The sequence below is a fragment of the Somniosus microcephalus genome, unplaced genomic scaffold, assembly GCF_052327205.1.
Source record: "Somniosus microcephalus isolate GS21.2 unplaced genomic scaffold, FLI_Smic_1.0 unresolved_chr1, whole genome shotgun sequence".
NCBI lineage: Eukaryota > Metazoa > Chordata > Chondrichthyes > Squaliformes > Somniosidae > Somniosus > Somniosus microcephalus.
The window spans coordinates 57549050-57693228 of record NW_028225179.1 but is presented as its reverse complement, the minus strand read 5'-3'; the positions used below and the strand labels follow the sequence as shown (position 1 = coordinate 57693228).

The 144179-nt window shown below is 45.6% G+C and overlaps 1 pseudogene; it reads right to left on the bottom strand.

Moving 5' to 3' along the window:
• Positions 1–70048: 70048 nt before the first annotated feature.
• On the bottom strand, positions 70049–129913 carry LOC147095336 (putative G protein-coupled receptor 139; annotated as a pseudogene).
• Between the last annotated feature and the right edge of the window lie 14266 nt (positions 129914–144179).

The window sequence follows — 144179 nt, the reverse complement described above, 5'->3', positions numbered from 1 at the left end:
TGTCCTCCTCACAGCTTACTTTCCCACCTGGCTTTGTGTCATCAGCAAACTTGAACACATAACACTCGGTTCCCTCCTCTAATTCATTGATATAGATTGTAAATAGTTGAGGCCCAAGCAGTGATCCTTGCGGCACCCCACTAGTTACAGCCTGCCAATCCGAAAATAACCCATTTATTCCCACTCTTCCAGATAAAACAGCGATTTACTTGTACTTCTTACAATTTAGTGTACTGTATTCGCTGCTCACGATGCGGCCTCCTTTACATTGTGGAGACCAAACGCAGATTGGGTGACCGCTTTGCGGAACACCTCCGTTCAGTCCGCAAGCATGACCCTGAGCTTCCAGTTGCCTGTCACTTTCATTCTCCGCTACACTCCCATTCTGACCTCTCCATCCTTGGCCTCGTACTCTGTTCCAACATAAGCTCGAGGAACAGCACCTCATCTTTCGATTAGGCACTTTACGGCCATCTGGACTCAGCATCAAGTTCAACAATTTCTGATCATATCCTCTGCCCCCATTTTTTCAGACAGTCGCTGTTGGTAATGATTCTGCTATTGCCATTTACACCTCCTCTAGACACATCTTTTGTTTCTTTGCTTGTTCCATTACCATCCCCTTGTGCTTTGCACCATCATCCCTTTTGTCATTTAATCTCTCCTGTCTTCCACACTATCACAGACCTTCCCTTTTGTTCTTTCCTCCTGTACCCACTTTCTCTGCCTCTGTATTTGTTTAAATCTTGTTACATCTCTAACTGTTACCAGCTCTGATGAAAGGTCATCAATCTGAAACTTTAACTCTGTTTCTCTCTCCACAGGTGCTGCCTGACCTGCTGAGTATTTCCAGCATTCTCTATTTTTATTCACTCTCTTCCTCTGACCCTGTCACTCGTCTTGTTCTCTTCCTCTCTCTTTCTCTCTCTTCCTCTTTTTCTATGTCACTCTCCCGGTTTCTTTCCCTCTCTCCCCCACTACCTCTTTCAGTCTGTATTTTTCTGTCCCTCACACTCTGTCTCTCTCTCTCATCTTTGTCTTCTTCACTCTCTCACTTTCTCTGTCTCTCTCTCTGCCTCATCTCTCTCTCTGCCTCTCTCTCTTTCTCTGCTCTATATCTGTTTCTCTTTCTTTCTGTGTCTCTTTGTGTCTCTCTTTGTGTCTCTCCCTCTTGTCTGTCTCTTTTTCCCTCTCTCTATCCCTCTGTCCTTCCATGTTGTCTCTCTTTCTCTCCCTCTTGACTCTGTATCTCCCCCTGTCTCTCTCTTTCTCTGTCTCTCTCTCGCTGTCTCTCTATATCTCTGTCTCTATTTTTTCTCACCATCTCTGTCTCTCTCTTTCTTCCTCTGTGTCTTTCCTGCTGTATCTCTCTCTGTCTCTCTCTCTCTCTCTGTCTTCTCCTGTCTTTCCTATTTTCTCTCTCTGCTCTCTGATTTTCTCTCTGTTTCTCTGTCCCTCCCCTTCTCTCTGCCTCTCTCTCACTTGCTCTCGGTTTCTATCTCAATGTCTCTCTCTGTCTCCCTCTCTCGATCTTTCTCTCTGTCTCCTGCTCTGTCTATATTTTCCTCTGTATCATTCATTTCCTGTCTTTCTTTTTTCTGTTTATCTCTCTCTATCTTTCACTCATTCTCTCTCTCTATCTTTCACTCATTCTCTCTCTATCTCTTTGTCTTTCTCTCTTCCCCGTTTCTGCCCATTTATTTATCTCTCCCTCACTCTCTCTCTGTCTCCCTCTCTGTCTCCCTCTCTGTCTCTTTCTATCTCTCCTGGTCAGCAGTGCCCCCTGCTGGTAGGTGCTGACACTGAGTGTCTGGGCTGACACAGGAGATCAGACCCTTGGGGTGAGGTACCAGTGATGCAGCCCGGGTCTGTGGAGCCCGAACCTCAGCGACAGTCTGTAACTGCGGAGGGTGAGAGGGAGAAAGAAAGGAGAGATCAATGTAAATTAATCACTAATGTGACCAGAGTTACTGTTAAATGGGGAGGGTCAATGCTGGCTGCATTTCACCAACAGGCCTCCAGGGGGAGTGGGGCTGTTTTAGACAATGGCGCCACCTCCTGGTAGCGGAGAGTATTACACCTCAATATTCATAGAATGATACAGCACAGGAGGAGGCTATTCGGCCCATCGTGCCTGTGCCAGCTCTTTCAAAGAGCTCTCCAATTAGTCCCACTTCCCTGCTATTTTTGTAAATTTAACCCTTTCAAGTATTTATCCAATTCCCTTTTATAAGTTACTATTGAATCTACTTCCTCCGCCCTTTGAAGCAGTGAATTCCAGATCATAATAACTCACTGTGTAAAAAAATTCTCATCATCTCCCCTCTGGTTCTTTTGCCAATTATCTTAAATCTGTGTCCTCTGGTAACCGACGCTCCTGCCAGTGGAAACAGTTTCTCCTCATTTATTCCATCAAAACCCCTTGTAATTATATACACCCCTATTAAATCTCCACTTCACCTTCTCTGCTCTAAGGTGAACAATCCCAGCTTCTCCAGGCTCTCCACATAAATGAAGTCCCTCATACCTGATCAACCTCCTCTGCACCCTCTCCCAGGCCTTGACATCCATCCTGAAGTGTGGTGCCCAAGAAGTGGAGACAATTCTCCAGCTGAGGCCTAACTCAGTGATTTATAAATGTGTCACATAACATTATTATATAAATGTAACCAGTTCAGTGTGTAATATCCAACAAACACGCTAACACCTGGATTCAGCAGGTGACCAGCGAGAAAGTTTCCTTGACAATGTTTCCTGTCCCAGGATCAACAGTGTTGGAACTGTAGAGTCAGCTTGTGTGAGCAAAGTTCAGTGGAAGACCAGCTCTCTCTGCTGGATGAGGAGATGCCGGACAGACTGAAGACTGCGATCGTCTCTCTGAGATGCCAAGGATGCGAAGCAGAGTGAATCCCGAGAGATTTCTGTAAGAGCTCTTGAACATGTTTGGAGGAAAGATCACATGTAGTCCTCAGGTGAAAGAAAGGAAGAACTTGCATTTATGTAGCGCCTTTCACAACCCCAGGAAATGCCAAAGCATTTTGCAGCCAATGAAGCACCTTTGAAGTTTAGTTCTTGTTGTAATGTAGGATACACAGCTGCCAATTTGTGCACAGCAAGCTCCCACAAACAGAAATGAGATGAATGAACAGATAATCAGTTTTAGAAAAGCAAATTACTGTGGATGCTGGAAATCTGAAATAAAACCAGAAAATGCTGGAAATTCTCAGCAGGTCAGGCAGCATCTGTGGAAAGAGAAGCAGAGTTAACCTTTCAGGTCGATGACCCTTCGTCAGAACAGAATCTGTTTTAGATGTTGGTTGAGGGATAAATATCATCCCAGGGCACCAGGAAAAACTCCCCTGCTCTTCTTCTGAAATTTACTGTGGGATCTTTTAACATCCACCTGGGTGGGGGAGGGGGTGTGGCAGATGGAGCCCTCGGGTTTAACGTGTCATCCCAAAGACGGCACCTCCGACAGTGCAACACTCCCTCAGTACTGACACAGTGCAGTATCGGCCTGGATTAGGGGGCTCAAGTCTCTGGAGTGGGGCTCAAATCCATGACCTCCTGACTCAGAGGCGGGAGAGCGACCAACTGAGCTGGGTGAAAGAGCGGGGTGTAACTGGAGGGAGTGAAGATTGAATCCACATTTAAAAGTCATCCGTTCTCTCCTGTTCCCATTTAACAGGTCAGTGTCTCGTGCCCTTGAACATGGGCATATGTAGAGGAAGAAACACTGGGACAATTATTTTGAAGTGAGATGATATCGATCGATAGGCACATGTTGGTTTAAATGCTGGATATGTTGTGTAAATGTGGGAATTTTCAATTACGAGAAAGCTGCTTTAAATAGGTACAAACTATTTGAATTCATACATGATTTTAAATTATTCAACCACTGTTTAAAGTTAAAGTTGTTTTCTGAAATTTAAGACATGCCATTTGAATTTATAGATAAGTTACAGTAAATTACACACACACACACACACACACATAGCTCACACTAATCATTTTAGCTGAGAACACAATATTGCAGATAGACGCTATGTTGGGAGATAAGTAGACCCGGTTACATTGTACACAGGCTGCCTTAGATTATATACATGTCACTTGGATTTATATTTCAAATGTTGTGAGTTATAGATAGGCCATTTTATTCATGCTGTTTTAAATTATATAAATGCTGATTTTGTAGCGGTACCACCGAGTGTCTCTTACTTATTGTACATAATAATTCCCTTTAACTATGTTTGTGTAGAGTTTGCATGTACAGGGTGTTGCCCCTTTAAGAATGTGTACGGGGTGTTGCCCCTTTAAGAACGCGACCTAACGCGATGACGTCACGTCGCACATTATGTGACTGCCCTAAGCGTGGGCAAACGCGATGACGTCACGTCGCACATCACGTGACCGCCCCAAGCGCGGGCAAACGCGATGACATCACGTGACCGCCCCAAGCGCAGGAAAACGCGATGACATCACGACGCAATCCACGGGACTGCCTACTCAGTCCTCGTGGCGTCCCCGTTCGGGTAAGACCTGTTCCAAGGCTCTCCTGCATCGATCCTTGTTGTTTTCTGTACTTCGTCAAATCCTTCATTAAAGACCTGTTGGATTGTTTCTCCTGAGTCGACCTCAGTGATTTGGTTAGGAATACGCCTATTCTTACATTGGTGACCCCGTCTCCTTGAACGTTTTTCACGGAAGAAGCGCACAGCCTAAACCCCGTCTCCGTGAACGTTTTTCACGGAAGAAGCGCACAGCCTGAACCCCGTCTCTGTGAACGTTTTCACAGAAGAACGGCATGACGAACAACAACCGACGAATAACAACTGACAAACACCAATTCCTACATTGGTGACCCTGAGTTTCGTGAACGTTTTTCACGAAAGAAGCGCAGCCGGACTCCGATTTTTGTGAACGATTTTCACAGAAGAAGCACGCCATGGAAGCACCAGCCGTTTCGCTACCGCAATTCAGGGAGCAACAACCGCCCTCGTGCTTTATTCTGGTAGAAGCCCCATTCGCCCTGTGCAACATCGAGGCGGCGCAGACCATGTACCTATATACGGTCTCTGTACTCAACTGCTCTACCGCCGCTCGGATCGTCCGCCTCCTCGACATCTCCCAACGGAACAGCAAGTATGAAACCCAACCAAGCGCAGGTTGTGCAGGTTTTCGGGCCCACAAGATCGGAGATGCCACGAGGACTCAGTCCTCGCAAACCACGCCTCGCAACCCACGAGGACTCGCTCCTCACAACCCACGAGGACTCGCTCCTCACGAACCACGAGGACGCACTTCTCGCGACCCACGAGGACCCATCCCTCGCGATCCACGAGGACCCACCCTTGGCAAACCATGAGGACTTTTCACTCGCGAAACACGAAGACTCATCCCCCGCAGATGCCGCCCCAGCTCGTCAGCCTGCTGGGTTGTGTAATCTACCGCGCGCAGTTCTGAGCGAAAGAGAAGTGTTGCCGCCCTCCCGGCAGTTTCACCCAAGAACGAAATAACAGCCGCCACAGCGACGAACAAGGTACGGGTTTACGGGCATCCCACGGCCGCGATCGGCCACGCAGGACTATTGCTGACATAGAAACATAGAAGATAGGAGCAGGAGTAGGCCATTCGGCCCTTCGAGCCTGCTCCGCCATTCAATGAGATCATGGCTGATCATCCAAATTCAGTACTCGGTCCCTGCCTTCTCCCCATATCCCTTGATCCCTTTAGCCTTAAGAAATATATCCAACTCTTTCTTGAATATACTTAATGAACTGGCCTCCACCGCCCTCTGTGGCAGAGAATTCCACAGGTTCACCACTCTCTGGGTGAAGAAATTCCTCCTCATTTCAGTCCTAAATGGCTTACCCCTTATCCTTAGACTATGACCCCTGGTTCTGGACTCCCTGGCCATCAGAAACATCCTTCCTGCATCTCGTCTGTCATAGAGTTATACAGCACAGAAAGAGGCCCTTCGGCCCATCGTGTCTGCGCCGTCCATCAAGCCCTGTCCAATCTAATCCCATTTTCCAGCATTTGGTCCATAGCCTTGTATGCAATGGCATTTCAAGTGCTCATCCAAATGCTTCTTGAATGTTTTGAGGGTTCCTGCCTCTACCACCCTTTCAGGCAGTAAGATCCAGACTCCAACCACCCTCTGGGTGAAAAAGTTCCTCCTCAAACCCCCTCTAAACCTCCTGCCTCTTACCTTGAATCTATGCCCCCTTGTTATTGACCCCCCTACTAAGGGGAAAAGTTCCTCTTTATCTACCCTATCTATGCCCCTCATCATTTTGTACACCTCAATCAAGTCCCCCCTCAGCCTTCTTTGCTCCAAGGAAAACAACCCCAGCCTGTTTAGTCTTTCTTCATAGCTGAGGCGCTCCAGCCAAGGTAACATCCTGGTGAATCTTCTCTGCACCCTCTCCAAAGCAATCACATCCTTCCTATAGTGAGGCGACCAGGACTGCACACAGTACTCCAGCTGTGGCCTTACCAGCGTTTTGTACAGCTCTATCATAACCTCCCTGCTCTTATATTCTATGCCTCGGCTAATGAAGGCAAGTATCCCATATGCCTTTTTAACCACCTTATCTACCTGTTCCGCTGCTTTCAGGGATCTATGTACATGTACACCAAGGTCCCTCTGACCCTCTGTACTTCCTAGTGTCCTACCACTCATTGTGTATTCCCTTGCCTTATTTGTCCGTCCCTCGCACTTTTCAGGGTTAAATCCCATTTGCCACTTTTCCGCCCATCTGACCAACCCGTTTATATCGTCCTGTAGCCTGAGGCTTTCCTCCTCGCAATTTACCACCCCACCAATTTTCGTGTCATCTGCGAACTTACTGATCATACCTTTTACATTCTCATCCAAATCATTTATGTAGATCACAAATTTTATAGGCCTGACAGAATTGTATAGGTTTCGATGAGATCCCCTCTCAATCTTCAAAACTCCAGTGCGTATAAGCCCAATCGACACAATCTCTCCTCATACGTCATTCCTGCCATCCCAGGTATCAGCCTGGTGAATCTTCGCTGCACTCCTTCCATGGCAAGAACGTCCTTCCTCAGGTAAGGCGACCAAAACTGCACACAATACTCAAGGTGTGGTCTCACCAAGGCCCTGTACAACTGCAGCAAGACATCCTTGTTCTTGTACTCGAACCCTCTTGCTACGAAGGCCAACATACCATTTGCCTTCTTAACCGCCTGCTGCACCTGCATGCTTACCTTCAGCGACTGGTGTACAAGAACACCCAGGTCTCTTTGCACTTCCCCTTCTCCCAGTCTATTACCATTCAAATAATAATCTGCCTTCCTGTTTTTGCCACCAAAGTGGATAACCTCACATTTATCCACATTATAGTGCATTTGCCATGTTTCTGCCCAATCACCCAACCTGTCCAAATCGTGCTGGAGTTTCACGACATCCTCCTCACAGCATACCCTCCCACCCAGCTTTGTGTCGTCTGCAAATTTGGAGATATTACATCCAATTCCCTCGTCCAGATCATTAATATATATTGTGAACAGCTGGGGTCCTAGGACCGGTCCTTGTGGTACCCCATTAGTCACTGCCTGCCACTCGGAAAACGACCCGTTTATTCCAACTCTTTGCTTTCTGTCCGCCAACCAGTTCGCTATCCAAGTCAATACCTTGCCCCCAATCCCATGTGCCTTAATTTTGCACGCTAATCCCTTATGCGGGAACTTATCGAAAGCCTTCTGAAAGTCCAAATACACCACATCCACTGGTTCTCCCTTATCTATTTTACAGTTACCATACCTGATCACTGATCAACGTAGCAACTGTTAACTCGCTTCGGTGTTACCATGTAGCACGATGTCGTGCACCGTCTCCAGTGCATTTTCGACTTTCGATGAGTTCGCTCGCCTGCTCGGCGAGTTACCCGACCGGCAAGACGCACGTTAATTTCCTTCTGGATCGCCCGTTTTGGCATTCCCACCGATATTTCGTTCAAATGGGGACTTCCTAAAAACACTGGCAGAGCAATGGTCCGCATCTACCCAGTCTGCCAGTCATTAAAAGGCGGCCAGATTTTTCGCACCAGCGCCCGTTTCGATCCACGGGCTGCAGAGGTCACAGGTTTCTATGGTCCTTCACGAGGTTGAATACGTTTTATTCACCACGACGCACGTAAGGATCCGCTCACGACCAGCACATTTAGACCTCCACCGTCCCGTCGGAACAGCACAACCGCTGCGATGAGGTCGGACACCCATCGGCGTTACGGCAGCCCAAGTGCGACCGCCCGTCAGACCACCAGCTACCCAGCGTCGTTACGGCAGACCAAGTACGAACGCCCGCCAGACCGCCAGCCACCCAACAGTCTCCGTCTCGACACTACAGGAGTCCTTCGGACAGGCTCGTCAGACCACCTCATCGTTTGACTTTGTCCGTTAAAGTGAATTCTGGGGGTACATATGTAGCGGTACCACCAAGTGTGTCTTACTTATTCTACATAATTACCTTTAACTATGTTTGTATAGAGTTTGCATGTATGGGGCGTTGCCCCTTTAAGAACGTGTACGGGGCGTTGCCCCTTTAAGAACGCGACTTAACGCGATGATGTCGCGCAGCACGTGACCGCCCTAAGCGCGGGAAAATGTGATGATGTCACGTCGCACATCACGTGACCGCCCCAAGCGCGGGAAAACGCGATGACGTCATGACGCAATCCACGGGACTGCCTACTCAGTCCTCATGGCGTCCCCATTCGGCTAAGACCTGTTCCAAGGCTCTCCTGCATCGATCCTTGTTGTTTTCTGTACTTCGTCAAATACTTCATTAAAGACCTGTCGGATTGTTTCTCCTGAGTTGACCTCAGTGATTTGGTTAGGAATACGCCTATTCCTACAATTTGAAGTATACATATGAAACATTGGTCTGTACTTTGCGGCCCCTATGGACGGGTACGAGGTGCGTGCGTGCCTGTAAGGACTGCACAAGTTCCGGGTTCAGGCGTGTGAAGCGCGTGCATGAAAACACGGAACTTGCAGATCCAACACATCCCCGGGAAAAGGGCATCTGCGGGCGGAGGGTTGGGCTATTTGCCCAAATTCTGCCCAGTGAATGCCCGTGAAATTCTTATACCTGGTAAAACCAGAGCGGACCTGCGTGGGGAGCACTGACCAGCGGCGACTTTAAAACCGGCAGCGAGGCGAGCAGCGAGGCCCGACCAGAGCGGACCTGCGTGGGGAACACTGAGCAGCGGCGACTTTAAAACTGGCAGCGAGGGGAGCAGCGAGGCCCAACCAGAGCGGACCTGCATGGGGAACACTGAGCAGCGGCGACTTTAAAACTGGCAGCGAGGCGAGCAGCGAGGCCCGACCAGAGCGGACCTGCATGGGGAACACTGAGCAGCGGCGACTTTAAAACCGGCAGCGAGGCGAGCAGCGAGGCCTGACCAGAGCGGACCTGCGTGGGGAACAGTGAGCAGTGGCGACTTTAAAACCGGCAGCTAGGTGAGCAGCGAGGCCTGACCAGAGCGGACCTGCGTGGGGAACACTGAGCAGCGGCAACTTTAAAACTGGCAGCGAGGCGAGCAGCGAGGCACAACCAGAGCGGACCTGCGTGGGGAACACTGAGCAGCGGCGAATTTAAAACCGGCATCGAGGCCCGACCAGAGCGGACCTGCGTGGGGAACACTGAGCAGCGGCGACGCTAAAACTGGCAGCGAGGCGAGGAGCGAGGCCCGACCAGAGCGGACCTGCGTGGGGAACACTGAGCAGCGGCGACGCTAAAACTGGCAGCGAGGCGAGGAGCGAGGCCCGACCAGAGCGGACCTGCGTGGGGAACACTGAGCAGCGGCGACGTTAAAACTGGCAGCGAGGCGAGCAGCGAGGCCCGACCAGAGCGGACCTGCGTGGGGAACACTGAGCAGCGGCGACTTTAAAACCGGCAGCGAGGCGAGCAGCGAGGCCTGACCAGAGTGGACCTGCGTGGGGAACACTGAGCAGTGGCGACTTTAAAACCGGCAGCTAGGCGAGCAGCGAGGCCTGACCAGAGCGGACCTGCGTGGGGAACACTGAGCAGCGGCAACTTTAAAACCGGCAGCGAGGCGAGCAGCGAGGCCCAACCAGAGCGGACCTGCGTGGGGAACACTGAGCAGCGGCAACTTTAAAACCGGCAGCGAGGCGAGCTACGAGGCCCGACCAGAGCGGACCTGCGTGGGGAACACTGAGCAGCGGCGACTTTAAAACTGGCAGCGAGGTGAGCAGCGAGGCCCGACCAGTGTGGACCTGCGTGGGGAACACTGAGCAGCGGCGACTTTAAAACTGGCAGCGAGGTGAGCAGCGAGGCCCGACCAGTGTGGACCTGCGTGGGGAACACTGAGCAGCGGCGACTTTAAAACTGGCAGCGAGGTGAGCAGCGAGGCTTACCAATTCAACAGCAGGGGAGAGAGGTAAAAAGTAATCAAAGTGTGACGTCACCAGGAAGCAGGTAAGGGATTGGTGGGTGAGTATTTCTCTCTTTTTTAAACTTTAACTCTGGTTTTTATTTAGTAAGGTCTCTCTGGTGTAGCGGGGACTGTTGGTAAACCAGTTAACTGTAGTGTAATTAGTGGGATTGATTGATTTAATTTAAATTCAATTAATTAAAAGGTAAGTCATGGCAGGAGAACCCGGCCCCGTTGTATGGTCCTCCTGCGATATGTGGGAACTCAGGGACACTTCCTGTGTCCCTGACAACTACATGTGCAGGAAGTGCATCCAGCTGCAGCTACTGACAGACCGCATTGTGGCACTGGAGCTGCGATTGGATGCATACTGGAGCATTCACGATGCTCAGGACATCATGAATATCACATTTATGGAGTTGGACACACCGCAGGTAGAGGTTTGACAGGAAGAAAGGGAACGGGTGACCAAGAGGCAGAGTACTAGGCGCAGGCAGGTAGTGCAGGGGTCCCCTGTGGCCATCCCCCTCTCCAACAGATACACCACTTTGGGTACTGTTGGGGGGGATGGTTTATCAGAGGAAGGCAGCAGCAGCCAACTTCCTGGCACCAGGGGTGGCTCTGCTGCACAGAATGGGAGGAAAAAGAGTGGTAGAGCTATAGTAATAGGGGATTCAATTGTAAGGGGAATAGATAGGCGTTTCTGCGGCTGCAAACGAGCCTCCAGGATGGTGTGTTGCCTCCCTGGTGCAAGGGTCAAGGATGTCTCCGAGTGGCTGCAGAACATCTTGGAAGGGGAGGGTGAACAGCCAGTTATCGTGGTGCATATAGGCACCAACGATATAGGTAAAAAGCGGGATGAGGTCCTAAAAGCAGAATATAGGGAGTTAGGAGATAAATTAAAAAACAGGACCTCAAAGGTAGTAATCTCAGGATTGCTACCAGTGCCACGTGCTAGTCAGAGTAGAAATAGAAGGATACTTCAGATGAATACGTGGCTGGAGGAATGGTACCAGGGGGAGAGATTCAAGATCCTGGGACATTGGAACCGGTTCTGGGGGAGGTGGGACCAGTTCAAACCGGATGGTTTGCACCTGGGCAGGGCTGGAACCGATGTCCTAGGGGGAGTGTTTGCTAGTGCTGTGGGGGAGGGTTTAAATTAAAATGGCAGGGGGTTGGGAACCTGAGCAGGGAGACAGAGGAAAGGGAAACAAGGATAAAAGCAAAAGATAGGAAGGAGAAAAACAAAAGTGGCAGTCAGAGAAATCAACCGTTTAAATCAAACATGGCCACAGTAAATAATAATTCTAATAGGTCTAAGAGTGTTAAAAAAACAAGCCTGAAGGCTTTGGCCTAGAAATTGAGTTTTGGCTTAGCCAGGGCTTTAGCGCCGGAAGTTAGTGCTGGCGCTAAGTCCCCCTGCGCGCGCCAAAAATTCAGCAGGGCCGCGCCCAAACGGCTGCCGGCGCTACTGAAGGGTCTTTGCGGCGGTAAATCGGCGCTAACTGCCGTTTCGCGCCGCAATTCCGGCGCTGCCGCACCCAATGCGGTGCGGCAGGCTCGGGAAGTGCAGGCCTCCTCCTTCCCTTAAGGAGGAGCTGCCTGCACCCGATCGCGGCCCGCGAAAATCTTTTAAAAAATGAGCCCGGCACCTCGGACAAGTGCCGGGCTTGCTTCTGTTCCGGGGGGGGGGGGGAAGTCCGGGGAGGGAGCTGTGACCAGGCGGCCGGCGGGAAAGCGTCCGGCCGCCGCGGGGCCTTTAATGCGCCGGCGCAAAGACTCGTAAGACTCTATTGCCAGAGTCTTAGTTGCGGCTGTCACGGGCGAGGCGGCCGCAACTGAATTTCGGCGCTGGGGCCCGTCGGCATGGCAACCGGGATGCTGCGCACACCGATGACGTCATCGGTGCCGGCGCAGCGCTACCGGTCTACCACGGCGTAAGGGCCCCAGGCAATTTCGGCGCCGGCGCCAAATGCAGCGCTAGGCCCTCTAGCGCCGCAAAATCGGCGCTAAGGGCACTCAATTTCTAGGCCTTTGTGTCTTAATGCGAGGAGCATTTGTTATAAGGTGGATGAATTGGCTGTGCAAATAGAGGTAAACGAATATGATTTGGTTGGGATTACGGAAACGTGGCTCAAGGATGGCCAAGACTGGGAACTCAATATTCAGGGGTATTCGATATTCAGGAAAGATAGGCAAAAAGGAAAGGGAGGTGGGGTAGCATTACTGGTTAAAGAAGGGATTAACACAATTGTAATGAAGGATATTAGCTCTGATGATGTGGAATCTGTATGGGTAGAATTGAGGAATACTAAGGGGAAAAAAGCGTTAGTGGGAGTGGTATATAGACCTCCAAACAGTAAGGTGGAGGTTGGGGATGGCATTAAAAGGGAAATTAAAGAAGCGTGCAATAAGGGCACAGCAGTCATCATGGGTGACTTTAATCTACATATAGATTGGGCCAACCAAATTAGTAACAATACTGTGGAGGAGGAATTCCTGGAGTGTTTACGGGATGGTTTCCTGGACCAATATGTCGAGGAACCAACCAGAGATCAGGCCATCTTAGACTGAGTATTATATAACGAGAAAGGATTCATTAGCAATCTTGTTGTACGAGGCCCCTTGGGTCGGAGCGATCATAATATGATTGAATTCTTCATTAAGATGGAGAATGAAGTAGTTTAATCAGAGACTAGGGTCCTCAATTTAAATAAAGGAAAATACGATGGTCTGAGGAGCGAGTTGGGTAGGATTGATTGAGGAATGGCACTCCAAGGGTTGATGGTGGATAGGCAATGGCAAACATTCAAAGACCGAATGGATGAGCTACAGAATTTGTTCATCCCAGTTTGGCATAAAAATAAAACAAAAAAGGTGACTCAACCGTGGCTAACAAGGGAAATTAGGGATAGCATAAGATCCAAGGAGAGGACATATAAATCGGCCAGAAAAAGCAATAATCCTGAGGATTGGGAGCAGTTTAGGATTCAACAAAGGAGGACAAAGGGATTCATTCAGAAAGGGAAAATAGAATATGAGAGTAAGCTTTCAGGGAACATAAAAACTGACTGTAAAAGCTGTTATAGATATGTGAAGAGAAAAAGATTGGTGAAGTCAAGCGTAAGTCCCTTGCAGTTAGAATCAGGGGGATTTATAATGGGGAACAAAGAAATGGCTGAGCAACTAAATACATATTTTGGTTGTGTCTTCACAAAGGAGGACACAAATAACCTCCCAGAGATGCCGGGGAACATAGGGTCTGATGAAAGGGAGGAACTCAAAGAAATCAGTATTTGTAGGGAAATGGTGTTAGGAAAATTGATGGGACTGAAGGCCAATAAATCCCCAGGGCCTGATAATCTACATTAAAGGGTACTTAAGGAAGTGGCCCTAGAAGTAGTAGATGCATTGCTGGTCATCTTCCAGAACTCGATAGACTCTGGAGCAGTACCCATGGATTGGAGGGTAGCTAATGTTACCCCACTATTCAAAAAAGGTGGTAGAGAAAAAGCGGGGAATTATAGACCGGTAAGCCTGACATTGGTAGTGGGGGAAAATGCAAGAGTCCATTATAAAAGATGTAATAGCAGAGCACTTGGAAAGCAGTTACAGGATCGGACAAAGGCAACGTGGATTTACAAAAGGTAAATCATGCTTGACTAATCTACTGGAATTTTTTGAGGATGTAACTGGTAAAATATGTAAGGGAGAACCAGTGGATGTGGTATATTTGGATTTTCAGAATGCTTTCGATAAGGTCCCACATAAGAGATTAGCATGCAAAATTAAGGCACATGGGATTCGGGGCAAAGTATTGACTTGGATAGAGAACTGGTTGGCGGACAGAAAGCAAAGAGTTGGAATAAACGGGTCGTTTTCTGAGTGGCAGGCAGTGACTAATGGGGTACCTCAAGGATCGGTCCTAGGACCCCAGCTGTTCACAATATATATTAATGATCTGGACGAGGGAATTGGATGTAATATCTCCAAATTTGCAGACGACACAAAGCTGGGTGGGAGGGTAAGCTGTGAGTAGGATGTCGTGAAACTCCAGTACGATTTGGACAGGTTGGGTGATTGGGCAGAAACATGGCAAATGCACTATAATGTGGATAAATGTGAGGTTATCCACTTTGGTGGCAAAAACAGGAAGGCAGATTATTATTTGAATGCAATAGATTGGGAGAAGGGGAAGTGCAAAGAGACCTGGGTGTCCTTGTGCACCAGTCGCTGAAGGTAAGCATGCAAGTGCAGCAGGCGGTTAAGAAGGCAAATGGTATGTTGGCCTTCGTAGCAAGAGGCTTCGAGTACAGGAACAAGGTTGTTTTGCTGCAGTTGTACGGGGCCTTGGTGAGACCGCACCTTGAGTATTGTGTGCAGTTTTGGTCGCCTTACCTGAGGAAGTACGTTCTTGCCATGGAAGGAGTGCAGCGAAGATTCACCAAGCTGATACCTGGGATGGCAGGAATGACGTATGAGGAGAGATTGTGTCGATTGGGTTTATACTCACTGGAGTTTAGAAGATTGAGAGGGGATCTCATCGAAACCTATAAAATTCTGTCAGGCCTGGACAGACTAGATGCAGGAAGGATGTTTCTGATGGTCGGGGAGCCCAGAACCAGGGGTCATAGTCTAAGGATAAGGGGTAAGCCATTTAGGACAGAAATGAGGAGGAATATTTTCACCCAGAGAGTGGTGAACCTGTGGAATTCTCTGCCACAGAGGGCGGTGGAGACCAGTTCATTAAATATATTCAAGAAGGAGTTGGATATATTTCTTAAGGCTAAAGGGATCAAGGGATATGGGGAGAAGGCAGGGACAGGGTACTGAATTTGGATGATCAGCCATGATCTCATTGAATGGCAGAGCAGGCTCGAAGGGCCGAATGGCCTACTCCTGCTCCTATCTTCTATGTTTCTATGTTTCACCAGCGTAAAAGTTTTAAAAAAATTAAATAATTGTCTTCAATCATTTAAATGTTAAACTATCCCTCCTCATCCTGCTCGACCTGTCAGCGGGCTTTGATATGGTGAACCACACCAACCTTCTCCAACTCATCTCCTCTGTTGTCCAGCTGGGTGGGACTGCCCTGCCCAGTTCCACTTTTATCTCTCCTGACTTAGCCAGAGAATCACCTGCAATGACTTCTCTTTCCACTCCTGCATCATTTCCTCTGGTGTCCCCCAAGGATCTATCCTGGGCCCCTTCTATTTCTCATCTATATTCTGCCCCTCGGCAACATCATCTGAAAACAGGACATCAGTTTCCACATGTACACTGATGACACCCAGCTCTACCTCACCACCACCTCACTCGACCACCTCCACTGCCTCTGATTTGTCACACTGCTTGTCCGATATCCAGTATTGGATGAGCAGAAAATTCCTCCAACTAAATATTTGGAAGACCAAAGTCATTGTCTTTGGTCCCCACCACAATTTCCGTTCCTTTCCCAGGCAACTGTGTGAGGCTGAGGCAAAGTGTTCGCAACCGTGAGATGAGCTTCCGACAAAATATCCATTCCTCACCAAGACCACCTACATTCAGTTATTCAACACCACCCATCTCCGACCTTGCCTCAGTTCAAACATTACTGAAGCCCTCATCCATGAATTTGGCACCACTAGACTTGACTCTTCCCATTCTCTCCTGGCCAGCCTACCATTTTCCACCTTCCATAAACTTCAGCTCATGCAAAACTGTGCTGCCCATACCCTAACTTGCACCAAGTCCTGTTCTCCCATCACCCTGTGCTCACTGACCTACATTGGCTCCTGGTCCAGAACCCCGTGTTAGGAAATATATATATATATTTTAATAACATAGATTTTAATATGATTAAACTAATGACTTAAAGAAATCTGATTATGCTTAAGCTGACCACGTGTCAAAGTATGGTGTGATGTATCAGATCCAATCACAGCTGGTAACGTCACATCGGCTGACTTAAAAACTGAGAACAATGAAAGTGCTGATCTAAGCTTAACACTGAAAATAACTAGACAACAAAGGAATGAGTGATGTATCAGAGATCCAATCAGTGCAATGTAGCTGAACCAACCATAGCTCTGTATGCATGCTGCTGAGCCAATGGTAATAAAGGGGGCGGGTACATCTACTGCTGTATAAAGCCAGCCATTTTGAACATGCTTGTTAGTTGCTGAAGGAAGTCAAACAGTGTAAATCAAGTGATGCAATAAATCGACTATTTAAAACTTACCACCGGACTCGCAAACTTTTATTTTAGTGTGTTGACCTCAGATCAGTGTGGTCCACTGAAATTAATCATGATCTAACAATTGGGCGCTGCGAGCAGGGTCGCTGAAGGAAGAGACTATCTGAGACACCAGACCTATATTGGAGGTAAGGACTCCTCGTTATAAAAGTCCTCTGTTGGTTGCCTAGTCATCTCCCCTCCACGCGACTCCGCAAACCTCCTGGGTAGCGAATCCTCTGGGTGGTAAGATGGCTCCAGGTCCCATATAGAGCTCTAACTTACTGACTCGGCTGAAAAGCCTACGATTTGAGACCCCCAAGTAAAGAAATCGATATTATGGCACCACTTGATAAACCTACAACTATTAAAGGGGGGCGTGCCCCACCTGAGATTTCAGAAGACGAAATTCTGTGGGAGTTGAAAGACTATCCTAACCCCCCCCCCCCCACCCCCTGTCTCTGCACCTGCTTAATATCTGTTACATCTCCAGCTGATGAAGGGTCCCAGACCTGAAACGTTAACTCTGTTTCCCTCTCCACGGATGCTGCCTGGCCTGCTGAGTATTTCCAGCATTTTCTGTTGTTATTTTTATATAGAATTACAGTTTGACTTACCTAAAACCTGGTTCGAAATCGAACAAAAGTACGGTACCTCCTCTGAACAGTGGTCTTTGGATGACATAAAGAGGGTCTGGGGAAAAATGACCCGTATGAAAGATAAAAGACGGATCAGATGGTACTTGGCACTTATGAGTCAGATCCGACAGCGAAATGAGATTAAGACACAATCCCAACATAATCACGATTTGACCAATGCAAAACAGCAAAAAGATGCGATTTATGAACAATTGAAAAAGAAAACAAATGAACTTGAAAAGTCAGAAGTGGAAGTTAAAAAACTTAAAGATGAGCTTGAAAAGTTAGAAGTGGTAGTTAAAAAATTTAAAGATGAAGTTAAGGACTGTAAAAAACAATTGGATAAACAACCGATAGTCCCGGTAGTTGAAGAAAAGGGAAAATGTGTCGGGACCTGGAAGGGTTACCCAGATCTAAATGAAATAAAGGAGGAAGGTCGTGGGAGACAAAGACAAGAAGCAGGTCAAGAGACTGAACCGGGATCCTCTAGTAATGTCAGTGAAAGTGGAGAAGAGAAAACAGGACCCCATTTGGCCCCGTTGAGACAGAAAAGGAAAAGAGTAGAAAAGGAGTATGAGAAGAAAGAAGATGGGGAAGAAAGGGCGAAGTACCAACTCCACCCATGGGACGGAGTCCAAATTCTGATTGTAATGATACCCAGGAGAGAGGGAAATAAGTTACACAGCAAAGTAAAGACTGGCCTGGGAACTGATGAGCAAGATATAGATGCCGGATGGGATGCGATCCAACAGTGGTTACAAGTGTTTAGCCCTGCAAAAACGGATTGGGGAAAGATCATAGCCTGTCAACAGAAAGGGATGGAGGAAGTGTTACAGTATGACGAACGATTTAAAACTAACTGGTTGGAACACTCGGGGCTGAACACAGGAGAGATAAAGAAGGAAAAAGATCTAATTTGCAGGCTAACCAATCTGAAAACTCAGCAAAGGAAGAAAAATAACAGGGATTTGGAAAGCCAGGAAATGCTGAGACGCCGATGGAAAAAGAGGGAAAAAAAGAGAAACTTAAAGTTTTACTGACATGGAAGTTATTAACATCTGTGCTGAGACAAATAAAACACAAAATTTACTGAGTGAAAGGAACCTTGAAAAATGACTATGAATGTTTAAGAAGTTACAGTATTTCTTTTGTCTGATTAGATGTTCTTTAAAAGAAAGATTCTGTTATGTGTGTTTTAGCTCCACCCACTTCTCTGTGTTAAAAGCGTTTAAATCTTTTGTCTTGTCTTGGATTTTGGAAGTTTTAAGAATGTGCGAATAAGATTGTGCCCCAAGAATTGAAAAAAAAACCTTTGAAATAATTTAAGTTAAGCTGGTGTGTAAAAACTGAGAAGAGCAACAAAAAGTTTGTTTAACAAAAGATTGCGATAGATTTTTGTACTTGCAGTGCTAACTGTTGTGTATGTAATATGTGTGCTACTTTGAACCTATGGACAGGACTGCACTACTTGTAGGGCGTAGTGATACGCAGTACCACTCCTGGCCATAGGGGTATAAATAGTACTGTGGGTACTGATCTCCCCTCAGTTCCCGCCTGTGGGCATGAAGTAAAGACCTACGTATAGTCCCTACCTCCAACCAGTAAAGACCTGTTTGAGTTATACGTTTAAGTCTTTGTGTTAATTGTTCAATACAATACACATACTTAACACTGGCGACGAGTCGGTTCGAACCCTGCGGCAGTTATTCCACGGCGGCTTCGTCCAAAGACAGGACGTTGAAGAGAGGTTTCAATCCTCAACACCCCACTCAAAACTGAAGGGCAGCAGAAACCCTGACAGCTTCCAGCGACTGGAAGCGACAGGCATTAGGACCCTGAAGCCTCCATAACCTCGTGGGTAAGCCAGAGCCCGGGAGGGAGCGAGCAAGAGCCGCGCGAGCGGGTGAGCCAGAGGCCGGGAGCCGCTTCAAGTGCGAGGCGCAGCGCGGGCCAGCGATCGGGACCAAAGATAAGGGCCGCACTCGGGCGATCGCGGCGAAGATAAGGGCCGCACTCGGGGGCTGAAGGGAGACGGCGTCGGGGACGGGTGAAGACCGCCAAGCGCGGGAAAACCGCCATTTTGTGGGCGGAGGACGACGGCAAGAGCGGGAAGCCGCCATCTTTGATAACAAGTAAACAAAATAAAATCTGAGAAATTGCAAATCTACAATGCCTAAACACGGGAATATTAGCACCTTTGATAGTGACCTCAAAGATTGGGCCATATATGTTGAAAGAGTAAAAAATTATTGTAAGGCCAATAAAATTCGTGACCAAGATAAAGCTCTAACATTATTAAATTTAATGGGTGCGAAGACATACGGGCAATTGAAACACCTGTTATCACCAGATGAACCGGCGGATAAGACGTTCGATGAGATTGTTACTGTCCTGAAAGATCATCTAAACCCCACGCCGCTGATGCTAGCGGAACGATTTAAATTTTACGACAGAAGGCAGCTACAGCATGAAAGCAATGCTGAATATTTGCTGGAATTGCGTAAATTAGCGAAATATTGCCAGTTTGGAACGGGACTGACAGATGCACTACGAGACAAATTTGTGTGTGGTTTATTTAAACAGGATACACAAAAGCGACTGCTCGAGGAGAATGAGCTGACGCTTGAGAAGGCGGTCACTATGGCAGCAGCACACGAAGCCGCAGCGAGAGGCACGGCAGTAATGCAGCTACGGTCACCGGAGCTCAGTGCACACAAATTGGGTGTGAGTTCTGGCAAATGTTATCGTTGTGGAAAGACAACGCATGATCAGAACCAGTGTTGGTTTAAAAACCAAGAATGTAGAACTTGTGGTAGGCTTGGACATATAGCTAGAGTATGCAGGTCAGGGAAGAAGACCAGCAACAAGAAGTCACCGCAAGGAAAATACGCAAAGGTACACAAGGTGACCGAACAGGAGTCCGATTCAGACGCTAGCAGTAATGAACTGGCTAGCTTAAGCTGTAATGAACTGGCTAGCTTAAGAGTACTCAACGCTGGTAAGGGTGCAGACCTCCAGACAATTTGGGTCACTCTTCAGATAGAAGGAGTCCAAGTAAAACTGGAATTGGACACTGGATCGGCATTGACGGTCATAAATAAGAAAGATTACGGAAAGTTATTCCAACATATTCCCCTACAGGATACGGGGATTATATTGAAAACATACACGGGGCAAAGAGTGTACCCCATCGGGAAAATAGAGGTTGCAGTGGTCCACAAGGGCGAAGACAGTCAAATAATGGACTTATATGTGATAGCTGAAGGAGGTTCTCCACTACTAGGACGGGAGTGGATTAGGAAAATGAATATGGACTGGCATTTCCTACAAACAATAACGAGTGAGAACTCGGTGAAGATAGTCGGCCCAGACTCTGGAACGGATGATGGTAAGCCCAACTCAGGTGCAAAAGACAAAGTTTCAGCACAGAATTCCACTGAGCAACAACAACATAGTTTAACTGTGGATTCTGCATCTGGCAAGTCTACTGATGTGCCCATTTCTGAGGGACACCGGGCTCGAACTCAACTCCATTTCAAACTACAACAGCAATTAGAACAAATGCTTCGCCGTTTTGAGCAAGAGTTGAATGCAACGAAAGAGTTCTTTGATATAGAGTTGGAGAATCTGGAAAGACAACAGAAGCAGCTGATGGAGAAAATGGAGCAGGAGCACACAAAATGTCTGATGTCAGAGGAGTTAACGGTCAGCCAACTCCTGCATATGCTGAAGGACAGGACTCTGAAATGGGAAAAACTTGAACACGAACTTCAATATTCAAACGAAAGGGGTTCGGAGCTCTCAAAGGTTATTGGAAGAGCTGAGGTGGCAACACAGACTGAGATGACTGCAACAGAGCAGCCCTTGGATGCCAAAAGTACGCTGACTCACGTCAACGTAGAACAACAGACCGCTGAAACAGCTGCTCCGGTAGAGGGATTGAATAGTCCGATCAATCAATCTCCAAAAGAAGTTGAAGTAGTAAAATCTCAAATGAGGTCATTAGTAAACGACTTGCTGAAAGCCCAGAAAAAGCTGGATGAAGAGGTACGCATGAAGAAGTCTCTTCAGGAAAGATGTCTGGACTTGGAACAAAAGCTGGCTAACACCCAGCTGGGTATGGAGGAAATAGAAGACCCTCTCGCTGGCCTAGATCAGGACGACACCGAATATTACTATGTCCTGTCCTGCCCAACTTGTAACTTCGACTCCCACCATACAGAAATCATGGAGGAGCACCGAAAGTCTACGGAACATCGGGAGAAGGTGGCTCTACTACGGAAAAAGGAGGAAGAGAAGGAGGAACTGCGCATGCAGCTGGCAGCTGACAGTGGAGCCCAGAGAGTCTCCAAGAAGCAGAAAAGGAAAAGTCGAAACAGAAGATGACCCATCTGAACCATTATTACCTCTACCAGATCACACACGTGGTCCCTCCGAACGGAGCCAATTCAGTTCGGAAGTTCAAACTGTTAAATCCATGGAAGGACTATTGAATGAGTCACTCCAGCAACGTGAACCGACTACACCACAGAGATTGAATCTGTGAACTGTTTTCCGCAGAGACTGAATCTGTGATCTGTTTTGACATGAAGTTATCTATGTATCTATGTTATTCTGTTATGTAAACCTGAAGTTATATATGTATATATGTTATTACGTTATGTTAAATGGGGAGATGACTGTAAAGCTAGGAAGGGAGGAATGTTGTGTATGTAATATGTGTGCTACTTTGAACCTATGGACAGGACTGCACTACTTGTAGGGCGTAGTGATACGCAGTACCACTCCTGGCCATAGGGGTATAAATAGTACTGTGGGTACTGATCTCCCCTCAGTTCCCGCCTGTGGGCATGAAGTAAAGACCTACGTATAGTCCCTACCTCCAACCAGTAAAGACCTGTTTGAGTTATACGTTTAAGTCTTTGTGTTAATTGTTCAATACAATACACATACTTAACACTAACTGTACAATGTTACATTAATTTTCAGTCTAAGATTTAACCTTGGAGTCGTGGTTGCTATGGTGATATCTTCTAAAGCAGTTTGATTTGATTTGTTTAAATGTGAATAACTAATTTTTCTCCAGTTATATTCAATGTTTTTACAGTATTTTGGAAAGACATCTGAAGAAAGGACAATAAGGTCTGCAAGAATGTGCTATTTTATCTGTTCTGTTCGTGTTTAGTTAAAGTGTGAAAACACAACTGTCTTTTTCGATCAGGAAAGTTTTTTTTAATTTACGTGAAGTGACACAATTGCGCCTGATAAGGTTTCGCTCCACCTTCTTAAAATCCTGCAAAGGAGTTAACCCTTTCCACTGACAGCTGTTTAAGTTCACCAAGCAACAACTTTAGTATGAAATTTAAAGATATGGGACATTATTAAATTTAAGTTTCTTAATTTTAAGTTAATATTTCCCCACAGTGATAGAAGGAAAATTATGATTTGATAAATGGAAGTCAACTTGTAAACTAATTGTATGATAATGTGCAACATGAACTTGTACTGGTAGTGCTCGATTTAACCGATACGGCTTTACCTACGTGGTGTTCTAAGAAAACTCAACAATTATACCAACACCTCCTAACTCAAGTGTTAAAACAAGGCACGACATGGAATGGAGGTGGGCACCGTAAAAAACACAAACAGATATGGAGATGTAAAAGGTCTGTGATAAATGACGCAACAACTGCCTTTAATATGGGTACCTCAGTTGTTAATACTATTGATTTGGCGATACTGGATCAAAAGGTTAGAGACCTAGGGTCTCGCATTAAAGATGTAATACAAAAGACAAATGAAACAGGAGAATTACACGACGGAATGGGCTCCTAGGGTTGGTATTGGTAATACCGGTAATGGCACCCCAAGCCCAAGGACGAGAGGTGTACCGAATACAGAATATTGGGGTAGTGAAGGACGGAATGCACATATCCCACATGTAATTAAAGGAAAGTGATTGAGAGTGTAAGATTGAAACAGGAGAATTACACTACTGAATGAGAACTTGCAAAATGCTCTCAGGCAGTTTAAAAGTGCAGAAACAAAACTGAAAAAAAAGCAGTCTGAACTCGATGATCTGAAACAAGAAGAAAATAATTTGAACGACTGCTTACTAAATCTCCAGGTAGATTGCCAGACCAAGGAAGAACTGGTTTCAGATGTGGAGAATAAATTAATGAAGTCAAAGCAGAATGAAAATTCTCTTGCCTCCCTTCTAGCTGAGAAGGAAGATGCTTTACTTGAAAAAGTTGACAGGTTAAAGCAGTTTTCGGAAAACATTGAGAAAAGTCAGGCAACAATAGAGACCGTGGAAAAAGAAAAGTTGAATCTTGAGAATAACTTTAAGCAACAGATTATGCTTTTAGAGAGCGTAATAGCTGAGAAAACCGCATTAGTGAAAGCACAACTACAGGAAAGAGCACTTCAGGAGCAAGAAATGGAAGAGATGAATGTAGGGCTAGTTACTGCTAAAAATCAGCTTGAAATCAAGCAGGCTGAAGTGGCCAGATTACAGGCAGAGGGCTAAGAGCTCAGGTCAAAGCTTAAATAGCAGCAAGTAAGACCTTGAAGAAGTATTCAGCCATTAGACAACTACAATCTTTCGATAAGATACCTGAAAGCCCGAGAAAGGCTTGTATCGGATGGCATGGGTGGCATGATATTGAGATACCGGTATGAGTGTGCAAATGTGATTTGTTACGTATGAAGTAATTACCATCCAGGAATGTATGGTGAATTTGCACTGAAGAACGGGTCTCAGACATGCTCAGTTACTTGACAACAGCAAAACATGAAATGCTTAATGTGGCTCAGGAGAGCGAGACAACTTTTAAAGCATTGACACATACTCCATTGAGAAACTATCTAATTTAGGAAACAATCAGAATAGAGTTAAACACACTGGTACCTGTTAGAGGAATTGAAGTTGAAGTGGAGAGTTACATGGAATCTAGATTGGTACAATTGAGGGCTAAGGAGAAATCATGTTTAGTAAGAATTATCCACAAGATGGATGCGAGTAAAAGAGAGATCTGGAGAATCTTTTAAATCCATGATTTGTTAATGAGATGTTAAACTGTAATGTCGCTTGAAATGATTGTAAGACTTAATTTAACTGTGACTGTAATAATTGTGTTTTGTAGGTAACAGAGCATGGGAAAAACCAGTACGAATCCAGTATGAGGTGATTTTAGTGGTGCCTCCTGTGTCACTACTACTGCAATTACCATGCTTTACGGGTCTAACAGGACCTGTCCCATCAACCAACACGTTTTTAAGTATGAGCTACACAATTATGTCGCACAATTCGGATACTCGGATATGACATTCCCCTGTTGTTTGTGGGTTTCAGTGAGCTCATGATGCAACTGAACTCCTCCCTAAAGCATTTTTATATTTTAGAGCAAGACAACACGAGAATAGATATTGAAATTGACAGCATAGGGGACAACTCACATTGATGGGATATTGGGCTTAATACATCAGCACACCCTTAGGTTCGTATTATTTCACATGGTCTGGTAGCTATCCAACTTGTAATGATAGTGTATTTGATATATGTAACATGTGTAGTAAGACTTTGATACATAAGCCAGTTGGATACTCATGCCCATGACTGACAAGCACTAACAAATTAATTGAGCACACCGAAAGAGAAGATCCGAAGTAATGTAGAGGAGACCCCAGGCGGGGTAACATCAGGAAAGATAGAAGAAACAGGATACCCCAGGCCGGGCAGAATTGGAACACCGGAGCAGTGAATTGAATTTGAGTAAGGGGTCAGAGGTTGCTCCTCCCCCTCAAAGGAATGGACTGTAAGGAAGGGAGAAATCTTCAAGACTCCCTACTAACTAACGCCCAAGTTGAGAGAGCAATAAGAGCTAGCTAGATTAGTCAAGAGCCGATTGTGAGAAGTCAATAAGGATATTTCCTTCTCAAAGAAGGGAATTGTAAGAAATAGCTGTTAGATTCAAAGATGGGTTTTAATTCTTAGACCAGGGACTGACAACAGGCAAGCGGAAAAAGATAGCATAAATGCCAGCAAGGTTGAATATCAAGCATCAAAAGACAAATAGAAATGATAAGGGAATGGTAAAATGCAACGAAACAGGGAGGATAGCACCTGCTAGATAACAAGGAGCCACGAAGCCATAACATGCCCTTGAAGAAACTTGACAAAACATTCCTCAGAAAGATAAGAGGGAGGCCTTGTACAATAGGATGGGGATCAAATTGTGTGTTTCTGTTGATTGAATGTACCTGCCACCAGGCAGCTGCTGCCCCACGGGTAAGACAACATGTTAAAAGGGCACTTTATATTTAGCTGCCAGATCAGTTTGTTTCTTTTCTACTTTTTATAATTTTTCTACCTTTTTACATTTTAATTTTTATCTGAATGTATTTTTCAAAGCCATAAGCTGAGGGGAGCTCCTCCCACTTTTTAAGATGCACTAATTAATTTAAGATCATGAAATCAATTAACTTATTAGAACCAGGCTTTTACTGTGACCACGTAAAATCCTGGTTGATGTAAATTTGTGCAGAGCCACTGATCCAGACAGTGGCAAAACACAGCAATGATTGATTATATTTTTAAGCTGACTTTTTATTTTTATGATTCAATTTTTGAAAGAGTCAAAGGGGGGAGTGTTAGGGAATATATATATATATTTTAATAACATAGATTTTAATATGATTAAACTAATGACTTAAAGAAATCTGATTATGCTTAAGCTGACCACGTGTCAAAGTATGGTGTGATGTATCAGATCCAATCACAGCTGGTAACGTCACATCGGCTGACTTAAAAACTGAGAACAATGAAAGTGCTGATCTAAGCTTAACACTGAAAATAACTAGACAACAAAGGAATGAGTGATGTATCAGAGATCCAATCAGTGCGATGTAGCTGAACCAACCATAGCTCTGTATGCATGCTGCTGAGCCAATGGTAATAAAGGGGGCGGGTACAACTACTGCTGTATAAAGCCAGCCATTTTGAACATGCTTGTCAGTTGCTGAAGGAAGTCAAACAGTGTAAATCAAGTGATGCAATAAATCGACTATTTAAAACTTACCACCGGACTCGCAAACCTTTATTTTAGTGTGTTGACCTCAGATCAGTGTGGTCCACTGAAATTAATCACGATCTAACACCCCGGAATTTTAAATTCTCAACCTTGTTTTCAAATCCCTCCATGACCTCACCCCACCCTATCTCCAATAAAATGTTAAGTAGGTTCACGGACTCCCAGGCCGCCTGCCTTTTTTGTGGCCTAGAGGAGTCCGTGTTCCATGTTTATATTCAATGTGTGAGGTTGCAGCCCCTGTTCCATTACTAAAAGGGGCTGCTCCTCGATTTTTGGTTGCACTTCAGTCCCACGCTCCTGATCTTCGGTCACCCAGTGCGGAGGGGAGCAGGCAGGTCAGAGGACCTCCTCGTGGGACTGCTCCTGGGTCTGCCCAAAGTGGCCATTAACAGGTCCAGGAAGCAGACGGTCAAGGGGGTCATCCGGCCCGATTGCCTGCCTGTCTTCCGCGGCTATGTTCGGGCCCGGGTGGCCCTGGAGATGGAGCACGCGGTGCCCACCGGCACACTTGAGGCCTTCCGAGACTGGTGGGCACTGCGGGGACTGGAGTGCATCGTCACCCTGGGTAATTTAATTTGATAAGGTTTATTTAAAATTTCTGTTAATTTACAGTTAATTTGGTGTAACCAAAAGAGGACCACTCCCTATCTCTGTAAGCTCTTCAAGCTCTAGAATTCCCCGAGATTTCTCTGTTTCCACAATTATGGCCTGTTGAGCATCCCCGATTTTAATCGCGCCATCATTGGTGGCCGTTCCTTCAGCTGCTGAGGCCCGAAGCTCTGGAATTCCTTCGCTAAACCTCTGACTCTTTATTGCTTCTCCCCTTACCCCATTTATTTGCCCCTTCCTCTCCCCCGTCTTTCTCCTTTCTCACCCTTTGACTTTCCGAAGTCCGGTTCCCGCTTTAATGATCATCACTGATATATAGTTGTATAACCGTTAGTCAGAGCGCTGTCCCGCCTCCGCTCACTCATTGGTTCCGGCGCACAGCAGCGGCCCGACTCGCCTGTCCGTCACAGCGGAGTGACGCAATGACGCCGGGCGGGGAATAATGCAATGACGCCGGGGGAGGGGGGAGATTAACCGCACGGCTGTGCTGCGATTTGTTGGACAGCGGCGGCGGCGCTTAGCGATTGGTTCAACCAGCTGTCCGTCAGCTTGTCCTCGGGAGGCGGGGGTTGGGTGGGTGCGAGTCGCGCTGTGATTGGTCTATGGTGGCCGGGGCTGCACTCTCATTGGCTGAGCCAGCTTGCGGTCAGACAGCGGCCAGAGGCTCCGATTGGTCTTGGAGCTGAAGCGTTGACTCCCCTTCTGTCCACACAGAGGCTGCCTGAGCCGCTGAGTGTTGCCAGCGCTCTCTGTGTTCAGCTCCGATTGCAGCAGCCGCAGTGTTGGGCTGGAATGTCAGTGTTTTATTCACCGCCGCTTCTCTCCCAGCAATGTCCGCCTTGAAGAGTTTCTGCTGATCTCTCTGACGGGCGGGATTCCCCTTTGTCTCTTTGACCCTCTTCATCTCCATTGCTTTCTGTTTCCCTTCTGGTCTTTGATCAGGCATCTGCCAGACTGGCTCTCACAGGCTCATCTCCTTCCCCAGCAACTGTCTCCGGCTCCCACTTATTCCACCGGGATCCCCACTGAAATCCCCTCCTTCATGTCTCGGATCCACCCGGGATTACAGACATTGCCCAGATATTCAGCGTTCATCGACCCACGGCTCTGGCCGCAGCCTGAGATCCGCGATCCACACCAGGCGCCGCCACATGCACGCTCTCCGCCTCTCCCTTCAGTAGCACCGACTCACTCTATCTCAGAGCTGGCCTGTTCCGCAGTCCCACTTCATCCTTCGCCTCATCCGCAGCTTTAACAAGAAAACATTTTATCTTCCTTTCAGGTGTCGAGGATCGCGAGCTTCAACAACTCTTGGACATCAATGTCTCTGGGGATGCTTCGTCCCCTTCACTTTCCTCTGATCCTGATCCCTTCTTCCAATCTCACCCCTTGCAGTGTTTTCACTATCCCCTCTGTCCTGCCCCTCTCTGACCCTGACCGATCAGTCCTCAGCAAATGCCTGAGCTTCATCCCCTTACGAAACACCTCAACGGATTTCAAGAAGTGAACAGGCATTCATGAGCAACATTTTTTATTCACGTGGTAAGGATTGATATCTCGATGCATGTGTCGTGAACAGCATTACTGAGAAAGACGGATTTTTGGTGAAGCAGCCAAAAGATGAACAGATTCAAATTCTGGCAGTGGTGGGATCCATCCCCCGCCCCCACAGAGACTGGAGCCTTAATCAAGCGCCTTAGACCGCTCGGCCACACTTTCAGTTTTGAAAATCTTTAGTGCTGATTGAAAGCGCCCTTCTTGTTGATTGCCCTCTGAATCGAGGGCTTTGCGTTGAAGGACGGATACATTAGGAATTTTTAAGCGCCATTTATTCAACCAGCTGGCCGAGTGGGTAATTAGATCGGGTAATTAATTTCAGTGGACCACACTGATCTGAGGTCAACACACTAAAATAAAAGTTTGCGAGTCCGGTGGTAAGTTTTAAATAGTCGATTTATTGCATCACTTGATTTACACTGTTTGACTTCCTTCAGCAACTGACAAGCATGTTCAAAATGGCTGGCTTTATACAGCAGTAGATGTACCACCCCCCCCCCCTTTATTCCCATTGGCTCAGCAGCATGCATACAGAGCTATGGTTGGTTCAGCTACATCACACTGATTGGATCTCTGATACATCACTCATTCCTTTGTTCTCTCGTTAAGCTAAATCAGCACTTTCAATGTTAAGCTAAATCAGCACTTTTATTGTTCTCAGTTTTTAAGTCAGCCGATGTGACCTTACCAGCTGTGATTGGATCTGATACATCACACCATCCTTTGGTCAGCTTAAGCATAATCAGATTTCTTCAAGTCATTAGATTTTAATCATATTAAAATCTATGTTATTAAAATATATATATATATATTCCCTAACAGAGGCCTTTGCATTGAAGGACAGATACAATAGGAATTTTTAAGCACCATTTATTCAACCAGCTGGCCGAGTGGTTACATTATTGGATTGCTAATCCATTGGGCTCTGCGTGCATATGTAGTATAAAGTAGGGAAATGTGATGTTATTCACTTTGGTAGGAAGAATAGAAAAACAGAATAATTCTTAAATGCTGAGAAACTTTCAAATGTTGGTGTTCAGACAGATTTGTGTGTCCTCGTGCAAGAAACACAGAAAGCTAGCAAGCAATAAGGAAGGCAAATGACATGTTGGTCTTTATTGCAAGGGGTTGGCTAATAAGAGTAAGGAAATCTGGCTACAGTTGTACAGGGCCTTGGTGAGAATGCACCTGGAGTACTGTGCTCAGTTTTGGTTTCCTTATCTAAGGAAGGATATACTTACCTTGGAGTCGGTGCAATGAAGGTTCACTGGATTGATTTCTGGGATGAGAGGGCTGTCCTATGATGAGGGATTGTGTAGAATGGGCCTAATACTCTCTGGAGTTTAGAAGAATGAGAGGTGATCTCATTGAAACATATAAGATTCTGAAGGGGGTTGACAGGGTAGATGCTGAGAGGTTTTTTCGCCCAGGCTGGAGTGTCTAGAGCTAGGGGGCCTAGTCTCAGGATAAGGGGTAGGCCTTTTAAGGCCGAGATGAGGAGGAATTTCTTCACTCAGAGGGTTGTGAACATTTGGAATTCTCTGCTCCAAAGGGCTGTAGATGCTGAGTCTTTGAGCATATTCAAGGCTGAGATAGATAGATTTTTGGACTCATGGGGAATCAAGGGATATGGAGATCTGGTGGGAAAGTGAAGTTGAGGTCGATGATCAGCCATGATCTTATTGAATGGCGGAGCAGGCTCGAGGGGCCATATGGCCCAATCCTGCTCTGACTTCTTATGTTCTTATGTTACATTCTCGCAGTTATTGCATTTAAGGTTTGACATATTGTGTCCTTTATTCAATATACCCTCAAGTCTTGAGTTTGAGTGCATTTGGAAGTTCCATTGGATGGTTTTGCATTGCTGGCTCACCTCTGTTTGCTCAAATCAGCAAATAGCTGATTGCCTCCCGGAGGTGCTGAGATTGTGAGCTATGAGATGTGTGAAGTATCGATCAAAGTGTACAATGATGACCTGGTGAAGCGAGTATCTCTCCACAGATGCTGCCTGACCTGCTGAGTGTTGCCAACTGTTTCTGTTTTTCATTTCGTGCTTTAACTACAGCAGATTTCCTGACAACATGCAACTTGCCTCAAGGGCACAGCTCTGAGCAGAACTTTCTTGTGATTTTCTCACACACAAGGTCGCTCTTTCATTTCCTACACATGCGCTTTAAAATCTACCGGCTCCGATATCAGCGTCAAAATATCAGCAATCAAAAGACCTTTCGCTCATTCCTCCTTCCTTTTCATTTCTCCTCTATTCTTCTCAATCGCCTCCTTCAAAAGACCTATTCAGATCAAGGCGGAATGTGAATAGTGTCACAACTTACCTCTGGCACTATTATTGCCCTTCTCTTCACTTGCTATGTTCAATGTGAATATTTGCTTCCCCATTCTGTTGCAGTTTTTACACTCTTGGTTTGCCTTCTGGTTTTGAAGCCATCTGAATTCTGTGTCATTTACCGCCATGGCCTTAATTACCTTTTTCGCTTCTGGATGAATTGTTTGTCGGTTGCGTTGAACGAGGCTGGACTGTAATGACGCTCAGTACCTTTGCTTTGCATGGGTACACGTTGATCCATTGCATTCAGAAGCACCTCCTTGAAGGAACTCCGCAGAACAACTTGATATGCCATCGATAACTCAAAGACAAGGAGTTTAAGGATTCAACTAAAGGCTTTTAATCACTAAGAACTTTGCAGGTCTTTACACATCGGGATCGCCTGCTAGAATGACTCATACAGCTCTTGAGACCTTTATATGGCAAAAGACAGGGGCTTAGCCAATACACACAATAGGAAAAAGGGTGCGGTACACACAATACAAAGCAGGTAAAACACAGGGGTGATGATGGCATATATTTCATCACATTCACCCCTTCTACAGATTTAGTCTGTCCGGGGGTGTGATAGTCCTTCCTGAACGTCGCAACAGTACCTCGGGTTCCGACCAGGAGTCCGTGGTGCCCTCCTTGGCATACCCATGTGTTGGGGGTGTTGCAGGTACTTCTGGGGGTGGTAAGCCTGGGGGTGGTGGTGGTTCTTCTGGGGGTGGTAGTGATGGGTCGTTGTCGTCGTCGCTTCCTGCCGAGGCGAGGTCCTTTATGGACACGGTGTCCTCACGCCCGTCGGCGTGCTTGACGTACGCATACTGTGGGTTTGCGTGGAGTAGGTGTACTGCCTCCACGAGTGGATCTGTTTTGTGGCCCCTCACATGCTTTCATAATAGGACGGTCCCTGGGGTGGAGAGCCACGAGGGTAGGGACACTCCTGAGGTTGATTTGCGGGGAAACACAAACATCTTCTCGTGAGGAGTGGCGTTAGTAGCAGTACACAGTAGCGACCTTATTGAGTGGAGCACGTCTGGGAGGACCTCTTGCCAGCGGGAGGTGGGGAGGCCTTTAGACCTTAGTGCTAAGGTGACTGCCTTCCACACTGTCGCGTTCTCCCTCTCCACTTGCCCATTACCCCGGGGGTTATAACTAGTGGTCCGACTCGTGGCTATCCCCTTCGACAGCAGGTATTGGCGCAGTTCGTCGCTCATGAACGATGCCCCCCTGTAAGTGTGGATGTAGTTGGGCATGCCGAACATGCAAAACAGGTTGCCGAGGCACTTGATGACCGTGGCACTGGTCATGTCTGGGCAGGGGTAGGTGAATGGGAAGCGGGAGTACTCGTCCACAATGTTGAGAAAGTACACATTGCGGTCGGTGGAGGGGAGTGGTCCCTTGAAATCTAAGCTCAGGCACTCGAATGGCCGTGTAGCTTTGATCAGGTGGGCTCGGTCGGGCCTGAAGAAACGGGGCTTGCATTCCGCATAGGTGCGGCAGTCCCTGGTCATAGACCGGACCTCCTCGATAGAATAGGGCAGGTTACGTGATTTTCTAAAGTGGAATAGCCGGGTGACCCCCAGGTGGCAGAGGCGATTGTGGAGGCCCTGTAGCCTGTCCCCCTGGATGGTGGCACACATCCCTCGTGATAGGGCGTCGGGGGATTCGTTGAGGGCCCCTGGCCTATATATTATATCGTACTCAAACGTGGAGAGTTCAATACGCCACCTGAGAATTTTGTCGTTCTTGATCTTCCCCCCCTGTTTGGTGTTAAACATGAAGGCTACCGACCGCTGGTCGGTAAGCAGGGTGAAGCATTTGCCGGCTAGGTAGTGCCTCCAGTGCCGCACTGCCTCCACTATGGCCTGGGCCTCCTTCTCTACCGAGGAGTGCCTGATCTCGGGCCCTTGGAGGGTTCTTGAGAAAAAGGCAACGGGCCGCCCATCCTGGTTGAGGGTGGCTGCTAAGGCGAAGTCGGACGCATCGCTTTCGACCTGGAAAGGGATGTTTTCATCCACTGCCCGCAGCGCGGCCTTCTCAAAGTCATGTTTAATGCTGTTGAATGCGGCGTGGGCCTCGGCCGTGAGCGGGAAGGACGTTGATTTCAGGAGGGGACGGGCCTTGTCGGAATAATTGGGGACCCATTGGGCGTAATAGGAGAAGATCCCCAGGCACCTTTTCAGGGCCTTGGGAGTGTTTGGTAAGGGTAGCTCCCGTAGGGGGCGCAATCGGTCGGGGTCCGGACCGATTTCCCCGTCTTCCACCACGCAGCCCAGGATACAGAGGCGCGTGGTGCTAAAGACACACTTATCCTCGTTGTAGGTGAGATTGAGTCTGAGGGCGGTTTTCAGAAATCTTGCGAGGTTCGAGTCGTGGCCTTGCTGGTCATGGCTGCAGATGGTGATGTTGTCTAGGTATGGGTAGGTGGCTGTTAACTGGTTCTCATCGACCATGTGGTCCATCTCCCACTGGAAGACCGAGACCCCATTCGTTACCCCAAAGGGGACTCTGAGGAAGTGGTAGAGGCGTCCGTTCGCCTCGAAGGCGGTGTATGGATGGGCCTCCGGCCTAATAGGGAGCTGGTGGTATGCCGATTTTAGGTCGATGCTGGAAAACACCCGGTATTGTGCGATTTGGTTAACCATATCTGCTATGCGGGGCAGAGGGTAGGCGTCTAACTGGGTGTATAGATTAACCGTCTGGCTATAATCTATCACCATGCACTTCTTTTCACTACCCTTAACTACTACTACCTGGGCACGCCACAGGCTGGTACTGCATTCGATGATACCCTCCCGCTTGAGTCTTTCTACTTCCGACGCAATGAACCATCTATCCTCCCAGCTGTACCGCCTACTCTTGGCTGCTATGGGTCGACAGTTGGGTGTGAGGTTGGCGAACAGAGAGTGGGGCTTGACCTTCAGGGTAGCCAGACCGCACACTGTGAGGGGCGGCTGGGACCCACCGTAGGTAAGCGTGATACTTTGGTGGTGGCACTGGAAGTCCAGACCCAAGATCACGCTCACACAGAGATCTGGCATTATCAATAGTTTAAAATCTCTGTAATCAGTGCCTTTTACCGACAGCATAACCGTGCAGAAACCTCTGATTTTTGAGGTATGAGTCTTATCAGCCATGGCAATTTTGCCCTGTGTGGGGACTATCGTTAGTGAAAGTTGTTTTACCAGGCTAGGATGAATAAAGCTTTCGGTGCTCCCGCAGTCAATCAAGCATTTAACCTTGTTCCCGTTTACCTCTATGTCCATCATCGATTTAGACAACGGATGCGGCCTGGATTGATCCACAGTGATCGAGGCCACCAGTGGGTCCTGGAGGTCCGTGTAGTCGGGGCAAGATGGTGGACTCCATGAGGGTGGACAAGATGGCTTCCAAAATGGCCGCTCCCACGGTGCGCACACGGCGGTGGTGGAGTTGGAGGCGGGGTTCCCTCTGCAGACTTTGCTGAAATGTCCTTTCTTCCCGCATTTAAAACAGGTGGTGCCCTTCGCTGGGCACAGATGCCTGGAGTGTTTGTCCTGGCCACAAAAGTAGCATTTCGGGCCCCGATGCATCGCGGCAGTAGTGGGGCTCCTGGGTGGAGGCTGGGGCTCCGATGGTGCTGGGCTGGCCTGAGACCTGGGGGGTGAAGATGGCTTCCAAGATGGCGGCCCCCACGGCGCGCACAAGGCGGAGTGGGCCGCGTGGCCTGGGGAACAGGATTCAGAGTTCCTCTGGGCCATATCCAGCGATCACGCTATACCCATAGCCTGTTTTAAGTCCAGTCCCTCCTTTTCAAACAGCTTCTGCCGAATGTAATTTGAGCTGAGGCCCGCAATAAAGGAGTCTCGGATCAGCTCCTCCGTGTATACGGTGGCAGACATGGCCTTACAGTTACAGTCTCTGCCCAGTACTTTTAGGCTTAGCATAAAGTCCTCTAGTGACTCACCATGCTGCTGCGTGCGAGTAGTCAGAAGATGCCTGGCATACACCTTGTTTATTGGCTGCATGTAGTGGGCCTTCAGAATGGTGCAGGCATCCCCGTAGCTGGTGGCATCTTGGATGAGAGGGGAGACCCGATGGCTCACCCAGTTTCGCAGGATTCCCAGTTTCACATCTCCGGTGGCGGCTGCTATGGCGGTGGATGAGTTTGCAATGAAAAATTCGAAGCATTGGAACCAATGTCCGAACTGTGTGGCTGCGTCTGAGGCATGGGGGTCCAGATCCAAGCGCTCTGGTTTCAGGAGTCGATCCATCTTGTTGTTTTAGTGATTAAAATTGATATGCCATCGATAACTCAAAGACAAGGAGTTTAAGGATTCAACTAAAGGCTTTTAATCATGAAGAACTTTGCAGGTCTTTACACATCGGGTTCGCCTGCTAGAATGACTCATACAGCTCTTGAGACCTTTATATGGCAAAAGACAGGGGCGTAGCCAATACACACAATAGGAAAAAGGGTGCGGTACACACACAATACAAAGCAGGTAAAACACAGGGGTGATGAAGGCATATATTTCATCACACAACTACAGCAACAACCCCCACATCTAGTTAAAACTCTCCCCATATTCTATCTGTCCTGCCTGCCAACAACTCGAAACCTTTGGTTTCGGTGGAATCCATCAGGTCTCTATTCGGAAAGCTGTAGCACTGTTTCATGGAACGAACCCCTGTTTCACTACAGCAAAGGCTCAGCCATGCTTGGTCTGCCTAATTCCTCTCTGTCTCTCTTGACTAACACACGGCACGGGTAGTATTTCAGAAAGTGCTACAATTGACACGGTATTGGGGACTCCAGGTCAATCCTGCAGGGGTGTGTAAAACATGATTTGTAATTAGCTGGAGAGAAATGTGAGGTGACAGGTCTCGAGGGGCAGACTGAGGAGGGGGTCCGTACATTGAGCCAGAATAGTTAGGGATTCAGAAACACAAACCTCTCCGAAGGGTTACTTCCTCCTCGCCTGTTCTGAATTTTTGCCAGACACTTTTCAGCTTTAACATGGATGGTAGCGGTGGCGGGGAGGGGAGGGCTCGTGTCGTCACAGTCAAACCTCTGCCCGAACCAAACTCCCACAGTCACAGGATGAGAATGGCGGAGGCCGGCAGATTCCCCTTCACTGTCGGAGCAATCATTCTTTTCACAATTAAGTGCACTTTTTCTGTTACTTTCGATTTACACACTCGGTTAATAACAGAGATTACTTTATATCGGAACAATGTTTAAGGGATGTGGTGTGTTCATTGTCTCTACAGTAACTCTGTGATCCAGTGTGAGAATTAAAACACAAACCGCCCAGCGCGGGGCTCGAACAATCCGGACAGCTATTTCCGGCCGGTTATCACAGTTGTTTAGAGCGTGGCGCTAATATCGCTAAGAAACATAGAAACATAGAAGATAGGAGCAGGAGTAGGCCATTCGGCCCCTCGAGCCTGTTCTGCCATATAATGAGATCATGGCTGATCATCCAAATTCAGATCAAGGTGGAATGTGAATAGTGTCACAACTTACCTCTGGCACTATTATTGCCCTTCTCTTCACTTGCTATGTTCAATGTGAATATTTGCTTCCCCATTCTGTTGCAGTTTTTACACTCTTGGTTTGCCTTCTGGTTTTGAAGACATCTGAATTCTGTGTCATTTACCGTCATGGCCTTAAATACCTTTTTTTCTTCTGGATGAATTGTTTGTCGGTTCCGTTGAACCAGGCTGGACTGTAATGATGCTCAGTACCTTTGCTTTGCATGGGTACACGTTGATGCATTGTATTCAGAAGCACCTCCTTGAAGGAACTCGACAGGACAACTACAGCAACAACCCCCGCATCTAGTTTAAACTCTCCCCATATTCTATCTGTCCTGCCTGCCAATTGCTGTCCCTGCCTTCTCCCCATATACCTTGATCCCTTTAGTCTTAAGAAATATATCTAACTCCTTCTTGAATATATTTAATGAATTGGCCTCAACTGCCTCCTGTGGTAGAGAATTCCACAGGTTCACCACTCTCTGGGTGAAGAAATTCCTTCTCATCTCAGTCCTCAATGGCTAACCCCTTATCATTAGACTGTGCCCCCTGGTTCTGGAATCCCTCGCCATCAGGAAAATCCTTCCTGCCTCTACTCTGTCTAGTCCTGTTAGAATTTTATAAGTTTCAATGAGGTCCCCTCTCATTCTTCTAAACTCTAGCGAATATAAGCGTAATCGACTCAATCTCTCTTCATACGTCACACATGCCATCCCAGGTATCAGTCTGGTGAATCTTCGCAGCATTCTCTCCATGACAGGAACATCATTCCTCAGATAAGGCGACCAAAACTGCACACAATACTCAAGGTGTGGTCGCACCAAGGCCCTGTACAGCTGCAGCAAGACATCCTTGCTCCTGTACTCGAATCCTCTCGCTATGAAGGCCAACAAACCATTTGACTTCTTAACCGCCTGCTGCACCTGCATGCTTATCTTCAGCAACTGGTGCACAAGGATACCCAGGTCTCGTTGCACTTCCCCTTTACCCAATCTATTGCCGTTCAGATAATAATCTGCCTTCCTGTTTTTGCCAACAAAGTGGTTAACCTCGCATTTATCCATATTATACTGCATCTGCCATGCATCTGCCCAATCACCCAACCTGTCCAAATCATACTGGAGTTTCTCTGCATCCTTCTCAAAGCACACACGCCCACCCAGCTGTGTGTCGTCTGCAAACTTGGAGATATTACATCTAGTTCCCTCGTCTAGATCATTGATATATATTGTGAATAGCTGGGGTCCCTGCATCGATCCCTGTGGTACCCCACTAGTCACTGCCTGCCACTCAGAAAAAGACCCGTTTATTCCAACTCTTTGCTTCCTGTCTGCCAACCAGTTCTCTATCCGAGTCAGTACCTTACCCCCAATCCCATGTGCTTTAACATTGCAAGCCAAACTCTTATGCGGGACCTTATTGAAAGCCTTCTGAAAGTCCAAATACACCACATCCACTGGTTCTCCCTTATCTATTCTACCAGTTACATCCTCAAAAAATTCCAGTAGATTGGTCAAGCATGATTTCACAGAAATCACAGAAACCCCACAGTGCAGATAGAGGCCATTTCGGCCCATCGAGCCTGCACCGACACATATCCCACCCGATCCCCGTAACCCCTACACCAACACATATCCCACCCTATCCCCGTAACCCCCCCTAACACTAAGGGTCAATTTATCATAGCCAATCAACCTAACCCGCACATCTTTGGACTGTGGGAGGAAACCGGAGCACCCGGAGGAAACCCACGCAAACACGGGGAGAATGTGCAAACTCCACACAGACAGTCGCCCAAGGCCGGATTCGAACCCGGGTCCCTGGTGCTGTGATTACCTTTTGTAAATCCATGTTGACTTTGTCCGATCCTGCCACTGTTTTCCAAGTGCTCTGCTATTACATCTTTTATAATGGTGTGGAGATGCCGGTGTTGGACTGGGGTGGACAAATGTAAGTAATCACACAACACCCGGTTATAGTCCAATAGCTTTATTTGAAATCACAAGCTTTCGGAGCGCTGCAAACTCCGAAAGCTTGTGATTTCAAATAAAGCTGTTGGACTATAACCGGGTGTTGTGTGATTTCTTACATTTATCTTTTATAATGGACTCTAGCATTTTCCCCACTACCAATGTCAGGCTTACCGGTCTATAGTTCCCCGTTTTCTCTCTACCACCTTTTTGAAATAGTGGGGTTACATTAACTACCCTCCAATCCATGGGAACTATTCCAGAGTCTGTAGAATTTTGGAAGATTACCAGCAATGCATCTACTATTTCTAGGGCCAGTTACTTAAGTACCCTAGGGGACGGGTTTAATTCCTGTACGGGCCATCAACAGTTTATTTCTTACTTTTTAGGTGTTTCCTGACACTGAAATTCCAGACTTTACAAAAAATCTACACAAACTGTCAGGGGGAAATTATTTTGAGTAACATCCATTTCACCTTTGCACTGGGGCGGAGTAACACATCTTTCAGTTTATTTGTCTTTCTTCGGTTTGCTGATAAAGTTTAAACTCGCGGCCTGTTCCGTTAATGGTCACAAGCAGTAACAGGCAGACAGAGCGTGTCTGACCGCCCCGAGATGTGCAAAAGGCATCAGTTTAGGACAAATGCTCACCCGGCACTGAGAGAGAATAAACCAGAGAAAAGGGCAGAAGGAGACAGAGAAATAAAAGATAAATACGGACAATAGAAATAGTTTCCATCCTTGATGCCTCTCTCTATTCAAACCCAACCCTTCAGTGGCGGATAAGAGACTTCAGTTTAAATTGGTAAGTTGAAAAAAGGACCCAAAGAAAGAGACACAAAATATCTAATAGTCGCCGAATCCCAACTGAGCTATTTCGGCCGCACATCAAAGTGGTTTTGTGTCATTCTTTTAAAGAAACTCTAATCCCTTCTGCTCATTAATCATTTCGGGGGAATGGGACCCGACCAGATCTCGGAGCTCAGGTTATGTTAATATTCTGCTGACGTGTTTATAAGCATCTAAAGCTGACCCATAAGGGGAGACCTCACAGGGTTGCACACGGAGTGAAGTATACTGAAGTTTTTATAAGAAGTTACAGAGCACAACATGTGTGTAAAATTCCCCGTTGTTTTCCTGGCACTGATGGGTTGTGAAGGGAGACTGGCCCGAAGTCCCACCGAGCTGCAGGTGAAATGATATGAAGTTCGACGAGAGAGAGATAAGAGTCCAGAATCATGGAGAGATTTTCTGATATTGTTGTTGAATCTCATTTACATCAAACACTCCTTGGACTCTGCCGCGGAATTCAGAGCTGGGGATCGCCTGTAAAATCAGCAGTAAAAATAACCGCCCAACGTGGGGCGCGAACCCACGACGCTGAGATTAAAAGTCTCATGTTCTACCGACTAAGCTAGCCGGGCCTGTGTGCAACAGTTTTCTCTGTCTGTCTTTATCAGTAAATCAAACGGCCAAAGCCCGACTGAAAGATGGATTCCTCTCACTGACCGATCATAAAACTCAGATCTTCTGTTATTTCACCTTCTAAGATCAGCCATGATCTCATTGAATGGCGGAGCAGGCTCGAAGGGCCGAATGGCCTACTCCTGCTCCTATTTCTTATGTTCTTAAACGTTCACATCCATTTTGCTCAGTGTTTATTTCTCTCTCTTTTTTATTCTGTTCGTGCTTTTTCTTATAAGCGTTTCACTATAGTTATTTATTACAAGAAAGAAATGAATAGGAGTGATTTACTGGAATGGTACCAGGGATGAGGGACTTCAGAATGTGGGGGACTGGAGAAGCTGGGGTTGTTCTACTTAGAGCAGAGATTTTGACAGGTGTTTAAATTCATGAACGGGTTTGATATCGTAAATGAGGAGAAACAATTTTCCAGTGGTTAAAGAGTCGGTGACCAGAGGACACAGATTGAAGGTGATTGGCAGAAGGATCCGAGGCGACATTAGGAACCATCTTTTTCACACTGCGAGTTGTTGGGATCGGGAATGTACTGCCTCAATTCACAATTAAACAGATGAGTCCCAATAAATGAATAATTAATTCAGATATATCTAAATACACTTGTAACTTGCAGAGATAAAAAACATTTACATCGAACACAAGTCAGGAATACATTTGTATCTAGCGGGGATGCACCCAGTGTATTTACAGCTCTCACAGCTGCTGGGTGGAGCGTTCCCTGCTGGACCAGGGGCTGGAATTCGGAGCAACCAGAGCACAGGGTTGATTTCCGGTCTGATTTTTATAAAACAGTTGTGCAGCTTATTAAATCAATTACACAGACATATAATTAAAGGCAGCATCACGATGAATAATTGTTTTAATCGCCATTAATAAACCGATAACTTTCTGTTGCAGACTGGAGGAAATGTTAACATGTTGGCCGAATGACAGTCAGACATTAATATGTGTTTGTGACGTGCTTTTATTCGTTCCCACTCCAAAGGATTGCAGCACTTTCAAACGAGAAGCAACTAACTAACCACTGTGCGATCATAAGAGAATATTTTTTCTTTATAAAAGGCCCCGCTGCGATTTGAACCTAGGCTCCCCTGTTTAACTGGATAAGCGCTTTGACCAGCTAAACCACGGAGCCAACTCACGGCTGAAATTTCCTGCCTCCCGTCATTATTATCTGGTACCTGTGGTATCGCGTTCCACATTCCAACCACTCTTTGAACAAACAAGCTTTCCTGAATTCCATACTGGATTTATTATTGATTATCTTATATTTATGACATCTAGTTTTTCTAAGTGTGACACAAGAGGACTGGCGGGTGCGGTTGTATAAAACCCACTGTCAAAGACCCACACTCAGTACATGCACACCTGAGGTTGTATAATAGTGGGGACATAAGAACATAAGAAATAAGAGCAGGAGTAGGCCAATCGGCCCCTCAAGCCTGCTCCGCCATTCAATAAGATCATGGCTGATCTGATCCTAACCGCCAATCCACTATCACAGAACCATCTCCTGAATCTAACAGAATTAGACACCCGAAATAGGAGCAGGATCAGGCTACACGGCCCCTGGGCCCGCTCCGCTACCCACAGGGCCATGACCGATCCGAACCTAGACTCATGTCCAAATTCCTGCCTGCTCCCCGTAACCCTTAATTCCCTTTACTTCTAGGAAACTGTCTAGTTCTGTTTTAAATTTATGTAATGATGTAGCTTCTACACCTTTTTGGGGCAGCATTATCCATGGACTTACCACCCTCTGAGTGAAGTAGTTCCTCCTCATCTCAGTTTTGAAAGAGCAGCCCCTTATTCTAAGACTATGCCCCCCAGTTCTAGTTTCACCCATCATCGGGAACATCCTCCCCGCATCCACCCGATCCAACCCCTTCACAATCTCATATATTTCAATAAGATCGCCTCTCACTCTTCTGAACTCCAATGAGTAGAGTCCGAATCTACTCAACCTCTCCTCATATGTCCATCCCCTCATTCCCGGGATTAACCGAGTGAACCTTCTTTGTACTGACTCGAGAGCAAGTATGTCCTTTCTTAAGTATGGACACCAAAACTGTACGCAGTATTCCAGGTGCGGTTTCACAAATACCTTGTACAACTGAAGCAATACCTCCCTATTTTTATACTCTATCCCCCTAGCAATGAAAGCCAACATTCCATTGGCCTTCTTAATCACTTGCTGCACCTGCATACTAACCTTTTGAGTTTCGTGCACCAGGACCCCCAGATCCCTTTGTACTTCAGTACTTTCCAGTTTCTTGCCATTAAGATAATAACTTGCTCTACGATTTTTCCTGCCAAAGTGCATAACCTCACACTTTCCAGTATTGTATTCCATCTGCCAAATCTCTGCCCACTTACTTAGCCTGTCTATGTCCCCTTGCAGGTTTTTTATGTCCTCCTCACTCACTACTTTCCCTCCCATCTTAGTATCATCTGCAAACTTTGATATGTTACACTCGGTCCCCTCCTCCAAATCGTTAATATAGATTGTAAAGAGTTGGGGACCCAGCACTGACCCCTGCAGAACACCACTAGTTACTGATTGCCAGTCTGAGGGTGAACCATTTATCCCAACTCTCTGCCTTCTGTTAGATAGACAATCCTCTATCCATGCCAGAATATTACCCCCAATCCCGTGATTTTTTATCTTAAGCAATAATCTTTTGTGTGGCACCTTGTCAAATGCCTTTTGGAAGTCCATATACACTACGTCCACTGGTTCCCCTTTATCCACCCTATATGTTACTTCCTCAAAGAACTCCAGCAAATTTGTCAAACATGACTTCCCCTTCATAAAACCATGCTGACTTTGTCCTATTAAATTATGATTATCCAAATGTCCTGTTACTGTCTCCTTAATAATGGACTCCAAAATTTTACCTACCACAGATGTTAGGCTAACTGGTCTATAGTTTCCAGCCTTCTGTCTACTGCCCTTTTTAAATAAGGGTGTTACATTATCAGTTTTCCAGTCTGCCGGGACCTTTGCCGAGTCCAGGGAGCTTTGGAAAATTATTACCAATGCATCCATAATCCCTACCGCCACTTCCCTGAAGACCCTAGGATGTAAGCCATCAGGTCCAGGTGATTTATCCGCCTTGAGTCCCATTATTTTACCGAGTACCACTTCCTTAGTGATTTTGATCGTGTTTAGCTCCTTCCCCCCTTTAGCCCCCTGTTTGTCCAGTGTTGGGATATTCTTAGTGTCTTCTACTGTAAAGACTGATATAAAATATTCATTCAGTGTTTTTGCCATCTCCATATTTCCCACCATTAATTTCCTGGTCTCATCCTCTAAGGGGCCAACATTTACTTTAGCCACACTTTTTCTTTTTATATAACTATAAAAACTCTTACTATCTGTTTTTATATTTTTTGCTAATTTACTTTCATAATCTATCTTCCCTTTCTTAATCAAACTTTTTGTTATTTTTTGCTGTCTTTTAAAGTTTTCCCAATCCTCTATCCTCCCACTAGATTTGGCTACCTTATATGCGCTTGTTTTTAGTCGAATACTATCCTTAATTTCTTTACTTAGCCACGGATGACTGTCTTTTCTTTTACACCCTTTTCTTCTCAGTGGAATATTTTTTTTTTGGAAGTTGTAAAATAACTCCTTAAATGTACACCACTGATCATGTATCGTCTTACCCTTTAATCTATTTTCCCAATCCACTCTACTCAATTCCGCTCTCATACCTTCATCGTCTCCTTTATTCAAGCTTAGCACGCTTGTTTGAGATCCAACCTTCTCACCCTCTAATTGAATATGGAATTCAACCATGTTATGGTCACACATTCCAAGGGGATCCTTTACTAGGACATTTTTAATTAATCCTGTCTCGTTACACAGGACCAGGTCTAAGGTGGCTTGCCCCCTGGTCGGTTCAGTTACATGCTGCTCAAGAAACCCATCCCTAATACACTCAATGAACTCATCCTCAAGGCAGCCCTACCCAATTTGATTTGTCCAATTAATATGATAGTTAAAATCCCCCATAATTATAGATGTTTCCTTATTACAAGCCTCAACTATTTCCTGATTGATACTTCGTCCAACAGAGTTGCCACTGTTCGGAGGTCTATAGGCTACGCCCACTAGTATTTTTTCCCCTTATTATTCCTTACCTCCACCCAAACTGTTTCATTATCCTGATCTTTTGACCCAATATCATTTCTCTGTATTACAGTGATTTCTTCCTTTATTAACATAGCCACCCCACCTCCCCTTCCTTCCTGCCTGTCCTTCCTGATTGTTAAATAACCTGGTATGTTTAATTCCCAGGCATTGTCACCCTGCAGCCATGTTTCTGTAATGGCCACAAGATCATACCGATATGTAGTTAGTTGTGCCATTAACTCGTCTATTTTGTTATGAATGCAACATGCATTCAGATAGAGAACTTCCAAATATGTTTTGTGACACTTAGTTCCTGCTTTTGCCCTTTTTATTACTTTACCTTTTACTCCATACCTTCTGCCCCTTCCTGACTCGCTCTGGTTTTTAATTTCCCCACTGCTACCTAAGTCTATGACCTTCTCTGTTGTCATTTTTATTATTTGCTCTGGTGAAGATTGTTGAATTGAGGGGGCACTAGTTGGGTTTATATGGTAGAGTGGAGCAGTACTTGCAGTAGTGAGGTGGGGAATATTTTGGTGAATTTGTCTGGAGGTGGTTTTTCGGCCCAGTTGATTTGCTCCTTCCAGAATACCAACCCGCCCTCCATCCATGGCAGGTTTTCACTTCCATCAGCTCATCTCCAAAACCCAGCTTTAAACAGCAATAAAAACACTGAAACCACACGGCGGGTCATTCACCATCTGTGGAGACAACAGACACGTTTATTTTAGCGGTTTGGACCATACATAAGAATACAGGCACAGGGGGAGGCCATTCAGCCCCTCGAGCCTGTCCACAATTCAATTATATCATGGCTGATTGACTCAACTCAATCTGTATCTTAACTCAATCCACCCGCCTTGGTTCTGTAGCCCTTAATACCCTTGTCTATCATTGGTCAAAACGGAATAAAGAAACAGTGAGTAGGAGGGGATATATACAAAACAGATAAATACAGCGCGGAACTTCGAATTAGGGCTATTTTCCTTCCTTGCTTACGTTAAAAAAGCGAAACAAACCAAATGAAAAAAAAACACAGGTCATGCATTTTTAGAAAGCTTTAACCCGCTACCAATAGCATCACAAACAATGAATTATATCATCATCGTGTTAATTCATTTCTAATATCTTCACATTTACCTTTCACTTTGCTCTCATAGCAATCTGAATGCAGTATATTTATGGCAGAATTTACAATATCGCGATGTTGAGAGGGACCAAAATGTAGCTTCCGAGCCATTGATTCTGACAAAACAATTCGTAAGTGGAAAACTATTTTTGTCAAGAGAAGCTAACATTCTTAGCTTGAAGTAGTTAGAGTGCAATTTAATATTGCAGAACACAATGGATTAGTACTGCCATCGGTTTTACTGGTCGGTTTTAAGCCAGATTCAGAACAAGGAAGAAAAAGTTTTGCCCAGAGAGGTAATTGTCCGCGCACCACTCCGCTGCTCTCCCCCATAGTCCTACAAGTTTTTCCATTCCGGTTACATATCAGTAATTTGAGCCATGACATGAGCTAAGTGCAGCATGCTTGGGAGGAGAAGGTGACCTTAGACAGAAGGATCTGTAGGGTTTTAGTTTTAACTCTCTTCACTCCTTAGGATAATCAGAGCTAAGATCAACCAAGACTTTGAACTTTCCGAACAATTGGTTTTATTAACATCATAATACAAGTTTTACAAAGAGACATTTGCACAACCTTTAAGTCAGCGGTGCAACTCGAACCTCAGAGTAGCCAATTCTTCTGCTGTCAGCTGTACCTCTGAAGGTTGTGGGTTCAAGTCCCACTCCAGAAACTTGAGCACATAAAGCAAGGCTCACACCCCAGTGCAGTGCTGACGGAGTGCTACACTGTCTGAGGTGCTGTCTTTCAGATGAGGCATTAAATCGAGGCCCCAGCTGCTCTCTGAGGTGGATGTATAAGATTGCATGGCACTATTTCGAATAAGAGGAGGGAAGTTATCCCCGGTGTCCTGGCGAATAGCTATCTCTCCATCAACATAACAAAAACAGATTATCTGGTCGTTATCACTATGCTGTCTGTGGGAGCTTGCTGTGCACAAATTGGCTGCCGCGTTCACCACATTACAGCAGTGACTACACTCCTAAAAAGTACTTCATTGGCTGTAAAGCACATTGAGACCTCCAGTGGTTGTGAAAGGTGCTATATAAATGCAAGGCTTTCTTGAGCCGGAGAGATGAATTATATGTTGGTATTTTTCTGGTCAGTCTTCATGATCTCCTCTCCGTTTTTCTGTTTCCTGGACGGTGTTCTGCTTTTTACTTTAGAATGGCTGCTCTTGTACCATTGCTGCTGACAGAAACAAGCCTTCCAGTGACGTTCCATTCTCTGTCTCCCATGGATACACAGACTGATGCTACCGGACAGCACCGAGTACAAGCAAAGGTTCCTCAAAGACTCTCGAGGACTCCTTATCAGGAGCTTCCAGATAATCTGCAGAACACTTTTGGAATTCGGTCAGCAAACCGAGCATGCCTTCTTGAAGTAAATAAGTAATCCAGGTCCCTCACCAATCCTTTAGTTTCCTTAAAGTTTGAGTACAGGAACAATGATGTCTTGCTGCAGTTGTACAGGGCCTTGGTGAGACCACATCTTGAGTATTGTGTGCAGTTTTGGTCGCCTTCTCTGTGGAAGGATGTTTTTGCCATGGAGGGAGTGCAGCGAAGATTCACCAGGCTGATACCTGGGATGGCAGGAATGAGGTAAGAGGAGAGATTGTGTCGATTGGGATAATACTCGCTGGAGTTTAGAAGAATGAGAGGGGATCTCATTGAAACTTATAAAATTCTAACAGGACTAGACAGACTAGATGCAGGAAGGATGTTCCCGATGGTCGGGGAGTCCAGAACCAGGGGTCACAGTCTAAGCATAAGGGGTAAGCCATTTAGTACAGAGATGAGGAGGAATTTCTTCACCCAGAGAGTGGTGAACCTGTGGAATTCTCTACCACAGAAGGCAGTAGAGGCCAATTCATTAAATATTTTCAAGAAGGAGTTAGATATATTTATTAAGGCTAAAGTGATCAAGGGATATGGAGAGAAGGCAGGAAACGGGGTACTGAATTTGGATGATTAGCCATTGATGTGCCTTCAATAACGACAAAACTAGAAGTTATAGACTTAAACAAGTTGGCTTTTAATCACTAAGATCAGAGCTAACATCTGAACACGCTGACTGGTTCACAGGAATGAGTCATACAGATCCTGGGATCTTTATGTAAGAGAAGTCAGGGGCGGAGCCAAGAGCCAAGACCTGGAACCTTCCAGGTTAGTCAGGAAAGAGGAAGTGATACTATACACCGTGTGGGGGAGGGTAATATACATGAGTGCAAAACGAATACAGGAAATACAGGATCAAGACAAATAGATTTCATTACATTCACCCCTTCTTTAGATTTAGTCCATCGGGGTGATGTTTCTTAAAAGTTGGTATAAGTGAGTCTGTCAGGAGGTTTTGCAGTTCTCAGTGATTGGCGCGAAGCCGGTTGGGTTGCCTCTAGGGGAGTGGATTCTGGTTCCTCCGCTGTCCGGGCCTCCACAGTGTCTTCCAGGTTATCTGCAGTGTCCTCCAGGTTAAAGTTGGTATTGCTGCCTCTGGGCATCCTGTCTCTTTGTAGTGTAGGTCTTCATTGGGTAGTCTCTCATCGTTCTCTCCGCTCCCCGAGGGAGCGAGTTCTTTTATGGAAACAGTGTCCTCTCATCCGTCAGAGTATTCGATATAGGCGTACTGAGAGTTTGCATGGAAGAGCTGTACCTTTCCCACAAGGGGGTCCATTTTATGGCCTCTCACGTGCTTCCGCAATAGTACTGTCCCCGGAGACGTCAGCCATGCGGGTAGAGATATGCCCGAGGTGGATTTTTGGGGGAAAACGAACATCTTTTCGTGAGGGGTAGCGTTAGTGGCTGTACATAAAAGAGACCTTATGGAGTGGAGCACGTCTGGGAGGACTTCCTGCCAGCGGGACGTCGGAAGGCCTTTTGACTTTAGGGCTAACGTGACAGCCTTCCAAACAATAGCATTCTCCCTTTCCACTTGCCCATTACCCCGGGGGTTGTAGCTAGTGGTTCTGCTAGTGGCTATCCCCTTCGAGAGCAAGAACTGGCACAGTTCGTCACTCATGAATGACGTCCCCCTATCGCTGTGTATGTAGTTCGGCCTGCCAAACATGCAGAATAGATTACAGAGACACTTGATGACCGTGGCACTGGTCATGTCTGGGCAGGGAATGGCGAAGGGGAAGCGGGAATATTCATCAATGATATTGAGGAAGTATACGTTATGGTCGGCAGAGGGAAGTGGTCCCTTGAAGTCCAGACTTAGGCGCTCGAATGGCCGTGTGGCTTTGATAAGGTGTGCACGGTCAGGCCTGTAGAAGCGAGGCTTGCATTCCGCACAGATGCGGCAGGCTCTGGTCATTGCCCTGACCTCCTCGATGGAGTGGGGCAGATTGCGGGACTTTATAAAATGGTATAGTCGGGTGACCCCTGGGTGACAGAGGTGGTTGTGGAGACCCTGTAATTTGTCCGTATGAATGCTGGCACACATTCCCCGCGATAGGGCGTCTGGGGGTTCATTAAGGGCTCCCGGCCTGTACATAATATCATAGTCGAACATGGATAGTTCGATCCTCCACCTGAGTATTTTGTCATTCTTGATTTTCCCCCTTTGTTTGTTATTAAACATGAAAGCCACCGACCGCTGGTCAGTGAGCAGGGTGAAACGTTTGCCGGCTAGGTAGTGTCTCCAGTGCCGCACTGCCTCCACTATAGCCTGTGCCTCCTTCTCGACAGAAGAGTGCCTGATTTCAGGTCCCTGAAGGGTTCAGGGCAAGAAGGCCACAGGTCTCCCAGCCTGATTGAGGCTCACAGCTAAGGCAAAGTCTGACGCATCGCTTTCGACTTGAAAGTAAATGCGTTCGTTCACTGCACACACTGCAGCCCTTTCAATGTCCTGTTTGATACTGGTGAAAGCCTCCCGAGCTTCAGCTGATAGTGGGAAGGACGTCGATTTAATGAGGGGTTGGGCCTTATCAGAGTAATTGGGCACCCATTGGGCATAATACGAAAAAATCCCAGGCACCTTTTTAAAGCTTTGGGATTGTGTGGCAGGGGCAGTTCCTTTAGGGGGCGTAATCGGTCAGGGTCCGGTCCAATTACCTCATCTTCCACCACAGCCGAGGATACAGAGACGGGTTGTGTTGAAGACACATTTGTCTTCGTTGTAGGTTCGATTCAGCTTTAGGGCAGTTTTTTTAAAATCTCGCAAGTTTTAGATTGTGGTCTTGCTGGTTGTGCCCGCAGATAGTGACATTGTCCAGATAGGGGTAGGTAGCTTGTAGTTTATTCTCGTCAACCATGCGGTCCATCTCACGTTGGAAGGCCAAGACCCCATTTGTTACCCCGAAGGGCACTCTGAGAAAATGGTAGAGGCGTCCGTTCGCCTCAAAGGCGGTTATGGGTGGTCCTCCGTTCTAATGGGGAGCTGGTGATAAGCGGATTTGAGGTCGATAGTCGAGAAGACTCGGTATTGCGCAATCTGGTTGACCATTTCTGATATGCGGGGTAAAGGGTAGGTGTCCAGCTGGGTATAAATATTAACAGTCTGGCTGTAGTCAATTACCATCCATTTCTTTTCGCTATTTTTAACTATGACTACTTGGGCATGCCACGGACTGGTACTGCATTCAATAATGCCTTCCCGCAGGAGTCTGTCCACTTCCGCCTTGATAAAGTGTCTGTCTTCCAGACTGTACCATCTACTTTTGGTCGCTATGGGCCTACAGTTCGGAGTGAGATTAGCGAATAAAGAGGGTGGGCTGATTTTTAAGGTTGATAGGCCACAGATTGTGAGTGGTGGCTGGGACCCGCCATATGCTAGCGTGACACTGTCGTGGTGGCACTGGAAGTCCAGGCCCAAGATTACATTAACACAGAGTTCTGGCATCATGAGGAGTTTAAAATCCTTGCAGTCCGTGCCTTTTACAGTCAGTGTTACCACACAGTAGCCCAAAATGTCCGAAGTGTGGGGCTTAGCAGCCATAGCAATTCTGCTCCGTGTAGGGGTTACCGTTAATGAGTGCTGCCATACCAGGCTAGGGTGGATAAAACTCTCGGTACTCCCACAGTCAATTAAACATTTCGTTAAATTCACGTTTACCTGTATGTCCATCATGGATTTTTTCAACGGGTGTGGCCTGGATTGATCCACCGTGATCAAAGCCACTGTTGGGCCCTGGGCGGCCGTTGAGTCGGGAAAAGATGGCAGATCCAAAGATGGCGGCCCGCACGGCACGCACGAGGCAGAGACAGAGTTGGAAATCAGATTCCCCCTGCAGACTTTGTAAAAATGCCCCTTTTTCTTACATTTGAAGCATTTAGCGTCCTTCACTGGGCATCGTTGTCTGGGGTGCTTGGCCTGGCCGCAGAAGTAGCATTTCAGGCCTCGAGACATTGCCGCTGTAGTCGGACTCCTGGGTGGACTTCTGTGTGGGGACTCCGGCGGCATAGAGCTGGTCTGAGACCTGGATGGGGAAGATGGCTGATTCCAAGATGGCGGCCCGCTCGGCGCGCATGAGGCGGTTAGGGCCGCATGGCCAGAAGAATTAGAGTCAGAGTTTTTCTGGGCCACGTCCAGCGATCGCGCAGTGGCCACTGCCTTTTTTAAGTCCAGGACCTCCTTCTCCAGCAGTCTCTGCCGGATATAATTCGATTTGAGGCCCATGATGAAGGAATCGCGGACCAATTCATCAGAGTACATGTTGGCCATCACGGCCTTGCAGTTACAGTCCCGGACCAAGTCCTTTAGGCCCTGTAAGAAATCGTCCATTGATTCCTCAGGTCGCTGCCTGCGTGTAGCCAGCAGATGTCTGGCATACACTTCGTTTACCAGCCTCTGGTATTGGGCCTTCAGGATAGTGATGGCCTCCGTGTATGAGGTGGCGTCCCGGATGAATGAATAAATCTGATGACTAACGCGGGTAGTCAGTAGACTCAGTTTATCTACCTCGCTAGCGGATGAGGCCCCCGTGAAGAGTTCGAAGCATTTGAGCCAGTGCCCAAATTGATTTGATGCTTCAGCAGAATGTGGATCCAAGTCCAGACACTCTGGTTTTAGGAGTCGATCCATCCTAGTATTCTTTAGTGATTAAAATTGATGTGCCTTCAATAACCACAAAACTAGAAGTTATAGACTTAAACAAGTTGGCTTTTAATCACTAAGATCAGAGCTAACATCTCAACACACCGACTGGTTCACAGGAATGAGTCATACAGATCCCGGGATCTGTATGTAAGAGAAGTCAGGGGCGGAGCCAAGAGCCAAGACCTGGAACCTTCCAGGTTAGTCAGGAAAGAGGAAGTGAAACTATACACCGTGTGGGGGAGGGTAATATACATGAGTGCAAAACGAATACAGGAAATACAGGATCAAGACAAACAGATTTCATTACAGCCATGATCTCATTGAATGGTGGAGCAGGCTTGAGGGGCCGAATGGACTACTCCTGCTCCTATCTTCTATGTTTCTATGTTTCTAAAACCGGTTTTGAAAATTCCAAAATCCTTCCAGAGGGAGCACATTTAAGAAAATAAATTATTTGAGAGAATTAATTCCAATAATGTGAGAACCCACCGCAAGCAGGATTCAAACCTGCATAGGGAAACCCCATCAGATTTGCAAGGTCAAAGCATTAACCACTCGGTCATCGCAGCTACGGAAGCACCGCCTCCAACAAGTTAAATTCTCAAATCGCTGACCCTGTTTACTATTGCTGCAAATTCATCAAATCGAGAAGAATCGCAGCGATCCATAAAATAATGGACAAATTCCGATATTTAATGGTAATATATGATGTTGAGAAGAGTATCGAATATTCTGCAGGATAATGAAAATAAACAGCAGGAACATTGCGTTATGTTTCCACAAGACACAGATCAGCCTCAGCCCCTGCTCCCTGCCCGCCGGCTGCTGAAATTTTGTCTCCATCTTATAAACTGATTCTAAGTTATAGATAAATATTCAGCGTAAAGCCTAAACTCCGCGGCTGAGTTCAAATATATTACGCAGTTATTTTAGACCAGAGAAAGCGTTAAATCACATATATTGCTCAAATGCATCAATGTGTGAGCATGACATTAAATGTGTTTAAATATAGTGGGGGGATTTAAAGCAGATTGGGGGCCAGTGCTTTCCAAGATGATCTTACCTGTCGCTCTCTTGCCCCTGTCTTCCCTTCCTCCCACACGCTGCAGGTTTTAAACCTTGTTTTAAATCTGCTGCTCTGGGCCAGTGCATTCCACAGTCTCACAAGCCCTTTCTACAAATAGCCTTTCAGTGCTTGACTTCTCTGTTTATTAGTTATGAATTATCTTGAGGTGCAATGGTGGCGTTTGTGACGTCAAATAAAAAGGAGGCCTGTTGGAAACACGTTGGGGTCAAAGTTCCTTTTGCACAGAATTGAGCCTAAATCATTCAGGATGGAATATTGTATTTCACAGATCACAGAAACCCCACAGTGCAGATAGAGGCCATTTCGGCCCATCGAGCCTGCACCGACACATATCCCACCCGATCCCCGTAACCCCTACACCAACACATATCCCACCCTATCCCCGTAACCCCACGTATTTAATCCCCCTAATACTAAGGGTCAATTTATCATAGCCAATCCACCTAACCTGCCCATCTTTAGACTGTGGGAGGAAACCGGAGCACCTGGAGTAAACCCACACAAACACGGGGAAAATGTACAAACTCCACACAGACAGTCACCCAGAGGCTGGATTCGAACCCAGGTCACTGGCGCTATGAGGCAACAGTGCTAACCACTATGCCACCGTGCTTCACAATAAACAATATCTTGTTATAACTGTTGGCTCATTAGTTCCCCAGTGTCAGAGGAAGAATTGTCTAATGCCTTCATTTATTTCATGTAAGACACACACACACATGTATTCATTCAGAATCAACCCACAGACTGACACTGAGATAAACACAGGGAGAGATACAGACAGCATCGGGACACATGGTGGAATAGACAAGAGAGATGGATAATTACAAAACGCCTCAGACTCCAAGAGGCAGTGACAGGCAGCTGACAAATATCGGTGAGCGGAGGCAAAGGGTGGCAGAATAGTTTGCTTCCATGGCTTAAACATAGAAGATAGGAGCAGGAGTAGGCCCTTCGGCCCCTCGAGCCTGCTCCATCAATCAATGAGATCATGGCTGATCATCCAAATTCAGTATCCTGCCACTGCCTTCTCCCCATATCCCTTGATCCCTTTAGCCTTAAGAAATATATCTAACTTCAACTTGAATATATGTAATGAAATAACCTCCACTGGCTTCTGTGGTAGGGAATTCCACAGGTTCACCACTCTCTGGGTGAAGAAATTCCTCCTCATCTCTGTCCTAAATGGCTTACCAATTATTCTTAGACTGTGACCCCTGGTTCTGGACTCCCCGGCCACCGGGAACATCCTTCCATCATCTAGTCTATCTAGTCCTGTTAGAATTTTATAAGTTTCAATGAGATCCCCTCTCATTCTTCTAAACTCCAGCGATTATAAGCCCAATCGACCCAATCTCACCTCATACGTCACTCCTGCCATCCCAGGTATCAGTCTGGTGAATATTCGCTGCACTCCCTCCATGGCAAGAACTTCCTTCCTCATATAAGTCGACCAAAACTGCACACAATATTCAAGATGTGATCTCACCAAGGCCCTGCACTACTGCAGCAAGACATCCTTGTTCCTGTACTCGAAACCTCTCACTACGAAGGCCAACATACCAGTTGCCTTCTTAATCGCCTGCTGCACCTGCATGCATACCTTCAGCGACTGGTGCACAAGGACACCCAGGTCTCGTTGCACTTCCCCTTCTCCCAATCTATTGTCGTTCAGATAATAATCTGCCTTCCTGTTTTTGCCACCAAAATGGTCAACCTCGCATTTATTCACATTATACTGCATCTGCCATGCTTCTGCCCAATCACCCAACCTGTCCTAATCATTCTGGAGTTTCTCGGCCTGCTCCTCACATCACATACGCCCAGCCAGCTTTTTGTCATCTGCAAACTTGGAGATATTACATCTAGTTCCCTCGTCCAGATCATTTAAATATATATTGTGAATAGCTGAGGTCCTAGTACCGATCCCTGCAGTACCCCACTAATCACTGCCTGCCACTTGGAAAAAGACCCGTTAATTCCAACTCTTTGCTTCCTGTCTGCCAACCAGTTCTCTATCCAAGTCAGTGCCTTAACCCAATCCCATGTGCCTCAAATTTACACGCTAATCTCTTATGCTGGACCTGATCAAAAGCCTTCTTAAAGTCCAAATACACCACAGCCACTGGTTCTCCCTTATCTATTCTACTAGTTACATCCTCAAAAAATTCCCGTAGAATAGTCAAGCACGATTTACCTTTTGTAAATCCATGTTGACTTTGTCCGATCCTGTCACTGTTTTCCAAGTGCTCTGCTATTAAATCTTTAAAAATGGACTCTAGCATTTTCCCCACTACCGATGTCAGGCTTACTGGTCAATAATTCCCTGTTTTCTCTCTACTACTTTTTTGAATAGTGGGGTAACATTGGCTACCCTCCAATCTATTGGAACTGTTCCAGTGTCTATAACATTTTGGAAGATGACCAGCAATGCATCTACTATTTCTAGGGCCAGTTCCTTAAGTACCCTAGGATGTAGGTTATCAGGCCCTGGGGATTTATCAGCCTTCAATCCCGTCAATTTCCCTAACACCATTTCCCTACAAAGACTGGTTAGCTGGTCAAAATGGCTGTCTTGTAAACATGCGATCCTGGGTTCGACTCCCAACCCGGTCTTTTTTGTCTTTCTGGCCCTCCAGGGGTGAGTGCAGTTCAATTTGGATAAATGTGAGGTTATCCACTTTGGTGGCATAAACAGGAAGGCACATTATTTTCTGAGTGGCAATAGTTTGGCAGAAGGGGAAGTGCAACAAGACCTGGGTGTCCTTATGCACCAGTCGCTGAAGGTAAGCATGCAGGTGCAGCAGTCAGTTAAGAAGGCAAATGGTATGTTGGCCTTCATAGCGAGAGGATTCGAGTACAGGAGCAAATATGTCTTGCTGCAGTTGTACAGGGCCTTGGTGAGACCACACCTTGAGTATTGTGTGCAGTTTTGGTCGCCTTATCTGAGGAAGGATGTTATTGCCATGGAGAGATTGTAGCGAAGATTCACCAGAATTATACCTGGGATGGCAGGAATGACGTATGAGGAGAGATTGGGTTGCTTGGGCTTATATTCGCTGGAGTTCAGGAGAATGAGAGGGGATCCTATAAAATTCTAACAGGACTAGAGAGATTGGATGCAGGAAGGATGTTCCCGATGGCGGGGATGTCCAGAACCAGGGGTCACAGTCTAAGGATAAGGGGTAAGCCATTTAGGACAGAGAGGAGGAGGAATTTCTTCACCCAGAGAGTGGTGAACCTGTGGAATTCTCTACCGCAGGCGGCAGTGGAGGGCAATTCATTAATATATTCAAGATGGAGTTAAATATATTTCTTAAAGCTAAAGGGATCAAGGGATATGGGGAGAAAGCAGGGAAAGGGTAACTAATTTGGATAATCAGCCATGATCTCAGTAAATGGCGGAGCAGGCTCGAGTGGACGATTAGCCTACTCTTACTCTTATCTTCTATGTTTCTATATTTTTATGCTCCTCCTCGTGTCAAAGGGCGAAAATAATTTTAAATGTAACTGCGGCTGCACTAGTTCCCATTCTGGATTAAGGGTCCAGTCGCTGCGGGGCCTTGGGTCGAATTCCACCGCTGTCAAAATTTCTGGCGGTGCTGATTTTGGCCTCTTCACCAAAAATCCATCTTTTCTAAGCAGTGGCGTGTGTGACTTTGCTGTGGTCAGAACTAAGTTGCAGCAGCTGATATGTGACGCCGTGATCGTATAGTGGTTAGTACTCTGCGTTTTGGCCGCAGCGACCTCGATTCCAACCCGAGTCACGGTACAGTTTGCTTTATATCTAGTCACGGTAGAGTTTGCTGTTTTCTGCAGCACCTGCTAATAGAACACAGCAAAAAATTAATCTTCACTCCATGACTAAATATTATTTGTTGGCGATGAAAATCTGTTCCCTCCTTCAAACCCGCCTCTCTTCACAGCTTTTTCCTCCTTCCACAATCAATAGCCCTCCTTTACTTCCCTCCTTCCATGTCATTGTCACTTTCCTGCGGAATTACCTTAATCTAACATTCACTTTCACCTACTTGCACCGTTAAGTTTGCTCTGCTCCCACCATTGTTCCTGGGGGCAAATGTCCCATTCGCACCAACCTGATTTAATGCTTTGAAACCATTCGACACATTTAGTGCTGTGGGAAAGCTCAACAGACAAGCATTGCGAAAGCACGGCCAGTCTTCGGAAGCAAAATAGCCGGATTGCACCCGAAATGTCCTTGGCCTAATGGATAAGGCATTTGACTTCGCTACTAATCTTAATCGGGATTGTTGTCTGTTCCGGATCATAGAAGGTAGGAGCAGGAGTAGGCCATTCGGCCCCTGGAGCCTGCTCTGCCATTCAATGAGATCATGGCTGATCATCCAAACTCAGTACCCTGCTCATTCTGTGTCTTTTTAAACCGGGGGTGCTCACAGTCCCGGATCACTCAGTATCTATTTAAAGCGGGAGTGCTCACAGTCCCGGAACTCCAATGTCTCTTTAAACCGGGTGAGCTCACAGCCCTGGATCATTCTGTGTCTGTTTAAACCGGGAGTGCTCACAGTCCCGGATCACTCAGTGTCTTTTTAAACAGGGAGTGCTCACAGTCCCGGATCACTCAGTGTCTTTTTAAACCGGGAGTGCTCACAGTCCCGGATCACTCAGTGTCTTTTTAAACAGGGAGTGCTCACAGTCCCGGGTCATTCTGTGTCTGTTTAAATCGGGAGCGCTCACAGTCTTGGATCATTCTGTGTCTCTTTAAACCGGGTGATCTCACAGTCCCGTATCATTCTGTGTGTTAGCCATTTTGAAAGGAGAGCGATTTCAGCTGTGATGATCGAGTTGTTAAGGTGTTTGTGCTCGAAGTTACATTGGGTTTCTCTGCGCTGGTTCGAACACAGCTAATGGCCCAGAAATTCGTGTCGGGGGCTTCCCACGGGTGCAAGCCCCCCGGCCTACACTTACCTAGTGCGCCGGCAGTTGAGGCCTGGGCCTGCGTGCATTTCCACTCTGTGGCCCGGTCCAGCTTCCGGCACGCTGTGCTTGCGTGATCCAGCGGCGTACTTAGTGCGAGGCGTCGGCTGGGATCACGTGAGCCACGGGCAACCAATCGGAGGAGGGAAAAGTCCATTCATGAGTTTGACAGAAAGACCTGTCAAACTCATGAAAACTCCGGGCGCCCAAAACAGTACTTAACCTTAAAATAAATTTGAAAAATAATCACACTCTTTAAATCAACTATAAATAACATTAAATAACTATTTTAAACAATAATTTAAATTTTGAAAAAAATAATTTTACAAAAAATCGGGGCTAAAATTACACTTACCTTACTGTAAAGTATTTAAAAATAATAAACCTGTGGAAAAAATGTTCTAATTTTAATTAATTGACCACTTACCTTTGAAAATGTAGTCCTTACGTCTGGTTTTTTAATGTGTAAAATGTAGAGGCCTTCACGCACAGGCAAACCTGTAAAAAAAGAGGAAGTTCAATGCGCACACGCAGACTCCTGCCCGCACGCGTTCGACCTCTGAACCCCTTGGTTCAGAGGATCGGAAATGCCGGTTTCCCGCGCATGCGTAGTGCATGCAAGAAACCGGCACTTCCATCGGGTCCACGCGTGAGTACTCCGTCCGTACTCACGCGTTGGGACCCGAATTTCTGGGCCATTATGTTGATCCTTTCCTAAATCCACTTCCTTTTATGAGCTGTTGCCCTGGAGTTGATCACAGTTCACCAACAACAATCTTTTTTAGCGTCGACTGCGGCCGCGTGACTGAAAGGATAAGACGTCTGACTTCGACTAATGCATTGTTAAGTTATTGGACGCTTGCAGATTCGAGTCCTGCTGTGATCGATTAACTCACTCGGCGAAACGTTGTCTTCTCTATTCTGAATCTGTCTTAAAATGGACCGCTTCTGACAGACCCTCACCTTAAGTAATGGAAGGCCTTTTGCTTACAGAAGCTGGTTGTACATTTTCAACATTGTCGGTCTGGGTGCACGGGCAGGTCAAGCAGCAAAGGGGACTTTCTTGGGCAGTATTTCTGTTTGGATGCAAAAAGCTGGAAATGGAATGTGAGGAAGAAGTGAGACGAGGTCTTAGAGTCAGAACGACACAGAAGGAAGACATTCGGCCCATCGAGTCCATGCTGGCTCTCTGTAGAGCAATTCAGCCAGTCCCATTCCCCCGCTCTAACCCCGTAGCAAGTTTATTCCGCTCAATTGTCTATCCAGTCTCCCCTTGAAAATATTGAGTGTCTCCGCTTACACCACTTCCATCGGAAGCAAGTTTCAGGCCATCACCACTGGCTATGTAACAAAGTTTTTCCTCGCATCCCCCCTGTATCTCTTGCCCAAAACCTTAAATTTGTGTCCTCTATTCCTTCTACCATCAACTAGTAGGAACAGCCTTTCCCCGTCTAGCCTATAAAAACCCGTCATAACCTTGGACACCTCTATCAAAATCACCCCTCAGCCTCCTTTGCTCTAATGGAAACAGATCCAGCTTCTCCAACCTGTCCGTATAGCTAAGATCCCCCATCCCCAGAACCATTCTGGTAAATATCCTCTGCACCCTGTCAAGGGCCTTCACATCCTTCCTAATGTGTGGTGACCAGAACTGGACGCAACCGTTCTGTTATGACCTAACCAGCGCTTTATAAAGGTTCAGCATAACTTCTCTTCTTTTTTACTCAATACCTCTATTTATGAAGCCCAAGATCCCATATGTTTCTTTAACCACTCTCTCAATATGTCCCGCCACCTTCAGGGACCTATGCACATTCATTCCCAGGTCCCCCTGTCCCTGCACTCTCTTTAAAACTGTGCCATTAAGTGCATATTGCCTCTCCCTGTTTCTTCTGCCAAAATGCACCACCTCACACTTCTGTGTATTAAATTCCATCTGCACTTGTCTGCACATTCTGCTAGCCTTTCTATGTCCTGTTGCAGTCGATTGGTATCATCATCACTGTTTGCCACACGCCCAAGCTTGATGTCATCGTCAAATTTAGAAATTCTACTCTTTATTCCAAGATCAAGGTCATTTATATATTTCAAAAAAAGCAGTGGCCCCAGCACTGATCCTTGGGGAACAGCACTGTCTACCATCCTCCAGTCTGAAAAACAGCCATATACCTCAACACGCTGCTTTCTGTCCTTAAGCTAATTCCTTATCCAAGCTGCCACTGACCCACCTATTCCATGAACCTAAAATTTGTTAATCAACCTTCTATGTGGTCCTTTGTCAATCGCCTTCCGATAATCCATGCAGACAACATCCTTTGCATTCCCTTCAACAATCCTCTCTGTTATTTCACCAAACACTTTCAATTAGATTAATGTCCGTGAGGTCAAGGCTGTCGTATTGTTAATCCATTGCGCTCTGCATGTTTGTGTTCGAATCACATCTTTGTCATTATTCTGTACGACGTTTAATGCAGATAATCATGTCTCTTTATTCTATATATAATAGGCCTTGGTTCCTAATCTTGACAGTGATGACCCCGGTCTGTGTCCCTGCATTGTTTCTAGCTTATTGAAATTAAGACTGACCATTAGAATTGTTCACCCAATTGTAATTGAATGAAGGTGGGACAGTGATCACGAATGAGAGATAGAACTTTCCCTCCCTCCCTTCCTTCTTCCTTCCTCTGAGATTGACACTGAATGATACACTAGCGGGGAAAGAACTAAAGAGTAGTTAGCACAAAATAATATTATCTATTGGGAACAAATTTAACTTCAAATCATTTTACCAATCTTAATGACCAGATCATCTGTTTAGTCTCGTTGGTTGAGTGATAAATAATGGGCACTACATTAGCAAAAATACTCTGTTATTTTCGAAATAGTGCCATTGAATACCCGAGGCCTCGATTTGACGTCTACATCCGAAAGACGGCACCACCGACAGTGCAGCTCTCCCTCAGTACTGCACTGGAGTGTCAGCCTGGATTATGTACTCAAGTCTCTGGAGTGGGGCTTGAGTTTGCTGCCGCTGAGCCACGGCTGACACCTAAACTCAGTTCATTTGACTGGAGTGAAATGACGGAGATAAAGGGAATAATGATAAACGAGTAAACCTTCAACTTGTCATCCAGGAAAAAACCGGGCATCGTAATCGGACGCCCATTATAGAAACAGCCCGATTTATGTTGCCATCGATTTCATAAGCAATGGAAATGATGCAATGTCTATAACGAGCGCTGGTTCGATGGAATCATAGAATACAAGGAATTATGCCCCGTATAACCAAGTCCAGGTCATTATTATTACATATATAATAGAGCAGTGAATGTAGCCTCAGACAGCGCATTACAGCCCATCCCTGGGAAACGATATACCGCGGCCCGGCCAAACCTTCCCACACACAGAGCACAAGCACAGCAAAAACAGGCACAGCAGCATTTCCCGAGGAACCGGAGTGAGCAACTTTTTCTTTTATCTGTGGTAATTGTAAATATCTGTTGGTTTCACTGTGTTAGTAACAAATGTAGTTGTGAGTTGTTGTGTTGTATATAAATACATTTTGTTTATCTGTGTTAGTGTTTATGTATTTGAATGCAAGTTTTGTTTGTAATTTTATTGCGACGCATCGTTTTAAATGTATATTCTCTGTGTGTATTTGTATCTATTTTATTTGTACATAACTCTTAAATGAACGCAAATATAATTATAACAGAGCGATACACAGAGACATGTTCATAAATAAAACAGAGGTACAAACAAACACATTTATAATAACACAGATGAACACAAATAATTTGATAACTAAGGCAGTTACACACAATTTCATTTAAAACTCACAGAAAGATACACAAATGTATTTATAAATATCAGGCACATATATCCAAATTCAACAGAAATAATAAACAGATACACACGAACATAAAGCGGGCTATGGAGAAAAATCAGTGGAGTCTGAATAATTGATAGCTTCCTGCAGACAGAACGGGATGAATGGCCTCCTTCTCTGCTGAATGAGTCGATGTCTTCTCACTTATAAGACAGGTGGAAAAGGCAGCTGTGTGATGGGAGCACTGAGACCTCACAGTGCCTGCGCGCGGCTCTAGTGGCGCAATCGGTTAGCACGCGGTCCTTTTATTACAGTCCACGCTCGGGAGATGCCGAGGTTGTGAATTCAAACCTCATCTGGAAATCGCATTGATTTTGCTTATGACATTTCTACCGGATGCGAAAGTACAATTGGTGTGTCTCCAAATGTTATCTCCTTATCCTGTGAATGCTGAGTCTTTGATTATATTCAACGCTGAGAGATATAGATTTTTGGAGTCTAGGGAAATCATGGGATATGGAGATCGGGCAGGAAAGTGGAATTGAGGTCGATGATCAGCCAGGATCTTATTGAATGGTGGAGCAGGCTCGAGGGGCCGTGTGGCCTACTCCTGCTCTTATTTCTTATGTTCTTATTAGCTGTTCCATGTGGGCACTGAAGTTCCTCGGGCCCACAATGTTGCAATAGCGGATGGGAGTTTTACTTATTTATAGGAGGGAGTGGAGGCGTTTACACTCTTAAATCAGTAAATCTGATGTTAAGAAACAGACTCCATTCCAACGCAGTGACAAGACATTTGTCACAAACGGGAAGACGAGTAAACTCATGGATTAACTGTACATGTTTCCTACAGCATGTTCAACAGAAACAAGGATTCTCCTGAACAAGGTGCTGAGAATTCTGCGCTCAGTGATGCAATAGCTCGCGCATTGGACTTCTCGCTGATTGCATTCTATAGAAACATTCAGAGGTTGTCGATTCGAGTCCCACCAAAGTCCAATTTTAGGATAGGGTCCGTTGGTTCCAGCGCTGGAAAGTGAAATTTTGAAGCAAAACAGCAACTCTCTGCTCTCCGGCCGCGCAGCACCTGCCGCTTGCAGCTGCGATGGCCAGAAGGGTTAATGCGTTAGTCTTGAAATCCGCTCGGGTTTTCCTGCTTGCTGCAATACTGTTTAAAGCTCCATTCAATGCTCAAATAAATAAGAGGTGGAGTTGGGGCCTGCATTTACCCCTCTCAGAGCCGGAGAGATCCGCCAGCGAGGAAGGCGCATTCAAATTGTCACCAATGCTCTTTTGCAAGATTTCAAGAGACGAGAAAGAATTACGCTCAAGCTGCAAGGTTATTGTTTTGTTATTTTCTTCGCCTGGATCTTATTTTGACGAGATCAGACCAGAAGCTTCAGACAACGTCCCGCATGGGAGACTGGTCAAGAAGTTAAGAGCCAGTGGGATCCAGTGCAATTCGGCACATTGGATACAAAATTGGCTTAGTGGCAGGAGGCAGAATGTGATGGTCGAAGGTTCTTTTTGTGACTGGAAGCCTGTGTCCATTGGTGTACCGCAGTGGTCAGTGCTGGGTCCCTTGCTGTTTAGTGAACATTAATGATTTAGATATGAATGTAGGAGGTATGATCAGTAAGTTTGCAGATTCCACGAAAATTGGTGGAGTGGTAAATAGCGAGGAGGGAAGCCTCCGGCTACAGGACGATATAGACGGGTTGGTCAGATGGGCAGAACAGTGGCAAATGGAATTTAAACCTGAAAAGTTTGAGGTGATGCATTTTGGGAGGACTAACAAGGCAAGGGAATACACAATGAATAGTAGGAACCTAGGTAGGACAGAGGGTCAGAGAGACCTTGATGTGCATGTACATAGATCCCTGATAAATTGATTAAGAAGGCATATGGGATACTTGCCTTGATTAGCCAAATGTAAGAAGTCACACAATACCAGGTTATAGTCCAACAGTTTTATTTGAAATCACAAGCTTTCGGAGCGCTGCTCCTTCGTTAGGTGAAATGGAGAGATGCATAAAGACACAGCTTATATAGTCAGAGAATAATGCCAGATGATTACAGGCAATCTTTCTAACTGCCATTTATCACACCTCGACAGAAAGATAATCACAGCAATCAAAGGTGTGAATGATGTCCAAACAGGTTAGTCAGGAAAACATTACATCAAAGAACAATGAGGTCGGGTCACAAGGGGTCAAATGTTGCAGATGCTGGGGGTCTGTATGAAAAACAAAAAACAGACAAAAAACATTGTTTTTTTTTGCTGGAAATCACAGCAGATCCGGCCGCATCTGTGTAAAGAGAACAAACCAACGACGACTCAAGTCTGGGTGACCCTACGTCAGGTGGGGTTACATGTAGCGTGACATGAACCCAAGATCGCGGTTGAGGCCGTCCTCATAAGTGCGGAATTTGGCTATCAGTTTCTGCTCGACGATTTTGCATTGTTGTGTGTCTCGAAGGCAGATTGTCTGGAAGCTCCAGATAAGGAGGTCTCGAGAGTCTCTGAGGAACCTTCGGATACACTCGGTGCTGTCCGGTAGCATCAGTCTGTGTAACCATGGGAGAGAGAGAATGGAAAGTCACTGGAAGGCTTGTTCTGTCAGCAGCAATGGTATAAGAGCGGTCATTCTAAAGTAAAAAGCAGAATACATTCCAGGAGACAGTCCAGGAGACAGAAAAATGGAGAGGAGACTGCGAAGATCGACTAGAAAAACAACAAGGAGGATGCCAACACATAATTAATCTCCCCGTCTCCTAAAGCAGAAAATTGACCATTCTGAGTTTCGTTTTGCACAAATGACATAAAGTTTGTACAAATCTCTATCTGTAAAATTTGTATTATTATGTTAATATAACCAATTGTTTGAAAAGTTTAAAGCTTTGTTTCATCTTAGCTGTGATTACCCTAAAGAGTGACGAGAGTTAAAACTAAAACACTACAGATCCTTCTGTCCAAGGTCACCTTCTCCTCCAATATTGCTACACTTAGCTAATGGTATGGCTCAAATTACTGATATATAGTCGGAACGGAAAAACTTGTAGGACTATGAGGAGAGCGGTGGAGTGGTGCACGGTCGATTAACTCGCTGGGTGAAATGTTTTCTTTTCTGCTCTGAACCTGGCTCAAAACCGACCATTAGAACTGATGGTGGTGCTAATCCATTGTGCTCTGCATGCGTGGATTCGAATCCCATCCTCATCATTGTTTGATACGCTGGCCTTTCCAGTCTGTGCCCCTGCGCTGTTCATACAATAGGAAAATAAACATGGACCATTGCATGAAAGTAGAACGCGAATCGGATATGCGTCTTTTCCTCTCTCTTCCTCCCTCAGAGATGGACCCCCAATGAAAGGCCAGCGGGAAAAAAACAAATGATTAGGGAGCAGAAGCATAACTAGTTATTTAGCGCAGTCAAGACCAACTATGACACACGCACCCAAGGTCCTAGCCCACTGCGGACCAAGAACAGGGAGGTACACATCAAAGACAGGGAGGCAGTCAGTGTCCGCTGGAAGGAACACTTCGATGATCTCCTTAACCAAAACTCTGACTTTGATGCGAGTGTCCTCAACTCCATCCCGCAGCATGCTACCCGCCACCACCTCAGCACAATCCTAGCCCGGCATAAGGTTGAAAAGGCCATCCGACAACTGGAGAACAACAAGGCCTCAGGAGCAGTTGGAATCCCCACCAAGGCGCTAAAACATGGCGGAGAAGTACTGTTGGTGTGAATATATGAACTCATTTCCCTATTTAGAAGGAGGAGAGCACAGAGACGCCGTAATCTTGACCATCTTCAAGAAAGGTGACAAGTCCGATTGCGGTAATTACAGAGGAGTCTCCCTGCTGTCTGCCACAGGGAAAGTCATCGCAAGAATCATCCTGAATCGCCTTCATCCAGTGGCTGAAGAGCTCCTCCCGGAGTCACAATGAGGATTCCGCCCACTAAGGGGCACAATGGACATGATCTTCACTGCGCGTCAACTGCAAGAGAAATGCAGGGAACAGCACCAACCGCTGTACATGGCCTTCTTGGACCTGACAAAGGCCTTCGATACTGTCAACAATGAGGGATTATAGAGTGTCCTCCTCAAATACGGTTGCCTTCAAAATGTTGTCACCATCTTCCGCCTGCGTTGCAACAACAGGCAAACCGTGATCCTGACCAACAAATCCCCCACAGACCCAATTCACGTACAGAGCTAATTTACAAAACAAACGGGAAACTGTTCAACCTCCGTCACCTCCAGGCCAGATCAAAGGTCGTCCCATCCTCTGTCATCAAATAACAGTATGCAGACGATGCTTGCTTCTGCCCACACTCTGAGGTCGAACTCCAAACCGTCGTCTGCACCTTCACTGAAGCATATGGGAGCATGGGCCTTATATTAAACATCCGAAAGACAAAGGTCCTCTAAAAACCTGTCCCCGCCACACAGTACAACTTCCCGATTATCAAAGTTCATGACGGGGCCTTGGACAACGCGAACCACTTTCCATACCTTGGGAGCCTACTGTCAACAAAGGCAGATGTCGTTGACGAAGTCCAGCACCGCCTTCAGTGTACCAGTGCAGCCTTCGGTCGCCTGAGGAAGAGAGTGTTTGAAGACCATGTCCTCAAACCCAGCACCAAACTCATGGTCTACAGAGCAGTAATTATACCCGCCCTCTTTTATGCCTCAGAGGCATAGACTATATACAGCAGACACCTCAATGCACTGGAGAGGTACCATCAAAGCTGCCTTTGCAAGATCCTGCAAATCCATAGTCAGTGTTCTCGCTCAGGCCAACATCCCCAGCATCGGAACTTTCACCACGCTCGATCAGCTCCAATGGACGGGCACATCGTCCGCATGCCCGATATGAGACTCCCAAAGCAAGCGCTCTACTCGGAGCTCCGACAAGGCAAGAGAGCCGATGGTGAGCCGAGGACATGCTTCAAGGACACCCTCAAAGCCTCCTTGAAAAAGTGCAATATCCCCACCTACACCTGGGAATCCCTGGCCCAAGAGCGCACAAAGTGGAGGAGAATCATCTGGGAAGGCGCTGAACACCTCAAGTCTCTTTGCCGGGAGCAAGCGGAAGCCAAGCACAAACAGTGGAAGGAGCGCACGTCAGCCCAAGCACCCCACACACCTGCCCCTTGAAAAACCGTCTGCCTCACCTGTGACAGTGACTGCAGCTCCAGCATTGGACTCATCAGCCACCTGAGAACTCATTTTTAGCGTGGAAGCAAGTCATCCTCGGTTCCGAGGGTGTGCCTAAGAGAAAAAGAAGACATTGACTCCCCATTAACCAAAGCTTCCATTTGAATATTCTCATTCATGTTTTTAAATCCTCCATGGCCTCGCCCCATCCTATCTCTCAACCTCCTCCAGTCCTACAGCGCTCCGAGGTATCTGTGCTCCTCCAATTCTGGCCTCTTCCCCGACATTAATCAGTCCACCATCGGTGGCCATGCCTCCAGCTGCCTAGTCCCTAATTTCTGCAATTGCCCCCATAAACCTCTCCGCCTCACCATCTCTGATTTCACCTTCAAGATGCTCCTTAAAACCGACCTCTTTGACCAAGCATTTGGTCATCTGCCCTGATATCTCCTCATGTATCTCGGTGTCAATTTGTTTTGATAATGCTCCTGTGAAGCGCCTTGGGCCGTTTGACGACTTTAAATACACTCTGTAAATGCAAGTTTTTGCTGTTGTTGTTGTATCATTATATGATTCTGCGAATAGATCCTTATGGGGTTTTGTTTGAACTTTCTTTACTCTTTAGGATAATCAGAGGTAAGATAAACCAAGGCTTTAAAATGTTCTAACAAAGGTTATTATTCCCAGTATAATACAAGTTTAACAGATAGAGATTCGGACAACCTTTAAGTCAGTGGTGGAACTCGAAACTCAGAATGGCCAACTCCTCTGCTCCGGGAAATGGAGAGGTTCATTATTTGCTGTTGCCCACCTTGGTGTTTATGTTTTACCTCTTCGAGGGATCCTCCCCATTACTCTGTCTCCTGGACTATCTGTGGACTGTGTTCACTTTTTCACTTTAGAATGGCTGCTCTTAGATCATTCCTACAGACAAAAACAAGCTTTCCAGTGAATTAGCATTCTCTCTCTCCCATGGTCACACAGACTGATGCCACCAGACAACGGCTGATGTTGACAACAGTTCCCCACAGTGTCTCGAGGCCTCCTTATCTGTAGCTTCCAGACAGTCTAGAACACTTTCGGAATTTGGCCAAGCCTCCCAGCATGCATTCTTGAACAGAGCGGATTATAGATATTGAACTATTTGTTCATCACTGAGATCCGCGTGGAGTCCGACACTGAGCGGGTTCCACCAATGAGATTTTAATTACAATGCCTTAAACACTCGGCCATCGCAGGGTTCAACAAGTTAATTTCCGAAATCGCTAACGAGGTGTGTGTTTAATCTCAGCAATGACTATTTCGCTGGTTTATAAAATAGAAATGAATCGTATCGATCATTACATTACTGTAAACCCCTCCGATATTTAAGAGGAATATAAGATGTTGAGAACAGTATTGAATATTCTGCACGATAATGGATATAAAGAGCAGAGATATTGTGTACTCCCACATGACACAGTTCAGCCTCAGCCACTGCTCCCGGCCCGCCGGCTGCTGAAACCTTTTCTCTAGATTATAACCTGATTCTAAGTTACAGCTAAATGTTCAGGATAGAAACTAAACACAGCAGGTGGGTTCAAATATATAAAACAATTATCTTATAACAGAGACAGCGTTAAATCCCATTTAATGTTCTTTCAAACACATAAGTGTATCTATATGACAATAAAGGTGTTTACAATACATTGGGGGGGGGGATTCAAAGCAGATTCAGAGCCGCTGGTTTCCAAGCTGACTTTACCTGTGACTCTCTTCCTTCTCTCTCCCCTTCCTCCCACACGCTGCCGGTCTTTAAACTCCTGTTTTAAATCAGCTGCTCTGGGCCAGTGCATTGCACAATCTCACGGTCCATTTTACTGAGACCGATTTACTGCTTCATTTCTAACTGGATTAGTTCTGAGTCTCGAAGAAGATTGAGGGGTGATCTTATCAAGCTGTTTAAAATGTAAAAGGGATTGGATAGGGTAGATACAGAGAAAGTATTTCCTCTGATGGGTGAATCAAGAGCAAGGGAATAAAATCTTAAAATTACAGCTTGGCCCTTCAGGAGCAAAATCAAGAATCACTTTTTCACACAAATGGTAATGAACATCTGGAACTCTCTTCCGCGAAAAGCTTGTGGGTGTTGGGGGTCAATTGGAGGTTGCAAGACGGAACGATAGATTTATGTTTGGTGAGCTAATCAACGGACATGGAGAAAAGGCGGCTAAATGGAGTTGAGGTGTAGGGAGCTTCTAGCATTTCATTCACTACACACAGCCTGCAGCTGTCAATCATAACCTGCCCGGGACTGACAGGGAGCTTCCTGTAATTATCTCAATACACACAGTCTGCAGCTGTCAATCATAACCCGTCCGGGACTGTCAGGCAGCTTCCTGCATTTCTCTCAATACACACAGTCTGCAACTGTCAATCATAACCCGCCCGGGACTGACAGGCAGCTTTCTGCATTTCTCTCAATACACACAGCCTGCAGCTGTCAATGATATCCCGCCCGGAACTGACAGGGAGCTTCCAGCATTTCTCTCAATACACACAGCGTGCAGCTGTCAATCATAACCCGCCCGGGACTGACAGGGAGCTTCCTGTAATTCTCTCAGTACACACAGTCTGAGCTGTCAATCATAACCCGCTCGGGACTGACAGGGAGCTTCCTGTAATTCTCTCAATACACACAGTCTGCAGCTGTCAATCATAACCCGCCCGGGACTGACAGGCAGCTTCCTGCATTTCTCTCAATACACACAACCTGCAGCTGTCAATCATAATCCGCCCGGGACTGACAGGGAGCTTCCTGCAATTCTCTCAATACACACAGTCTGCAGCTGTCAATTATAACCCGCCCGGGACTGACAGGGAGCTTCCTGCATTTCTCTCAATACACGCAGCCTGCAGCTGTCAATCATAACCCGCCCGGGACTGACAGGGATCTTTCTGCATTTCTCTCAATACACACAGCCTGTAGCTGTCAATCATAACCCGCCCGGGACTGAGAGAGAGCTTCCTGCAATTCTCTCAGTAGGCGCAGACTGTCAGAACTGCACATTTACTCTCTTTATTTTGCATCTCTCTTTGTCTCTTGTTTTCCGCTGATGGACTTTTCAGACTTCTCGAGCAACCCCAGCACAGATGGGTACGGAAAGACTGAGATGGTTGGGAAAGTAAAGGTGCAGCCCAGCTGATGAATTCGTGGTTAATGTCTCCACACTCAGAACTCTTCTCTCTCAGAGTGAAAGAAAGCAGCAATGTGAGTACAGTTCACTTATGGTAGAGTGTATGATATGAGGATTCCGAGACAGACGACAATGTAAAGCAATTAATTCGGCAAAGTTTTACTCGATAATACAAGTCGTCGATTCAAAAGTTGCTTTGTAAAGAGAGTCCAATATTGTTGACTTGAGATAGTTAGTGGATCTCAGGACACGGGAGTGTGTGTCTCCCTAAGCTCTATTCATAAATCTGTCCAATCGCAAAACTTGTCATATGCAATCTTAATTTTCCTTGGAAGCAAATGTTTGTCTCTCCCTGTCCCTTGTCTCTCTGTCTGTTTCCCCTGATGGACTTCGCAGGGTTTCTTGAACCAAGGCTGATCTAACCTGCAACAGCAGCAGAAACGCGTAAAAAAAGAAATCCTGACTGAGACGGCAGAGAAAGTAATTCAGAAAAGTAAAATTCGGTCTGTCAAAGCGAATCAGGTGAAGTGAGGCTAATATTTTTGATTTGAAATATTTCGTGAACCGCTTGATATTGTTGAAAATTGTATAAGAAAGCGGGATTGGATGGACAGAAGCAGTGGGTGGCAGCGAAATATGACGATTCGTTGGTCTCGGGGCCTGATTCTTGCTCGGGGGGTTTCATTGATTGATATTGGAGAGGTTCACATGCTCAAATGATGTCTTTTTACCGTTCCAGAAGGTCGGATTGTCTTTTCTCCGGAGAATGTTTGAGCTGCAGAGGACAGAATTCACAGGGTTTGTCGACACAACACACGTGGAGTAAACAACATATTTCAATGTTAATTAAGCACAATTCAATCGACCTCTTTGGCGATTCCCAGTCTCTGAAGGACATCAATGAACGAGTTGTGGTTTTGCTACAAAAGTTCATCACCAAAACCTGATTGAACAGAGACGCCAGTGGGGCTCGAACCAGAGTCCATTAGCACCACAGAGCTGATTACACGTCAGCTTTTTGAATCCGTGAGTTTGATCTTCTTTGTGGGTGAACGCGATACTTGAAGATACGTTTAGATGATTTCCGTGTAAATTATTTACATCTGCGTCTTTTCCCAAACCTTTTACAAACGCATAAATGAGAGGATCAGACACATCGCTCCGAGAAACTCGTCCGCTGAACATTGTATTTGCTGCATCACAATAAACAATACCTTGTTATAAATGTTCGGCTCATTAGTTCCCCAGTGTCAGAGGAAGAATTGTCTTATTAGCTCATTTATTTCATATAAGACACAAACACAGGTCTTATGTTTCAGAAGCAACTCACAGATTGACACTGAGATAAACGCGGCGGGAGATGCAGACAGCATCTGGACACATGGCGAGGTAGACAAGCGAGATGGATCAACATCAAATGACCTCAGACTGATTTGGCTCCGTGGCTTAGTTGATCAAAGCGCATGTCTGGTATAGTAGGGAGGCCTGGATTCGATTCACAGTGGAGGCCTGGGTTTAATTCACAATCGAAGCCGTTTTTTCTCTTTCTGACCCTCCGGGTGTGAGTTTCTTCTCTTGTGAAAGGACCACAATCCTTTTAAATGTAACTGCGGCTGCACCAGTTCCCTTCTGGATTAAGGCTCCAAATATTGTAGGTATTGGGTCGAATTCCACCGCTGTCATAATTTCTGGCGGTGCTGATTTTGGCCTCTTCACCAATAATCCATCTTTTCTAAGCTGAGCTGTCGATGCCTTTGCTGTGGCCAGATTAAGACTACAGCAACTTATGTGTGGTACCGTGATCGTATAGTAGTTAGTGCGTTGTGGCCGCAACAACCTCGGTTCGAATCCAAATCACGGCGCAACTCGCTTTATCTTACATAGAAACATAAAAAATAGGAGCAGGAGTAGACCATTCGGCCCCTCGAGCCTGCTCCGCCATTCAATGAGATCATGGCTGATCATCTAAATTCAATACCCTGTCCCTGCCTTCTCCCCATATCCCTTTAGCCTCAAGAAATATATGCAACTCCTTCTTGAATATATTTAATGAACTTGCCTCCACCGCGCTCTATGGCACAGAATTCCACAGGATCACCACTCTCTGGGTGAAGAAATTCCTCCTCATCTCAGTCCTAAATGGCTTACCCCTTACCCCTTATCTGGCCACCGGGAACATCCTTCCTGCATCTAGTCTGTCCAGGCCTGACAGAATTTTATAGGTTTCGATGAGATCCCCTCATCGAAGTAGTTGACTCAGAGACTAGGGTCCTGAATTTAAATAAGGTGGTATGAGACTCGAGTTGGCTAGGATGGACTGGGGAACGTTACTTAAAAGGTTGACGGTGGATAGGCAATGGCAAACATTTAAAGATCGCATGGATGAACTACAGAATTTGTTCATCCCTGTTTGGCATAAAAATGAAACAAGAAAGGTGACTCAACCGTGGCTAACAAGGGAAATTAGTGATAGCATAAGATCCAAGGGGAGGACATATAATTTGGCCAGAAAAAACAGCAAACCTGAGGATTGGGAGCAGTTTAGGATTCAGCAAAGGAGGCCAAAGGGATTAATTAAGAGGGGGAAAATAGATTAGGAGAGTAAGCTTGCAGTGAACATAAAACTGACTTTATAAAGCTTCTATAGATATGTGAATAGAAAAAGACTGGTGATGTCAAGCGTAGGTCCCTTTCAGGCAAAATCAGGGAAATTTATAACGGGGAGCAAAGAAATGGCAGACCAAATAAATACATGCATTTGTTCTGTCTTCACAAATGAGGACACAAGTAACCTCCCAGAGTTGTCGGGAAACATAAGGTCTAATGAGAAGGAGGAATTGAATGAAATCAGTATTTGTAGGGAGATGGTGTTATGGAAATTGATGGCATTGAAGTCCGATAAATTCCCAGGGCCTGATAATCAACATCCTAGTGTACTTAAGGAAGTGGCCCTAGAAATTTTAGGTGCATTGCTGGTCATCTTCCAAAATTCGATAGACTCTGGAACAGTTACCATGGATTAGAGGGTAGCTAATGTAACCCCATTATTTAAAAAGTGTGGTACAGCGAAAACGGAGCATTATAGACTGGGAAGCCTGACATCGGTAGTGGGGAAAATGCTAGAGTCCATTATAAAAGATGTAATTGCAGGCAACTTGGAAAACAGTGGCAGGATCGGACAAAGTCAACATGGATTTACAAAAGGTAAATCATGCTTGACTAATCTACTGGAATTTTTTGAGGATGTAATTGGTAAAATTGATGAGGGAGAACCAGTGGATGTGGTATATTTGGACATTCAGAAGGCTTTTGATAAGGTCTGGCATAAGAGAATAGCGTGCAAAGTTAATGCACATGGGATTGGGGGTAAGGTACTGACTTGGATAGAGAACTGGTTGGCAGACAGGACGCAAAGTGTTGGAATAAGCGGTTTTTTTCCTGAGTGGCAGGCAGTGACTGGTGGGGTACTGCAGGGATTGGTGCTAGGACCCCAGCTATTCACAAAATATACAATTGATCTAGACGAGGGAACTAGTTGTAATATCTCCAAGTTTGCAGATGACCCAAAGCTGGGTGGGCGTTTACGCTGTGAAGAGGGTGCAGAGAAACTCCAGTCTGATTTGGACAGGTTGGGTGATTGGGCAGAAGCATGGGAAATGCAGTCTAATGGCCCAGAAATTCGGGTCGGAGGCTTCCTGCGGGTGCAAGCCTCCAACCTGCACTTACCTAGCGCGCCGGCCGTTGTGCTGTGGGTCCGCGTGTGATTCCGATCCTGGGCCTGCTCCGACTGCCGGTGAGCAGTGCTTGCGTATCCCAGTGGTGCAGTTAGTTCAAAGAGTTCCCAGGGATCACGTGGGCCATGGAGAGCCAATGGTCGAAGGGAATCTGTATTCATAGATTTGACAGGAAGACCTGTCAAATCTATGAATACAATTCAGCCCCAAAACATAACTAAAACTTCAAATAAATTTAAAAGAATCCATCATATTTTTAAAATAACTATATATTACATAAAATAAATATTTTAAAGAATAATTAACATTTCTGAAAAAAATAATTGCAGTTTCTAACGGGGCTAAAAATAAACTTACCTCTCCTTAAATTATTTAAAATAATAACCCTGTGGAAAAAATATTTTTATGTTACTTAATTCACCACTTACCTTGTTAACAGCAGGCCTTCTGACTGGAGCTGCTGGAGATTTACACGAAAGGTAAAACCTGCAAAAAAAAATGAAGTTCCAGGCATACACGCGTTCATCCTGTGATACAGTTCCTTTAAGGGAATGGAAGTTCCGTTATCCCACGCATGCTGAATGCATGCACGAAACCGACACTTTTGTTGGGCCAACGCATGAGTACCCAGCGCGTACTCACCCGTGGGGACCCAAAGTTCCGGTCTCATGTGGATAAAGGCAAGGTTATCCACTTCGGTGGCAAAAACAGGAAGAGCGATTCTTATTTGAACGGCAATAGATTGGGAAAAGGGGAACATAAGAAGTGCAATGAGACCTGGGTGTCCTTCTGCACCAGTCGCTGAAAGTAAGCATGCAGGTGCAGCAGGCAGTTAAGAAGGCAAATGGTATTTTGGCCTTCGTAGCGAGAGGGTTTGAGTACAGTAGCAAGGTGGTCGTGCTGCAGTTGTACAGGGCCTTGGTGAGACCACACCTTGAGTTTTGTGTGCAGTTTTAATCACCTTATCTGAGGAAGGATGTTCTTACCATGGAGAGAGTGCAGCAAAGATTCACCAGACTGATACATGGGATGGCAGGAATGAGGTATGAGGAGAGATTGGGTCGATTAGGCTTATATTAGCTAGAGTTTAGAAGAATGAGAGGGGATCTCATTGAAACTTATAAAGTTCTAACAGGACTAGACCGACTGGATGCAGGAAGGATGTTTCCAATGGCGGGGGAATCCAGCACCAGGGGTCACAGTCTAAGGATAAGGGGTAAGCCATTTAGTACTGAGATGAGGAGGAATTTCTTCACTAGAGAGTGGCGAACCTGTGGAATTCTCTGCGACAGATAGTAGTTGAGGCCAATTCATTAAATATATTCAAGAAGGAGTTGGATATATTTCGTAAGGCTAAGGGATCAAGGGATATGGGGAGAAAGCAGGGAAAGAGTACTGAGTTTGGATGATCAGCCATGATCTCATTAAATGGTGGAGAGGGCTCCAGGGGCCGAATGGCCTACTCCTGCTCCTATCTTCTATGTTTCTATGTTTCTATACAGGTATTGCAGGTTACTCTGGTTGTGCTTATCTTTCATTCTCCATCTATGAGTTGTTTCTGAATCCGTGAGTTTGTGCTGCTTTGTGACTGAGCGGCAGACTTGTAGCTATGTCCTGCTCTCGCTCCCAGATTGACAATTTGGAAAATGTGGAGCAGGCCGCTGTAAACAAGCGGATTTACATATTTACCTCACAGTTTCCGCACACCTGGGACTGTATTCCCGCTTTTATTAATAAAATCGCAGGTTTATTGCGGTGTACTGGACACAAGCTCGGTGCAGAGTTTTTGACAGTTATTATTTTAAATCTGCTGCAATGTCGCCAAACTGAGGGAAATGGGGATTTTTGACTAAAGAGCGGGGGCTCATCCGGGATTTGTGTCCTCGCCTCTCGCATTTAAATCAGTGGATTTTTCGGTGCGAGGATCATACCGCTAGACGCCATCTTTCAATGTCTCCGTCTCTCTATCTTGCCTCTCTGTGCTTTCCACTGATGGACGTCTCAGGCTTCCTTGAACTGTCAAGGCTGATCTAACCTGCCACACCAGCAGGAACGGGTCAAGAAAGAAATAATGACTGAGACGTCAGGGGAAGTAATTAAGTAAAGTCAAATTCGAACTTTCAAACCGAACCTGGTGAAGTGAGGATGATATGGTTGACTTGAAATATTTGGTTTACCACTTGCTAATGCTGCACATTTTATAGGAAAATCGAGATTCGACGGTGAGAAATAAATCATACCGTTTCGTTTACCAGCGGCTCGTTGGCCTCGGGGTTGAATTCTCGCTTGGGGGGTTTCATTGATTGATATGGGAGAGGTTCCCAGGTTCAAATGATGTCTTTTTACAGTTGCAGAAGGTGCGCAGATTGAAGCTGACATGTTAATTGTTCACAACTCAAAACGACCTCATTGGCGATTCCCAGTCGTTGCAGGACATCAATGTGGTTTTGCTTCCTCACCGACACCTGATTCAGCGACTCTGGCGAGATCGAACCCACAACCTTTTAATGACCACGCCAGCCATTACACTAGAAGTCCAATGCGTTATCCATTGCGCCACAGAGCCGATTACACCGCATGCTTCAGAATCGGTGAGTTTGAGCTTCTTTGTGGGTGACTGGGAGACTTGAAGATATATCTGCATGATTTCCTTGTAAATAATTTCTATTTCCGTATTTTCCCGAAGTTTGTATAAACGAATTCATGAGAAAATCAGATACATCGCTCGGAGAAACTCGTCCGCTAAAGATTGAAAGTTGACAGTGTTTATTGTGAGCGGATTAGATTTATTCAGAGGCACATCTGGTATAAAAGTAGCCGCGATCCGGGTGTGATTCGAACAGGTGGTCTTATCGATCTGGAGTCAGGCGGGTTCCTGAAATCCTGTTGCATCTCAAATACCCCCATACAAAGGCTCTTCCATTATAGAGTGGTACTTTGAGACACCACGTCATCAATTCTAACTGTGTGAGACATGGAGGCTTTCAAACCCCCGCCGGCTCCCGCGGGGTGTGCGACAACCATGAGAAGCAGCATTCCCCTGATCAGCGCTCATATTCCGCTCGCTTCTGCGGCTTCCTGCCGGTAATCTGCAACACATCCAATTGCAGAGAGAGGGCGCAAAGAATCATCAAGCAAAGAGGCACGGGCTCAAAATCCAAATTAGAGGGGCAGAATCAGAGCGACAGTTAATATTCTGGGGTGTGGACTTCGGTCAGAGCTGCAAACAAATAGGTGTAAGAGAGAGAGAATCTACTTCCTGTGGTGAGAGGGTCCAGCACAATGGGGTGAAACCGTAAAATTGGAGCTCTCAAGTCAAGAGATGTTGTAAGGAATTGCTTCTTCACACAGAGGAAGTCTTGAACTCTCTCCCCCAGAATGCCGTTGAGGCTGGGGTTCAACTGGCAATTTCAAAATTGAGATTGATGGATTTGTGTTAGGCATGGATTTGAAGATTCATGTAATCATCGCAGGTAGATGGAGTTAACACACAGATCAGCCATGATCTAACTGAATGGCGGAGCAGGCTCGATAAGCTGAATGGATTCCTCCTGTTTCTGTGTTCCTATGAGTGTAACATGGCATAAATATAAACAGCTGTAAACATACGTTGCAATTTATTCATATTTAACCGTAAACATATCCGTGCCATGTGCAACTATGCAGTTGTCAGGGAACAACGCCCAAAGCTACTGTGTGGGTTTCCTGTGGCTCTCCTGCCTCCCTCTCCCGTTCCTCCCACATGCTGCCAGTTTTGTAAACATTGTTTTAAATCTGCTGCTCTGGGCCAGTGCATTCCACAGTCTCACAATCCTTTCTACAAATACCGTTTCACTGCTTGACTTCTCTGTTTATTAGTTATGAATTATCTTGAGGTGCAATGGTGGCAGTTGTGACGTCAGATTAAAAGGCGGCATATTGAAAACACGTCAGGGGTCACAGTTCCTTTTGCACAGAATTGAACATCAATCATTCAAGGTGCAACATTGTATTTGCTGCATCACAATAAACAGTATCTTGTTATAAATGTCGAATCATTAGTTCCCCAGTGTCAGAGGAAGAATTGTCTGATCTCCTCATTTATTTCATGTAAGACACAAACACAGGTAGTCATTCAGTATCAACTCACAGATTGACTCTGCGATAAACGCAGAGATACAGACAGCATCGGGGCACATGGCGGAATAGACAAGAGAGATGGATCAATAGAAAACGGCCTCAGACTCCAGCAGGCAGTGACAGATAGCTGATAGTTATCAGTGAGCGGTATAAAGCCGGCGTGATTTGCCTCCGTGGCTTAGCAGGTCAAAGCGCCTGTCTAGTAAACAGGAGGTTCTGGGTTCGATTCCTCAGCGGGGCTTTTCTTTTGTCTTCATAACGCTCCAGTGTGAGTTTCTTCTCTTGTGAAAGGGCTACAATCCTTTTAATTGTAACTGCGGCTGCACTTGTTTCCATTCTGGATTAAGGCTGCGGGGCGTGGGTCGAATTCCATCGCTGCCATAATTTTTGGCGGTGCTGATTTTGGCCTCTTCACCAAAAATCCATCAGTTCTAAGCAGTACGGTGCGTGACTTTGCTGTGCTCAGACGAGAAACCTAGCAGCTGATGTTTGGTGCCGTGATCGTATAGTGATTAGTATTTTGCATTGTGGCCGCTGCAACCTCGCTTCGAATCCCAATCGCGGCACAGCTCGCTTTATATCTTCTGTTCTCTGCAACTCCTGCGAAAAGACCCCAGCATAGCAATCTTTACTACTTGAAACAAATATTATTTTGTTGGCGGTGAAAACCTATTTACTCCTTCAAATCCCCACACTCTCACATGCCTGAGCTTGATACTCCATAATTCAAACCCGCCTCTTCGCCCAGCTTTTGCTTCCTTCCACAATCCGTAGCCCTCCTTCACTTTCCTCCTTCCATTTCATTGTAACTTTCCTGCGGAACTACCTTAATCTAACATTCACTTTCAGCTACTTACGCCGTTAAGTTTTCTCTGCTCCCACCGCTGTTCCGGAGGCACAAACTGAATTGGCGCTTTGAAACCAGTCGATAAATTTAGACCCGCGGGACCGCTCAACAGACAAGAACTGCGAAAGCAGGGCCGGCCTTTGGATCCAAAGAAGCCCGATTGTACACGAAATTTCCTTGGGAAATCAAGTGAAATGGGGAGGCAAACTGTAGAACTGGGTGTTGTTTACCTGGTTGTTGGCGCTTTTCCCTAAACATTTGAGGAGCGGGATCGACAGGAAGCGCTACATAGCTGTGAATGAGGGGTGAAATATGCAATTTTGGCAAACTGGTTATCAAAAAGGACAATGGACGCTCAGGAGATAACAGACAGTGTAAGGGACATTCCGGATGTAACAGACAAGGTAAGGCAAGCTCCGGATGTACCAGACAGGAAAATGAACACTCTGGATGTGTCAGAGTGGTGAAGGGGCGCTCCGGGTGTACCAGACAGGGAAATGAACACTCTGGTTTTATCAGACAGGGTAAGGTTCGGTCCGGATCTACCAGACAGCGTAAGGGACGCTCCGGATGTGTCAGAGAGGGCAAAGGACGCTCCGGATGATCGCGAAAGGGTAAGCGTCGCTCAGGGAGTATCAAAGAGGGTAAGGGGTGCTCAGGAGGTATCAGAGAGGCTGGTAGATGCAGAGTTAGAACTTTCTAATCTTTAGATTTTTTAAATATCAATAAAAGCAACAGTTGAATCCGGATGTAACAGATGTTATGCCGAATGCCACGTGGGGAAAATGAAAAGGTAGAATGGGGTCGGACTGGACATTTGGCAGCGCTCAGCAATACATTTATAACTGTCACAGATTCCCCCACCCAATACATTAATAATTAATATAGATACACCTAAATATATTTGTTACGAACAGATGTGCAAAAGCATTTACATCTAACATAATAGCAACTCACAAATACATTTGTATTAACATGGACACACCCAAATATAGTTACAACCATTACAGGTGATAGGTTGCAAAAAAATACTTTAAGTGATTGCCTTTAAAGCCATGATAGTTACATGGAAGTTTGCATTGACCTTCCTCCAAATTGTTGGAGAATGGTTTGGGGCCTGACCGATTATTTCTTAGGCGGATTGGAACAATTTTTGAGCGCAAGCCCAATATCAGATGTCGACGTTAAAAAGGGACTCATGCAGGACCTTCGCAAATTTCAATCTACAATCGCCAAAGCGAGATTTATACCCCCAGACTAAAGAGTCACTCTGTCTGGAATACAGACCCAATCAACTGGTTATCAAATGTGAAATCAAATGGATTTGTCATGTATTGTCCATTGCATTTTGGCTGATTCAGGCAAGCAGAGTATTGGAGACAGCAGTTATACATACCCAATACCAATGCTCTGTCAAGTGTGCCCGCAGTTCCATTCCCGTTCCAAGCCCTCTTGTTACTGTCGATGACTTGCCCGTAATATGCTTGGAGAACCATAAAAATCGCAGTACAGCACTTCCCACTGTCGCTTCCTATAAATCTCGGCCCAAGATTTTAACCAGTGCAAGGTTCATCAGCTTGAGCTACTGTTTAATTCATTCTCGGCATTAACTGTGCTGTTCCTTTAACATGTCCCAATACACGGCATCTCCAAATTTGTCGATTGCACCTCGAGGGCACTTTTCATACGTAAACATGCAGCATCTGCCGGAGAAAGATTGAATTTCAGAGGTTCCAACTGCAATTGGTCAATCGATATCACCTAGACGATACAGACGTAAATCTCTGCGCTTCTCTGCTTCAGTGATATCTTGTTTCACAGCGATGGGCAGTTTACGCTCTCTGAAGCAGCAATCATTGCTTTCTACCAGCAGTGGGCACTTGGAGAGAGCGGGGACGGACAGGCGGCCTGAACGTTGCTGCTGTCGCGGTCGCACTCACTCGGGGAGCTGGGGAACAGTAAACAAACTCATGGGTTTGTTGCCGCTTCTGAAATGCGGCGCCGAACTGTTGATATTAACCGAGGCATCGTTGCAGGAACCTGTAATTATCTCTCACACTGTCGGTATCTCTGTAGATTTTGAGTGTGTACAGAACTGTATAGAGAAAAGGAGAATACCGCGCGGCTGTTAATGTATTTTATTGATCTCTACCTACAAAAGATGATTGAACCGGGGACCTGTTATACTTTAGATGGAAGTGATAACCGCTTCACTTTGGAAACCGCTGCTCCCTAAATAATTATTGGAACAATTCGGAACAGCAACTGCCTTCTATAAATACTCTTACCCTGCGACACCGTTTCCATTACACGTTGACGAGATAACTTTTATAAATCTGTTTATTCTATTAATTACGCAAAACTCATTAAAATGTATTAAAAGTTTGTTTTAATCACCAATAATCAACCGACAACTGTCTGTTTCGGACACAGCGAAATACATGGTTGACGAGTCACAGGCAAAACTTTAAAAAGCTTTTTGTGTTTTGCATGTGATGCATTTTCATCCGTTCTCATTTTGCAGACTGTTATTTAGGAGTTGGGTAATAATGGACAATGGTTATGACACCAGGACCTGGTGCAGCCTTTGTTAAATTCACCAGCTCGCTAACACATGAGAGTAACTCCTGCTGCACTCGCTCATAGAATCGCAGCCAATGCTCCTCAATTAAACAACATTAAACAATGCCCCTGCGCACCCGCACTATTAAACAGCCTGAAATGTGCAAGTAAATGGGCACGGATAAATCGAAGCTGTGCTATGCGGGTCTAGTGGCACAATCGGTCAATATGCGGTATTTAGAGGTCCTGTGTCAGGCTCGGGGAATGTCGGGGCTGTGAGTTCGAATCTCATTAAAAGCAACTAATGTTTTTGCGGTGTGATTTTTCCACCGGAGCAGATGGTACAATTGGTGTTTTCGCAAATTATCTACGTATTCGCTGTCCCACGTGGGCACTTAGGTTCCTCTGGCCCACCTTGTTGCAATAACGGATGCAAGTTTTAAAGGAGCCTTTCAGTCTTACTTATTGACAGGAGGGAAGGTGGGTCCAGTTTTAACTGCCAAACCAGCAATTGTCAGGGAAAGAATAATGTGCAGGGAATAGATTCGTTTTCAACGCAGTGCCTTTTGCACAAACGAGAAGATGTTTAAACTCACGGGTTATCTGCACATGTTTCTTACATCATGTTGAACACAAACAACGATTCACCTGAACAAGGACGCAAGTTATGTACAGACAATCGCCCAAAGTCCACATCCACAATTATAGATTCATTTAACCACCGATCTTCAACATTGCAGGAGCGGGCTCGTCCATACAGGATGTTTACCATTGTCCTGATGGATAGTATCACACACATACTTATCGTCAAACTTTCGACAAAATCTCAGCTTAATTTCAGAGTAGGACCATGTGCCTTCGTTATATAGAGAGTACATCGGGCTCTCGGTGTCTCTCAACGTGACATTGTCACTCAGATAACCATAATTTACAATGGGACACGCAACTTGTTGGGTGACGTTAAGTGGGTACAGGACCACACACAAACAACCATCAAACTGACAATTCCCCAAGTGAGCCTTAACCCATTCAGACACAAATGGTCCCAGGGCTGTGCGGGCCAAGTCCAGCGGCCAATTCTGGTTGAATAAAGCTCGAACGATATTCCGTACTAATTCATTCAGAATCAATTGCACATTTTGGCAACGGCTGGCCCACGCTGCGTAGCTTACCCACTGCAGTGTTAAATTATCCAATGCACACCAGGACTGAACGGGTATTCTGGTTGAAATTAATTGAGGTAGTGGATAGAATCTTCCAGTCCTCCGTCATCACAATCTCGGGCGCCCCTCCCTTTTTTCAGCCTGTGTCATCACCAGTAATTGATGTCTAAGAACCTCAACATCCTTCGAATTTAATAACTCCGTGTCGACCCCTATGGATCGCAAGATAGTATCAAACAATGCCCTTTTCTGTTGCTGCCAAGAGGTGAACCACGTCTTCTGAAAAGATGCCTCATTTTTAATATTATCCGAGCACTGTGGGTACGACTGAACAACCGTGGTAGAATTGGGAATAAAAGTAAAAGTGGTCATTCTTAACTGAGCATCTAGAATAACACAGATTGGGTGATTAGTTGAACCTGCAGAGGGCCAGCCGGAAGCCCCACAGCCTGGTCACCCACCCCTAAGATTATCATTTGCTCAATCCATCCGACACATTGTGGGAATGTGCTCAATGTCAATTGACAGATGCCCAACCATGTTCGTATAATGTCAAGGGCAGTCACTCTCACCTCACCTCTGGAATTCTGCTCCTTTCTCCATGTTTGGACCAAAGCTGTAGAGGTCGAGAGCTGAGTGGTCTTGGCGGAACCCAAACTGGGCATCAGTGAGCAGGTTATTGGCAAGTAATTCCCGCTTGATAGCACTGTCCACGACACCTTCCAGCACTTTGTAGATGATGCAGAGTAGATTGGCTGGGTTGAATTTGTCCTGCTTTTTGTGGCCAGGACATACAGGGGCAGTTTTCCACATTGTCGGATAGATACCAGTGTTGTAGCTGTACTGGAACAGCTTGGCTAGAGGTGCAGCTAGTTCTGGGGCACAAGTCTTCAGTGCGATAGCCTGGATGTTGCCGGGGCCCATAGCCTTTGCTGTATCCAGTGCGCTCAACCGTTTCTTGACATCACGTAGAGTGAATCGAATTGGCTGAAGGCTGGCTTCTGTGATGGTGAGGACCTCAGGAGTAGGACGATACTTATCATCCACTCGGCACTTCTGGCTGAAGATGATTGCAAACGCTTCAGTCTTGTCTTTCACACTCACGTGCTGGGCTCCACCATCTTTGAGGATGGGAATATTCATGCAGCCTCCTCCTCACGTTATTTGTTTAATGGTACACGACCATTCACGACTGGATGTGGCAGTACTGCAGAGCTTTGTTCTGATCCGATGATTGTGAGGTCGTTTAGCCCTGTCTATAGGATGCTGCCTTCGCTTTTTTGCATGAATATAGTCCTGTGTTGCAGCTTCCCCAGGTTGGCACCTCATTTTCAGGTACGCCTGGTGCTGCTCCTGGCATGCTCTTTATACACTCCTTATTGAACCAGGGTTGGTCCCCTGGCTTGATGGTAAAGGTAGAGTGAGGGAAATGCCGGGCCATGAGGTTACAGATTGTGGTGGAATACAATTCTGCTGCTGCTGAGGGCCCACAGCGCCTCGTGTATCACCAGTTTTGAGCTGCTAGATCTGTTCTAGAATCTATCCCATTTCGCATGGTGGTAGTGCCACACAACACGATGGAAGGTGTCCTCCGTGTGAAGGCTCTGTCTCCGCCTGTTCTGAGTGAGCAGCCATCTATCAGCTGGAAGATCCCTGGCCTGTGCTGAGTGAGCTACCCTCTTTCATCTTGTGTAGTACTGAGCCCCACACACACAGAGCAGGAAGAGCCCAGGCTCCATCTGCTCCTGTGCTGCCCTCCATGACACCGAGCCGCTCTTGGTGATGGGCAATTAAGCCCCCACACAGTGTTCATTCCGTGCCCTTGCTACTCTCAGTGCTTCTTCCAAGTGGTGTTCAACATGCAAGAGTACTGATTCATCAGCTGAGGGAGGGTAGTATTTGGTAAGCAGTAGGAGGCTTCCTTGCGCATGCTTGACCTGAATTCATGGGACTTGGAGTCAACGTGGAGGACTCCCAGGGCCATTCCTTCCCAACTCTGTACCACACCTAGGGACGGTGATGGAGGAGTTACTGCACTAGTCTGTGGGACAGCGCTCCCCATTTTGACACAAGTCCCCAGATGTTGGTGAGGAGGACTTTAAGGGTTGACTGGGCTTGGCATGCCCTGTCCATGGCCGATGCCGAGTGGTCCGTCCGGTTTTATTCTTATTATTTTGTTTCGTTGCGGTTTGTTACAACTGAGCGACTGGCTAGGCCATTTCAGACGGCAGTAAAGAGTCAACCACCTTGCTGTGGGTCACGTATAGGCCAGACCAGGGAAGGGTGACAGATTTCCTTCCCTAAAGGAGATTAGTGAACCAGTATCGACAGTTTCATGGGTACCATTACTGATACCATCATTTTTTTTAATTCCATGTTTATTTAATTAACAGAATTTAATTTCCCAGCTGCAGTGGTGAGATTTGAATTCATATCTCCGGACCATTAGTGCAGGCTGCTGGCTTACGAAACCAGTGAATTACTACTATGCTACTGTTCCCGATCACTCACACTCCGTGAGCCCAGGCGACGGTCCACACCGATCTCCCTCCTATAGGTCCGTCTTCACCCGCTCACTGCGAACCCGTGGTGCAATGGCAGCGCATCTGAATATAGATCAGAAGGCTGCTTGTCCGTATCACGTCGAAGTCGCAGAGTTTTCACATTAGCCTTCACCTTTCTGACGAATATCCTGTTCAGTGTTGGTGCAAAAAACATTTTCTGAGGTCAGTGCTCCTTTTCTGTTACTTTCGATTTACACACAGTTTTGTTGAAGCATTTCTATTTCATCTGGGAACAATGTTTAAGGGATGTGGTTTGTTCATTGTTTTTACAATAACTCTGTATCCCAGTGTGAGAAGTGAAGCACAAACCACCCAGCCTGGGGCTCGCACCTCCTACAGAGACTCCTTTTACGGATGGTTGGTTAAATCGTGCAGCGATAAGAGCAAAGTTGCTGGTTCGATTCTCGTATAAGAAGTTTGTTTCTGACATTAACGGATTTTTTAATATTCAACATCCAGACTTTACAAAAACAAAATCCACAGAAACTGTCACGGGGAAATTATTTTGAATAACATCCATTGCACCTTTGCACTGGGGCAGAGAAACACATCTTTCTGTTTATTTGTCTTTCTTCAATTTGCTGATAAATGTTTAACTGGCGGCCTGTTCCCGTTAATGGCCACAAGCAGTAACAGACAGACAGAGCATGTCTGACTGCCCTGAGATGTGCAAAAGGCATCAGTTTAAGACAAATCAGGAGATGATACTTCGCAAGCATACACCTGTATGGGTAGAATTGAGAAATACTAAGGGGAAAAAAACATTAGTGGGAGTGGTATATAGACCTCCCAACAGTAAGGCAGAGGTTGGGGATGGCATGAAAAGGGAAATTAAAGAAGCGTGCAATAAGGGCACAGCAGTCATCATGGGTGACTTTAAACTACATATAGATGGGGCCAACCAAATTAGTAACAATACTGTGGAGAAGGAATTCCTGGAGTGTTTACGGGATGGTTTCCTGGACCAATATGTCGAGGAACCAACCAGAGATCAGGCCATCTTAGACTGGGTATTATGTAACGAGAAAGGATTAATTAGCAATCTTGTTGTATGAGGCCCCTTGGGTCGGAGCGATCATAATATGATCGAATTCTTCATTAAGCTGGATAATGAAGTAGTTGACTCAGAGACTCGGGTCCTCAATTTAAATAAAGGAAACTACGATGGTCTGAGGAGCGAGTTGGGTAGGATTGATTGGGGAATGGCACTCCAAGGGTTGATGGTGGATAGGCAATGGCAAACATTCAAAGACCAAATGGATGAGCTACAGAATTTGTTCATCCAAGTTTGGCATACAAATAAAACAAAAAAGGTGACTCAACCGTGGCTAACAAGGGAAATTAGGGATAGCATAACATCCAAGGAGATGACATATAAATTGGCCAGAAAAAGCAATAATCCTGAGGATTGGGAGCAGTTTAGGATTCAACAAAGGAGGACAAAGGGATTAATTAAGAAAGGGAAAATAGAATATGAGAGTAAGCTAGTGGGGAACTTAAAAACTGACTGTAAAAGCTTTTATAGATATGTGAAGAGAAAAAGATTGGTGAAGTCAAGCGTAGGTCCCTTGCAGTCTGAATCAGGGGAATTTATAATGGCAAACAAAGAAATGGCTGACCAACTAAATTCATACTTTGGTTCTGTCTTCACAAAGGAGGACACAAATAACCTCCCAGAGATGCCGGGGAACATAGGGCCTGTTGAAAGTGTGGAACTGAAAGAAATCAGTATTTGTAGGGAAATGGTGTTAGGAAAATTGATGGGACTGAAGGCTGATAAATCCCCAGGGCCTGATAATCTACATCCCAGGGTACTTAAGGAAGTGGTCCTAGAAATAGTAGATGCATTACTGGTCATGTTCCAGAACTCGATAGACTCTGGAACGGTTCCCATGGATTGGAGGGTAGCTAATGTTACCCCACTATTCAAAAAAGGTGGTAGAGAAAAAGTGGGGTTTTATAGATCAGTAAGCCTGACATTGGTAATGGGGAAAATGCTAGAATCTATTATAAAAGATGTAATAGCAGAGCACTTGGTAAGCAGTGACAGGAGCGGGCAAAGTTAACATGGATTTCCAAAAGGTAAATCATGCTTGACTAATTTACTGGAATATTTTGAGGATGTAACTGGTATAATAGATAAGGGAGAACCAGTGGATGTGGTGTATTTGGACATTCAGAAGACTTTTGATAAGGTCCCACATAAGAGATTAGCGTGCAAAGTTAAGGAACATGGGATTGGGGGCAGGGTATTGACTTGGATAGAGAACTGGTTGGCGGACAGAAAGCAAAGAGTTGGAATAAACGGATCGTTTTCTGAGTGGCAGGCAGTGACTAGTGGGGTACCACAAGGATCGGTCCTAGGACCCAGCTGTTCACAATATATATTAAGGATCTGGACGAGGGAATTGGATGTAATATCTCCAAATTTGCAGACAACACAACGCTGGGTGGGAGGGTAAGCTGTGAGGAGGATGTCATGAAACTCCAGTACGATTTGGTCAGATTGGGTGATTGGGCATAAACATGGCAAATGCATGATAATGTGGATAAATGTGAGGTTATCCACTTTGGTGGCAAAAACAGGAAGGCAGATTATTATTTGAATGGCAATAGATTGGGAGAAGGGGAAGTGCAAAGAGACCTGGGTGTTATTGTGCACCAGTCGCTGAAGGTAAGCATGCAGGTGCAGCAGGCGGTTAAGAAGGCAAATGGTATGTTGGCCTTCATAGCAAGAGGGTTCGAGTACAGGAACAAGGATGTCTTGCTACAGTTGTACAGGGCCTTAGTGAGACCGCACCTTGAGTATTGTGTGCAGTTTTGGCCGCTTTACCTGAGGAAGGACGTTCTTGCCATGGAAGGAGTGCAGCGAAGATTCACCAGGCTGGTACCTGGGATGGCAGGAATGACGTATGAGGAGAGATTGTGTCGATTGGGCTTATGCTCACTGGAGTTTAGAAGATTGAGAGGGGATCTCATCGAAACCTATAAAATTCTGTCAGGCCTGGACAGATTAGATGCAGGAAGGATGTTTATGATGGCCGGGGAGTCCAGAACGAGGGGTCATAGTCTAAGGATAAGGGGTAAGCCATTTAGTACTGAAATGAGGAGGGATTTCTTCACCCAGAGAGTGGTGAACCTGTGGAACTCTTTGCCACAGAGGGCGGTGGAGGCCAGTTCATTAAATATATTCAAAAAAGAGTTGGATATATTTCTTAAGGCTAAAGGGACCAAGGGATATGGGGAGAAGGCTGGGACAGGGTACTGAATTTGGATGATCAGCCATGATCTCATTGAATGGCGGAGCTGGCTCGAGGGGCCGAATGGCCTACTCCTGCTCCTATCTTCTATGTTTCTTTGTTTCTATGTAAGAAGATTTCAGTGAACACTCGAGAATGTGCTCCCCGTATTTATCATAACCTGGATGAAGGAATCGAATGTTGTATATCTAAATTAGCAGATTACAATGATATCGGAGGTACAGAATGTGTGGATGGAACAGAAAGTTAAAAAGGGACAGAGGCAAGAGGGAATTGAGGGAGGGAAAATCAAGCTCCTATTTGTGAACTCTATTCCATGTTCTTTCAATTATACTTGTCTTCATATGAAGACATTTTTCTTAAGTTCTCTCCTCTATGGCCTGGCTCTAATTTTAATGTTATGAGCTATTGTCCTATTGTCCCGAACCAACTAGAAACGGTTTTCTCTCTATTTACCCAATAAATTGCTTACAAATCCCCCCAAAAGACCTTAATCAAACCACCCGTTAACCTTCGACATTCTAGGAAACACAAGCCTAGTTTCTGTAATCTCTCCTCATAATCTAACTCTTGGGGCCCTGGTAACATTCTGGTAAAAGGCCAGCCCGAGCACCTAGATCGACAATGTTGCAAAAGAACAGTCAGCTTCAGTCGGCGAAAGCAATTTACTTATTTCCATTGCATCATGTAAGGGACTATTTTGAAACGGGCGGGTGTAAACCAGCTCTGATCGTCTTGGAGACATTGTCATTCAATCGGTCGAACGCCCCGAGTAAAAATCGAACTGGTCATTTTCCAATAAACAACAAGATCAACACCTGAGCCAGGCAGCGTATCCATTAGGCCATGCGACCACTGACTGATGCTGATTGTATCGGGTCCGCTTTAGTTATCAGTGCCAATGTGTTCCATGTATAATATCATTCTTCGTTGAGCAAGTGGGACCTTCATCTTCCACGTCACCAGAAAACCGACAACTGAACTAGTAGTATTGGAAAGTGAGGTTGTTCTTGAGGGGGCAAAGACATAATCCATTTGTTCAGAGTTGAGGAGCAAAAAGAGTATGAACACTCTATTGGTGTTTTTCTATATGCCTCCAAATAGTGAGAGGGAGGGAGCGGAGCAAATCTGCAGGGAATTCGCAGATATATGCAAGAACGAGAGCTGGGATGTTGGGGGACTTTAATCACCCAGATATCGATTGGGATAATGCAAGGGTAAAGTGAAAGGAGGGGGAGGAATTTCTGAAATGTGTTCAGCAGAATTTCCTTGACCAATATGTTCTTGCGCAAACAAGAAAGAGGAACCAGGGGTCACAGTCTAAGGATAAGGGGTAAGCCATTTAGGACTGAAATGAGGAGGAACTTCTTCACCCAGAGAGTGGTGAAACTGTGGAATTCTCTGCCACAGAGGGCGGTGGAGGCCAGTTCATTAAATATATTCAAGAAGGACTTGGATATATTTCTTAAAGCTAAAGGGATCAAGGGATATGGGGAGAAGGCAGGGACAGGGTACTGTGTTTGGATGATCAGCCATGATCTTATTGAATGGTGGAGCAGGCTCGAGGGGCCGAATGGCCTACTCCTGCTCCTATCTTCTATGTTTCTATTAATTGCTCGACCTGGTTCTGGGGAGTGAGGTGGGCCAGGTCTGCCTAGTGTCTGTGGGAGAACACTTGGGTACTAGTGATCATCGTATCATAAGAGTTAGATTAACAATGGAGATGAGCAAGGAACATTTTAGAGTGGAACTTCTAAACGAGAATAGGGCTAACTTCAATGGGATGTGACAGGATCTAGCCAGCATAATATAGAACAAAAGACTGACAGGAAAAACTGTAATGGAACAATGGGTGATCTTTAAGGAGGAAATGTTCCAAGTACAGGCTAAGTACATTCCAACAAGAGGGAAGGTTAAGTGAAACAAAGCAAGGGTTCCTTGGATGACGAGGGAGATCGAGAAAATGATGAAACAAAAAAGGAGGGTGTATGATGCATGTCAGTGAATTCTTCAAGGGAGAACCAGACAAAATACAATAAGTTGAGAGGGGATGTGAAGATGAAATTAAGATTGGCATAGAGCGAATATGAGAGTAGAATGACGTGAAACATAAAAGGGAACCCAAAAATCTTCTACCAGCATGTAAACAGTAAGCGGGTAATAAGAGGTGGTGTGTGGCCTATCAGAGACAAGGAAGGTGATGTATGCTTAGAAGCGCAGGGCAAGGTAAGAACTCTCAATCAGTACTTTGTATCGGTGTTTACTAAGGAGGTGGATGCTGAAAAAATATCGGTAGAAGTGGAAAAGTTAGAAGCAATGGAAGTGGTGAAAATTGATAGACAGGATGTACTAGATAGGCTGGGTATGCTTAGAGTGGGCAAGTCGCCTGGTCTAGATGGATTGCATCCTAGGCTGCTAAGGGAATTGGGGGAGGAGGTATCAGAAGGGCTTGCCATTATTTTCCAATCTTCCCTAGATGCGGGAGAGGTGCCTGAGGATTGCAAATTGGCAAATGTGACACCACTGTTCAAGAAAGGTTGTAAAGACAATCCTAGTAACTACAAGCTGGTCAGTTTAATATCAGTGGTGGGAAGAGTTTTGTAAACAATAATGAAGGAAAAATTTAACGGGCACTTGGAGAGGTTTAAGCTCGTTAAGGAGAGGCAACATGGATTTGTAAAAGGTAGATCGTGTTTGACTTATCTAATTTAATTTTTTGATGAAGTAACAGAGATGATCGATGAACGCAATGCAATGGATGTCATCTACATGGATTTTCTGAAGGTGTTTGACAAAGTACCACGTCGAAGGCTGGTTAACAAAATTGAGGCTCAGTGACTAGGTGGGTCAGTGGCAGCATGGACAAGGAATTGGCATAAGGACAGAAAACAGCGAGTTGTGGTAAATGGTTGTTTTTCAGGCTTGAGGATGGTAGACAGTGGTATTCCCCAAGGTTCAGTGCTGGGGCCACTGCTTTTTTTCATATATATGAATGACCTGGATATTGGAATACAGAGTATAATGTCTAAATTTGCTGATGACACAAAATTTGCGGGTGTGGCAAACAGTGATGATGATACCAATCGACGGCAACAGGACATAGACAGGCTAGCAGAATGGACAGACAAGTGGCAGATGGAATTTAATAAAGAGAAGTGTGAGGTGATGCATTTTGGCAGACGGAATTATGAGAAGCAATATACACTTAATGGCACAGATTTAAAGAGTGTGCAGGGACAGAGGGACCAGGGAGTTAATGTGCATATGTCCCTGAAGGTGGCAGGACATATTGAGAGAGTGGTTAACAAAGCATAGGGGATCTTGGGATCATAAATAGAGGTATTGTGTACAATATTAGAGAAGTTATGCTGAACCATTACAAAGCGCTGGTTAGGCTACAACTGGAGTATTGCGCCCAGTTCTGGACACGAAATTTTAGGAAGGCTGTGAAGGCACTTGAGAGTGTGCAGAGGAGATTTACCAGATGGTTCCGGAGATGGGGGATCTTAGCTACAAGGACAGTTTCGACAAGCTGGATTTGCTTTCATTAGAGCAAAGGAATTTGAGGGGTGATTTGATAGATGTGTACAAGACTATAACGAGTTTGCATAGGCTGGACGGGGAAAGGCTGATCCCACTAGTTGATGGTACCAGGATTAGGGGTCACAGATTTAAGGTTTCGGGAAAGTGATACGGGGGGATGTGAGGGAAATCATTTTTAAGCAGCGAGTGGTGATGACCTGGCATTCGCTGCCAACTGAAGTGGAGGAAGTCGAGATACTCAATCTTTTCAAGTGGAGAATGGATAGGCACTTGAGGGAAATAAACTTGCAGGGCTACGTGGATAGAGCGGGGGAATGGAACACACTGGATCGCTCAACAGAGAGCCGGCGCAGACTCGTTGGGCCGAATGGCCTCCTTCTGTGCCGTTATGACTCTCATGAACGTAGTCCCAGTCTGGCCGATATGTGCAGTATCGGGTTTCGCAGGCAAATAGACAACCGAAACAGACCAAGATAAGACGGTCTGCACCGCCACCAGACAGTCTTTTTTGTACAGCGTTTCAGGGAACTGCTGTAATTTAAAACATTTACCGAAATACATAGTAAAAGATGGAGTTGTGTATTCGCCGGGAATCTAACCCGGGTGTCCCACGTGAATTCTAACCCTGAATCACCAATGCTCACACCTCAGTGTATCCACTTTTCGAGACCCCGCAATTACTTTTCGCTTTTTTTTCATAGAACTGGAAGCACAACAAGACAGAAGGCAAAATATTGCAGACACTGACAATGGAATTATTCAGAAAATTCTGGAAAAGCTCTGCAGGTCTGGGAACATCTGTGGAGACAGAAACAAAGGGTTAACTTTGCAGGTCGATGAGCTCTCCTGAGGACTGAGGCTTTGCAACAATCCAAAGTATTGCAGATACTTTTATTAGAATGGCTTTTTCCATAAGAACTTAAGAGCATAAGAACTAGGAGCAGGAGTGGGCCATCGGGCCCCTGGAGCCTGCTCCGCCATTCAACAAGATCATGGCTGATCATAGATCTCTGCTACACTTTCCCGTCTCTCCCCATATCCCTTGATTCCCCTACAGTCCAAAAATCTAGCATTCCCAGCCTTGAATATACTCAAGGGCTCAGCATCCACAGTGTTTTGGGTAGAGAGTGCCACAGATTCTCAACCCCCTGAGTGGTGACATTCCTCCTCATCTCAATCTTAAATGGCCGACCCCTTATCCTGAGCCTATGCCCCCTAGCTCTAGACTCTCCAGCCAGGGGAAACAATCATTCAGCATCTACCCTGTCAATCCCCTTCAGAACCTTATATGTTCCATGCAGTGTTCTGTGTGACAGTCTGCAGAGCACTTTCGGAATTTGGTCAAGCCTCCCAGCATGCCTTCCTCAACAGTTAGTTTATCAGTTCCTTTATTGCACTAATAATCTTAATCAGGCTCAGCTCATTTAGCAGATAATTAGTGCAGCTTTCTAGCTAATAATTTAGTATCCGTAAAACTGGCACTGAAATGTCGAACTGCTTCAAAGGGAAGCGGGTGCTAGGAGCCGGATCGCTCTTCTTCGGCGGTACAGACACGATGGGCCGAATAGTCTCGTTCTGTGATTCTGAAGAAACGAACTATATGAAGCCTTGCGTGCAAATCCGCTGCGAGCAAGGACCGAATGTACGTGGGGAAACCCCGTTAAATTTTAATGCCAGCGCCTCACCCACTCGGCCATCACAGCTGCATAAAGGAATTCTCCAACAAGTTTATTCTCAAATTACTGACGCTGAACTGTGTGTTTAAGCTTGCAATTATAACTGCGCTGGTTTGTGTCCTGGGACAAAAAAATGGCTTGCAGCTGACAATCATAACGCGGTTTGGAGGGAACTTCCTGCATTAGTCGAACCACCAACAGCCTCCAGCTGTCAATCAACTCTCCCCATCGGAGAGAGAGAGAGAGAGAGAGAGAGACTGTCAGCGAGCTTCCTGCATCCAGCCCTGAGCCTGTCACACTCACCAGCTGCTCGCTCACACCACGCTTTCATAAACACTGAGCGTTTTTACCGAGACCCTTCAAATACAGTCTATAAAATGAGAAAAGATTAAAGTTCATCACAGATCGGTTGAATGGAACAAAAGTTAATAAACTTTTCATCGTCATTCGGTAAGCACGTCAGGCATTCCTTCCATCGGTAGAATAAATTATCAGCTGTTAGAAGTTTTTCGATTTCGGTTGAATAATTTCTGTGTGAGGAATGTTCCAACGTCGTAAACCAGGGGAACGCGCCGACCGAGCTGTGCCTTGATCGCTTCTGGGCAGTCGGACAGGTCGCCGTTCATTCTGCTCTGATTCACTTTCCCAAAGCTGATCGACAGATTCTCAAATCTGGTGATTGGATTTTCTTTTTTGGTTCATTTCGATTTTTCCCGCTCCCAGCTCGCAATGTATTGCAAACATCATAGCAACCCTCCCCCTTGCATTGTTTCCCAGTCTCGATTGAAAGCGACCCACAAGCAACACCAACCTCGTCACCTACCCGCTGACAGACGCACGGCGGTCACACTTTGCTTCAGTAAAATTAAAGTCCAGAGCGGGTTCAAGGTCAAATGCAACTGCGAGCAGCAATCCTAGTGTATGTTAAAGCTGCAGGATTTAAAAAAAATAACGTTTACGTCTCATAACTTTCTGCGCAATGTACAGTATTTGTTTAGAAGTGGGGATTATCAGTAATGAATTTGATTCCAGTTATAAAAGCTAAAACTGCTTGTATTTTAAAGGCAGTAGTAATGAAGTAAGGTATTAATTTAAATGAAGGAAAGACAATCTGTTTCCTGATTGGAGGACCAGGCCCACGTGGTCCCAGGACCCTTCCGCACAGGCTCCGCCCCTGGGATCCGTGAGCCATTGCGCTGCCCTCCAGTATGCAGCGTCAGAGAGCAATTTACAAAGGTGTGCCGCCATCAGGTATTCTTTCCGCAGGTCCGCAGCCGACTCCGGAGCACGGACCGCAATTTATGGCCATTAGAATGACACCTAGGCTGCCCGATTGAAATTAGAGTTTTTGCTCGACGAACTTTGAATCCTGTCGCGGACCCTGTGTCTCTCTACTGTTCTGTTTTCTTGTTCTTCCAATATGTCAACGTTAAAGGCGTGGGCCTCAATTTTTGAATAGAATATCGCCCAGATCTTCAAGTAGAGACACACGAGGGAGAGTTTCTCAATGTCAGTGCTACTTTCCCCAAATCATTTTATCCAAATTATCTTTTAATTATCTTCGCAAGCAGTTCTATTAAGCTAACTCTGATTCCTACTTTAGTATTATAACATGGTTATTCGTAATGATAGAAGAAACGTGGGCAATTACAGATACATAGACAAAGTAGAAATCCTAACTGGAGAACAGCAGATAGCTAGCTTGAAAGCAAGATTGTTTATGACCGTCACACTACAGAATGCAATAACATCCACAGAGAACCAAAACACAAGCAGATTCTGAGCATCTATCCAATTATTCTAATATTAGTCTGAAGAGACTTTTGTTTTCCAGTTCTAATATCATCATGTAAACACAGCATTATTCGCATCACAAGTTTATCCGCATAGCCATATACATTTTGGACACCACTGATTTCTAACATTCTTCAAATAGAGTGGAGGAATTTAAAGCAGATTCTGGGCCAGTGGTTTCCAAGGTGATCTTACCTGTGGCTCTCGTGCCTCTCTCTCCACTTCCTCCCACACGCTGCCGGTTTTTAAACCTTGTTTTTAATCTGCTGATCTGGGCCATTGCATTCCACTGTCTCACAACCCTTTCTACAAGTACTGTTTCACTGCTTGATTTATCTGTTTATTTGTTATGAATCACCTTGAGGTGCAATGGTGGCGCTTCTGAAATCATATTAAAAGGCATCATGTTGGAAAATCTTTGGGATCACAGTTTCTTTCTGCACAGAATTGCACATAACTCTTTCAAGGTGGAATATTGTATTTGCTGCACCAAAATTAGCAATATCTTTTTATGAATGTTTGGCTCATTAGTTCCCCAATGTCAGAGGAAGAATTGTCTGATCCCCTCATTTATTTCATGTAAGACACAAACACAGGGTAATCATTCAGAATCACCTCAAAGATTGACACTGATAAACCCGCAGAGAGATATAGACAGCATTGGGACACATGGCAGAATAGACAAGAGAGGTGGATCAATGTAAAAAGGCCTCAAACTCCAAGAGGCAGTGACAGGTAGCTGATAGATTTCAGTGAGGTGAGGTGGCAAATTATACGCGGGTTTAATTCCGTGGCTTAGCTGGTCAAAGCGCCTGTCTTGTAAACAGGAGATCCTGGGTTTGACTCCTAGGAGGGCCTTTCTGACCCTCCAGAAGTGAGTTTCTTCTCCTGTGAAAGGGCCACAATCCTTTTAATTTAACTATGGCTGCACTAGTTCCCATTCTGGATTAAGGCTCCAATCGTTGTGGGGATTGGGTCGAATTCCACCGCTTTCATAATTTCTGGCGGTGCTGATTTTGGCCTCTTCAGCAAAAAATCATCTTTTCTGTGCAATGCCGTGCGTCACTTTACTGTGGTGAGAACAAAGCTGCAGCATCGGATATGTGGCGCCTTGATCGTATAGTGGTTACTCCTTTGCGTTGCGGCGGCAGTAACCTCGGTTCAAACCCCCGTTATGGCGCTGTTCGCTTTACATCTTCTGTTCTCGGCGGCACCTGCTGATAAAACGCAGCGAGAAATCAATCATTGCTACATTTACAGCATTTTTCTAATGGTGGTGAAACCCAATTTACTCCTTCAAAATCTGCGCATTCACATGCCTGAGCGTAATGCTCCATAATTCAAACCGCCTCTTCTCCCAGCTTTTTCTTCCTTCCACATCTTCCTTCTACAATCAACAGTCCTCCTTTGCTTTCCTCGTTCCATTTCATTGTCAATTTCCTGCGGCATTACCTTAATCTAACATTCACTTTCACCTACTTACAACGTTAAGTTTGCTCTGCTACCATTGCTGTTCCTGGTGGTACATGACCCATTCACACCAATCTGAATTGGTGCTTTGAAACCAGTCGATACATTTAGACCTGAGGGACCGCTCGACAGACAAGCACTGCAAAAGCAGGGCCGGCCTTCAGAAACAAAATAGCCGGATTGCACACGAAATTTCCTTGGCCTAATGGATAAGACGCCTTATCCATCAGGCCAATCATAATCTGGATTGTTGGCAGTCCCCGTCATTTTGTGTCTCTTTAAACCGGGTGTGCTCATAGTCCCGGATCATTCTCTGAGTCAGTCCTTTTTAAAGGAGTGCGATTTCAGCTGTGATTACCGAGTTGTTAAGATGTTGTGTTCGAAGCTACATTGGGTTTCTTTGCGCAGCTGCGAACCCAGCTCGGAGCTCATCTGTTCATTAATTGGAAATATGATCATCTTTTCCTATATCCACTCCTTTATATGAGCTGTTGCTCTGAATTTGCTCACAATTCTCCGCACAACAACTTTCTGACGACGCAACCGTTTTCTTCTCTGTTCTGAATCTGTCTTCAAACTGAAAATTTCTGACAGCCCCTCACCTGATGTAACGGAAGGCCTTTTGCTTACAGAAGCTGATTGTATATTTTCAGCATTGTTGATCTGGTGCACGGGCTGGACAAGCGGTAAAAGGGACTTTCTTGCAGAATATTTCTGTTTGGATGCAGGAAATGGAATGGCTGAGACAGTTGTATCCATAGGACGAGGTGCCCGAGAGTGTTCGGCAATAGACGACTGATACATTGCGTTCGAATCCCATTCTGAAGTTACAGATTGTAGTGGTATACAACTCTGCTGCTCCTGATGACCTACAGCGGCTCATGGACGCCCAGTTTTGATCTGCTGGAGCGGTTCTGAATCTATCCAATTTAGCACATCGGTACAGCCACAGAACACGATGGAGGGTGTCCTCCATGTGAAGACGGGGATTAGTTTTCTCAAGGATTGTGCGGTGGCCTCTCCTACCAATTCTGTCATGGACAGATGCAGCTGCGATAGATAGATTGGCGAGCACGAGGTCAAGTAGGATTTTCCCCCGTGTTGGTTCACTCACCATCTGCTGCAGACCCAGGCTGGAAGCTATGTTCTTCAAGACTCGGCCAGCTCGGAAGGTGGTGCTATCGAGCCAATCTTGGTGATGGATTTTGGCGCCTCCAGCCCAGAGTGCATTCTGTGTCATTTCTAACTTCAGTGCCTCTTCCAAGTGGTGTCCAACATGGAGGAGTACTGATTGATCAGCTGAGGGATGGCAGTAGGTGGTAATCAGCAGGAGGTTTCCTTGCCCATGAGACTTCATGGAGTCCGGTTTCAATGTTGAGGGCTCCCTCACAAGTGTATACCACTGTGCCGCCACCTCTGGAGGGTCTGTCCTGCCTGTGGAACAGGACATACCCAGGGATTTTGATGGGAGCGTTTGGGATTTTGGCTGTAAAGGTGTGATTCTGTGAGTATGACTATGTAAGTCTGTTGCTTGACTAGTCTGTGGTAAAGCTCTGCCACTTTTGGCACAAATCCCCAGAGGTTCATGAGGAGGAAATTGCAGGGTCGACCTGACTGGGAGTGCCTTGGCCGTGTCCACATTCTGTGACTAGGTCGATGCCGGGTGTTCCGTCTGGTTTGATTCTTATTATTGTTTTTTGTAGCAGTTTGCTACAACTGGGTGGTTGTTAGGCCATTTTCAGAGGGCAGTTAAGAGTCAACCACATTGCTGTGGGTCTGGAGTCATTATGGGCCAGACCAGGATTTCCTTCCCTTAAGGACTTTAGTGAACCAGATGGGTTTTTCCCACAATCCGGTCGTTTCACGGTCACCATTACTGATACTAGCTTCTTATTCCAGATTCAGTTAATTCACAGAATCACAGAAATCCCACAGTGCAGATAAAGGCCATTTCGGCCCATCGAGCCTGCACCGACACATATCCCACCCTATCCCCGTAACCCCACGTATTTAATCCCCCTAACACTAAGGGTCAATTTATCATAGCCAATCAACCTAACCCGCACATCTTTGGACTAATTAGCTGGATTTAAATTGCACAGCTGCCTCCGGATCATTACTCCAGGCCTCTTGATTACTAGTGCATTAATATAACCGCTCTGCTACCGTTCCCCATTGCAGGAGAGTCTGTCCGAGCGGCGATTCAAGTCATGTCCAGTGTGGCCGGGACGTTCAAGGAAGGAATGCTCTGTTTTATAAGGTGGGAAGAGTAACTCGGAAAGAGTATTTCAAATATACATTTGAAGTTCAATAGATTAATATATGACATAAGTGAGTAATTGTACTTTAATTTCTGAGCTAATCAATGCTAAAGGAAAGACTGCAGAGTGTAATAGAACAAAAATCATGTTAATGTCTTTAATGATTCATTTAATTTCTGCAGCTAAAAAGAGGTAAAGCAACAACTGTCTGCTACAAAGGAATGATCACGATGTTGTCAATGTGTTTAATGTGGATTAAATCCATTTTTTAAAATTCGCTGGATTAAGGATCCAGTCTTTGCGGGCCGTCAGCTCGAATCCCACCGCTGCCAGAATATCCGGCGGTGATTATTTTGGCCTCTTCAACAAAACGCCCGATTTTCTGAGCAGTGCCGTGCGTGACTTTGCTGTGGTCAACAACAGAGTTGCAGCAGTTGATGTATGGCATTGTGTAGTGGTTAGTACTCTGAATTGTGGCCGCAGGAATCTCGGTTAAAATTCAAATCTCACCGCATCTTGTATCTTCTGACCTCTGCGGCAACTGCTCATAGAACACCGCTTAAAATCAGCTTTTATTGCATGCATTTGTTGGTCGTAGCAACAGCCTAGTTACTCCTTCAAAACCCCGCGTCTCAGATGCCTGTGTTGCTCCTCCATGATTCAAACCCGCTTTTTCTTCCTTCGACAATCAATCGACAGACGAGCATTACTAAAGTAGGGCCGCCCTTCCTAAAGATTGCGGTCCGAATATTCACGAATTTTTGGGGTGAATCTTGTGATACAAGGGGTGCCATCTGAAGAACTGGGGTTTGATTTCATGGTAATTGGCGCTTTTTCTCTCAACAGTTGTGGTGTGTGAGCGACGGGCAGTGCCACATAGCAGCCAATGAGGGTGGAATGTGTAATTTTTTCAAATTGGGGCGGGTGGAGTAAGATCAGAAGTGTTCCGCCCTCACCTTAATAGATTGGTTGAAGTGTTCACTTGAAGCAAACAGACGATAAATGAAAAGAATGTCAGCGGCAAAAAGGAGCGATTACATGAGTTTGTCCAGGAGCGAAAGCTCTGATGATTGCCCGGGGCGCAGGACGCTGCTCAGAAACGGCAGTCTTTAAAGCGCCTGTGTAGGAAAGTAAACAGCGACAAAAAGGTGACGCAACCATGGCTAACAAGGGAAATTAGGGAAAGCATAAGATCCAAGGAGAGGACATATAAATTGTCCAGAAAAAGCACCAAACCTGAGTATTGGTAGCAGTTTAGGATTCAGCAAAGGAGGACAAAGGGATTAATTTAGAGTGGGAAATAGAGTATGAGAGTAAGCTTCTGTGGAACATAAAAAAACTGACTGTAAAGGCTTCTATAGATATGTGAAGAGAAAAAGATTGGTGAAGTCAAGCGTAGGTCCCTTGTAATCAGAATCAGGGGAATATATAATGGGGAACAAAGAAATGGCTGACCAATTAAATATATACGTTGGATCTGTCTTAACAACGGAGGACAAAAAAACTTCCCAGAGATGTCGGGGAACATACTTTCTAATGAGAGGGAGGAACTGAATGAAATCAGTATTTGTAGGGAAATGGTGTTAAGGAAATGGACGGGATTGAAGGCCGATAAATCCCCAGGGATGATAATCTACATCCTAGGGTACTTAAGGAAGTGGCCCTAGAAATAGTTGATGCATTGCTGGTCATCTTCCAAAATTCTATAGATTCTGGAACAGTTCCCATGGATTGGAGGGTAGCTAATTTTACACAACTATTCAAACAAAGGTGGTAGAGAGAAAACGGGGAATTATAGACCGGTTAGCCTGACATCAGAAGTGGGGAAAGTGCTAGAGTCCATTATAAAAGATGTAATAGCAGAGCACTTGGAAAACAGTGACAGGATCGGACAAAGTCAACATGGATTTGCAAAAGGTAAATCGTGCTTGACTAATCTACTGGAATTTTTTGAGGATGTAATTGGTAGAATAGATAAGGGAGAACCAGTGAATGTGGTGCATTTGGAATTTCAGAAGGGTTTTGATAAGGTCCCGCATAAGAGATTAGCGTGTAAAGTTAAGGCACATGGGATTGGGGCCAAGGTACTGACTTGGATGGAGAACTGGCTGGCAGACAGGAAGCAAAGAGTTGGAATAAATGGCTCTTTTTCCGAGTGGCAGTCAGTGACTAGTGAGGTACCGAAGGTTTTCACAATATATATTAATGATCTAGACGAGGGAACTAGATGTAATATCTCCAAGTTTGCAGACGACACAAAGCTGGGTGGGCGTGTGTGCTGTGAGGAGGATCACGAGAAACTCCAGTATAATTTGCACAGGTTGGGTGATTGGGCATATGTATGGCAGATGCAGTGTAATGTGGATAAATGCGAGGTTATCCACTTTGGTGCCAAAAGCATGAAGGCAGATTATTATCTGAACAGCAATAGATTGTTAGAAGGGGAAGTGCAACGAGAATTGGGTGTCCTTGTGCACCAGTTGCTGAAGGTAAGCATGCAGCTGCAGCAGGCGGTTAAGAAGTCAAATGGTATGTTGGCCTTCGTATCGAGAGGATTCGAGTACAGGAACAAGGATGCCTTGCTGCAGTTGTACATGGCCTTGGTAAGACCACATCTTGAGTATTGTGTGCAGTTGTGGTCGCCTTATCTGAGGAAGGATGTTCTTGCCATGGAGGGAGTGCAGCGAAGATTCACCAGACTGATACCCGGGGTGGCAGAAATGATGTATGAGGAGAGATTAGGTCGATTGGACTTATACTCGCTGGAGTTTAAAAGAATGAGAGGGGATCTCATTGAAACTTATAACATTCTAACAGGACTAGACAGACTAGATGCAGGAATGATGTTCCCGATGGCAGGGGAGTCCAGAACCAGGGGTCACAGTCTAAAGATACGGGGTAAGCCATTTAGAACAGAGATGAGGAGGAATTTCTTCACCCAGAGAGTGTTGATCTTGTGGAATTCTCTACCACAGAAAGCAGTGGAGGCCAATTCATTAAATATATTCAAGAAGGAGTTAGATATATTTCTTATGGCTAAAGGGATCAAGGGATATGGGGAGAAGGCAGGGACAGGGTACAGAATTTGGATGATCAGCCATGATCTCATTGAATGGCGGAGCAGGCTCGAGGGGCCGAATGGCCTACTCCTGCTCCTATCTTTTATGTTTCTATGTGTCTATATTGTTGAGAAGTGCACATGAAAATTGTGCCCGGAGCTGCGCCCTTGAGAGAAGCTACATGATGTCAGTAAAACTGCTGTAGTGAAAGCACGAAAATAAAAGCAGAAACTGCTGGCAACACTCAGCAGTTCAGGCAGCATCTGTGCAGAGAGACTCGCTTCACCAGGGCGGTGTTGTGCACTTTGTTCGGCGATAACCTCGCAGAGCTCGAAACATACAACACATCTGACCTGAGACGTAATAACGACAAGGATGTGTTTCGTACCGTGTAGAGTGCAATGGATCAGCAATCCAACAATTTCACCACTCAGCAACTTTGCCACATGAGCGGGGCTCGGAAGTCCTTTTCTTTCCTCCTTTCAATGCAATGCCATGGATTCAGAGGGCGATCAGAAAGAGCGACACATTTCAATCACCAGAATCTCGCTTTACCAGGGCCTCACTCTGCACTGTACAGGAACCTCAACTCTTTAGTGAAAAGCGCCAACTACAATGAAAATAAAACTCAGTTCTTCCATTAGCATCCACCATATCACAAGTTTCCCCAAGAACATTTTGTGTATATTCGGGCCGTTGTCCTTCTGTAGGCCAGTACTGCTTTAGCAGCGCTTGTCTGTCGAGCGGTCAGACAAATCAAAACGTATCGACTCCGTTCAAGGCACTAATGTACATTGGTGCAATTGGGACATGTGCCCCCAGGAACAGCAGTGGTAGCAGAGCAAACGCAATGACGTAAGGATGTGAAAGTGACTGTTAGATTAGGAAATAGCATAGACAAGTGACAATGGATTGGCGAAGCATTCAAAAAATGAACATCTTAAAGTTTTGACAACGGTGGGATTCGAACCCTCTCCCCCTCAAATTTTAATCCAGTGCTTCAGACCGCTTGGCGACGCTACCACTTTTGGTCTTCTGGTCAGTTTTGAAATCCTTGAGTGCTAATTGAAAGCTGCCTTCCTTGTTGATTGCCCTCTGAATCGATGGCTTTGCATTGAAAGGAGGAAACGGATGGCATTTCTAAGCATAGAACAGCTGCTGCAACACCCCCCCCCCCACTGAATCGACGGCTTTGCATTGAAAGGAGGAAACGGAAGGCATTTCTAAGCATAGAACAACTCCTGCAACACCCCACCCCCCGCCGCATCTGGTTTAAACACTCCCCACATTCCATCTGTTCTGCCTGCCAACAACTCAAACCCTTTTGTTTCAGTGGAACCCAGCAGGTCTCGATATGCTCCCTCTATTCCGAAAGCTGTAGCACTGTTTCATGGAACGAACCCCTGCTTCACTGCAGCAAAGGCTCAGCCATGCTTGGTCTGTCTAATTCCCTTTGTCTCTCTTCACTAACACACAGCACGGGCAGTATTTCAGAAGGTTCTACAATTGACAAAGTATTGGCGAGTCCAGGACAATCCTGGATGGGTGTGTAAAACATGTTTTGAAATTAGCTGGAAAGAGATATGAGGTGACAGGTCTCGAGGGGCAGACTAAGGAGATGATCTATACATTGAATGGGGCTCGACCAATCCGGACAGCTACTTGCGACCGGTTATCACAGTTGTTTAGAGCGTGGTGCTAATATCGCTAAGAGCAAAGGTTTGATCCCTGTACGGGTCATCAGCATTTTATTTCTTATTTTTACGGTTGCTCCTGACATTGAAAATCCAGACTTTATAAAAAAAATCTACTCAATCTGTCAGGGGGAAATTATTTGGAATAACATCCATTGCATCTTTGCACTGGGGCGGAGTAACATATCTTTATGTTTATTTGTCTATTTTCAGTTTGCTGATAAACGTTTAACTCGCGGCCTGTTCCCGTTATTGGTCCCAAGCAGTAACAAACAGACAGAGCGTGTCTGACCGGCCCGAGATGTGCAAAAGGCATCAGTTTAGGACAAATGCATCAAATCAAATGTTCATCTGGCACAGAGAGAGATAAAAACCAAAGAAAAGGGCAGAAGCAGATAGAGTAATAGAAGCTAAATACAGACAATAGAAATATTCCCATCCTTGATGTCTCTCTATTCCAACCCTTCAGTGGCCAATAAAATACGTCAGTTTAAATCGTTCAATTCACTGCCGGGACCCGTGGTTGAACCAGGAGCTGTTAGATCTTCAGTCTAACATCCCCGCCAACTGAAAGATTTCTGCCTCACCTCAAAGTGATCTTCACGTCATTCTTTGGAAGAAATTCTAACCCCGGGTGGAATTGCCCCTCCCGCTCATTCCTCACTTCGGGGCAATGGGAACTGACCAGATCTCGGAGCTCAGTTTATGTTAATGATCTGCTGACGTATTTTTAAGCATCTAAAGCTGACACACCAGAGAAGACCTCACAGGGTTGGACACACAGTGAAGTATACGAAGTTTTTGTAAGAAGTTACAGAGCACAACATGTTCATAACATTCCCGGTGGTTTTCCCAGCACTGATGGAAGTGAATGGAGAGATGGGCCTGAAGTCTCACTGAGGCGCACTGACCCCGAGCTGCAGGTGAAATTCTATGAATTTCAATGTTTAGCAGCGAGATACCAGAGAAAGATAAGAGTCCCGAATCAGCGAGAGATTTTCTTAATTTATTGTTGAATCTCATTTATATCAAACACTCCTTGAACTCTCTGCAGGAATTCAGAGCTGGGGATCGCCTGTAAAATAAGCCGTAAAAATTTAAAACATCAACTGCTCAATGTGGGGCTCGAACCCACAACCCTGATATTAAGAGTCTGATGTTCCATGGACTGAGCTAGTCGGGCCTGCAAGAAACATTTCTCCATCTGTACATCGACCCACACAAGCCAGAGAGAGCGATTGATTCCTCGCACTGATCGATAATAAAACTCCGAACATTTGTTATTGACATTTTGAAAACATTCACAACCATTTTGCTCAATGTTTATTTCTATCTCTCTTTTTATTCTGTTCGTGCTTTTTCTTAGAAGCGTTTCACTATAGTTACTTATTAGCAGGAAGAAATGAACAGCAGTGATTTAATGGAATGATGCCAGGGATGAGGGACTTCAGAATGTGGGGGACTGGAGAAGCTGGGGATTTTCTCCTTAGAGCAAAGGTTTTGACAGGTGTTCAGATTAATGAACGGTTTTGATATCGTAAATGAGGAGAAACTTTTTCCCAGTGGCAACAGAGTCGGTAACCAGAGGACAATCTTGTTGCGCGAGGCCTCTTGGGGAGGAGCGATCATAATATGATAGAATTCTTCATTAAGATGGAGAATGAAGTAGTTGACTCAGATACTAGGGTCCTGAATTTAAATAAAGGAAACTACGATGGTATGAGGTGCGAGTTGGGAAGGATTGATTGGTGAACGTCACTCAAAGGGTTGACGATGGATAGGCAATGGCAAACATTCAAAGACCGCATGGGTGAACTACAGAATTTGTTCATCCCCGTTTGGAATAAAAATAAAACAAAAAAGGTGACTCAACCGTTGCTAACAAGGGAAATTAGGGATAGCATAAGATCCAAGGAGAGGACATATAAATTGGCCAGAAAAAGCAGTAAACCTGAGGATTGGGAGCAATTTAGGATTCAACAAGGGAGGACAAAGGGATAAATTAAGAAAGGGAAAATAGAGTATAAGAGTAAGCTTACAGGGAACATAAAAACTGACTTTAAAAACTTTAATAGATATGTAAAGAGAAAAAGATTGGTGAAGTCAAGCGTAGGTCCCTTGCAGTCAGAATCAGGGGAATTTTTAATGGGGATGAAAGAAATGGTAGACCAATTAAATACAGATTTTGGTTCTGTCTTCACAACAGAGGACACAAGTAACCTCCCAGAGATGTTGGGGAACATAAGGTCTGATGAAAGGTAGGAACTGAAAGAAATCAGTATTTGTAGGGAAATTGTGTTAGGGAAATTGATGGGAAAGAATGCCGATAAATCCCCCGGGCCTGATAATCTACATTCTAGGGTACTTAAGGATGGGGCCCTAGAAATAGTAGATGCAATGCTGGTCATCTTCCAACATTCGATAGACCCTGGAACATTACCCATGGATTGGAGGGTAGCTAATGTTACCCCACTGTTAAAAAATGTGGTAGAGAGAAAATGGGGAATTACAGACCGGTAAGCCTGACATCGGTAGTGGGGAAAATGCTAGAGTCCATTATAAAAGATGTAATAGCAGAGCACTTGGAAAACAGTGACAGGATCGGACAAAGTCAACATGGATTTACAAAAGTTAAATCGTGCTTGACGAATCTACTGGAATCTTTTGAGGATGTAACTTGTAGAATAGGTAAGGGAAAACAAGTGGATGTGGCGTATTTGGTCTTTCAGAAGGCGTTCAATAAGGCCCTGCACAAGAGATTAGCATGTAAAGTTAAAGTACATGGGATTGGGGGTATGGTACTGTATTGGATAGAGAACTGGTTGGCAGACAGGCAGCAAAGAGTTGGAATAAACGAGTGTTTTTCCGAGCGGCAATCAGTGAATAGTGTGGTACCGCAGGAATTGGTGCTAGGACCCCAGCTATTCACAATATATATATATTAATAATCTAGACGAGGGAACTAGATGTAATATCTCCAAATTTGCAGACGACACAAAGTTGGGTGTGCTTGTGTGCTTTGAGGATGATGCCGAGAAACTCCAGTACGATTTGGACAGGTTGGGTGATTGGGCAGATGCACGGGAAATGCAGCATAATGTGGGTAAATGCGAGGTTATCCTCATCGGTGGCAAGAACAGGAAGACAGATTATTATCTGATTGGCAAAAGATTGGGAAAAGCGGAAGTGCAACGAGACCTGGGTGTCCTTGTGCACCAGTCGCTGAAGATAAGCATGTAGGTGCAGCAGGCGGGTAAGATGGCAAATGGTATGTTGGACTTCATAGCGAGAGTATTTGAGTACAGGAGCACGGAAGTCTTGCTGCAGTTTTACCTGGCCTTGGTGAGACTACAACTTGAGTACTGTGTGCAGTTTTGGTCGCCTTATCTGAGGATTGTTGTTCTTGCCATGCAGAGAGTGCAGGGAAGATTCACCAGACTGATACCTGGTGGCTGGAATGACGTATGAAGAGAGATTGGGTCGATTAGGCTTATATTCGCTGGAGTTTAGAAGAATGAGAGGGGAACTCATTGAAACTTATAAAATTCTAACAGGACTAGACAGACTAGATGCAGGAAGGATGTTCCCGATGGTGGGGGAGTCCAGAACGAGGGGTTCACAGTCTAAGGATTAGGGCTGAGATGAGGAGGAATTTCTTCACCCAGAGAGTGGTGAACCTTTGGAATTATCTGCCACACAGTGCAGTTGAGACCAATTCATTAAATACATTCAAGAAGGAGTTGCATATGTATCTTTAGGCTAAAGGGGTCAAGGGATATGGGGAGAATGCAGTGACCGGATACTGAATTTGGATGATCAGCCATGATCTCATTAAATGGCAGAACGGGCTCAAGGGGCCAACTGGCTTACTTCTGCTCCTATCTTCTAGGTTTCTATGACACAGATTGAAGGTGATTGGCAGAAGAATCCGAGGCGGCATTGGGAAGAATGTTTTACTCTGCGAGTTGTTGGGATCGGGAATGCACTGCCTCAATTCACAATTAAGACAGATGCGTCCCAATAAATGAATAATTAATTCAGATATATCTAAATAAACTTGTAACTTGCAGAGATAAACACATTTACATCGAACACAAGTCAGGAATACATTTGTATCTAGCGGGGATGCACCCAGTATATTTACACCCTCACAGCTGCTGGGTGGCGCGTCCCTTGGTGGGCCAGGGATTAGAATTCGGTTCAACCGCAGCCCGTGATTGATTTACGGTCTGATTTTTATAAAACAGTTCTGCAGCTTATTAAAGCAATGAAAGGAACATATAAATAAAGGCAGTATTCCGGTAAGTAACTGTTTTAATCACCATTAATAAACCGTTACATTCCGTTTCAGACTGAAATAAATGTTAACATTTTTGCCGAATGACATTCAAAATTAATGTTAGATTAAGGTAATGCCGCAGGAAAGTGACAATGAAATGGAAGGAGGAAAGTAAAGGCGGGTTACTGATTGTGGAAGGAAGAAAAAGCTGGCAATTATGGATTATCAGACTCAGGCATGTGCCAGCGTGGGGTTTTGGAGAGTAAGTAGGCTTTATTTGTTTCTTGTAGTAGAGATTGATTTTTTGCTGCATTTCAAAGCAGGTGATGGAGAAACGGATGATTCGGCTTTGAATCGAGGTTGCTGCACCTCTGCTCTGTCCACAGCAAAGTCCCTCATGGTACTGCTTAAAAAAGATGGATTTTTGATGAAGAGGCCAAAATCAGCACCGCCAGAATTAACGACAGTGGTGGAATTCGCCCCACATTTAAAAGGATTGTGGCCCTTTCACACGAGAGGAAACTCACCCCTGGAGGGTAAGAAAGACGAATTAAAATGGCCCCACTGCGAATCGAACCCAAAATTTCTTAAATCATTAGAAAGGCACTTTGACCAACTAAGCCACGGAGCCAAATGACACTCAACTTTTAGTGCTTCCACTCACTGATATCTATCAGCTACCTGTCACTTCCTGTTGGAGTTTGAGGCCGTTTTGGGTTTGTCCATCTCTCTTGTCTCTTCCGCCATGGGTCCCGATGCTGTCTGTATCTCTCCCTGTGTTTATCTCAGTGTCAATCTGTGGGTTGATTCTGAATGAATACCTGTGTTTGTGTCGTGCATGAAATAAATGAGGGGATCAGACGATTTTTCCTCTGGCGCTGGGGAACTAATGAGCCAACATTTATAACAAGGTATTTTTTACTGTGACGCAGCAAATAAAATATTCCACCTTGAATGATTTTGGTTCAATTATGTGCAAAAACAAACTGTGACCCCAACGTGTTTCCAATAGGCCGCCTTTTAATCTGACGTCACAAACGCTACCATTGCACCTCAAGGTGATTCATAACTAATAAACAGAGAAGTCAAGCAATGAAACGGTATTTGTAGAAAGGGCTGTGAGACTGTAGATTGCACTGGCCCAGAGCAGTAGATTTAAAACAAGGAATAAAAACCGGCAGTGTGTGGGCGGAAGGGGAAAGAGAGGCAAGAGACCGACAGGAACGCCACACAGCAGCATCGGGAGTTTTCCCTGACCACAGCATAATTGCGCACGGCACGGAAATTTTAGTTGTTAAATATGAATAAAGAGCACATGAAGGGATAATTACTAACCCTAGCTCCTTTAGAGCTTCCCCGGATCAGGCGAATGCCTCAGGCGTTCACTGTCAACTAACGTTAGCGGTAGCCGAATCCTAAAGACGCTTAATTGGATCTAAAGCTCCAGACTATTTCTCCATTAAAGGAAAGGAACAACCTGAAGATGTTACCGTCCTCCAGACAGCACTTTTAATAAGTTTAGCTAGAGTGTAACCTTCCTAATATTATACGGGTCCAGAAAACTCCCCCAGAATTCTGCAACTCCTCACCAAAAAGCGTAAATAGATTGAGTTCGCGAGTTTGATACAGAAGTACTATTTGAGACAATTCTAAAAATATATAGATTTATTAAAGAACCTACAGGTAATTTATAGCTGGCAATTCAATCGCAACATTAACAGTTCGAAAAACAAAAATCTTACAATTCTATTATCAGAGATCCTAATTCTCAAATCTTAACTTCGTTATATTTTTACTTTTCTCAGTTATTCCAAGATATCCACCAAAATCAATTACAATACCGTATATCCCCGAGACTCAAAGAGTTGTTGACTTACAGAGCTTGCCTCTGAAACCGAGAATCAATTTGCCCCTTCAAGCGAATCTATCTTCCAATTTGAAAGTTCATATTTTATACCTTCTCACTGGTATTTCCTTCGAAGTTTTCTGCTGATGTAAACTAATTATATCTAGTCATTCTTCTGCTTCACTCTGCTATTTTTACAGTTGGATCAGCTTGTAGCATTAAGAATTATGTCTCCACCTTTAGGTGTTCGAAGCTTATCATAAAAAACAATGTGGAGCAGATGCATCTATTTGATGTCATTCTTACCAAAGTCTTCAATGCAATTCCATTTACGACCTGTAAATTAAAAACACCTCAACCGGGTGCACCATTGTCTTCTGAGTTACCTCAACTGGTTGTAAAACAGACTCGTGTCTTCTGTCTTTCATTTGATATTATTTTTACGAAGGCATATGTTTCTTTACCTTATGTGTTTCTTTCGGAAGAGTTGGTTTAAGACACCTAAACACGGTACACCATTGTGTTCTTTCCAAGGCTGCAGACTTTCAGGAACCTCTAACCTTATGTTTCAATAAGGCTACTGATTCAGTGTCAACAACTTATCTTATCTCAACAGCCTGTATGCTATTTACAGCTTTTCCATTGTTAGGTTTTTAGACTTTGAAGCCCAGTTTGTCATGTTTTAATAACGTCAAAATTCTTTCATAGGATGGTGTATTTTTCTGACTAGGTATATTGCTTATTCCTTCATACCCCCCTCTTGACCATAAATGAACTGCAGCATCAAGACAATGTTTGGTCAATGTTACTAATAAGGTTACAATAGCACATTAATTTCATGAGATTCACAATCATGTGCTACATGAAAATTCCTTTTAAGTCATCCTAGGACAATGTTTTGACTTATTTTAAATTGAAAATAATTTAAATGGATGATAGGTACATTGTCATGCAATTAGCGAAACAACATGCATTTAGAATGTCCAATCGGCAGATATACATTCAGTAGAGGTGAATTATTCATATGAGTCAAGGAGATGTCATTTGGAACTAGCTGAAGCTTGACACCCTGTTCCTTCGATCCAACGTGTGGAATGATTCTTCCTTTCGTAAAGGCCTTGCCAGGCGCTCAGTTGATTCCTTCTTCAACCGCAGTGTCTTCCTCCTTTGTTGAAGTAACTCATTGATCTTCCTTTGTTTCGATTGTTGCTTTTCACAAAGCCAATTCCTGGTGCATTGCCAAGCATCGTGTGGAGGAGCCGGCGACACCATCTGACTGACTGTCATCAGTAATTCGATCATCCAGTTCCTGTGTCATGCTCCAAGTTGCGTCTTGAAAGACAGTGTACGACTGCACCTTGTATTGTTCCTCCATTTCGGTAACCCGCAGGACACCTTCTGATCTTGTCTATGAAGACAATTTTAAGAATATGCTTGCCATTCGGCTGGTTAATATGTATTTTAGCTGTTTTTTCGTTAATAACAGAATGTATATGAACAGGTTTTTTCCACTTCGGTCTTAAACCAGGTTTTGGCTTGAACTTCTTTTCCTGTACGCATTCTCCTTCTAGGGGTTGCCATGCATTGTTTGTCAATTTTTTCTGCATATTTGCCTCCATGATCCTCAGATCAAGTTGATGAATCTCCTCTGTTAATTCTTTTTTTTATATCTAACTGTCACTGTGGGGTCAAGGACTCAGAGAGTGTAGAGGCAATAAAAGAACTATGGGCAAGCGGTGTATGCATCTCAACCCCATACATCAGATAATATGGAGTTTTAGGTAACACTGTCCCTGATGCAGATGCGGGCACATTATTAATTGATAGCTGCACCTCTGCAATGATGGCGGTCCACTTATTCCCCCTGATTGGCAACAGTTTAACCAATAGCTTTTTCACATCCTGGTTTTTTACTTTCCACCAGCCCCGCTGATTGTGGATGACGTGGCGTGCTGTGCTCTAATACAATCCCACTTTGTTCGCATTAGTCTTTGAAGACATTGGAGACAAAGGCTCCACCTTGATTGGAGTGTAAGATTTTGCGTGCACCAGCTACAGTAATTATGTCAGTAATAGCATTGGCGAGTGCGTTTTCCAAAACAGTTTTTGTGGAGACCAGCCAGCATAAGGAAGGGTATCCATCTACACAAACGCGAACATGTCTTTATACCAAAGACGGGGGAAGTGGTCCAACAAATGCAATAATGAAATTTCCCATTGGCTCATCAACTTTCACAAGAGCCAATGGTGGTGGCTTAATTCGTGACGACTTACTGGTTAAATAGCATGGCTCACAAATTGCCACGTATGTTTTCAGGCCTTAAGCTTGCCTGGCCACCAATATAAGGGTGTCAATTTGCAGAATGTTGTTCTGGCACCAAAATATGCTTGTCGTATGCCCTCGTGAGCTTCTTTTAAAAGCTGTTCTCGTTTGTGTCTCGGGGGTACTTCTCAGTTTCCCTTGGGCAACTTAACTAGCACAATACCCATAGGGGTTTCCGAGTAAAAGTACTTTGGTGGATATCCTGGTGGATTCTCTTTTGTTGGGTCTAAAGTTGAATCAGTTCCTCATTTTGATTAGTTGCCCATTCTGCCCTAGTGATTACACTAATATAAGCTGGCCCTCTCGAGGGTGTGTCATGCAGAACGAACGTTTTGCTTGTTCGTCTGCAAGACTGTTTCCTTTTGAATGTACTGTCCCGGTGGTATGCCCGTTTACGTTAATCACCTGACAATTCTGTTTCTCCATTCTCAAACGGAGAATGTCTTCCCACAGTGACGTATGTTTTATGGGTTTACCCTTATGGTTGGTAAAAAAAAATTGTTCCCAGAGAACTAGATCTTAGTTATATCTTCTTTTACAGTATCTGTACAGATTAGTGTGGGTTTACTTTTCTAAAGCATACAGTAATGCTGCGGCTTCAGCATATTGCGCTGTCTTGTGGCCAAGGGTTAAGGACAGTAATTCTTCTGTATAAAAAGAATAGGCATCTCGAGAAGTCCCCAGGACTACCCCCATCCCAGCTGAGGATTGTTGGGATGTCCATTTTCTAATCGTCATTGATGATCCATCAGAGTAAATGACTTGATTGTACCCTGTAAGCGGTCTCATAGGTATTTGTCTGAATCCCTCCTCCGTATCATTATCCTCCATGATCAGGAGAAGCTCTAAGTCCAATTCCGGGAGAGGAATTTAAAAATGTGTGTAGGATCATTCAAGAACAATGCCCATTTATCATCTCGGATCTGGTTGGCTAGTTTTTCATCAGAGGCCATCCTCAATACTGAACTTAAATTGGGAATCTCAGTATAGATGGTAATGGGGTATTTCCCTTGAAGGGCTCGTGCTTTGATGAGGCATTGGACTACCATTGTCATGACACTTTCTTTTTTAATGTGTCTCCTTTCGACATTGGAAAAATTATAAGAATGGAACTGAATGGGCACTATGCTCCTTTCGTTATAGAAAACTGCAACTGCCCCTTTAGGTGGTGACCTGAGATGAATATTGAGGGAACTTGTATGTCCCTCAGTTCAGGTCAATGGCTTTTTGTACCTCTCGGAATAATTGTTCCAATTTTGAGTAGTCATCTGGTGAAAATATGAATGGTCCTTTTGCTACTTCACCCACTCTAACATACAGGGGTGCTGAGGGCTCGGCAAAGGTTGGCGTATAGGATCGAGCAAAATTCAGGAGTCCTAAACTTGCTTGCAGATTTTTCAGAGTTTTAGGATATTGAATGGTGGCAAATTTTTCTTTATAGAATTGAGTTAATCCTCTACTGTTTCCAGTTATTCGCAGGCCCAGAAAATCTACCTCTTCCCTAACTAGTTAACTCTTTTTTATGTTGATTGAGTACCCAGCAGTTGTTATTGCAAAATACTGCGGATGCTGGAAATCTGAAATAACAACAGAAAATGCTGGAAATACTCAGCAGGCCAGGCAGCATCCGTGGAGAGAGAAACAGAGTTAACGTTTCAGATCTGGGACCCTTCAGAACTGGAAAAAGCTGGATATGTAACAGATATTAAGCAGGTGCAGAGACAAGGGGGGGAGGATAGGGGGGGGAGGAAGAAATAGAAAGAACATCCTGTACTTTTGTAAGAGGCAGGAAAGATAAAATGTTGCAAATGGGAATGGCAAAAATCATACTGCATGAAAAATGGGGGCAGGGATAATTATCTGAAATTGTTGAACTCAATGTTGAGTCCGGCAGACTGCAAAGTGCCCAATCGAAAGATGAGGTGCTGTTCCTCGAGCTTACGTTGAGCTTCATTGGAACAATGCAATAGCCCGAGGACAGAGAGATCAGAGTGGGAGTGAAGTGATGAATTAAAGTGACAGGCAACCGGAAGCTCAGGGTCACCCTTACGGACTGAACGGAGGTGTTCCGCAAAGCGGTCGCCCAATCTGCATTTGGTTTCCCCAATGTAGAGGAGACCGCATCGTGAGCAGCGAATACAGTATATTAAATTGCAAGAAGTACAAGTAAATCGCTGTTTTACCTGGAAGGGGTGTTTGGGGCCCTGGACAGTGGGAAGGGAGGAGGTAAAAGGGCATGTGTTGCATCTCCTGTGCTTGCACGGGATGGTGCCAGGTGAAGGAGCAGGGCTGTTGGGGGTGATGGAGGAGTGGACCAGGGTGTCGCGGAGGGAGCGGTCCCTTCGGAATGCTGAAAGGGGAGGTGAGGGGAAGATGTGTTTGGTGGTGGGATCACGTTGGAGGTGGCAGAAATGGCAGAGGATGATCCGTTGAATGTGGAGGCTGGTGGGGTGAAAGGTGAGGACAAGGGGAACCCTATCGTGGTTCTAGGAGGGAGGGGCAGGGGTGAGTGCAGAAGTGCAGGAAATAGAATGGACGCGGTCAAGGGCTGTGTCAACCACGGTAGAGGGGAATCCTCGGTTGAGGAATAAGGAAGACATGTCAGAAGCATTGGATGGAAGGTGGCATCGTCAGAACAGATGCAGCGGAGATGGAGATACTGGGAGAAAGGAATAGAGTCCTTACAGGAAGCCGGGTGGGAGGAAGTGTAGTCCATGTAGCTGTGGGAGTCGGTGGGCTTGTAGTAGATGTTTGTTGAAAGCCGATCGCCAGAAATGGAGACAGAGAGGTCAAGAAAGGGAAGGGAAGAATCAGAGATGGACCATGTGAAGGTGAGGGCAGGGTGGAAATTGGAAATAAAGTGAATGAACTTGTCCAATTCAGGGCGAGAGCAGGAAACGGCACCAATACAGTCATTGATGTACCGGAAAAAGAGGTGAGGGAGGGGACCTGAGTAGGATTGGAACAAAGAATGTTCCACATGTCCCATGAACAGGCAGGCATAGCTTGGGCCCAGGCGGGTTCCCATAGCAACACCTTTAATTTGGAGGAAGTGAGTGGAGTCAAAGGAGAAGTTGTTCAATGTGAGAACAAGTTCAGCCAGGCGGAGGAGTGTGGTGGTGGATGGAGACTGGTTGGGCCTCTGTTCAAGGAAGAAACAGAGCACCCGAAGGCCGTCCTGGTGGGGGATGGAGGTGCAGAGGGATTGGACTTCCATGGTGAAAAGGAGATGGTTGGGGCCAGGAAACAGGAAATTGTTAATGTGACGGAGGGCGTCGGAAGAGTCGCGAATGTAGGTGGGAAGAGACTGGACAAGGGGAGAAAAAATAGAGTAGAGATAGGAAGAGATAAGGTCTGTGGGGCAAGAACAGGCTGAAACGATGGGTCTACCAGGGCAGCCCTGTTTGTGGATCTTGGGAAGGAGGTAGAAGCGGGCTGTTCGGGGTTGGGGGACTATGAGGTTGGCGGCCATGGAGGGAAGATCTCCAGAGGAGATGAGGTCAGTGACACACTTGGAAACAATGGCTTGATGTTTGCTAGTGGGGTCATGGTCCAGGCGGAGGTAGGAGGAGGTGTTGGAGAGTTGGCATTCAGCTTCTGCACGGTAGCGGTCGGTTCGCCAAACAACCACAGCACCACCCTTATCAGCAGGTTTAATGATAATGTTAGGGTTGGATCGGAGAGAATGGAGTGCTGCAAGTTCAGAGGGAGATAGGTTGGAGTGAGTCCTCCAACCACGCACAACCCACTTCTACCTCCTTCCCAAGATCCACAAACAGGACTGCCCTGGTAGACCCATCGTTTCAGCCTGTTCTTGCCCCACGGATCTTGTCTCTTCCTATCTCGAATCTATTTTTTCTCCCCTTGTCCAGTCTCTTCCCACCTACATTCGCGACTCTTCCGACGCCCTCCGTCACTTTAACAGTTTCCAGTTTCCTGACCCCAACCGTCTCCTTTTCACCATGGACTTCCAATCCCTCTACACCTCCATCCCCCACCAGGATGGCCTTCGGGCGCTCTGTTTCTTCCTTGAACAGAGGCCCAACCAGTCCCCATCCACCACCACACTCCTCCGCCTGGCTGAGCTTGTTCTCACATTGAACAACTTCTCCTTTGACTCCACTCACTTCCTCCAAATTAAAGGTGTTGCTATGGGAACCCGCATGGGCCCTAGCTATGCCTTCCTGTTCATGGGACATGTGGAACATTCTTTGTTCCAGTCCTACTCAGGTCCCCTCCCTCACCTCTTTTTCCGGTACATCGATGACTGTATTGGTGCCGTTTCCTGCTCTCGCCCTGAACTGGATATGTTCATTCACTTTACTTCCAATTTCCACCCTGCCCTCACCTTCACATGGTCCATCTCCGACTTTTCCCTTCCCTTCCTTGACTGCTCCGTCTCCATTTCAGGCGATCGGCTTTCAACAAACATCTACTACAAGCCCACCGACTCCCACAGCTACCTGGACTACACTTCCCCCTACCCCGCTTCCTGTAAGGACTCTATTCCTTTCTCCCAGTTTCTCCATCTCCACCACATCTGTTCTGATGATGCCACCTTCCATACTAGTGCTTCTGACATGTCTTCCTTTTTCCTCAACCGAGGATTCCCCTCTACCATGGTTGACACAGCCCTTGACCATGTCCGTTCTATTTCCCGCACTTCTGCTCTCACCCCTGCCCCTCCCTCCTAGAACCATGATAGGGTTACCCTTGTCCGCACCTTTCACCCCACAAGCCTCCACATTCAATGGATCATCCTCCGCCATTTCCGCCACCTCCAACGTGATCCCACCACCAAACACATCTTCCCCTCACCTCCCCTTTCAGCATTCTGAAGGGACCGCTCCCTCCGCGACACCCTGGTCCACTCCTCAATCACCCCCAACAGCACTGCTCCTTCACCTGGCACCTTCCCGTGCAAGCGCAGGAGATGCAACACATGCCCTTTTACCTCCTTGCTTCCCACTGTCCAGGGCCCCAAACACCCCTTCCAGGTGAAACAGCAATTTACTTGTACTTCTTGCATTTTAATATAATGTATTCGCTGCTCACGAAGCGGTCTCCTTTACATTGGGGAGACCAAGCGCAGATTGGTCGACTGCTTTGCGGAACACCTCCATTCAATCCGTACGGATGACCCTGAGCTTCCGGTCGCCTGTCACTTTAATTCACCGCTTCACACCCACTCTGATCTCTCTGTCCTCGGGCTATTGCATTATTCAAATGAAGCTCAACCTAAGCTCGAGGAACCGCACCTCATCTTTTGATTGGGCACTTTGCAGCCTGCCGGACTCAACATTGAGTTCAACAATTTCAGATAATTATCCCTGCCCCCATTTTTCATGCAGTATGATGTTTGCCATTCCCATTTGCAACATTTTATCTTTCCTGGCTCTTACAAAAGTAGAGAGTATTCTTTCTATTTCTTCCTCCCCCGCTAACCTCCCCCCCCCCGCTTCTCTGCACCTGCTTAATATCTGTTGCATCTCCAGCTTTTTCCAGTTCTGATGAAGGGTCCCAGACCTGAAATGTTAACTCTGTTTCTCTCTCCACGGATGCTGCCTGGCCTGCTGAGGATTTCCAGCATTTTCTGTTGTTATCCCAGCAGTTGTAATTCTGGATAAAACACTATCAATGGCTTTTAAGTGCTCTTGGAGATAACAATTTAACAGATATATCTCGTCCACTGAAGAATTGACGTTAGCTAGGCCTTTCAATAGATCAATGTTGTGGGCTGAAAAGAAAACGTGTCTGTTTTGAAACGCCTAAGGCAATCTGGCCCAGGAATACTGATAACCATTGGGGCCAGTCATCGCTATTTTTGGACAATCAGCTTTTTTGATTGATGTACTAGAAGCCGTTTGCTAGATCAATACAAGATTTATATTTTTCCCTCGTGATTCCAGAGAGAAGGGCTGTGGAATGTTGCTGTTGTGCAGTATTTGGGGCCGTTACCGTATTTAAGGCTGTATAATCGACCACTAATCTCCACCTCCGATCTGGTTTAGCAACACCAAACAATGGCGAATTAGTTCTAGATGCCATTTTGATTAAGGCACCTACTTCAGTTAGTTCTTTGAGCATTGTTAGGAGATCTATTTTTCCTTTGTGGCCTTAAATAGGCCATTTTTTTTAGGATTGTGCCAGCCAGTATCAAGTGGGTAGGGTTTGATATTTATCTTTGCACATTGATTTGGATGGTGTTGTACGTGTACTATCTATTAATGAGCTGCTCGAGGAGGTCTTTGCCTCCTCCTCCAGGCAAGTTCGATCAAGCTGTGTCCAAACATGTTTTTCCCTGTCATCATGGTCTGTGGATACTTCTACAGGTCTGGTGGAGATTTTAGGTAATGTTTCATGTCTGGTTGTACTATAATGCGGGAACAGGCCAATTGTGGTACCAGTCCTACATCTAGGGTCACCGTGATTCCATATAAGGTAATTGGTATTTTGTAAAAATTAATTATTTTGGTTTTGTTTTGTGTGAATCCCCCTAATGGCCTTTTATAAATTGGGCTCCCCAAATCTGTCCACTTAGTTTTTATAATTGCAGGACCTATTACTGTGTAATCAGCTCCCGTATCAAACAGGTCCTTCATGTGTGTTTGTGGGCAAGGTTGCCAGGGCACAGGGGTATTCAAGGGGCCTTGGCTGTGTGCCAGGCCTCCAATCCTGTGATTGTTCATCCTCCAGATCCTGAGTTTCATTTGATGCTTTGTCTTTAATTATTTTAACTGGTTTTTGTTCGTCCCTTTTGGGGCTATTATGTTTTCCAGATCCCTTAGGGGGCTTGTCGGTCCGTTTGTCATCTTGACCATCCTCCTGTTGGGGTGGACGTTGGTTTTGCCGGGAATCATTTTGATCCCCATTTCGGTCTGCTCATTATCCTCCCATGGCTATCTGATAGATTTGGCCAGTGCAAAAGCTGTCCCCAAAGGGAGTCCACTGTCCTTCCCTTTCCTTTTGAGGTGTAGCCCCTCATCTATCCCATCTTCCTGGGGAGAAATCAGTCCCGTATTGTGGGCGAGTTGGGGGTGTAATCCTTCAGGAATACCCTCTTGGGGGTTCTGAGCCACGAGACTGTGTCTGGGCGGGGTGGACTTGAGACTTGTGTCTATACAGTCCTTCTTTCTGAGTACCAAAGGTACATTCTCCGGTTTTTTTATTCCTAGTTTCTGATCTCATTATAGCTTTAATTTTGGGTAGACCTAAGAGGTCATGATTTAATTGGATAATGCGATTTATATTATCCCATCTTTGTTGGTTATCTCGATAATCGTTTAGAGCACCCTCACAGGCAAGTTTGATGGCTATATTTTGGTGTTGATTGGCAAGACACCCATGGACAATGTCCCAGTTATCTTGTGTAAGCACATTGCCTAATCTGTAGGCAGCTTCCACCCTTTAGTTGTGGCTGTATTAGTGAGAATTCCTTGATGGAACCCATTACATGCCCTTCCTGAGTTGCCGTGAGAACATAGGCGTATATTTGAACCCAGTTGTTACACTGGTTTAATGGGGGAATTTAGTCTGAACTTAGTATCATTTGTAGTAGTTGCCTCAGGTGTTGGGCATTCCAATCTTAGCAACAGGTTTCCAATTTTTCAAAGTTAGTTAGAATCCAGCAGGTTTTTTCCTGGCTGGTGTTTCCCGGTTTACCACATATTGTGTAGAAAAAGCTGAGGTTTACTTGACCTAGGGGTGCAATTTGTGGTTGCTGGGGTTGGCTTACTGGACCAGTAATCATTGCACCTCCATCATTTAGATAAGATTGAACTAGTGTCTGTCGGCATTGACTATAATGGATTCTAAGCTGTCTATACTTTTCTCGAAGAATCTGGACACTTATTTCATCATGAGCTTGCCACCTTAACTGGAATCCATGGCCCCCGGGAGCATAAGCTGCTCTGGGTCCTACTATTCGGCCATGGTTGCCACCACCTTGCTGGGCACCGTTCATCAGGCCTCCCAGTTGTGCAGGTGTGCACCTTATCATTAAGGAATTTAGTGGATTTCGAGTATTTCTTTGATTATCCAACTGGATATTCTGTAACCCCTGGTTCTGGGGATCAACATCAATCGTGCCATGAGTTCTAACTGCTCCTTCTGCATCAAAGCCTACTAGTTCAAAAATTATCACTTGGTTTTGTGGAGGTACAGGGATATAATTATTTCCCCAAATAAAGCAATCGTTTGAATTCCTAATAAAAAGACTTGGCCAATTCCAACAGAAATTGCCATTTCGTCAGGACCTAACCTCGGTTAGGGTTTAATATGAACTTTATAAGAAGTTTCTAGACCTCAATGGTATATTGTGGGAGTTCCAATTTAAGCTCTACAAGGCCTGATCAGGGAGTTTTCGTCTCTAGAGACTTAAATCTGGGTCTTAGTACCACTGTCAGTAAAATACTCCTTCTAAACTTAACCTACAAGAAGGATATAGATAAAAATATAAGTATAGGTTCTGTATCAAATCGTTAACACACACGTTGGGCGCCAACTGAAGGGATAATTACTAGTCGTAGCCCCTTTAGGGCAACCCCGGATCAGGCGTATTCCCCAGACTTTCACTTTCAACTGAAGTTTAAGGTAGCCGAATCCTAAAGACGCTTAATTGGGTCTAAAGGTCCGGACTCTCCCTAAAGGAAAGGAACAACCTGAAGATGTTACCGTCCTCCAGATAGCACTTTTAATAAGTTTAGCTAGACTGTACCCTTCCTGATATTATGAGGGTCCGAAAAACTCCCCCAGAATTCTCCAACTCCTCACCAAGGAGCGTACAGTGATTGATTTCCCGAGTTTGATACAGAAGTATTATGTGAGACAATTCAAAAGATATGTAGATTTAATAAAGAACCGCCATGCAATTTACAGTTGGTGATTCAATCGCAACATTAACAGTTCCAAAAACAGAAATCTTACACTTCTATTAGCAGAGATCCTTATGCTCAATCTTAACTTCGCTACATTTTTACAGTTCTGTTTTTATTCCAGGATATCCACCAAAATCAAATACCTTTGATACCCAATGTGCAAAGAGGCGTAGACTTACAGAGCCTGCCTCTGAAGCTGAGAGTCGCTTTGCCCCTTTACAGCGAATCTATCATCCCATTTGAAAGTTCAATTTTTATGCCCCTTTGCAGTCGTATTTCCTTTGAAGTTTTCCGCTGATGTAAGCTAATTATCTCTAGTTATTTTTCTGCTGACCCCTGCTATTTTTACAGTCAGTTCAGCTGGTAGCATTAGGACTCCTGTCTCTTTACCTTTAGGTGATCCAAGCTTATCATAAAAACGGTGTGACATCAGATGCATCAATTTGGTGTCATTCTTAACAAGGGCTTCTATTTGTGTCTTTTTACGATGCGTAAATTAAAATCACCTCAACTGGGTGCACCATTGTCTTCTTAGTTACCTCAGCTGGTTGTAACACAGACTCGTGCCCCCTGTGTTTCATTTGATGTAAGTTTTACGAAGGCAAATATTTCTTAATTTTCTGTGTTTCTTTCCGAATTGGTGGTTTAAGACACCTTAACATGGTGTACCATTGTGTCCTTTCGAAGGCTTCAGACTATCAGGAATCTCCAACATCCTGTTTCAATAAGGTTATTGATTCAGTGTCAACAACTTATCTTATCTCAATAGCCTGTATGCTGTTTACAGCTTAAGATTGTTGAGTCTTCCAGATTTCCAGACCTAGTATGTCATGCTTATTAAAGTCAGAATTATTCATAGAATGGTGTATTTTTCTGAAGCGGTATATTGCTTATTCCTTCACATCTCGTCATTATGTTTAAAATCTGGTGCACTTTTAAGAAAAAATAATCTCCCCAACTGTCTCCAACAGTCTCCCGCAGATTCTCTGTCTTACATTGTCCTTCATTTTTCACTCTAGGTCTCTCTTTCTGTCTCCCCTTCATTATCTGATCCCCTCTCCCTATCTCTCAGTCTTGCTCTTTCCCTCCATGTCTCCCTCTCTCTCTATCTCTCTCCCCTTCTGTCTGTTTCCCTCTCCCTATCGCTCACTCCTTTTTTCTTTAGTCATTCCGGAATGTGGGCATCACTGACAAGGCCAGCATTTATTTCCCAAACCTAATTGCCATTGAGAAGGTGCTGGAGAGACGCCTTCTTGAACTGCTGCAGTCCTTGTGGTGAAGGTACTCTCACAGTGCTGATGGGGAGGCAGTTCCTGGATTTTGAGCCAGCATCGATGAAGTAATGATGACATATTTCCAAGTCAGGATGGTGTGTGACTTGGAGTGGAACTTGGAGGTGGTGGTATTCCCAATCACCTGCTGCCCTTGTCCTTCTAGGTGGAAGATGTCTCGTGCTTGGGAGGTGCCGTCGAAGAAGCCTGGGCGAGTTCCTGCAGTGCTTCTTGTAGATTGTACACACTGCAGCCATGGTGCGCCAGTGGTGGACAGAGTGAATGTTTAAGGTCGTGGATGGGGTGTCAGTCAAGCGGGCTGCTTCTTCATGGATGGTGTCAATTTCTTCTGTGCTGTTGGATGCACTAATCCAGGGAAGTGGAGAGTATTCCATCACACCTCCGCCTTCTGGATGGTGGAAAGGCTTTAGGGAATCAGGAGGTGAGACACTCGACGCAGTGTACCCAGCCTCTGACACGCTCTTGTTGCCACAGTATTTATGTGGCTGGTTCCGTTATGTTTCTGCTCAATGATGACCCCCAGGATGTGGATGTTGGGGGATTCAGCGATTGTAATGCCATTGAATGTCAAGTGGCGGTGGTTAGACTCTCGCTTGTTCGAGATCGTCATTGTTTGGCACTTTTATGGCACGAATGTCACTTGCCACTTATCAGCCCAAGCCTAAATGTCGTCCAGGTCTTGCTGCATGCAGACATGGACTGCTTCATGTTCTGAGGAGTTCTGAATGGAATTGAACATTGTGCAATCATCAGGAAACATTCCCACTTCTGACCTTAAGATGGAAGGGCGTAAGATGTTGTCCTGAGTAACTCATGCAGCGATATCCTGTGGCTGAAATGATTGATCTCCAACAGCAACAACCATCCTCCTGTGTGCTAGATATGACTCCAGCCAGTGGAGAGCATTCTGCCTGATTCCCATTGACTTCAATTTTACTGGGGCTCCTTGATGCCACACTCGGTCAAATGCTGCCTTTATCGTGGACTATTTCCCCATGTCTGTCTCTCTCTCTCTCACTTCCCTTCATTCTCTGTCTCTCGTTCCCTGTCTCTACCTCTCTCACATTGTCTCACTCTCCAAGTCTCCTCTCTCTCCGCCCTTCAGTCTCTGTTGCTCTATCCCTATCTCATCATCTAGGTCTCTCTCTCTCCATGTCTCTGACTCTGTCCCCTTCAATGTCTGTTTCCCTCTCCATTTCTCTCACTCTCTGTCTCTCTCTCAATGTCTCTCTCTCCTTTAGCCTCTGTCACTGTTTCCCTCATCCCATCTCTCATTCTGGGTCTCTCTCCCCATGTCTCTCTTCCCTTCAGTCTCTCTCTCTCTGGTTGCCTGACCCTATCTTCCAACCTTGGTATTTCTCTCCATGTTTCTATCTCCGTCTCCTCCCTCCAGTCTCTAACTTAGTTTCCCACTCCCAATATCTCTCTCTCTCACTCCACCCTGTATATATTTTTCTATCCTATCTCGCACTCTACCTATCTTTCATCACCTCTGCCTCTCTCTCTCTCTCTGACTCTAGTTCTCACCCTGTTTGTCTTTTTCTTTCGTCCACTCTCCCTATCTCTCATTCTCTGCCGCTCACTCTGCCCCTGTTTCTTTCTATCACACTCCGTTTCTTTCGTGCTGCCTCTCTCATCATCTGGTCTGTTTACCTCGTGTCTGTCTCAGTGTCAACTCGTGTCTATACTGTAAACAGTCGATAAATAAACGGTGAGTGAGAGAGACCGGGCAAGACAGGGAGTGAAAGTGAGAGAGAGTGAGCGAGAGAGGTGAGGCGGACCAGGTGAGAAAGAGAGAGTGACTGAGAGAGTGAGAAAGATGTAGGCCAGGCGAGAGAGTGAGTGAGAGAGAGAGAGTGAGAGAAAGAGAGAGAGAGAGAGGACAGGCAAGTGAGTGAAGGCCAGGCGAGAGAGTGAGAGATTGAGAGAAATGTGACGTAGGACAGTTGCATTTGTGCATGGGAGAGATGAGGCACACTAGACAAGACAGTGAGGGCGATCCATGACAATGTGTTAAAATGAACAACGAGTCTCTGTGCGTGTGTTAATATTTATTGTGGATGTAAGGGCGAATTTTATTGCAGAAAGAATGGGTCGGATTTCCCGACCTCCACGGGTGCGTACGAAGTGTGTACATGGGGCCTCGCAAGTGCCAATTTCAGGTATGCAAATTGTTTTGACTGATCATTCACCTGCTTGGGAAAAGGGCCTCCGCGGGCAGGTAGTTCCACCTTCTGCATAACTTCATACAGAAGCAAAATACTGCAGATGCTGGAAATTGGAAATAAAAACAGAAAATGCTGGAAATACTCAGCAGGTCAGGCAGTATCTGTGGACAGAGAAACAGAGTTAACCATTCAGGTCGATGAACTTTCGTCAGAACTGGAAAAAGATGGTGATCGAGCAGGTTTTTAAGCAAGTGCAGGAGCAGGGAAAGGGGAGAGGGGAGGGAAGAACAAAAGGGAAGATCTGTGATAGGATGGAATGCAGGAGAGATTAAGAGACATTAAGAGATGTGCAAGGCAAAAGGAGATGGTTATGGGGTGCACTGCCTTGCACCATCTCTTAATGTGTCTTAAACTCTCTTTTTTAAAAAGGAAACTTCATTTTTGTCATGTAAAAATTTTTAACTAATTTTAAATATGTGATTTTTAAAAGTTAATTTAATGTTTAACTGTGTTTTAAAATGTGTTCCCCATTCATACTTTCGACAGATCTGTGGGAAGAGACTTGTCAAAAGTGTGAAGGGGGATTCTCTTCTTTGATTGGTTCCTCGTGGCCCACGTGATCCGAGGGGCACTTGCGAACTGCATGCGCACCTGGGAAACCTGGGTCACTGCGCATTTTGTAGAGCAGAGCCCCAGGATCGGAAGCCTCGGGACCTACGTCGCCAGCAGGTAAGGGTGCAGATTTTTTCCGATCGGAGGCATCCGCCCGCAGGAAGCCTCCAATCGGAAATTGAGGGCCAATGTCTCTGGTCGTGTTTTAATATATGCAGTGTGTTCTGTGATTCCGTTAACATTTATGTATGGGCTGGGTTCTCACCCTCTCATTGTAAGTAGGAGCTGAAGGTCTGTGGGACTGTTTTACTGATTACTGACAGCCCTTGGCAATATATTAGTGAGGACAGAATATGTAAGTGAGAGTGATAAGATTAACCTGTGATCTCTGTCAGAGTGTCAATAATCCTGATGTCAGTGGGACTGTTTTACAGAGTGTCTATGGCCGTGGGTTATGATGTACAAAGCTAGTCAATGAGCGTGTTAATATCAACCTAAATTACTGGGCCCCCGGAGAGAGTTGGTCGGACCGATTATGAGGCTGTATTGATTACTTCAATTCTTCTCATCATTTAATACATTTTAGAAGTAGAGTAAATGGATATTTAACCACATTCTTTAACTGTTCTCTGAACATTGTCTGGGTCACAGCATAAATAAAAGTGTTTGTGCAGCAACTCAGGAGCTGGAGTATGTATCCCATTTCCATTACATTAAAAGATAGAGTCGAATAATTTAGCGTGAAATCACTTATCCGGCGTCCTATAGAATACACCATAAAGACTGACCATAACAATATAAAATTCCCTGAGATAACAAACAGTAAAATCATGGATTTCCTTCTGCTCTCCATCTCTGGGTCTCTGGGACTCTCCCCACTGCTGGGACCCCGGAGTCTCCTCCGGGCTCTGCTGGCCATTAAAATGTGTCTGACAGTTAAAGCATTCAGCAGCAGAATCAGAACAAATGGGGCCCCCGGTGTTAGAATATAATGAAAGAGCTCGACTATTGCCCACTTCGGTGTGTAGCGAACCCACCTAGTGACACGACAAAACCAGGGTTCATTCAGAAGCCAATATTGATTTGTTAATATATAATACCAGTAAATATTCTTTAAACAGCTACTCACAGTCACTGTTCCCAGAACCACAGCCGCCGTTCTCTCGGTACAATATTTAGTTTTTAGCTTCTGGAAACAAATGGCCACAAATCGATCAAAGGTGAAAGTGACGGTGAACCAGACAGAACAGTCTGTGGCTGCGTAAAGCAGGACGGCGTGGATATTACACAAGGGGATTTTCCGCATGAAACGAAACTGAAACATATAAATAATCGGAATGTGCCTCAATATCAGGTCGAGGATAATGACCAGTAGGTCCGCCGCTGCCATGGCCACCAGGTAGCGAGTGACACATTTGGAGAGACCGCACTTTCCCCGAGACAGGATCACAATCGTCACCAAGTTAACTGTAAGGGCGGGAAATAAACAGGGAAATTAAACATCAGGCTGGGAGCAAATTTACCAGATTAACTGAGTGCTTATTGAGAATTGTAATGTATTATTGTATCCAGTGATGTATTGAAACGATTGGAAACAGGGACTCCCATTCAATCAATTAAACCATTGAATGAAAATGACTATTTCGGGTGATATTACACATGAGGAATAGCAGAATATAAGACATCAGATAAAGACTTCTACTCGTCTGACAGTTTATTTCATGCTCCAGCAAATAATAAAGACCACAAGAGCTAAGCTTCAGTTGGGGGAAGTACACCTGAGCTCAATGACCCTGGGTTAGTGAGAGGGAATCAGCCCAGGTTCCTGCTCCTGATCATTACTTAGTGATACTGAGTTAGTGTGGGGGAATCAGCCCAGGTTCCTGCTCCTGATCATTACTTAGTGATACTGAGTTAGTGTGGGGGAATCAGCCCAGGTTCCTGCTCCTGATCATTACCCAGTGACTCGGGGTTAGTGTGGGGGAATCAGCCCAGGTTCCTGCTCCTGATCATTACCCAGTGACTCTGGGTTAGTGAGAGGGAATCAGCCCAGGATCCTGCTCCTGATCATTACCCAGTGACCCTGGGTGATTGTGAGGTAATCAGCCCAGGTTCCTGTTCCTGACCATTACCCAGTGACCCTGGATTAGTGTGGGGTAATCAGCCCAGGTTCCTGTTCCTAACCATTACCCGGTGACCCTGGGTTAGTGTGGGGTAATCAGCCTAGGTTGCTGCTCCTGACCATTACCCAGTGACTCGGGGTTAGTGTGGGGGGTCAGCCCAGTTTCCTGCTCCTGATTATTACCCAGTGACCCTGTCTTAGTATGGGGGAAACAGCCCAGGTTCCTGCTCCTGATCATTACCCAGTTACTCTGGGTTAGTGTGGGGGAATCAGCCCAGGTTACTGCAACTGATCATTACCCAGGGACCCTGGGTTAGTGTGGGGGAATCAGCCCAGGTTACTGCAACTGATCATTACCCAGTGACTCTGGGTTAGTGTGGGGGAATCAGCCCAGGTTACTGCAACTGATCATTACCCAGGGACCCTGGGTTAGTGTGGGGGAATCAGCCCAGGTTACTGCAACTGATCATTACCCAGGGACCCTGGGTTAGTGTGGGGGAATCAGCCCAGGTTCCTGCTCCTGATCATTACCCAGTGACCCTGGTTAGTGTGAAGGAATCAGCCTAGGTTCCTGATCCTGATCATTACCCAGTGACTCTGGGTTAGTGTGGGGGATGCAACCCAGGTTCCTGCTCCTAATCATTACTAAGTGACGCTGGAATAGTGTGGGGAATCTACCCAGTTTTCTGCTCATGTTCATTATTTAGGGGCTCTAGGTTAGTGTAGGTGAATAAGCACAGGTTCATGCTCCTGAACTTTTCCCAGTGACCCTGTGTTAGTTTGGCAGATCAGACCAGGCTCCTGCTCCTGATCAGTACTCAGTGACTCTGGGTAAGCGTGAGCAATCAACCCAGACTCCTTCTCCTGATCATTTCTCATTGCCTCTGGGGTATTTTATGGGAATCAGCCCAGGTTAATGCTCATGATCATTACCCAGTGACCCTGGGTTAGTGTGGGGGAATCAGCCCAGGTTCCTCCTCCTGATCATTACCCAGTGACCCTGGGTTAGTGTGGGGGATTCAGCCCAGCTTTCTGCTCCTGATCATTACTCAGTGACGCTGGGTTAGTGTGGGGGAATCAGACCAGGTTCCTGCTCCTGATCATTACATGGCGACCCTGGGCTCCGGCGAGAACATTGGACCAAATCGCTCTTTTTGACCTCGGCTCGGTGATTCTGAGTGATGAAGGGATATCAGTCCAGGATTAAGCTGTCAGTTATTGATCGGTTGCTCCATTGGAAATTGTGTGTAATGATGTCTGAGGCAGGCGGGTATATCGGGTATGATTGGCTTAAATTAACATGACTCCACTCCCACAGTTTAAAAATGGGCGTATTACAGGTGGACGTTGTGACTCCACCCGCTAATCGCCACCGCCCAAGAAGAATATTTGCCCGAGAAACCGAGTGCTGGGTTGGAGAATGAAGCAGTGAACATGGAGTGTGGGTGAATATCTAACCCAGAAACCGGGAGCTGGGTTGGAGAATGAAGCAGCGAACAGGGAGTGTGGGTGAATATCTAGCCCAGAAACCGGGAGCTGGGTTGGAGAATGAAGCAGCGAACAGGGAGTATGGACGAATATCTAGCCCAGAAACCGGGAGCTGGGTTGGAGAATGAAGCAGTGAACAGGGAGTGTGGGTGAATATCTAGCCCAGATACCGGGAGCTGGGTTGCAGAATGAAGCAGTGAACTGGGAGTGTGGGTGAATAACTAGCCCAGAAACCGGGAGCTGGGTTGGAGAATGAAGCAGTGAGCAGGGAGTGTGGGTGAATATCTGCCCCAGAAACCGGGGGCTAGGTTGGAGAATGAAGCAGTGAACAGGGAGTGTGGGTGAATAGCTAGCCCAGAAACCGCGGGCCGAGTTGGAAAATGAAGAAGTGAACAGGGAATGTGGAAGAATATCTGCCCCAGAACGCGGGAGCTATGTTGCAGCATGAAGCAGTGAACAGGGAGGGTGGACGGGACCAAACTTGCCTGCGATGCCTCCTGTGAGCACCAGACCTCTTTGGAACCAGAATCCAGCAAGAGGACAACAAGCTCAGGAAAGGAGAGTAAAAACTGGATAAAGATAGACTAGGATCAGAAATCATTGTTAACATGCTGCTTTCTCAATCATCCATCAATTCGACTGTTTATTGAAAATGGAAACTGGAAACTAATTATTTGTTGTAACGGAAGCATCAGCCCAATATATTGTCGTTCAAGTAAAAGTCGATGTTCCAATGTGATTACAAGTCCTTTCTATAATAATGTACTATTATTTTAGGTCGTGCATTAACATTGCCGATGGGATACAATAGTATCTGAGTGACACTGACAGGGCTAATGTAATACTTGTCACCATTCAGTGATAATTGGATCGGTTTCCAAAGGGGTAAAGACAGTAAAATACCAAAGCGATCCACAATTCACAATACCGCAGTTATAATCAGATAGAAACATTTACAGTAAAGGAGAGAAGGACATGATAGAAAGTTAAGTGCTGGACTGACAGAGAGATTCCCTCACCTGTGCAAGGCAGCAGAATAATCAATTATTTCAAAGCAATGATTGGAAATGGCAACACTGAAACATCAATGAATAAAATCAACTTAATTTTTGGAAGCTAAATCACGCTTGTATTAATATCAACCCAACTAGAAAAGGAAACATTGATGTGAAGTCGGAGATGGTGGAAAGTGAACTGAAGGCTGCAGCTGGATTCTGAGTAATTAGAGCGAAATATTTCAACATCTGTCTGTAATCTATCTGTCCAGACGGGTTTCTAAGACTCGGTATCATTATCTTTACCCTGCAGATTCGGATCTCAGATTTCTAATCTGTGTTGAAGAATCGAAGACTCTTTCAATCATAAGAAGAATATATCAGATGGGATAAATGGTGAAAGTGAGGTTTTGCCATTCATTGAACCCAGAACAATAAACGGGCTTCTGTGTAATAATCAAATCAGGGGAAATAAAAGCAACATCACACCCAGAACAAAGGAAGTTCTCTGAATAAAAGTAATAACTGACGTAAATTGACGAGAACAATCATATAGTGAAACATGATTTATAGAATTAATAACTCGATGTCGAGACTAACCAGGAACGGCAACAGCAGCGAGGAGAAGAGAAAGTAACTGACAAGAATAATGATACCGTGAAACATGGTTTATAGAATTAATAGTTGGATTTAGATACTTACCAGAAACGGCAACAGCAGCGAGGATGGGATAGTAAATCTTCTGTATTCCATTGATGATTAATCGTACCTGAATTGTCATTGAATAACTCTTGTCCATTCTCTCCCTTTCAGTAGAGCCGCTGATCCCTGTTAGTGCCGGAGGTGATGCTTTCACTGACACTGTGGAATGACAAACTGAAATGATTCCCGTATTAATAGAAGAGGGAAACCCTCCGAAGACACAATTAGGGTCCATGGAGACAAACATTAATCACAGTCACTGAACAAACAGGTTCAGTTAACGCTTATCAATGCAAATCTTTCTGTATCACAGCATATATTTCAACAGATGTGAAATTAAAAGTTTCTAAATCCAGAATATAATTTACCAAACTCCAGCCAAATCATGGGTTACGTCACAGACTGGATCTGCATTGATAGCAACTCTACTGGTGGAGAAATTCATCAAAACCAATAAACTGACAGCACATCTATAAAGTAAACCAGCACCAATAAACTGACCAAGTATCTATAAGGTATACCAGAACCAGTTAACTGACATAAAAACAATCATCGACCTGAAAAGGTAACTCAGTTTCTCTCTCTACAGATGCTGCTGATGTAGAGTCATAGGCCTAGAAATTCAGTTGGTTGCGCCAGCCGCTAGTGCCTTAAGAGGGAGAGAAGTGGGGCGCTAAGTGGCTAGCAACCGGGTGCGGTGCGATCTGTGCCTCTCGCGAAATTTAGTAATGCTTTAGCGGTGGCGCAAAACATTTGCGCGCGCTCAGCTGCACGTGCAGATCCTGACGTCATTTCATGGTGCAATGCCCTTTGTGCGCCCCAACCCAGAAATTCAGAGGTGCTGGCCTATCATGCATCTGACGCCCCCAGCGACAGGTAAAGTGGAACGGTTCCCAGTCGCTGCAGGGCACGGGGGGTGCTAATTAAAGGGGACTCCGCCTGCAGTATAAATGTCAGCCATTTTGCTCCACTCCCTCTTTGTGAGACACTGATATTTGGAGAGAGACAAAGGGAGAGAGCTTTCTGGTTTGAATCAACACTCGCACCGGTACTTCTGGCTTCAGGCCAGAGCTTTGCACTTGTAATTAACTTTCAGTGCCATAGCATTAATTCGAAACATCTAATGGGGTCTGTAATGGGTGCAAACGTTGGCTTACTGGATTGCATTCAGAGAGCTCAGAGACGCCATGACAGAGTGCCAGTCATGGCCAGACAGAGAAGGGCCAACTGGCGTCGGCACAGGAGGCCTTACCCACCCAGGGTATACTGCCTGCGATTCAGAAGGGAGTTTGTCATGGAGATCTGCCAGCTGCTTCAGAGAGATCTGCAGCCACAGCTGAGGAGCAGGACGTCTCTGTCGGTGGCAGTGAAGGTGATGGTGGCTCTCAACTTCTATGCCACCAGTTCCTTCCAATCCGCTACTGGGGACATCTCCAACATCTCCCAGTTTGAGGTACATTACTGCATCCGGCAGGTGACCAATTCCTTTTTCAGAAAGAGACATCAGTTCATCTCCTTCCCCATGACCCTCGACAGGCAGCAAGAGTGTGCAATGGGCTTTGCAGCATTAGCAGACTTCCCAATGGTGCAGGGTGCCATTGACTGCATGCATGTGGCTTTGTGGGTAACTCAGGAAAATGCTGAGGATTACCCCAACCAGAAGGGCAACCATCCGCTCAACGTGCAGTTGGTGTGCGACCACAGGTACCTCATACTAGCTGTCAATGCCGCTTTCCAGGCAGCAGCCACGATGCCTTCATCCTGCGCCAGACTTCTGTGGCATACATTTTCGAGGCCCAGCCTCACCCACGAGGATGGCTTCTCGGGGACAAAGACTATCCTTTGTGCACCAGGCTGATGACCCCGCTCCGTGCTGCAGTGGAGGAGTGACAGTGTTGGCTGCAGGAATGCTGCCAACCTGAGAGAGCACAGGCACTCCCTGGTCAGCTGATTCACTGGCACTCACACGGGCCAGCACTGCAGCATGCACAGCAATCTGCTGAAGCACAGACTGCTGGGCTGCTGCGGCGCAGCGACTGCCCCGGTGATGCCTGGCCGATCCAGCGAGGGTGGCAGCAGTTAGTGCCCGTGTGGCCCTGGTCTGTGTCTGCATGAGACCAGCCAGTGAATGCAAGGCACGACTGAGCACTTGGCTGGAAGCTGCCTGTGCTCCGGGAATTCCTGGAGACTCCTGGCCTGTGCTGTCCCGAATTCCTGTACACTCCTTGCCAGTGACTCTATGGAGTCAGGCATCCTTGCCAATGCAGCCATGAGCTCAGTGTGCCTGCGCTCAGCCTGGGCACCCATTTCTGCAAGGAGCCGCACCTCCTCTGCACTCACCGTAGCATGACTGGAGGCCACACTCACCCTCCGGGGAGAAGGCCGCCGAGTTTCCCCACCCCTCCCACGTTGCTGCAGCCCGCTGGGCCCCAGAGCTTCACTCTCCTCCGACCCTTCCACCTGCTCCCCTCCAGGGAAGACGTATCCCCATCATGGCCATGGGCTGCCTTGGCTGAGGATGGCTCTGATGGGCCAGCCTCCTCTTCCTCCTCCTCCAGTTCTGAGTCCGAGACAGTGCCAGCTTGAGAGCCCGCCTCCTCACCTGCCGAGTCACCATCTGAAAGCAGGGAGGCACAAGAGTTGCTTCAGAGTGAGGACAGCACGGCAGCGAGGGAGGCATGAGTGCTGCTGTGCACTGCATTGGGCTGACAGCGGCAAAGGATGCTGGTGTGATGCACAAGTGGAAAGAGAGAGGTCAAAAAGGTGAAGCCCTTACCATTGGGGCCCACAACAGGGTCGGCATCTCCACTGGAGACGGGGCCAATCAGCTGGCCTGACATAATGCGCTCCACACGCTGCTCCAGGTCGCTGAGCTGTTTGAGGTCAGGACGCCCTCCCCCGGTCTGTCACTGCTGCCTTTGGTTGTGTGCCAGCTTGCCCTGCAAGAGAAAGGACGGCCTCTAAGTACAGTGAGAAGCCCTGATCTTGCCTGCACTGCCTCCCATGGTGGAATAGCCCTGACAGTGTGAAGCCCTCATCTTGCCTGCACTGCATCCCATGGTGGAATAGCCCTGACAGTACGAAAAGTCCTGAATGTGCAAGTGATTTTCATGACAGTCCCATAGCTGCTGGATGAGGGCTGGGCATTAGGGCTTTCAGGTCCCTTTGCCCATTAATTGAGGTGCACATGCAGGGATGAGGAGGACACTGGAAAGGGTACTCACCCTGACAGCCTGAGTGAGGTTGTTGAAATTTTTTCGGCATTGGACAGGAGTCCTGGCAATCATGCTGTTGGAGGTCACCCTGTTTGACACCTCCCTCCAGGCTTTCCGATAGTCGCTGGGCAGCGGCCTCCTGCCACCTTCAGGGAACAGAACATGGCACCTGCACTCCACTGCACCAACCAGCACCCTCAGGTCACCCTCAATGAAGCGCTGCGCTCTCTCGCTGGCCTACTCCATTGCCTGGGCGTTGAACAGTTCAAGCAGCAGTGGTCAGGCCTTGCTTCAGGGCTGCAGTGTGCAGGGCACAGCAGCCAAACAATTCCACCCTCCCCCTTTAAGAGCTGACCGGCACCAGAGTGTGTGCCTTCAATCAGCAACTCGCTGCACCTGCGATGTGCCCGCCCTCGGGGGTAGTGCCCCAGGCCGCCGGCTTAGCACCTAATGATATCCGTGCATCGCCTGCTTTATCTCAGCAGCAACCTCTTGGGGCAATGCAACTGAATATCGGCGAAGGTGGCGCTAAGTTGCGCCGGGCGCAAAATTTAGCGACCGCCTGGCTGTAGCGCCCCAAACGTGGCTATACTGAATTTCTAGTAATAGAGTTTTACAGCACAGTAAGAGACACTTGTGCCCCTCGTGCCTGTGCCGGCCATAAAGCCCTATATATGCAAATTCCAATTTCCAGCACTTGGTCCGTAGCCTTGTATATTATGTCGTTTCAAGTGCTCAAATAAATGCTTCTTGAATGTTGTGAGGGTACCTGCCTTTACCACCCTTTCAGGCAGTGAGTTTCAGATTCCAACCACGCTCTGGGTGAAATAGTTTTTTCCTTAAATCCTCTCTAAACTTCCTGCCCCTTACCTTGAAACTATTACCCCTGGTTATTGACCCCTCTACTAAGGGGAAAAGTTCCTTTCTATCTACCCTATCTATTCTTCTCATAATTTTATACACCGCAATCAGGTCCTCCCTCAGCCTTCTTTGCTCTAAGGAAAACATCCCCAGCTTGTCCAGTCTCTCTTCATAGCTGAAGCGATCCAGCCCAGGTAATATCCTAAGGAATATCCTCTGCACCCTCTCCAGTTAAATCACACCCTTCTTATAGTGTGGCGACCAGAACTGCACACAGCATTCCAGCTATGACCTAACTAGCATTTTCTACAGCTCCATCATAACCTCCCTGCTCTTATATTTTATGCCTCGGCCAATGAAGGCAAGAATCTCATATGCCTTTTCAACCAACATATATGCCTGTCCTGCTGCCTTCAGGGATCTATGCACATGCACACCCAGGTCCCTCTGGTGCTCTGTCCTTCCTAGGGTCCTACCATTCATTGTGTATTCCCTTGCCTTGTTAGTCCTCCCAAAATGCATCACCTCACTCTTTTCAGGGTTAAATTCAATTTGCCACTGTTGTGCCCATCTGACCAACCCGTCTATGTCGTGCTGTAGCCTTAGTCTTCCCTCCTCGCTATTTACCACTCCACCAATTATCGTGTCATCTGCGAACTTACTGATCATAGCTCCTACATTCATATCTAAATCATTAATGTAATCTACAAACAGCAAAGGACACAGCACCGATCTCTACGGTACACCACGGTATGACCAAGAGCTGTCTAGGATAGCAGAAGGTCCAAAACGCCCCACCACAAGCTCCTCTACATCCATGGGAGTGGCCCTCATCTCCCTGGCAAAGGGTACATATCGACTTTGCTGGTCCATTTATGGACACAATGTTCTTAATCGCGGTTGATGCACACTCCAAGTGGCCGGAGGTAATAAAGATGTCCTCCACCACCGCGGAAAAAACCATCACAGTATTAAGGACCATATTCACCAGGAATGGGCTGCCTGAACAGATCTGTTCTGATAATGGACTGCAATTTGTATCCGAAGAATTCAGGAAGTTCTTAAAAAACAATGGGTTTAAGCACTACACATCTGCCCCATACCATCCCGCCACCAATGGATTAGCTGAAAGGTTTGTCCAGACCTTCAAGAAGGCCATAAAGGCCATGGGTAATGAAGACTTAAACTACAACATAAGGTAGATAACTTCTTGTTTGCGTACAGGAATGCAACACATGTGGTTACAAACCAAACCCCCGCCATGATGTTTTTCAATCGAAGACTAAGATGCCAGCTGGATTTGATCAAGCCAAACATCAGAAGGGACGTAGAGAACCGGCAATTTCAATGCATGAATGAAAGGCCAACTAGAACCTTCCAGATAGGTCAACAAGATTTGGCCCGGGACTACCGTACCGAGAAATGGCAGCCTGGAACTATTTGCACATGACTAGGTCCGCTGATGTATACCGTGGACATTGCAGAAAGCATAATAAGGCGCCATGCTGACCAGATCATAGAGTCATCCGAAAAGGGACAACCTACACCACAACTCTATACGCCTAACGATGAAGCAGAGATACCCATAGTATCTACCGCCGATCCGGTGATACTGGAACCAGATGAACCCGACACTGGCATTCAAGCCGAATCGACCTTGCCAAAAGAACCTACTGCACCACCGAAACCTACTACACTACCGAGGCTTTATCCGGACCGAGTCAGGAAGCCTCCAGAGAGACTGAATTTGTAATTGTTTAACTTCAGCAAATGTGTAGATTATTGTTCTTGTATAAATGTTAAATAATGATTACTTAAAATATTATGTACTATTTATCTAAAAGGGTAGGAATTGTGGTGTATGTATCTTTAAGAGGAACTATGTTTCTTTGAAGCCCCTGTGTACTGTAGTACCGGTAGTGACCACTCGGGTATATAAGCCTGTATAGCGTCTTGTATAGTTAGTTCACCTCCAGACTTTGTTCAGTAAACACCTGTTAAATCAACTGCTGCTTTCCGGGTCTTCATTAACACACGGATACAACATGACCGACCATATATAAACTAAACCAGCAGTAATAAACAGACCCAGCATCGATAAACTGACCGAACATATATAAAATAAACCAGCAGTAATAAACAGACCCAGCATCGATAAACTGACCGAACATATATAAAATAAACCAGCAGTAATAAACAGACCCAGCATCGATAAACTGACTGAACATATATAAACTAAACCAGCAGTAATAAACTGAACCTGCAGCAATAAATTGACTGAACATATATAAACTAAACCAGCAGTAATAAACTGGCCCAGCATCGATAAACTGACCGAACATATATAAACTAAACCAGCAGTAATAAACAGACCCAGCATCGATAAACTGACTGAACATATACAAATTAAACCAGCAGTAATAAACAGACCCAACAGCAATAAACTGACTGAACATATATAAACCAAACCAGCAGTAATAAACTGACCCAGCAGCAATAAACTGACTGAACATATATAAACTAAACCAGCAGTAATAAACTAAACCAGCAGCAATAAACTGACCCAGCAGCAATAAACTGACCGAACATATATAAAATAACCAGCAGTAATAAACTGACCCAGCAGCAATAAACTGAATGAACATATATAAACTAAACCAGCAGTAATAAACTGACCCAGCAGCAATAAACTGACCGAACATATATAAACTAAACCAGCAGTAATAAACTGACCTCCCGTCTATAAACTGATGGAATATCTATAAACTGACCGAAGATCTATAAAATAAACCAACAGCAATAAACTGACACCACATCGATAAACTGGCTGAACATCTATAAATTAAACCAGCACCAATAAACTGACCCAGGAAACAGATATTAAAGGAGCATCATTAAACTGACCCAGCAGTCAGGAGCTAAACCAGCACTGGTAACCTGGCCCAGCAACTATATACTGTCCCAGGAGTCAGAAAATAAACCAGCACCAATAAACTGTCCCAGGAGTCAGAAACTAAACAAGCACCAATAAACTGGCCCAGCAGTCAGAAACTAAACATGTACCAATAAACTGGCCCAGGAGTCAGAAAGTAAACAAGCACCAGAAAACTGGCCCAGGAGTCAGAAACTAAACAAGCACCAATAAACCGGCCGAGGAGTCAGAAACTAAACAAGCACCACTAAACTGGCCCAGTAGTCAGAATCTAAATTAGCACCAATAAACTGGCCCAGGAGTCAGAATCTAAACTAGCACCGATATACCGGCCGAGGAGTCACAAATAAAAAAAGCACCAATAAAGTGGCCCAGAAGACAGCTACGAAACCGGCAACAATAAACTGGTCCACCTGTCCAACACTAAACCAGCAACGATAAACTGGCACAGGAGTCAGAAACTATCCAGCACCAATAAACTGGCCCAGGAGTAAGAAATAAACCAGCACTGATAAACTGGCCCAGCAGTCAGAAACTAAATCAGCACCAATAAACTGGCCTAGCAGCAATAAACTGACCCAGGAGTCAGAAACCAATCCAAAACCGATCAACTGGCCCAGGAGTCAGCAACTAAACCTGCACTGGTAAACTGCCCCAGCAGTCAGAATCAAAATCAGCTCTGATACATGGGCCCAGGATTCAGAAATTAACCAGCACCGATAAACTGACCAAGGAGTCAGAAACTAAACCAGCACCAATAAACTGACCCAGGAGTCAGAAACTGGCCCAGCGCCAATAAACTGGCCCAGGAGTGAGAAAATAAACTGACACGAGTAATCTGACCCAGGAGTAGGAAATCAAACCAGCACCAATAAACTGACCCAGGAGTCAGAAACTGGCCCAGCGCCAATAAACTGGCCCAGGAGTGAGAAAATAAACTGACATGAGTAATCTGACCCAGGAGTAGGAAATCAAACCAGCACCAATAAACTGGCCCAGGAGTCAGAAACCAAAGAAGCACAATAAACTGGCCCAGGAGTCAAAAACTATCTAGCACCAATAAACTGGCCCAGGAGTCAGAAACTAAACCAGCACCAATAAACTGGCCCAGCAGTCAGAAACTAAATCAGCGCCAATAAACTGGCCTAGCGGCAATAAACTGACCCAGGAGTCAGAAACCAATCCAAAACCGATCAACTGGCCCAGGAGTCAGCAACTAAATCTGCACTGGTAAACTGCCCCAGGAGTCAGAATCAAAATCAACTCCGATAAACAGGCCCAGGATTCAGGAATTAACCAGCACCGATAAACTGGGCCAGGAGTCAGAAATTAAACCATCACCATTAAACTGACCCAGGAGTCAGAAACTGGCCCAGCGCCAATAAACTGGCCCAGGAGTGAGAAAATAAACTGACACGAGTAATCTGACCCAGGAGTGGGAAATTAAACCAGCACCAATAAATTGGCCCAGGAGTCAGAAACCAAACAAGCACAATAAATTGGCCCAGGAGTCATAAACTATCCAGCACCAATAAACTGGCCCAGGAGTCAGAAACTAAACCAGCACCGATAACCTGGCCCAGCAGTCAGAAACGAAATCAGCACCAATAAACTGGCCTAGCGGCAAAAAACTGACTCAGGAGTCAGAAACTAAACCATCACCGATAAACTGGCCCAGCAGTCAGAAACTAAACCAGCACCAATAAACTGTCCCAGGAGTCAGAAACTATACCAGCACCAATAAACTGTCCCAGCAGTCAGAAACTGAACCTGTACCGATAAACTAGCCCAGAAGTCAGAAATTATACCAGCAACGATAAACTGACAGGAGTCTGAAACTAAACCTGCACCCATAAACTGGCCCAGAAGTCAGAAACTAAACCAGCACTGATAAACTGGCCCAGGAGTCAGAAACTAAACCAGCGATGTTAAACTGGTCCAGGAGTCAGAATCTAAATCAGCTCTGATAAACGGGCACAGGATTCAGAAATTAACCAGCACCGATAAACTGGGCCAGGAGTCAGAAACTAAACCATCACCAATAAACTGACCCAGGAGTTAGAAACTGGCCCAGCGCCAATAAACTGGCCCAGGAGTGAGAAAATAAATTGACACGAGTAATCTGACCCATGAGTAGGAAATTAAACCAGCACCAATAAACTGGCCCAGGAGTCAGAAACCAAACAAGCACAATAAACTGGCACAGGAGTCATAAACTATCCAGCACTAATAAACTGGCCCAGGAGTCAGGAACTAAACCAGCACCGATAAACTGGCCCAGCAGTCAGAAACTAAACCAGCACCAATAAACTGTCCCAGGCTACAGAAACTAAACCAGCACCAATAAACTGTCCCAGCAGTCAGAAACTGAACCTGCACCGATAAACTAGCCCAGAAGTCAGAAATTAAACCACCAACGATAAACTGACACAGGAGTCAGAAACTAAACCTGCACCGATAAACTGGCCCAGGAGTCAGAAACTAAACCAGCGACGTTAAACTGGTCCAGGAGTCAGAATCTAAATCAGCACTGATAAACTGGCCCAGCGGCAATAAACTGACCGAGGAGTCAGAAACAATCCAGGAAAAATAAATTGGCCCAGGAGTCAGAAACGAAGCCAGCAATAATAAGGTGGCCCAGGAGTCAGCAACTAAACCACCAGCGTTAAACTGGCCCAGAGTCTGAATCTAAACTAGCACCGGGCCCAGGAGTCACAAATTAAAAAAGCACCAATAAAGTGGCCCAGAAGTCAGATACCAAGCCGGCACCAATAAACTGGCCCAGCATTAAAAGCTAAATTAGAGAAGCGTGCAATAAGGGCACAGCAGTCATCATGGGTGACTTTAATCTACATATAGATTGGACTAACCAAATTTATAACAATTCTGTGGAGGACGAATTCCTGGAGTGTTTAAGGGATGGTTGCCTAGATCAATATGTCATCAGGCCATCTTAGACTGGGTATTATGTAACGAGAAAGGATTAATTATCAATCTTGTTGCACGAGGCCTCTTGGGATGGAGCGATCATAATATGATCAAATTTTCCATTAAAATGGAGAATGATGTAGTCGAATCAGAGACTAGGGTCCTAAATATATATAAAGGAATCTATGATGGTCTGAGGTGCGAGTTGGGTAGGATTGATTGGGGAATGTCACTCAAAGGGTTGATGGTGGATAGGCAATGGCAAACATTCAAAGAACGCATGGATGAACTACTGAATTGTTTATCCCAGTTTGGTATAAATATAAAACAAAAAAGGCGACTCAACATTGTCTAGCAAGGGAAATTAGGGATAGCATAAGATCCAAGGTGAGGACATATAAATTGGCCAGAAAAAGCAGTAAACCTGATGATTGGGAGCAGTTTAGGAATCAACAAAGGAGGACAAAGGGATTAATTAAGAAAGGGAAAATAGAATATGAGAGTAAGCTTTCAGGGAACATAAAAACTGATTGTAAAAGCTTTTATAGATATGTGAAGAGAAAGAAGATTAGTGAAGTCAAGCGTAGGTCCCTTGCAGTCAGGGTCAGGGGAATTTATAATGGGGAACAAAGAAATGGCCGATCAATTAAATACATATTTTGGTTCTGTCTTCACAAAGGAGGACATAAATAACCTTCCAGAGATGTCGGGGAACATAGGGTCTGATGAAAGGGAGGAACTGAAAGAAATCAGTATTTGTAGGGAAATGGTGTTAGGGAAATTGATGGGATTGAAGGCCGATAAATGCCCAGGGACTGATAATCTACATCCTAGGGTCCTGAAGGAAGTGGCCCTAGAAATAGTTGATGCTTTGCTGATCATCTTCCAGCATTCGATGGAATCTGGAACAGTACCCATGGACTGGAGGGTAGCTAATGTTTCCCTACTATTCTAAAAAATTGGTAGAGAGAAAACGGTGTATTACAGACTTGTAAGCCTGACATCGGTAGTGGGGAAAATGCTAGAGCCCATTATAAAAGATGTAATAGCAGAGCACTTGGAAAACAGTGGCAGGATCGGACAAAGTCAACATGGATTTACAAAAGGTAAATCGCGCTTGACTAATCTACTGGAATTTTTTGAGGATGTAACTGGTAAAATAGATAAGGGAGAACCAGTGGATGTGGTGTATTTGGATTTTCAGGAGGCTTTCGATAAGGTCCTGCATAAGAGGTTGGCGTGTAAAGTAACGGCACATGGGATTGGGGCAAGGTATTGACTTGGATAGAGAACTGGTTTGCAGACAGAAAGCAAAGAGTTGGAATAAACTGGTCTTTTTCCGAGTGGCAGGCAGTGACTAGTGGGGTACCACAGGTATCAGTCCTTGGGCCCCAGCTATTCACAATATATATTAATGATCCAGACTAGGGAACTAGATGTAATATCTCCAAATTTGCAGATGACACAAAGCTGGGTGGGCGTGTGTGGTGTGAGGACGATGCCGAGAAACTCCAGGATGATTTGGAGAGGTTGGGTGATTGTGCAAAAGCATGGCAGATGCAATATAACGTGGATAAATGCGAGGTTATCCACTTTGGTGGCAAAAACAGGAAGGCAGATTATTATCTGAATGGCAATAGATTGGCAGAAGGGGAAGTGCAACGAGACCTGGGTGTCCTTTTGCACCAGTCGCTGAAGGTAAGCATGCAGGCACAGCAGGTGGTTAAGAATTCAAATGGCATGTTCGCCTTCATAGCGAGAGGGTTTGAGTACAGGAACAAGGATGTCTTGCTGCAGTTATCCGAGCCTTGGTGAGACCACGTTTTGAGTATTGTGTGCATTTTTGTTCACCTTATCTGAGGAAGGATGTTCTTGCCATGGAAGGAGTTCAGCGAAGAATCACCAGGCTGATGCCTGGGATGTCAGGAATGACGTATGAGGAGAGATTGGGACGATTGGGCTTGTACTCGCTGGAGTTTAGAAGAATGAGAGGGGATCTCATTGAATCTTATAAAATTCTGAGAGGACTGGACAGACTAGAGGCAGGAAGGATGTTCCCAATGGTCGGGGAGTCCAGAACTAGGTGTCACAGTCTAAGGATAAGGGGTAGGCCATTTAGGACAGAAATGAGGAGGAATTTCTTCACCCAGAGAGTGGTGAACCTGTGGAATACTCTACCACAAAAGGCAGTAGAGACCAATACATAAAATATATTCAAGAAGGAGTTGGATATATTTCTTAAGGCTGAAGGGATCAAGGGGTATGGGTAGAAAGCAGGGACCGGGTACTGAATTTGGATGACCAACCATGATCGCATTGAATGGTGGAGCAGGCTTGAGGGGCCGAATGGCCTACTCCTGTTCCTATCTTCTATGTTTCTATGTTTCAATGTTTCAGCAGTCTGACACTAAACCAGCAACGAAAAACAGGCCGAGGAGTCAGAAAGTAAACAAGCACCAATAAACTGGCCTAGGAGTCAGAAACTGAACCAGCACCAATAAAGTGGCCCAGGAGACAGAAACTAAACCAGCACCGATAAACAAGCCCAAGAGTCAGAAAATAATTCAACACCGATTAACTGGCCCAGCAGCAATAAACTGGCCCAGGATTCAGAAAACAAACCAGCATCAATAATCTGGCCCAGAAGTCAGAATCCAAACCAGCATCAATAAACTGGACCAGGAGTCAGAAACTAAACCAGCACCAATAAACAGACCCAGGAGTTAGAAACAAAACAAGCACCGATATTACGTCCGTGAATGATTGAGACACGGACAGCAGGAGTTGAACAAAACACGTCTTTACTGATGGAAGTCAATAGTGAAACTGAAAACAACAGAGGCTCACTAGCGCCTTTTATACAGGGGTGGTCACTGCCGGTACTGCAGTCTGAGACCAGTTATTCTCTTAAAGGTACATACACAACAATTCCTCCCCTTTTAGATGAACAGTACATAACATTCATTTAACAACTAAATGATAACTAATTACAATCACAATTACAGTTGCTAGATAAATTGGTTAAGTTTAAGCAATTATAAGTTCAGTCTTTGAGGAGGCTTCCTGATTCTGTCTGGACAACGCCTGTTTGGGGTATCAGGTTCTTCTGGCATTGTTGAGTCGGGATCAATGTCGTTGTTTGGTTCATCTGCTTCCAATATTACCGGTTCTGCGGTAGCTGCAATTGGAATGTCGATTTCATTATCAGGTGTATCAGATCGTGGGGTGGAGTTGACGTTTCCCAGGGACTCTAGAATCTGGTCAGCATAGCGTCTTACAATGCTCTCCCCAACGTCCACGGTATACATGAGAGGTCCTAGTCGTGTACAAATCGTTCCTGGCTGCCATTTCTCAGTGCAGTAGCCTCGGGCCAAAACTGGTTGACCTATCTTAAAACTCCTGGTCGGCCTTTCATTCATATTCTGAAACTGCCTGTTCTCCACATCTCTTCGGACGTTTGGCTTAACCAAATCCAAGCAGCATCGTAGTCTTTGATTGAAGAACATAATGGCTGGAGTTTGGTTGGTAACCGCATGTGTCGCATTCCAGTAGGCAAACAAGAAGTTGTCCACCTTGTGTTGTAGGGGTATATCTTCATTACACATTGCCTTGATAGCTTTCTTGAATGTTAGGACAAACCTCTCGGCCAATCCATTAGTGGCTGGATAATATGTGGCAGATGTGTAATGCTTAACACGATTGTTCTTTAAGAACCTCCGGAACTCTTCAGACACAAACTGTGGTCCATTGTCAGAGCAAATCTGTTCAGGCAGCCCATTCCAGGTGAATATGGTTCGTAAAACTGTGATAGTTTTTTCCGTGGTGGTTGAGGACATTTTTATTACCTCTGGCCACTTTGAATGTGCATCCACCGCAATTAAAAACATCGAGTCCATGAAGGGACCAGCAAAATCAATGTGCACCCTTTGCCATGGAGATGAGGGCCACTCCCATGGATGCAGAGGAGCTTGTGGTGGGGCGTTTTGGACCTTCTGGCATCCTGCACAGCTCTTGGTCATCTCTTCGATTTCTCTATCGATTCCCGGCCACCACACAAACGCTCTGGCTAAGCTCTTCATTTTTACCCCACCCAGATGACCCTCATGAAGCTCATTGAGCACTCTATCCATCAACTTAGGTGGAATTACTACTCTGGATCCACACATCAAGGTTCCTCTACACACTGACAGCTGTTCTCTTCTCGGCGAGAATGCAGGCAGCAGTGGTTCGCCATGTGCTGGCCATCCCTTCACCGTTAAATCATAGACCCGTGATAGTGTCGGGTCATTCTGTGTTTCCTTTCCTATGTTTGCCTTCGTCACAGGGAGACATTCGACTATGGTCGAGTGGAATAACTCCATTGGATCCACTGCAAGGTCTTCTTCTTCCACCATCGGCAACGGTAGGCGTGACAATCCATCAGCATT